At 38.8% G+C, this 144,179-nt stretch overlaps 2 protein-coding genes across 2 annotated transcripts; both read left to right on the top strand.

Annotated features, from left to right (window-relative positions):
* Nucleotides 1-11,004: 11,004 nt before the first annotated feature.
* On the top strand, nt 11,005-34,903 carry LOC133077043 (sal-like protein 4). The gene is given in 6 exon segments (XM_061171728.1): nt 11,005-11,076; nt 18,629-18,825; nt 32,124-32,604; nt 32,606-32,834; nt 32,837-33,665; nt 33,667-34,903. Coding segments are annotated over 6 exon segments (3,045 nt in total).
* Nucleotides 34,904-78,323: 43,420 nt separating this feature from the next.
* Nucleotides 78,324-135,875, top strand: RNF19A (ring finger protein 19A, RBR E3 ubiquitin protein ligase). The gene is made up of 10 exons (XM_061172279.1): nt 78,324-78,555; nt 105,012-105,777; nt 115,959-116,167; nt 120,818-120,962; nt 121,797-121,959; nt 125,085-125,199; nt 125,704-125,865; nt 131,278-131,491; nt 132,982-133,125; nt 133,783-135,875. The coding sequence occupies exons 2-10, from the start codon at nt 105,104-105,106 to the stop codon at nt 134,471-134,473; spliced, it is 2,517 nt and encodes an 838-aa protein (XP_061028262.1). The 5' UTR covers nt 78,324-78,555; nt 105,012-105,103; the 3' UTR covers nt 134,474-135,875.
* Nucleotides 135,876-144,179: the final 8,304 nt, after the last annotated feature.

Raw genomic sequence — 144,179 nt, 5'->3', positions numbered from 1 at the left:
TCCCAAGTCTAAAAATGAAGAAATATGGTGGGAATGTAAACTGATACAGCCACTATGGAGAACAGTATGGAGGTTCCTCAGAAAACTAAAAATAGAACTACCATACGACCCAGCAATCCCACTACTGGGCATATACCCTGAGAAAACCATAATTCAAAAAGAGTCATGTACCACAATATTCATTGCAGCACTATTTACAATAGCCAGGACATGGAAGCAACCTAAGCGTCCATCGACAGATGAATGGATAAAGAAGATGTGGCACATATATACAATGGAATATTACTCAGCCATAAAAAGAAACGAAATTGATTTATTTGTAGTGAGGTGGATGGACCTAGAGACTGTCATACAGAGTGAAGTAAGTCAGAAAGAGAAAAACAAATACCATATGCTAACACATATATATGGAATCTAAAAAAAAAAAAAGGTTCTGAAGAACCTATGGGCAGGACAGGGGTAAAGCCACAGACATAGATAATAGACTTGAGGACACGGGGAGGGAGAAGTGTAAGCTGGGACAAAGTGAGAGAATGGCATGGACATACATACACTACCAAATGTAAAATAGATAGCTAGTGGGAAGCAGCCACATAGCACAGGGAGATCAGTTCGGTGCTTTGTGTCCACCTAGAGGGGTGGGATAGGGAGGGTGGGAGGGAGGGAGACGCAAGAGGGAGGGGATATGGGGATATATGTATACACATAGCTGATTCACTTTGTTGTACAGCAGAAACTAACACACCATTGTAAAGCAATTATACTCCAATAAAGATGTTAAAAATAAATAAATAATAAATAAATTTTCTAAAAAATAAAATAAATAAAAATGAAGAAATAGGTTAGTGAACTCAAATGTTTGGATGATGAGGCCTAGCTGAAATTTACACTTGACTGGAGAATCCCTTTGTAAGTGAAGCCTACTTAATCATTTACTGGGAAGATGTTCTCTGAAAAATCACAAATGTGATTTAAAGGAAAAAAAATGTATTCTTTTATTTTCCATTTCTAAAAGAATTTATGGCAATTCATTTTGGGCATCAGATCAGCAAAAGTGTTTTGAAGCAATGGAATCATTCCCAATAATATCAGAGAAGATGGGTTTGAGCACTTAGAAACACCAGTCCCATCATAATGGTGAAGAGTAAAGCCTACCATGATACAACTTAAAAAGCCAACAGTGAGTTAGGACAGGCACAGCAACACAGCCTAGAAAACCAAGACTTGACGGGTTAAAAGACTTTGAGAAGCAGAGGTTAAGAGTCAGCAATTTTAAGATGTCCTTGTATGAGTGTAAATAGGAAGAAAATTTTTTTTCAGAAACAAGGGCTCATAGGGTAAGTTTTAATAATTTAGGCAGCTAACAAAGGAACTTTATTAGACTCAAAATTGGCATTAATCAGAATTTTCCGTTAGACTCACTTTCCTTTCCATGCAACACTCAAAATCTCAAAATGCTTAGACATTAACCAGTTGTTATGAGGACTGCATGTTTGTTATTATTTTACACAGGCTGTGGGATTATTTTTCACAATAAAATTTTAGAAGTTTATAGTTGCCTGATAAAGATTCGGCCTTGCCAAATTTTGGCATGCCTTGTTTCAGCGCCCTTCCCAGAGTGGATCTTTATTAGGATAATATTCTATAATGATATTTTATGAGAGAGGAAGTTTGCACTAGACATAATTTTGGAAACAGGCCAGGATACTCAGATGTGCTATCTTTGAATTCCTAAATCCTTTCTTGTTTTAACACCACTTGATTCTAATAGTTATTAAGTAGCCCTGGAAGAAGTGCCAGAGTTTTCTTTAGTAATTCATAAATCATACATGTAAATGCCAAATCCCTTAAACAAAAATTAGGATAGAAGGGTAGGCACAGAAACACACACACACACACACACACACACACACACACACACATACACAGGGAACCAGAAGAAAATGTGGGCAGAAGAGATTTTTCTGAAATCCCTCTTTGTGAGCAGAGTTGGGGAGTTGTGAAAGGGAAGCCCATTTTTTTCTATAACAATGGTATTCTCTGCCCATAAAGATGTTTCTAGCAGTGATGAATCTGAATGCATTCATCCACGCACTCCAATCATATATCTTTTATGACTAAAGAATATGTTTTTGCAAGATGACTGCCTGAAATAGAGGTGGAGGAGGGGAAGGGGAAGGTAAATGAGCAGTCTGAAGCCCCAGAACAGGAAAACGCATCTTCTTGACCTTGGCCATGTGACTTAACAAGATACACACTGGCCAGAATAACCGCTAACTCTTGGTGTCCCCGTTCTGGCCAAGAGACTCTGTGACATATTTTTGGGTTTATAGATAATGTGAGAGAAAAGCCATGCTCCCTAAGCCAGCATCTCCTTTTTGTATCCTGAAAGGGCCTAAAAATTTGCATTTTGTAGTCACTTGGGCAGGGGTGAAGGTTAGAAAGAAAACATGCATTAGAAGAGCACTAGTGTAAACGGTTGAAAGCACAAAGTCCCAGGCCAGACAGCTTGGGTTCAAGTTCTGACTACCACTTAGGGCTGCCAACTTTGGGCAAGCTTCTTTAACTTCTTTGTGCCTTCGTTTTCTCATCTGTAAAATGGGGGATCATAACACTACCTGCCTCACAGAGTTTTTGAGAAGATTAAATAAAGTGATATATATATAGCGCTAAGTCTACAGGTATCGTATGTGTGTTATTATATAGTGAATACCCAATAGGTGCCAGACTCCATGTTAGGTGCTTTTATATAATGTTTTATTTAATCTTTATAGCAAATTTAAAAGGCAGGTAATATTATTTCCATTTTATATTGATAGGTAAAGACATTGAGGCTCAGAAAAGTTCAGAAAATTGCTCAAGTGTACATAGGTAAGAGACCCGACTGGAAAGCATCAAATGCAGGTGTGTCTGCTCCAGCATTATATCAAACACCATTAGTGATCCTGGCTCACTTCAGGAGCTAATCGATAAACACCTACATCATAGTCTAGACCATTACATTGCTAATCAATTTTATTGATTAGAAAATTATTCTTCTCTGCATCATCATTTGTCTAACTCATTAAAATTAATAGGTAGCGTTGGGAAATATGTTTGACACCTGAAATTGAGTCACTCTGGACCTTGTGAGAAAGCCCCGTGTGTCATGGGTTTCAATGCAGTTGGAAGGAAAGAGAACAGTTGCTCCTTCCTTCCCTCCTGCACCAGACAGGAAGGGCCAGCAAATGTACAGCTGCCTCTCAACAAAGTGACAAAGCCCAGGGCAGCCTTCTTTCCTGAGCTGGGCAGCATCTGCTAGCTCAGTTACCTGGAAGTCATTCTCAGATGGGTTATCCTTTAGGGGCCCGAAAGCACTCAGAAACTTGGGAACAGGGCTTTCCTCACCAAGAGCACTCAAGCAAGAGGCCGGCCTTCCTCACAGGCTGCCCTGCTCAGTTTCCTGGTTACACACAAGGAAGAGGGAAGAAAATGCAATGGAAAAACACTAATCAGAAAAAAAAAAACCCACAGCAAGCGACAGTGTTGAAATAGCACAATGATTTAAAGTTTGAGTTTACAGGAGATGTTGTAGTCCTGGCTGACATTTATCATCTTTATCTGCCAAACATTGACAAAGTCCTTTGGAAGCTTCTCTAGGGTTCTCCTGCTTGGGCAGAGGGGCTGGGGGTGGGAGAAGAGGGTGAGTATTGCTGGAGCCCAGAGAGGTAATACCTAAAAGACCCAGCAGACAGGACGCTATGACACCACCATCAGAGAGAGGCTTACAAGGGGTTGGTCTCTGTAGGGCACATGGGCTGGTCATGGCCAGAGAAAAAACATAGCTCATTGATACATCCAGAGATGAGCTTGTGACCTAACCAAAGTTACTAACTAAAGCTTTACTTTAACACATCCAAACTGGTGTTTAAGATGAAAATAATGGATAGGCAGAAGGGGCCAACTTTCTCTGTTGGAAAAATGCTCCTAGACAACTTCTTTATACATGTGCCCTCTTTGAAGGAAATACAATGTATACATGTTTGGATGCATAGAACTGATTGGCTTTTATTCATGTTACAAAGAGTTCTTTTCTTTACAAAAATTATCTTTCTGTCTTCTCTTAAATAGCAAGTTCTTTTTATTTTTATTTTATTATTTTTTATTTATTTATTTTTGGCTGTGTTGGGTCTTCGTTTCTGTGCGAGGGCCTCCTCCGGTTGCGGCAAGTGGGGGCCACTCTTCATCGCGGTGCGCGGGCCTCTCACCGTCGCGGCCTCTCTTGTTGCGGAGCACAGGCTCCAGACGCGCAGGCTCAGCAGCTGTGGCTTATGGGCCTAGTCGCTCCGCAGCATGTGGGATCCTCCCAGACCAGGGCTCGAACCCGTGTCCCCTGCATTAGCAGACAGATTCTCAACCACTGCGCCACCAGGGAAGCCCGCAAGTTCTTTTTAAAATACGTGCATCTTTCTAGGCACACAACCAATACTCCTTGCTTTGAGCCAGTGATTCCCAAATAAGAATCCTACATGGTTGCATCAGAATCATCAGGGTGTTTATTAAAAATAGATGCCTGAGCCCTTCCCCAATCCTACTGAATCGGAATCTCTGGAGATGGAAATCTGTGGAATCGCATATTTGTGTGTGTGTGTGTTTTTAAATTTTCTATTAGTTATAGTCTTTTTTTCTTCCAGTTTTATTGAGATAAAATTTACATACATCACTGTATATGCATAAGGTGTACAGTATAATTATATGACTCACATACATCATGAAATGATGACCACAATAAGTTTAGGGGAATCTGTATTTTTAACAAGTGTTCCAGGTGATTCTGATGTGTGTGTAGAGTTGGAAATCAACTCTCACACAATAGATTTCTAAAGTGTTGCATAATTTGAGTTTGGGATTAAAAAGAAAAAGGCAAAAATAAAGAGGTATAGAATACCTCTTTATCTTACTTTAATTGTTTAAAGTTTACCTAACCATGAAATATTTGAAACATATGGAAGAGCACAGAACATAATAAGAGATACTTGTGTATCCACCAACTCCATTCCTCAACCATTTCACTGACTTGCTTCCCCACCAATGGTGTATTGCTAAGTCTACTCTCTGTACTCGGTTATTTCCATTATGGCACTTAAATGGCTTGATATTATCTTATAAATTTGTTTGCTTTATGTGATTTTTTTAAACAGGCTCATATTTTGCACTAGATTGATGTTCTAAGAGGGCAGAAATCATATCCATCTTATTCATTCACCATTGTATTCTCAGCATCTAGCACAGTGCCTGGCGCATAGTAGGTAGTCAATAAATACCTGTTGAATGAATGAATAAGAATATGCCCATCCCAAATGACATATTTTTTTGGTGGCAGGAAATAAAGAAATTTATAAAATAATGATAATAGTAGACAGTAGTGCTTTTTAATGATCTTAGTTGGCAAAATTCAACAGACTCCAGAGTTCCAAAGTACTTTTTATCATGAAAGTGTGTTGAATTTGTAAACAGCTTTTTTCTGCATCAATTGGGATGATCATGTGGTGTTTTTCCTTATCTTGAACTATCCTTGCATTTCAACAAATTAGGAATAGAAAGAAACTACCTCAATATAATACAAGCTATATATGAAAAAGCCACAGCAAATATGATACTTATTGGTAAAATGAAAGATTTTCCTCTAAGACCAGGGACAAGGCAAGGATGTTCCCTTTCACTACTTCTATTCAACATAGTACTGGAAGTTCTAGCCAGAGCAATTAGGCAAGAAGAAGTAATAAAAAGCATCCAAAATGGAAAGGAAGAAGTAAAATTATCTCTGTTCACAGTTGATATCTTACATGTAGAAAACCCTAAAGATTCCACACAAAAAAATTGTTGTAACTAATAAATGAATTTAGCAAAGTAGCAGGATACAAAATCAACACAGAAAAATCAGTTGCATTTCTGTACATGAACCATGAACAATCTGAAAAGGAAACTTATAAACAATTTAAAACAATTCATTTAAAATAACATCAAAAAGAATAAAATATTTAGGAATTAACTTAACCAAGCAGGTGAAAGACTTGCACAATGAAAACTACAGAACATTGCTAAAAGAAATTAAAGACATAAATACAGTAAGTCCCCTACATATGAACGAGTTCCGTTCTGTGAGTGCATTCGTAAGTCCAACTTCTTTGTTAAGTCCAACAAAGTTAGCCTAGGTACCCAACTAACACAATTGGCTATATAGTACAGTACTGTAATAGGTTTATAATACTTTTCACACAAATAATACATAAAAAACAAACAAACACAAGAAATAAAACATTTTTAATCTTATAGTACAGTACCTTGAAAAGTACAGTAGTACAGTACAACAGCTGGCATACAAGGGCTGGCATCCAGTGAACAGGAAAGAAGAGTTACCAACTGGAGGAGGGAGAGGAGGTGGGAGATGGTAGAGCTGAAGGATCGTCAGCAATAGGAGACGGAGGGCAAGCTGCAATTTCACTCATGCATGACGTGGATGGAACGCACGTTTGCATCTTTGAAAGTTCACAACTTGAAGGTTCAAATGTAGGGGACTCACTGTCATTCAAAATGTTTAAAAACTTGTACATGGATCTTGTGCCTGAACTCTGGCCTCAGATTTGCTACCCTGGTCAGAGGCACAGAATTGGACTGACTTGAGGGAAGGAGGTGGAAGCTGTGAGAGAAGGAAGGAGGCTGTCTGGCTCCCAAAAGCACTTGACCCCAAATAACTGGGTTCAGGAAAGGCGGGGTCAAGCCACTCCCACTTTGAGGAGCACCTTGAAGGTAGTAGGATCTCTGCCAGGGCTGTCTGCATGCTGTGTGAGGACCAGAAAATTGAGGCCCAGAGAGGTTAAGTGACTTTAGAGTTACTAGGCTCCTGATTTTCAGCCCAGTGCTTTTTCTACCACAATGTTCAACATCCCAAAATATGCACTATTCCATCTTATGTGAGCATTAGTATAGTCCTTATTTATTTTTTTAAATAAATTTTATTTATTTATTTATTTATTTATTTATTTATGGCTGCACTGGGTCTTCGTTGCTGCGTGCAGGCTTTCTCTAGTTGCGGCGAGTGGGGGTTACTCTTCCTTGCGGTGTGCGGGCTTCTCATTGGGGTGGCTTCTCTTGTTGTGGAGCACGGCCTCTAGGTGCGTGGGCTTCAGTAGTTGTGGCCCACGGGCTCAGTAGTTGCGGTGCATGGGCTTAGTTGCTCCACGGCATGTGGGATCTTCCCGGACCAGGGCTCAAACCCATGTTCACTGCATTGGCAGGTGGATTCTTAACCACTGTGCCACCAGGGGAGTCCCTCATCATTTATTTTTTTCAATTACTTCCTCCCATAAGTGGGCTTTTAAAAAAATTGAAGTATATGTCACATAACATACAATTCATCATTTTAAAGTGTATGCTTCCATGGTTTTTAGTATAGTCACTATGTTGGCAGCTACCACTGCTTTCTAATTCCAGAACATTTCCATCACCCCAAAAAGAAACCCTGTACCTATTAGCAATTACTCTTCATTCTCCATTTCCTCCAGGCCCTGGTAAACACTAATCTACTTTCTGTCTCTATGGATTTGCCTATTCTGGACATTTCATGTAAATGGAATCATATGACCTTTTATGTCTGGCTTCTATCACTTAAGTGTGATATTTTCAAGGTTTACTCATATGGTAACATATATCAGTGCTTCATTCCATCTTATTAGCTATATTTATGGGATTTTTTTTTAAACAATTAGACATTGGATTATTTATTGATTTATTTATTGGCCGCACCATGCAGCATGTGGGATCTTAGTTCCCCAACCAGGGATTGAACCTGTGCCCCCTGCAGTGGAAGCACAATGTCTTAACCACTGCACCACCAGGGAACTCCCAGAGCTCTCTATGGGCTTTCTATAGCGGATTCTAGACTGAAAAAAGAGTAAGAGTCTTTCCCTCTGAAGATATTTTCCTGGAGGTAGAACTTAGATGTATCTGATCTGGGGAGCATGCAGCCCTTTTCTAGCAGGCAATTTCATTGCATGCAACTCGCCATGTGGACTTAATTTTCTCCCTCTTTGTACACACTCTTTCTTCTATTCAGCTGGAGAGGCCTCGTAACAAGAAGCATGCTTTCAAATTCAGCCAGGATATTGTGACCACCTTGTCCAGTCTTTAGCAGTAATGTAACTCAGAGGTGCAATCAGGCAAGTGCTGCCCTGTAGTTAATTCCCTTGCTTAAATATAAGAAGATATCACAGGGGAAAATTCTGCTAGACATTGTGCCTAATTGTACCTGAACATAGCCCGGGATTACTAAGCCAATTCTTCTCAAGCACAGTTCACCTAGCAGCATACCCAGCCGAATACATAGCTGGAATCAGAGGTAAACCAGCCCTATTTAAACCACAGCTAAATACAATTCACTGCCTTGTTTCAGAGCTTGGGGTGGGTTGGGGGTAGGGGTAAGGCGGGGGGGGGGAGGCTGGGCTGCCATTCGCTCTTTTTCAGCAGGAATTTGCTATGCTTTCCTTGTATTATAAAATATCCCCCAAATGTGAAGGTTCTATAACTGGTAAAGCAGTAGTACCATTGGATCCATTCCAGGTGGATTTATCATCTGTCATAGTATAAAAGGGAAATTTGGCTTTATTTTTTAATGTTCAAATCTCTTTTAATAGGTTATATTGGGCATTCAGAATTTTTGGATTTGGTGATTGTCTTTTTTAAATTTGTTACTTTCTAGAAATTCCTTTGCTAGCCGATTTTCAAAGTTCTTCCTTGGAATAGGTGAAATGTTTCAGAAACCAGGAAGTCTTTCCTCCGCCATGTTCATGGATAATTTGGTGTGTTTTCTTAGGAAGTTTAGGTAGGATTTCATTATGAGTATTTGAATGTTTGAGATAGGGAGGAAGATGAGCTGGGGGAAGTCACTACTTGATAGCAGGACAAAATGGGAAAGTTCAGCATTATTTTTCTCTAAAGCATGAAGTCCTACTCATGTGTCTCACATGAACTGAGAAAGCATGTCGTGTAGAATTATTTGACTTCAGGAATGCATTGTGAGAAGATCAAGAAGGTGTGAGTACTACAAGCCATCCACTCTTACAGCACCTGTTGTTTGGCTGACCCACCTGTGGGCCCTTCCCATCTCCTCTTGCCCATCTCCAATCATTACGTGTTCACTTTCTCAGCCTCTGTAGCTAGGAAAGTCCATTTGACACAGTTACATGGAGAAAGCTTTTGCTTTTCTGATAAAAGAGGAAAGTATTTTCACTGTGACCCACTTCTCCTTTTCTTCCTTCCTTGAAAGTGGTATAATGCCTGGAGCTACAGCAGACTTTGGGGGCCGTCATCTTGTTAGGATAAAGAAAGGCCAAGAGAACTGCAGAGATATTAGCATGCATCACATCACTGCACTGATGAATCGACCTCATTAACTGCCTGCTTCTACCCTTTGTGTGTTTAGAGAAATGTAAACCCTGTTTGTTGAAATCACTTTTAGTCAGATTTTTGCTACTTGAATGCACTGATCACTGGTACAATTTATGGAAAGAACTTCATTACATACCCATCCTCTGCTTTACTAATATTTACTCTAACACTTCTTCCTAAATATCCATCATTTGCCTCTTTTTCTCTCTCCTGTGGATTTCAGTACTAAAGTCTATTTTTATTGTCCCTGCAGGTTCTTCTCATAGAGAGGTTTAAGTTTTAATTTTCTGCATGTGGTGGGGGGAGATTTACAAAATCAATTTTGAAACAAATACATTCATGAGTAGTTTTATTTTCAAATCTAATGTGTGTGGCTCCATTTAGATTAAAGTGTTTCCTGAGGCAGTTGCAACCCACACATGGCAGAACCAGTTGGTGTAGAACCAAAGAGGGAAACTGTGACTGGTCTGTAAGCACAAAGCTGTCTGACTACAGGCCTGTTTGTGCATGAAGACAATACTTTCAGAAACCCATAACCTTTAGCAACCTCAAATGCCAAAAGCAGAGTGTGAAGTAACCAGAGGCAAAAAAAAAAAAAAAAAAAAAGAATGGGAGCCTTATTATTGAACTTTGTTACAGTACTATACCTTTAAATTTTTATTTCTTAGAAGAAAAAAAAATCTCTATTTTAAATCTTTTTCAATTTAATGCCTTGAATATGTGCAACTGGTCTGTTTAAGAGACTCTGAGTAGCTGATATATTGTTTTGTCTGTCAAGGATATTGTCCATTGTATCACATAGTTTCCTGTTTATCAAGGCCCTTGGAGAAATTCTTCTGTCTGATCATAGAACTGAGAATATTTATAGCTGAGCAATAGGTTTATTTTTATCTCATGAATTGTAGCTGATTTAATTGTCAATGGGCTGCTGATTTTTGTTTTATTGGATGTTTTAAAAAAAGGTATCCAAAATGGTGCACAAGTCTCACAGTGTTAGTTTCTATTTGAAAAAAAATGAGTTAGGTCAGGTTTTGATGTAAAGGGCAAGAATGACTCTGGCCAATCATATACCAAACACCTCCACTTATGTTTCCCATTGACTCAGGACGTTCAGTGTTAACTAACATTATATGAATTTGATTCATCACTATCACCAGCTTTAAGGATTTTTCACTCTAATGACAATAAACAAAGGTTAGTGGGCATTTAAATTAACATAACAAACAGTTCCAAAAATACATAATTGCTTTAACATCATGATTGAAGTTTATTTTTCACTCAGGTCAAGTCCAAAATGGATGCAGCTTAACTTGAAGAAGAGACCAGCCTGGGACTCATGAGACCTTGTGTCTAGTTGGAGTTTTGCCACTGATTCACCAGGCGACCTTGAGTGAGATAACCCCTTTTCCAATCCATAGCCCTTGCAACTCATGGCTCTACCATCTTTAATACATAGCTTCCATGATGGCCCTGCTGCTCAGCATCAAGCCTGCAGAAGAGGAAAGATCCTGGATGATGGAGCCTGGGGAGGTTTAGTGGGGCAGGCTACTCATATTTCATTGGCCGAAAATCAGCCCCATGGCTACACCTAGCTGCCAGAGAAGCTGTGAAATGAAGTCTGGCTCTGTGCCCAAGAAGAAGAGGAAACAGGTGAGGTGAGGACCCAGCTAGTCTCTGCCACAATGAAACAGATAATGAAGTAAAAGATACAAAGAGTTCTATAAACTGAAGAGGGATGGAAAATTCAATTAAATCTAATCACTTGGTGAAAAGATAGGCTACACCCCAAGGGGGACTGCAGAATTCTATCTACCCAAATCATGTGTTAAAAAGTGAAAGAGGCTATGATAAAATTAGGATAAGGGTGAAATTTGAAAGACACTCTGGGATGCATGGCACACTCCCCCTCTGGTGACACAGTAGACAGAACCAATCCAACTATGAAAAGCAGCTCAGTGTGTTAACCCGTTGCTCAGATAGGATCATCCAGGAAAATAATCCTAGTCTTGTATGTCTTACTGAGAATCTGTATGGCAGTTCTAAATAACTCCATCCTGCCTGAATTGTCTTCCTGCTCCCCTTGGCTGGTTAAAGTGACTTTACTTCCATGGAAAAGACGTAGAAAAAATATGCAGATGGTGAAGCCAATCAAACTTGTAGTATTATTACTTCCGTGTTAAGTTTTACGAGTTAAGTCTGTGTGTGTTATTTAAGGAGTTTGAAATGTTTAAGAGAATCTAACCAATTAGCCTTGTGATTTTATTTTGAAATGATAAATTAGTACTCCATTTGTGATTTTCATTTGAAAGTTGTAAAATAATTGAACATGTTCGTAAATTGTGTTTGAATGTTTAAGAGAACCCAATTTACGACAGGTATAAGTTAGCTTTATTAGATTTGTAAGAGTTAATTGAGATGTAGAAAGATTTTACTTGCTGGGTTTTGTAAGTGTTGCCCCATCAGGCATTTGAAATATTTCAGAAAATCAAATATATTAAATTTGTAAGGGTAGTTAAAAAATATTTTAGGAAACTTAATTACATGTGTAAATGTGGGCAATTGAGGAAATTTAATCTTTTTAAATATATAAGTTAATTGAACACTAATCAAATAACAAAAAAGCAGTCATTCTCATTTTTACATAAATCACTGTATTTACAAAAAGAATTTGTAAGTTAGATTTATAGGTTAAGTTTAAAGACTTAAAAAAGGTAAAATAAAGTGTTCAACTTTAATAAACTGAATATTAATTAGAGTAGATATTAGTAGTCCCTTTTGCTCACAGATCTCTCGCACTTAAATAGGTAATCGATAGGAGTAAAGAAGAGGAAAGAGAGAGAATGATAGGCATTTTCTAAAAAGCAGAACCAACAACACTTAAACAAACTGGTTTCTTTCAAAGAAAGATATCTAAAGTAGTCAAACTCCTAGAAGCAGAGAGGAGAATGGTGGTTGCCAGGGGCCAGGGGACGGGGAAAGGGGAGTTGCTGACCAACTGGTATGAAGTTTCAGTCATGCAAGAAAGTTCTAGACACGTGCTGCACAATACTGTGCCTATGGTTAGCAATTCTGTTTTGTACACTTAAAAATTTGTCAAGAGGGTAGATCTCATATTAAGTGTTCTTACCACAAGAAGAAAAAAGATAGAATGATTTGCTTGTACTTAAATTTTTTTTCAACTATTTTTCTAGTTGGTACATTGGCATACTTTTTCATGTTAATAATTAATATATGTTTACCATTATAAATCTATTTTTAATGCATTTAAACATAGGTATGTTAGTTCTCTGCGGTTCTTAACATTCCCGTTGGAAAACCGATGTTGTTTAAACCACAGAGCCCATTATATTACTTAAGTGAGCCGACCACTAATCACCTAGTGGTAACAACAAGAGGCAAAGGGCATAGAATGGTGGAGGAAAGCACAAAATACCTTTAACATCTTCCCCCAAATACCAGGTATAATAGCAACATTTCAGAGGAAACTCTGGTTGGATTAGTAGGGTGAGTAAGATTTTGATGGATCTGGGAGGCCAGGCCAAGAAGTTGTTTTAAGGTAGTGGGCACTGGAGCACCATATGTTAGTTACATGGTGAGCACAGTTCCATGTTGTCAGCAACGCCCTCGGAAGATTCTTCAGGCATTGGTGGGCAGGGTGGACAGCAGAGGGGAGAGATGCACTAGGATGGGCTACAATACAAAGTAAACCAAGGGAGCTGGCTGCTGGAGCTCAGAGCCAAAGGAACGCACTGTGGCAATTACTGCAAAGCTGTGTTTCTGAGCGCGGACAGGGTTTCCATGCAGCTCACATTGTTGGTTTACAGTCACTGAATTGAACAATGTAATGATGATAATGGATTTATTTTCCTTTTAAAAACGACTCTGAGAAAGAGTTAGTAAGCCAGGGTCATAAAGACCTGGACAAACCAACGCTCTCACTGCTTTAGACAGCCTTGGCCGTGGAGTAAAATCCAGTGTTATCTGCAAGTGAGGGGATTATTGTGTCTCAAGGCTAATCAACTTTAAGATGAGATTCTAGGATGGAATCTTCACTTTAAAAATTCTTTTCATTAAGATCTGGAGAATAATTTTCAGCTATTATGAAGATACGACCTCTTAGCCATGCTTTTTTTTAAAAATTTTTTTTATGACACTGTGGCAGAGAAAACAAGAGAAGCCCCTATATCCATTTAAAAAAATCTCCTTCAGTAACAGAATCCCTTGTTTTTCAGCTGGGGATATGGGTTCTCAGACACCACACCTTATGTCCCAGCTTCCCTTGCTAGATGTGGCCCTGTTGCTAAGTTCTGACTGATGAGATGGGGACAGAAGTATCATGCGGCAGCGCCTGGGGATTTTCCTTACAAGACACCCAGTGTCTGCTCTTTTACCTCTTTTCTCCAGCCCCTCTGCCAGGACCCAGCCATCCTGGGCCATGAGGAGGCTGACCACTCTTAGGGATGACAGAGTGGGCAGCCGAGGGAGCCGGGGCCTTGAGGACTTTGAAGCACTTTCCACACCAGCCCTGGGTCGCCTAATTGGACCATCACAGGAGACAGAAATAATCTCATATTTTGTATAAGCCTCTCTTTGGGGGATTTTCTGTTACTTGAAGTCAAACTAATCCTCAGTAATATAAAAAATAAAATTCTGTTCTATTTTCTCTCACTCACCCTGTTAAAAATATTCTTTATCTTCCCTCCTCCTTCATTTCATTGTCTTCACAATTTGTCGAAGACTTTCTTTTCCAAAGACCACACTGTTTCCTAACATAGCTTTCTCCATCATTCTCCTTGGTAGCCTTCTTTGATGGTGTCTTGTCTGATTAAAACATACTCAGTGATTGAACATCCCCAGAAGTACATAGTCTCATTACTTAAATTACTTTGATAGAGCTTTTTGCAGTTCCAATTTTATAGCTGATACCAGATTTACTTCTTAATTACATCCTCTGTCCAGCCCAACCAACAGTCCTTTGCCTCATCTATTCTGTCACTGAGGAATAAGGTCCTACTATCTGGGTCAGGTCACGTCCACACAATCAGGCCAGACTACACTACATACAGCCCTGGGTATTGGAAGTCATGATCCTCCCCTAATTTCCTGCTCACATAAATTTCCCCAAACTCGCTTTCCCCTTTTGTGAACACACACCTCCAGTCAGCTCCCCTAATCTTTTCTTCCGCCTCTTCTGTTCCTAAAGGCCATTCCCAGCAGTCATTCAACCTGCATCGAATCACAGTGCTCTCAGCTCTCCTCATTTCCAAAGTTTTCTTCTGTTCAACAGACCTTTATTGATACACTCTCTCATGCCAAGCCCTACACTATGCTGTGGGGATATAAAGAAGACTAAGGCATGGTTTCTGCTCTTGACAGGAAGGGCACATAGCTTCCCCGTTTCTTTTTATATACTTAACACTCCTTCAATCATTGGTCCACATGGATAGAACATTTCCTAGGAATCGCCATGTTTTTCAGGGACGGGGGCTACACCACGTGACCCTACTGTTCAAGCCGACAAAAGACATTCAGATGAATGTCTGTCAGGGGAAAGAATCTATCTCTCTCATTCCTCTTTCCTTACTCCAACAAATTTTTTAAGATATTTATTTATTTATTTGGTTGTGCTGGATCTTAGTTGCAGCAAGCAGGCTCCTTACTTGCAGCACGTGGGCTCCTTAGTTGCGGCTCGTGGGCTCCTTAGCTGTGGCATGCGAACTCCTAGTTGTCGTGTGTATGTGGGATCTAGTTCCCGACCAGAGATCGAACCCGGGCCCCCTGACAATTTTGCATCAGAAATGCCTGATGTGACTTTTCCTATATGCTGTAGGTGAGATTTGGGAGGGAAGGGACTTGCTTGTTGCTTTTTTTTTTTTAATAAGTTTTTTTTTTAATATTTATTTATTTGGCTATGCCGGGTCTTGGCTTTCCGGCACGCGGGATCTTTGTTGCCTCGTGTGGGATCTTTGTTGCAGCACGCAGGATCTTTTAGCTGCGGCATGTGGGCTCTTAGTTGCAGCATGCGGGATCTAGTTCCCTGACAGGGGTCGAACCCGGACCCCCTGCATTGGGAGCGTAAGGTCTTAACCACTGGACCTCAGGGGAGTCCCTTGCTTGTTGCTTTGAAACAAAATGAAACTTGGGTCTAGAACACTTAAACCAATTGATTGGCTCCTATTGTTTCACCCTAACAGGATTATCTGTGTATCTTGCATGACAACCTGGTAAGTAGAAGAAGGTCCACCATCAGGGAAAAAAAAAAAAAAAGAAAGAAAAGAGTGATGGAATAGGGTATACCAGTTGTCCCAAGGAAATCTAAGACAAGAGGATGGGAAGAAAACTATGAAAATATAAATCTGTGAAAGGTTGTATTTCCTTTGCTTTGATTCCTCCCATTCCCCCACAACTCCTGGGCTTTCCTCCTTGTCTTTGATCTGGAGGAAGTATCTGTAGCTCTCCTCTGGGGAGAAGGAAGTCCACCGAGGAGTCAGTGTTACTACTTCTCTAGCTAGGCCATCTCCACACGTGGTCCCCTCTTCACTGGTGGCACTCCCTAAAGATATCATCTTCTGGTTAATCTCTGCAATTAGCACCCACTAGGTCTTTATTATACTTTGTAAATGTCTCTCTTCTTTCCTATTTTGAGTTTCATTACAAAGCCTTCCTCTGTGAACTTAGGGCACCATGCCTGATCCTGGCCTTCCCCCATCAGCCACATGAGCATGTGGATGGGGATGGGGGCATCCAGGACAGTCCCCTCAAATGAGAACTGACAGGAAATGATGAAAGTCAGGGACAATTACTACTGGAGACTTTTGAGATTTCTTGAAGATTTTTTGCCTCCCCAGTGTTTGTCTTTAGGTATATGTGTATATGTATGCATGTGACTTTATTTCCACCAAGCAGTAAAAACCTTTAAAAATAAAAATGAGATTGTGTGCTTGTCTCACAATCACAGCAGAGGATGAAACTGAAGGGTGGGATGCATGCCTCTACACTATTCTGAAACTCAAACTAAGCAAAGAAAGGGGCTCACAGTGAAGAGTCGCCGGAACCCTGGGAAGAAGAGGTAAGCAGAAGACATCCTTGGGACTTGTGTTATCAGTAAGAAGGAAAGGGTTGAGAAAGGACCCTGCTTGGGACTGAAAAGAGAGGGTTTTCATCGAAAGAGAGGCCCAGCTCCCCAATGTTTCTGTGGCATGATAGTAGGTTTTTGACATTTCTGCACATTTATAGAGTAGATGAATGAGAGTCCAAGTACTCTAAACTCAGTCGCTGGGGCTTTTTCCTGGAAGCACCACTGTGTTTCAAGACAGAAGGCCAGGATTCAAGTCCTGGCTCCTGAGACCCCTAGCTGTGTGATCATCAGTCTGCTCTTATACTCTCTGGCTTCTTGGTTTCTTCCTCTGTGAGAGGGATAGTAATACCCGCTTACCTACTGCCCAGTCAACAGGTATCTATAGAATATAGTTACACTCCAAGTACCAAGCTAGATGCCTGGGGCCAGCAGCCTCTCGTAGCTTACATTCTAGTTTGAAATTGGACGTGAACAAGTAACTGCAAGTGTGACATTGTCACAATGGAAAACTTCCCAGACGTATGGGCACATTCACCAGGGCGCCTAACCTAGGCTGGGAGGTCAGGGAGGTTTTCCTTGAGCAAGCTGTTTGAGCTGAGATGCAGAGGATGAATAGCAGTCAGACAGATGAAGCGGGGAGGTGAGAGCTGGTCACGGTAAAGGCACAGCGGTGAGAAGACTCAGTGGGGGAGGATGTCATGTGTTGAACCAAGAAGAGGACACAGTGACCAGGAGCACAGAACCACACAGGGGAGGTGGAACAGACCATGCTTAGCCTCATGGGCTGTAATAGATGGATTCTAAGGGAAAGAAAATGTTAACTAAATGTTAACATTTCTTGGGCCAGGTGGCCTGGTCAATCACCTTATAGGTATCATCTCATTTATCTCTCCCAACAGCCCCAAGGTCACATAACTATTTAATGGTGGAGCCAGAACCCAAACTCAGGCAGCCTGTCCCAGCCCCCTCCCACTGTAATGTGCTTTATTTAAAAACTCTGCAGACTCGAAGGCAGTAATGCCACTGTCATATATGGACAGTTTAAACCCGAAAGGAGTCGTTTCTCCCTAATCTCTTTTGGATAGTTCTATTTTTGTAGAAGGTGTTTCCCAAGGCCACAGAGAATGTGAAAATAAAGAAAGAAATCAGCTTCTTTTTAAAGAAACTCCTGAGGAACAAATGATTCTTAGTCAGGCTGTTTCTCTCTCTGGTCAACATCCTGGCAGGAAACTTCCAAGCAAAGAGACTTGCGAAGGAAGGAGTGTTTTCCTTGCCTATAATTTGACTTCCTGTTTTGCTTTCCAAAATTTGCATAGATTTTTAAAATGCTTTTGGGAAAAGTGGGTTGTTTTTTCATCTTTTCCATGAGACAAGATTTATGTTGGTGAGAGATCAGCCACAGGAATTGCACAGGACCAGCTAGCTTGAGTTGCCTGGATATAAACTCGGCTACCACCTCTTTGAAGCCTATTCTGTGTCCCTTCACCTGTTCACTTAGAAATACCCACTCCTTCATATGTGCTCTCACTCTGGCCCCACGTATTCCTGTGGCACGTGGTCAAACTTATTTGTTTATGTGCCTGTCACTCTACCAACTGTCAGCTCCTTGGAGGAAGGAACTGTCTGACTCATGTGTTTATCCCAATGCTTACCCGGTGCCCAGCACACAGCAGCCACTCAATAGATGCTTATAGGATGAATGAGCAATGACTGCTTGAAGGGTAGCAGCCTTGAGTTAGTGCCTACTTTGTGACAAGCACTATGCCAGTGGTTTGCATGCATCGTCTCTTTAAATTCTTATGAGTCTGCTAGGCAGTTTCTCTCATTCCCCACCTTTCAGATAAGGAAACTGGGGCTAAGGGAGCTAAGTAAATCACACAGGTAGTAAACAGCTGAGCCAGGAGTCAAGCTCAGGTGTTCTTTCCCATTACATTTCTTTGCCTCTTCCCCTAAAGTGGCAGATGAAGGAAGTCAGCAGTTCAGAGCCTTTGCTGATCCTAACAGATACTGACGAGTTTTTACAAGCTGTCTCCTATTTGGCATGATAAAGCTTGCTTTTGGGAACTCCAGCAGGATGAGGTTGTGGACACAATAACTGCCTTGATTTTCTGCGATCTTTCCTAGAAGAGGCTGCATGGAGTGGGGGACGGAAGGAGGCTGTGGGTCAACCAGCCAGGGTTCAGATCCTGGTTCTGTCACCAGCTGTTTGACATTGGCAAGGTGTTCAGCAGCTCTGTGTCCCTCATAGAGGGACAACCACACCTACTGCACAAGAAAGTGAGGAGTCCATCAGAAGTTTCAAGCAGAATTGCCGGCGCCCGGTGAGTGAGCACTGTATAAATGGTAGCTGTCTTTAATGTGAACCTGCCCGAGAGGTGCCGATGTCACTGCATCAGTGGCCCTGGCTAGCCCTGTCCTCGAGCTTTAGCAGGCACAGGGCATCAGGCACAGCTCAGTCCCTCTGCCTGGAACACCCTCCCCCTTATCAACTCAGATGGCTTGATCCTCTACAAGACACCTTCCCTTACCTCCTTTAACCCTGCTGCATGGTTTGTTTGTTGTTTATTTGGTGGTTGATTGGTTTCTGGTTGGTTGTTAGTTGACTGGTATAAGGGGGATCTTGGAATCTTGACATAAGCCAGGGGATGGCAAATTAGAATCTGCAGGCCAAATTTATCCCTCCCCCTGTTTTGGGCCACAGGATAACAAAGGTTTTTACATTTTTTTTTTAATGTTTTTTTGTTTTTATTATTTATTTATTTATTTATTTATTTATTTATTTTTGGCTGTGTTGGGTCTTTGTTGCGGTGCGCGGGCTTCTCATTGCGGTGGTTTCTCTTGTTATGGAGCACAGGCTCTAGGTGCGCAGGCTTCAGTAGTTGCGGCTCGTGGGCTCAGTAGTTGTGGCACACAGGCTCTAGAGTGCAGGCTCAGTAGTTGTGGCGCATGGGCTTAGTTGCTCCGTGGCATGTGGGATCTTCCCGGACCAGGGCTCGAACCCGTGTCCCCTGCATTGGCAGGCGGATTCTTAACCACTGTGCCACCAGGGAAGCCCAGGTTTTTACATTTTTAAATAGCTGAAAACATTTTTTAAAAGAATACCATTTCGTGACAAATGAAAATCACATAAAATTCAAACTTCAGTGTTCATAAATAAAGTTTTATTGAACTCAGTCATGCTCATTTGCTTACGTATCGTCTACAGCTGCTTTCCTGTTACAACGGCAGAGCTGAGCAGTTGCAACAAAGACTGTATGGCCCCTAAAGCCTAAAATATTTCCTGTCTGGCCCTTCACAACAAAAGTTTACCTGTATCTAGCATAGCAAATAGCAGCAGAAATACCCGACCAAACCTCTTCCCTTTCCCCCGCCTCACCCCATCCCCCAAAACAGCCTCAGTTCAGAAATCCTTTCTGATTAACAAACTGCAAATACTCCCTGAGAACTTTACAGAGTGCACACCATTCTTCACACTTTGATTTTTATTGGACGAAATCACAACTGAGCTCAGCGCAGAGGGGAGAAAACAAGGTGGAAGTAAATGAGGAAGACAAAGAAAGGGAAAGAGGGAGGCAGTGAGAAGACTAAGCAAAGTCATAAAGAAATTTGTTCCAAACAAGCAATAACACCAGTTAGAGAAGATGATTAACTGAGCAAATGTTGTTGAAACAATCTAGTATTTACTCAACTGAGGAACTGACCAGTTGACAGAGATGAACTCAAAACTCCTGGCAAAATTTGCCTGTTCCAGCACATGAGCTGAGGAGTCAGGTCTCTCTACGAGAAGTCACTGAATCCCTTACGAAGAAACAAGCAGCAATTTCAGTGGTAAAACCTTAATGTTAAAAGACTATAATAATCAACAAGGAAAGCCTACATGGAAAAAAGACGAGGATGTTATTTTTAAAAATAGAAATTAAGAAGTATACACATTCACTTGATTAGCATAAATCTTATTTTTTTGAGAGAAAGAAAAACCCCAGTGATGGTAACACCAGAGAAGATCTGGTTTTATCCTTGGAGCCTAGGGACCTCATAGCAAGATTTCTAGGCACAGACATAGGGATGGTTAAAATACCAGAATAAGCCCAGCAAGGCATTTCTCCTTTTTAAGATGAACACCAGAGATGAAGACCACAGGAGCACAAGTGTTTGCCAAAGTGGAGTCCCAGTGGGCTTTGTTTTTTCCGAGTATGCACTTGATACAGAGGAGAGAAGTAAACTAAAGAGGACTCACTGAGGGATGCGAAAAGCTGAAAAATCTCATTTCCTCACCTCCAAGGCACCTGCTAGTAACAAAAGAAGATAAAAAAGGAGAAAGAAGAAAAGCAAAAAGCAAAGCAGTGCAAGCAAAAAGATGCCTGCACCCCAATGTTCCTTGCAGCACTATTGACAATAGCCAGGGAGTGGAAGAAACCTAAATATCCATCAGCAGAGGAATGGGTAAAGAAGATGTGGTACATATATACAATGGAATATTACTCAGCCACAAAAAAATGAAATAATGCCATTTGCAAGAACATGGATGGACCTAGAGATTGTCATACTGAATGAAGTAAGTCAGATAGAGAAAGACAAATATCATATGATATCACTTATATGTGGAATCTAAAAAAAGGCTACAAGTGAACTTATCTACAAAACAGAAATAGAACCACAGATGTTGAAGATAAACTTATGGTTACCGGCGGGTAACTGGAAGATTGGGATTGACAAATACACACTACTATATACAAAATAACTAATAAGAGCGTACTGTATAGCACAGGAAACTCTACTCAATACTCTGTAATGGCCTATATGGGAAAAGAATCTAAAAAAGAGTGGATATATGTATATGTATAACAGATTCACTTTGCTATGCACCTAAAGCTAACACAACATTTTAAATCAACTCTACCCCAATAAAAATTATAAAACAAAACAAAACGAACAAAAAAAGGTGGTACAGACAAGAAGAATAGTACACCAGTTGCAATGCTGTCCACACCCTGGTTCGTTCAGCATTTGCTTGTGCTCCTGGCTCTCCCAATCCAGGGGTCCTTCATCTCCCATTTGGAAGAGTTTGTTCACAGGTTTATGCAAAAACTGTAAAGGGCACCCCAATGGTTGCTTTCCACCAATTAAATAGCAAAAGGGGAAGAGGAAAATTAAAAGGAACCATTCTAATCAGCACTCCTGCAAACTGTTAAGGTGACAAAAAAACAAACTAGTCTGAGAAACTGTCACAGCCAGGAGGAGCCTAAGAAGCCATGACGACTAAATGTATTAGTGTCATGGATGGGGTCCTGGAACAGAAACAGGATATTGGGTAGAAACAAAAGAAATCCGATTAAAGTATGAACTTTGGTTAATAACATATCAGTATTGATTGATTGTGACAAATCTACCACAATAACAGAAGATGCTAATACAGGAGAAAACCTTGTGCAGGGTATATGGGGACTCTATGCGTTAGCTTCACAACTTTTCTGTAAATCTAAAGCTGATCTAAAAAAATAAAGTTCATTTTTCCACGGAAGGAATTATTCATTCAGTGAACATTTAACAAATGCCTACACGTCAGGCACCCTGCCAGGAGTCTCACTTGAAGTCTGGAGTTTCCGTGAATTTGCATCCTCCAAACTTCCCAATTGTCTCGCTACAGAAAGGGTTAAAGGAGTAAACTGTCCCCTTGACCTTGCAGTAACCAATGTCAGTGTTTTCCAAAGGTAAATAAATTCACTGTGAGATTTAATGGGTGTTAGAGAGAGAGGGAGAAGAGGGGTCATCTCTGGTTCAACAAATTTCAGAGAAATTAGGTTAAAACAAATTAAACACATTTCTTTATTATAGCACCTCTCAGAGCCTTTATTTTGCTTATGCATATTGCAGCTATCCAAAAAAGATCTATAGAATGCAGCATTTCCCCAACTTATTTAACTATGAAACTCTTTTATTGCAGAACACTTCTGGGGACTAGCTTCCTCCTGAAAATACTTTGGAAAACACTATGCAATCTAAAAAGAGGACTAAAATAGCTGAAAACTACTAAAGGAAAGGCCTGATACAGTGAATTTAAAAGAAAAACGATGAAAATGATCTCGTTAGTCATTACTGATTTTTAACTGGTTGCCTCAGGGACCTCAAGAGCCAGAAATTCTGCCAAACTAAGTGCTGAAAATTTTTCATTTTATGCCCAAGGCCTTAAACAAGAGCCTAATGGACTGTGTATCTTGTTAAATGTAACTGCATGAGGAAACTATTAACATTAGGCTCAGTTGATGTCCTTTGTGGCTGAACAAAAGGCATTTGTATCTCAATCCTTTGAAAAGTTACACAGATTTGGGTGGGCAATGAATATTTGGTCGAGATTGGTTAATGCAGAGATGAATAAATCATCCCTATCTTGGGGAACAAAGACAATTCAGTTTGCAAATAGCTGCAGACACCCAAATGTACCTTGGACAGCTAGAATCTTAGGAACTCATTTATGGAAACTGTACATTTTATTCCTTTAGACATGCAACTTTCTGAATCTAAATTGCATTTTAATTTAATCAGTTTGGGCAGTTGTATCTCTTCAGCAGAGATTAAAATAATAATAGGCTCAGACCAGGGGTGGGGGGTGGGGGGGTGGTTTCTTACAAATTTGTTTCAAAATATAACAGATGACAGGGGATAAGACTTGACTCTTGACAACACAGGCTTTGTTATGGGATATAGAAGTAGCATTTTTACCAACCTCTGACTGCCTTTAGCACAATCCTTGAAGAGTTGGAAAAATCTTGCTTGAGATGAAATTTAAAGTAGCAGAAAAATAATTGTTGAGGAAACAGAAAACCTGTGATAGCAGAATAGGGTAAGGAATCAGAATTCAGCAGAAAGAGTGCAGGCTTTCTCGAGGGTGAAAGAGGTGGGTTTGAATCCCATCGCGTGGAAGCTGAGTAACCTTGGGCAAGTGACTTTTGGAACCTCAGCTTCCTCATCAGAAAAATGGGAACAATAATATCACATTTGCAAGGTTGTTGTAACAGAGATAGTGTTTGCAAAGTGCCTTTTATGGTACTAGACACCTACTATACCCTTAGTAAATGTTTACTCTAATAAGAAAGTACCATGTTCAATCTTAAACAGCAGAGTTTAGCAAGGATTCAAGCAAGTACTGGAGCATCACCACAGAACAACTGGAAACCATGTTTATAAGAAACAGAGGAGGGAAAATTTTTTAGGCCAGCTAAAAGTGAATGCTGTATGGAAAGAACAGCTTAATTTGCATCAGCAGGGTTTTGGAAGGCAGGCAAGACTAATAAACGTTTAGCCTTTTGGCATCACTGAACTCAATTACAGTGGTTCTGCTTAAGTCAAGTTTGTCAAATGGGCTTCTCTGTACTTCTCAGATCAAAACCTTCTAAAACTAGTAACTTCCTAGACTCAAATAAGAAAACTATTGGATCCTCAAAAATGATACAATGAAAGGGAACCAAGGAAATGTTTCCTAAAGTATATTCTGCGTGTTGTTCAGGGGGGAAAATCATGGAATTATATAATTTAGGAGCTGTTGGGTTAAACAAAGTTAAACCAGTTTCTAGGCTTCTTTGAAAAGTAATGCATATATATTCAACACATGATAAAAATTCAAACAGTAGAAAAGTGCATAAAATGAAAAGTAAGATTTCTTCTCACTTCACCTTCTGTCCCCCAGTTCTTCACAAAATCAAGAATTGTACCAGTTTCTTGTTCTTCCAGAATCATTGTACACATTTATAAGCATCTTATTTAATCAATATATAGCTAGATATAGGTAAATAGCTTACATAAGCTTACACTAAACACACTTCTGCATCTTTCTTTGTTCACTTAATATATCTCAGGGGAAATATTGGTTCACTTGGATCAGTAGTTTTCAACTGGGGGTGATGTTAGATACATCTTTGATTGTCACATCTTGGGGGGTGTGGGTACCCCAGGCAACTAGTGGGTAGAGTTCAGGGATGCTGCTAAATATCCTACAATGCACAGAACAATCTCCTACAATAAAGAATTATCTAGCCCAGAATAGCAATGGTGCTGCTGAAATCTTGGTTTAGATCTATATTATTCTTTTTAATGGGCACATACTATTCCACTATATGGATGAATCCTAATTTATATAACCAGTGCAATATAGTGGTCGTTTAGGTTATTTCAAGTCTTTTATTAGAAAAAAAGATCTGAAATGAATACTCTCATGCAATTGCAGAAGCATATCTATAAGATAATATTCTGTAAGCAGAAGGGGGGAGTCAAAGTTTGTGTGTATTTTTATCATAAATATTGTCAGTCGTCCTCCAAAGATAATATAGCAATTTACATTGCCTTCAACAATGCATGCAAATTCCTGTTTCCTCATATCCTACCCAAAACAGTGTAGTAACATAATTTTCTTTATTTGCCAATCTGGCTTAAATAGTGACAGTTTTAAAATTTGTGTTTACTTATAAGTGGACTTGAACTTTTTTTCGTACATTTAAAATCCATTAGTTATTTTTGTAAACTATCTGATCAGTTTTATTTAATGCAACACTTCTCAGAGACTTTAATATGATTATCTGTATTGTGACTCTCCAAGAGATAGTGTTCAACATTTCCCAACTTTTATCCTTATAACCTTATTTTTAATAAATCACTTTCAGTAAACATGGTTCTATAAAACACTCTTTGAAAATTACTGAAAACAAGATACCAGAATAAAATTGACTTGTGAAAGGACTTTGAAAATTGTCCAAAGAATGTGTAATAGTGATAATTATTTGGTGGCATTTTTAGCAGATCTGGAAACCCCTAACTCATGGTTAGAAGCAAGATCAATGAAAACTTAAGTTTATAGACCCCTGTCAGTACTCATCAGGATTCTTTTCCTTGCAGACTAAGATCCAGTTGACTGAAACCCAACCAACTCAAACTAAGCTAGGCAAAAACCAAACCAAATCCAAACAAAAAAATTTATTTGCTCATATAAATAAACTTTGGGAAGGTCTTCGATTAAGCTGTGCCTCAAGTATAAGAGGTGCCGAGAACTCAGACTGTGAGGTTTTCCTCTCTTGCTCTCTCACTTTTCCCTGCTCCTCTATTCAGCTTTATTCTTTCAGCTGAGACACTAGTTGTTTCTATCCCCAGTATTTCACTGCTTCACCATCAGAGAGATTGAAACACTTGCTCTCAGGCCCCAGGTTCAGAAGTACCGGGGAAGAGCTGGCTTATTGTCCATCTCTGAGCCAAACAGTGGTGCCAGGACCAGTAACCATGAGGAAGCTGAGCACCCATTAGTACCTCGTGATGGCAGTAGGGGAGGAGCTTTACCGAGAAAAAGAACAAAGAGCGGTTCTCTTTCACCAATAGATGACATGACATGCTTCATGTTAACAGAAGAGACTGAGAAACATCCCTGGAGAATAGAATCATCATGAACTAAGTGAAACTTGGCAAAGAAATTTAAAAGAATTTAATATTCAAGTCCTTTTGCAGCTTGTACAGATTTGCTAATGTTAAAAACAGCATCAGACACTGGAAAAAAGATTCTTAATTCACTGGATTTGGACAGGTGAAGTAACAAATAACAAAAGGAGTGCCAGCTGTGGTCCTTATGTAGATTTATAAGCAAGCCTTGCAAGATACAGAAAACCAGTTCTCTGCTTCACATTCAAACGGCTAGAATAGCACCCAATGGGGAAAACTGGACTACTCAGTACAACAGTTTGAGCATTTATAAGTTGTATTAGCTTTCTATCCTCCCCACCCCCCCCCAAACTTTTTAAATTGAAGTATAGTTGATACTGTGTTAATTTCAGGTTACAGCAAAGTGATTTAGTTATATACACACTTTTTTTTCAGATTATTTTCCATTATAGGTTATTACAAGATATTGAATATAGTTCCCTGAGCTATACACTAAAACCCTTTTTGCTTATCTATCTCATGTATAGTAGTTTGTATCTGTTAATCCCATACTCCTAAATTATCCCTCCCCCCTCCCTTTCCCCTCTGGTAACCATAAGTTTGTTTTCTATGTCTGTGAGTCTGTTTCTGTTTTGTATATAGATTCATTTGTATTCTTTTTTAGATTCTGCATATAAGTAATATCATATAATATTTGTTTTTCTCTGTCTGACTTACTTCACTTAGTATGATATCCTCTAGATCCATCCATGTTGCTGCAAATGGCAATATTTCATTCTTTTTTATGGCTGAGTAATATTCCATTGTGTGTGTGTGTACCATATATATATATATATACACATATATATATACATATATATATGTAATCTTCTTAAACCAATTGTCTGTTGATAGGCACTTGAGTTGTTTCCATGTCTTGGTTATTATAAATAGTGCTGCTATGAACACTGGAGTGCATGTATCTTTTCAAATTAGAGTTTTCATCTTTTCCAGATATATGCCCAGGAGTGGGATTGCTAGATCATATGATAACTCTATTCTTAGTTTTTTAAGGAACTTTCATACTGTTTTCCATAGCAGCTGCACGAATTTACATTTCCACTGACAGTATACGAAGGTTCCCTTTTCTCTACACCCTCTCCAGCATTTATTATTTGTAGACTTTTTGAAGATAGCCTTTCCGACCAGTGTGAGATGATACTTCATTGTGGTATTGATTTGCATTTTTCTAATAATTAGCAATGTTGAGCATCTTTTCCTATGCCTGTTGGCCATCTGTATGTCTTCTTTGGAGAAATGTCTATTTAGGTCTTCTGCCCATTTTTTGATTGGGTTGTTTGGTTTTTTTGATATTGAATTGTATGAGCTGATGGTATATATTGGATATTAACTTCTTGTCAGTTGCATTGCATCATTTGCAAATATTTTCTCCCATTCCGTAGGTTGTCTTTTCATTTTGGTGATTGTTTCCTTTGCTGTGCAAAAGCTTTTAAGTTTGATTAGGTCCCATTTGCTTATTTTTGCTTTTATTTCTTTTGCCTTGGGAAGTTGATCTAAGGAAATATTGCTACAATTTATGTCTGAGAACGTTTTGCCTATTTTCTCTTCTAGGAGTTTTATGATGTCATGTCATATTTAGGTCTTTAAACCATTTTGAGTTTATTTTTTTAAATGGTGTGAGGGAGTGCTCTAATTTCATTGAATAACATGTAGCTGTCCAGCTTTCCCAATACCACTTGCTGAAGAGACTGTCTTTTCTCCACTGTATATTTTTGTCTCCTTTGTTGTAGATTAATTGACCATAGGTGTGTGGGTTTATTTCTGGGCTCTCTATTCTGTTCCATTGACCTATATGTCTGTTTTTGTGCCAGTACCATGCTGGTTTTTTTTTTTTTCTTAAAGTGTTTTTTTTTTAATTTATTTTTTGGCTGCGTCGGGTCTTAGTTGTGGCACGCGGGATCTTTCGTTGCGATGTGTGGGCTCTTCATTGCGGTGCACAGGTTTCTCTCTAGTTGTGGCACATGGGCTCCAGAGCACATGGGCTCTCTAGTGTGGCACGTGCGCTCAGTAGTTGTGGCACCCTGGCTTAGTTGCCCTGCGGCCTGTGGGATCTTAGTTCTGTCAGGGATCGAACGGGTGTCCCCTGCATTGCAAGATGGATTCTTAACCACTGGACCACCAAGGAAGTCCCATCATGCTGTTTTAGTTACTGTAGCTTTGTGGTATTGTCTGAAGTCTGGGAGGTTTATGCCTCCAGCTTTGTTCTTTTTCCTCAGGATTGCTTTGGCAATTCTGGGTCTTTTGTGCTTCCATATAAATTTTAGAATTATTTGTTCTAGTTCTGTGAAAAATGTCATGGGTATTTTGATAGTGATTGCATTAAATCTGTAGATTGCTTTGGATAGTATGACCATTTTAAGAATATTAATTCTTCCAATCTAAGAGCGTGGGATATCTTTCCATTTCTTTGAGTCATCTTCAATTTCCTTTGTCAATGTTTTATAGTTTTCAGCATATAGTTTTCAGTTTTATAGTTAACTCTTTGGTTAAGTTTATTCCTAGTTTTTTTGTTGCTGTTGTTGTTGTTGTTTGTTTGCTTTGATGCAATTTTAAATGATTTTTACTATTTTTTTTGATATTTCATTTTAGTATAATTGTAAGAAATGCAACAGATTTCTGTATATTAGTCTTGTATCCTGCTACCTTGATGAATTCATTTATTAGTTCTAACAGTTTTTGTGTGGAGTCTCTAGGGTTTTCTATATAGAGTATCATGTCATCTACAAATAGTGACAGTTTTACCTCTACCCTTCCAATTTGGATACCTTTTATTTCTTTTTCTTGTCTGATTGCTGTGGCTAGGACTTCTAATACTATGTTGAATAGAAGTGGTGAGAGTGGGAATCTGTCTTGTTCCTGAATTTAGCAGGAAGGCTTTCATCTTTTCACCATTGAGTATTATGTTGGCTGTGGTTAGTCATAAATGGTTTATATTTTGTTTAGATATGTTCCCTCTGTACCCACTTTGGTAAGAGTTTTTATCATGAATGGATGTTGAATTTTATCAAATGCTTTTTCTGCATCTATTGAGATGATCATGTGGCTTTTGTCTTTTCTTTTGTTAATGTGGTGTATCACATTGATTGATTTGCATATATTGAACATCCTTGTGACCCTAGAATGGATCCAACTTGATCATGGTGTATGATTCTTATGTCTGTTGTTGGATTTGGTGGGTTTTTTTTTAATGTCTTATTATTTTCAGTAGCTTTAATTATATATTTAAATTAGAATCCCCAATTCTTAAAAACCTTAATTTCCAGTGACAACCAAGAGGCAAGTAATAGTTACCAAAATCTGGAGAAACTATTTTAGATGATTTTTAGAACATAATTATTCTTATGGTTTACCTAAAAGCTCTTATCTCATTTATATTTAAAGTTTTATCATATCAAGTTATTTTTCTTGCTGACAAATTTGCAACAGATATAACAAGATTTCATTTAACTTTTATTAAACCTAGGTGCAGTGAAAGTACTATACTTAATGTTGATGGCTCTAAAGACATGTCTATATTAATTAGATCAACAAACTTAAACATTAATACCAGGTATTAATTTAATACTATGTATTTCCCAGTTCACGTGAACCTGAAACTCATTTAGCTTAATTTCTCTTGTATTTAGAATTGTTTGGTTTGTCAGCGCTTACTTTTCTTTAAGCCAATTAAATAGAGCTCATTTACAGATTAACCTCAGCAATGTTATCCAAAGACACAAACACATATAAATACCCAAACAAACAGAGAGACATCATAGTTCTCATTTCAAAATTTCATCCCTGAGTCAGGTACAACAATGTAAAACCCATCAGTTTACAAAAGAGGTTGGATTAAAGTTGGTTTTCTGGCAGATGGAACAAATCAAGCTCACTTGTCTAGATGGCTGAACCCTTTCTACTAATATTTATGGAAAACAAGTCAAGTTCTAAATTACTGTACCCGCTTTTTCAAAATTTGCATTTTAAAAAGATGGCAGAGGTAAGGGTTCTTGAGAAGACCAGACAGGACATTTGTATCTCAAAGATACAGGCAAGTTTCTCCTAGGATGACTTTGTTTCCCCTTTGTTTAGTATTTACAAGCCTCTTAAGATCTCCCATATTTATTAGAAAATCAATCAATTTGTTCCCCACTGTCAGTGTTACCCGGACCCCTGTGGGGAAATCAGAATCAGACGCCTCAAGTGCAAGGAAGTCTGCTGGCCTCTTACAAGATATTGGGGCAAGGGAAATTGCCCTGCTGTGTAAGTGACTCCCAGTCCAAATTGGGTGCCCTGTCTGGTCTTAGATGGTGATACTAAACCAGGTCCCTGTGCCCCGGAGTTTACCATAGAAAGTTCTATTTGATCCCCTTGGGTAGGGGAAACAGGAGGCAGTGAATATGTTGGCAGCATGGGAGGGGGCAGTTGGAACAACTGCCAGTGCAGCCAGCTCGGCCATTGGGGGAGCTGGATAGGCTGGAGGGGGGTTTCAGTTTTGAAATAACATGTCCCCACTCTCATTTTTTTCTATTCACTTGTAGAACAGGTTTCCCCTTGGGTTTCCTTTCAGACCCCTGCACCATAAGGTGGCAGCCCTCTGACTCCTTTTCCTCCTGATGCAATATAGCATAAATGCTCCTACATATGGAATCTCATCTCTTTCCCCTGCTCTTTTTTTAAAAAATAAATTTATATATTTATTTATTTTGGGGTGTGTTGGGTCTTCATTGCGGTGCACGGGCTTCTCATCGTGGTGGCTTGTCTTGTTGCGGAGCACAGGCTCTAGGTGTGCGGGCTTCCGTAGTTGTGGCACTCGGGCTCAGTAGTTGTGGCTTGCAGGCTCTAGTGCGCAGGCTCAGTAGTTGTGGCGCACAGGCTTAGTTGCTCTGCGGCATGTGGGATCTTCCCAAACCAGGGCTTGAATCCATGTCCCCTGCATTGGCGGATTCTTAACCACTGTGCCACCAGGGAAGTCCTTCCCTGCTCTTTTGCGGAACATTTCTAGCTGCGAGATTGTGTAATAATTGAGTGAGCCATTCAGGGGCCATCGTTCTTCTGATCCTAACATATATTGGGTCCACACCCTATTACAATAATACATCATGTCTTTCTTAGTCATAGGCTCACGGGTATGTTTTGCCCATTTATCTAATATATTCCCCAAAGGGCTCTCCTTCAGGATAGATATTTTCCACTTTTAAAAGTTTGATAACACCAAGACAGAAAAGACGCAGACAAATTCCAACACAAAAGGCACAAATTCTAGCACTGATGCACACAAAACCAAGACAAGACCGACGAACCAGTTCCCAGATCGGGTAGACTTACCCTACAAAACCAACGAACTAGTTCCCAGTGAACCGGTTCCCAGAATCAGGTAGAGTCCAACAACAATCCCCCCCTCCAGCAGGGTACCCCCACCAGATTGGCCTTCCCATAAAGGAAAAACCCATACTGAGGGGGAAATATGTTCCTAGCGTGCATGCCAGAGTGACTTACCCTCCAGAATCAAATCAAGTCCGTCGACTTGTAGCCCCAGATGGAACCGAAGTTCCCCAAATGGAAGTTTGTCGGTTCCTTGCCTCAACTGCCAAGTGCTGGGGTAGCTGGTGCCGCTTCAAGGGAACTTTGAAGGGAAGATCCTCAGGACAATGGTCCTGGCAGCTGCTAGGGCCTTGCCCCAATATTCCCTGAGTGGGGCCGGCTAGCCATGAGCAGCAAGACTCCTGGCTGGCTAAGCCAAATTTGTTACTGAGTCCAAGTTCGCTCTACTCGCTGGACGACAGGCTAATGAATCGGAGACGAGATGTTGAGGCAAAGGAGTACGACTTTATTTGGAAATCCAGCAGACCGAGAAGATGGCAGACTAGTGTCTCTGAAAAACCATCTTATCTGGGTCTGGATGCCAGTTTCTTTTATAGAATCAGGGAGGGAGAGGCGGTAAGGAAGTAAAGTAAAAGGGCCATCAGTCTTGCAAAACATCTCCTGGAATCTAGATGCGGTTTTGTAATAGCTTTCTATTTGCTGCTGTAACATTACCACAAACTTAGTGGCTTACAGGATACAAATTTATCTTACAGTTCTGGAGGTCAGCAGTACAAAATGGGTTCCAGTGCTAAAATCAAGGTGTTGGCAGGGCTGCATTCCCTTCTGGAGACTTCAGGGGAGAATCCAGCCCAAGCAGGAAGGACGGTCACAGAGAGGACGGTGGCAGCTCAGGGGACACGAAGGAGAAGCCGGGGGCAGAGTCCGTCATATACTTCAAGACGGAGGCCGCCCTGCCACCCACATCCCAGGACATAAGCTATTTACCCAAAGGCAAAGTGGCCGACACCAATGTCACGCGTCAAGCACTACGGGGCACCAAGGCAGCCGTGAACCGGCGGAGCGCGGACGCGCCCCCAGCCCCGCTGCCCGCCGCCCACAGCAGCCCCTGGGTCCTCGAGCAGATCCTGTGTCTGCAGCAGCAGCAGATCCAGCTCGCGGAGCAGATCCGCGTGCAGGTGCACCTGTGGGCCTCCCACACCCTCCACTCCAGCGGCGTGGCCGGAGCCGGCTCCCTGAAGACGCTGGGCGGCCACGTGTCCCAGCAGGCTTCGGCGGCTGTGGCTCTACTCAGCCGGAAAGTGGGGAGCCCGGGTTTGCCCCCTGGACACCTTGAAACCAGCCAAGCTACCTCACACCAGCATCCCTTCCGCTGCCAGCTCCGTGTCCCCGGGGCTGACGCCCTTCGCCCTGAAGCCAGATGGGACCCAGGTGCTCCCCAACGTCCTGTCGCGCCCCTCGGGGGCATTGCTACCTCAGGCCTCAGGCTCTGTGCTCGTCCAGAGCCCCTTCTCTGCCGTGGCATTAGACCCGTCCAAGAAAGGGAAAGGAAGCCACCGAGTGTCTCCCCGGTACATGTCAAACCCAAGGACGAGGTCCTCTACAAGCACAAGTGTACGTACTGTAGCAAGGTTTTGGGGACTGATAGCTCCTTGCAGATCCACCTCCGCTCCCACACCGGAGAGAGACCCTTCGTGTGCTCTGTCTGCAGCCACCGGTTCACCACCAAGGGCAACCTCAAGGTGCACTTCCATCGGCATCCCCAGGTGAAGGCAAACCCCCAGCTGTTTGCCGAGTTCCACGACAAGATGGCGGCAGGCAGTGGCCTTCCCTATGGGCTCTCTGGCCCTGTCTCCGTAGATGAATCTCTCTAAGGAGAGCCCGTCCTTGCGACAGGGACCCCCAATGTAGTGCTACCTCAGAATCTCTCTTCGGGGACTAACCCCAAGGACCTCATGGGTGGCCCATTGCCCAACGACCTGCAGCCCAAGCCTTCTCCGGAAAGTGAGGATGGATCCATCCTACCTGGGGTGGGGCTAAACCATAATTCCCCGAGGGTTGGTGGCTTCCAAGGGAGTGGGACACCCGAGCCGGGGTCAGAGACCCTGAAATTGCAGCAGCTGGTGGAGAACATCGACAAGACTACCACCGACCCCAACGAATGTCTCATATGCCACCGTGTCTTAAGGTGCCAAAGTTCCCTCATGATGCATTACTGCACCCACACTGGGGAGAGGCCGTTCCAGTGTAAGATCTGTGGTCGAGCCTTCTCCACCAAAGGCAACCTGAAGACGCACCTTGGGGTGCACCGGACCAACACGTCCATAAAGACGCAGCATTCGTGCCCCATCCGCCAGAAGAAGTTTACCAACGTGGTCATGGCAGCATATTCGGATGCACATGGGTGGTCAGATTCCCAACACGCCTCTGCCGGAGAATCCCTGTGACTTTATGTGTCCCGAGCCAATGATCGTCGGTGAAAATGGCAGTACAAGCATTGTCTGTCATGATGATGTCGAGAGCATCGATGTAGATGAAGTCTGCTCCCAGGAGGCCCCTGGCAGCTCCTCGAAGGTCCCCATGCCCCTTCCCAGCATCCACTCGGCATCACCTACTCTAGGGCTGGCCTCGGTGGCTTCCCTAGATGCCCCAGGGAAGGCGGGTCTCGCTGGTCTTGTCCTGCAGTGACAGAGCAGCCGAGAAAATGGTTCAGTGGAGAGTGATGGCTTGACCAACAACCCTTCCTCCTCAGTGATGGGGGACCAGGAGTATCCGAGCCGAAGTCCAGATGTCCTGGAGACCACGTCCTTCCAGGCAGTCTCCCCAGCCAATAGACAAGCGGAGAGTGTCAAGTCCAAGTCTCCTGATGCTGGTGGCAAAGTGGACAGCTCAGAGAACAGCCGCACTGAGATGGAATGTCGGAGCAGTGGCCCACCGACATTTATCTGAGCCCAGCCAAACTATGTTAAAGTTGAAGTTCCTGGTGCATTTGTTCGTCCCACGACCATGTCCCCAGGTATGACACCCTTGTTAGCGGTCCAGCCCCGAAGACAGGCCAAGCAGCACGGCTGCACAAGGTGCGGGAAGAACTTCTCATCTGCGAGCGCACTTCAGATTCACGAGCAGACTCACACTGGGGAGAAGCCTTTCGTGTGTAACATTTGTGGGCAAGCTTCTACCACCAAAGGCAACTTGAAGGTCCATTATATGATGCACGGGGCCAACAATAGCTTGGCACGCCGTGGCAGGAAGCTGGCCAACGAGAACACCATGGCTCTATTAGGAACGGACAGAAAGAGGGTCTCCGAGATATTTCCCAAGGAAATCCTGGCCCCTTCAGTGACTGTGGACCCTGTTGTGTGGAACCAGTACACCACCATGCTCAGCGGTGGTCTGGCCATGAAGACCAACGAAATCTCTGTGATCCAGAGTGGTGGCATTCCCACCCTCCCGGTGTCACTGGGGGCCAGCTCCGTGGTGAATAACACCGCTACCTCCAAGATGGATGGCTCCCAGTCGGCCACGAGTGCCGAGGTGGAGAAGCTGGGAGCTGCCGACAGCGTCCCCAAACACCAGTTCCCTCACTTCCTGGAGGAAAACAAGATGACTGCCAGCTAAGCTACAGGAGAGCGCACGTCGAAGGAGCAGTGCAGTGACCTCTCTAGAACTGTACCTTTTTTGTTTGTTTTTCTTAAAGACCCCCATCTCCTCCAGTTTTCTTCCTGATGTGCAAATAATGTTTTGAGTTGTGACCGCAACCTCAGGCACATCCTACAATCACAATGTTGCTATGCTGCTTTGCAAAAACAAACAAAAAAGAAAAAAAAAATCATACTAAAACAAATACAGACTAGTATTTTTTTTTTAATTTTGGAAGGAAGCATGTCTTGCAGAGTACTTTTGTTACTTGCAACAAACTATATACATAAAACCTTTGTACAACCTAGAGTAACTGTTTCCAAAGACTGTCACCTATTTCAAGTTGGAAGGTGTTGAACCACCATGGAGAAGACAACTGTTTTGCCTGTTTGGGGGTTGGCGGGGTGGGTGGGTACTGTATACTTACTTCTGCGGTGACTGTATGCGGGTAAATGGACAAGGTCTGTCGTCTGTTTAGGGACCTGCTTTGTATTCTCCCAACCCTACACCCATTTTTCTCTTCTTTTTTGAATGTGCTTTTTTTTTTTTTAAACCAAGATTGTAGAATTCCAATTTTTTTTTCAACCTTGGAACCTTAAGTAGAATGCCCTCAAGTGGAAGGATTTTAGTCCTTAGAGAGTCAACATGTGTGTTGCTGCTTATTTAAATGCAGTTCAGTTGGAGCCCCAAGAGTGCCAAGGTCCTCCCTATGCTTTCCAGATGCCCTTCTTCTTCCTAAAACCAGGAGAGGTGAGCACCTGAGCAGGGAATCTCAGGTGACTTAATTTAGTTCACCAGTGCCTACTCTGAAGAGCTGGGTATCCGTTCTTGAAGAAACAAGCTCACCAGAAGGGCGTGTTTCCTTCTTATATACTAATAACTTCTTATACTAATTTGTACCAGAAGTTCCTTGATTGTGACTTATGCCAAGTAATTATGAAGATTTTTTTTTTTGAGTATTGCATAAGGCTACCAAGTTGGAACAGGCAAGTCTTGGGTGTGAAAGCTTTAATTTGTCTATGTCATTCATGTGTTATTTTTGTAGCTATAGTCTCTATTTTCTTATTTGATGACCGTTGAAGTGTTCCTAGGCCCTGTCCTAAACCTAAGAGTTGATGTATTCCTGGGAGCAGCTGGAAGCTCATGATGTTGTTGTGATTCTTTTTTTCTTAATCCCCCTTTTGTATATGTGATATTAAGCAGACAATGAAGCATTACTCTTGAGGAATTAATAAGGAAGGAGAAAGAAAGACCCACATTTCTGGGTGAAGTCTTTGCCCCTCTATGTGGAAAAGTGGGTTGTGACTGTTCTCAAGTCCGTCTCTTGGTAATTGCACCTGATTTTAGGATCCAAAAAAATTTTTTTTTGTTTTGCCATGTTGTGCCTTTCCTTCTGGAATTGTAAGTGAACACAATAATAGGACCTGTTTACACTGTGAAGTGGATGTTGTTACAGAAAATACACCAGAGGCTTTCTCACTTGTTAAGCTAATAATGCCTTGTGAATGTATTATCTACAGAGAAACCCCTGTAGTTTTTGCCTGCTGATGCTGTCTGTCTGTTGGAGAATAAATTTTGGATGTTTCTTTTTTTTCACCAAAAAAAAAAAAAAAAGACAGCATCAGCATTTTCTCCTGAACCATCAAAAAGATGATTGACATTTGAAATACTCCAAATGTATAAATTCTAAAGTTTAAATGTTTGAAATGCTCAGGAGACAGTTTACATGGACATGGAAAGGTAAGTCTCACTGTAGGCTAACCCCTAATTTAGAGGCAAGAAATTTATTGGAATAAAATCAGGTTATTTTTACAAACTGGCTATTTATTTTTGAATAATTCAGGAAAAATTCCCCATTGCTTAATTTCAATTATATCCTCCCAGCAACAGTACTAATCATATACAATATAACCATAGCATTCCATAGTACCCACGTATTAAATTTCGAAATGTAAAATACCCATAACATAAAACCAGAGGGGAAAAATTCTTATAAAGCATTTTAAAATCAGCAAAGCATTATCCTTTTCTTAGTCAACAGGGAAGCTTCTTCATAATACCACTGAGATTACTCCCTCCTTCCCTGAAGACAAAGTTATGCTTAAAGCTGCCCAAATATGTAAAGACAATGATGAATAGAGTTTCCTGCAGATACATCACCAAATGAGAAGAAGGGTGAATTTTATGGTACATGAATTATAGTATTGAATTATATCTCAATAAAGATGTTACCAAAAAAAGTTCAGAGACTCATAAGTGGTAGATCTTCCACATTTAAGTAAAACTAGGCTTTTCAATAACAGTTTGTATGTATTGAGTGCTTATTAAGGACCAGAATTTTTCTAAGTATTCTCTTAGAAATACTCATCTAATCCTTACAATAACCCTATATGATAAGCACCCCACAGATAAAGAAACTGTGGCTTGCCTAAGATCACACAATAGTAAATGGCAGAATTGGGATCTGAACTCAGGCCATCTAAATTCAGAGTCTTATTTCTTAACCAATTCACTGCTTATGTTCTTAAGCACTATACTATGCCATACTGCTTTCTTGAATGTATGGAGTCCCTTACTAGAACACAATTATTTGGAACCCAATTCAAATACTACTAGATATTCTAGCAAAGAACTATGGTATAAGAGGAACTTATTATTGCACTCTAAATAGCTGTATATTTTGGCAGAACTAAATAATATAATCAAGAAGAATCAGCCTACAGTCAAACCTGGTTTGATAAAATATGAAAGGTTATAAAGTAGAGCAAGTCATCATAGACAAAAACCCCTTCCTTCCAAGTCCAATAGATGTTTGTTATTCTGCTGTATGCCCATTTAAATTTTTATCAAGAAGAAAAATGATACAATTAGAGAAGGCCATATATTACACATCCCATAAACATTTTCTTTAGTAGTCTAAACAAAGTGGTTTGACATCAAGATAAAATATAAATATCTTCAATAACCACTTTGATGTATAACTGCCATTAGAATTTCTATGTCATGTAAAAAAATACCTTTTTCTTTTGTTTCTATTTCTGTTAAGTTGTTTTGGTGGGGAAAATTGAAGTCTATATGAGAAATGAGGGAAGATTTCAATAGAATTTATTTTTTGTCCTCACAAAATAAAAGGCATACATCTGTTAAACAGAACACAAAAGGATAAGGTAGTAACAGTTCATGCTTTATAATAAAGGTGACATTTCTTTGATCTTTTGTTTTAAAATTAAGCTCAAGGGTCCTGCTTGACTAACTACCATTCACAAACCTAATGTTTTGTGCCTTACAGGCTGCACGAAGTATAGTCTTTTCAGAAACTGATGGTGCTGTTTACCCTAAAAGTTTCCTACTTACAAAGGCATATTATCACTCTCACCCTGTGCCAAGGTTTCACAGGATACTAGGACGGGGGGTGGAGTTAAAAACTGCATCAGAAGAGCAGGCTAGGGCTTCCCTGGTGGCGCAGTGGTTGAGAATCTGCCTGCCAATGCAGGGGACACAGGTTCGAGCCCTGGTCTGGGAAGATCCCACACGCCGCGGAGCAACTAGGCCCGTGAGCCACAACTACTGAGCCTGCGCGTCTGGAGCCTGTGCTCCGCAACAAGAGAGGCCATGATAATGGGAGGCCCGCGCACCGCGATGAAGAGTGGCCCCCACTTGCCACAGCTAGAGAAAGCCCTCGCGCAGAAACGAAGACTCAACACAGCCATAAATAAATAAATAAATAAATAAATAAAAATTAAAAAAAAAAAAAAAGAAGAGCAGGCTAGTTGGCTTGGATGTGTGCCTGTATTAGAATTCCCATTACAAACGTGAGCAGTGTGCCTGGGAGCTTCTCTCAGAGATGTGGGAAAGAAGAAAATGTGGCAACGAGCTACTTACTGATTGAGCTTCTTCCATTGCTTTCTTCCATGTCTCTCTTATCCAAAACCCCGGGCTTCATCTCCATCAAGATGCCTTTCTGATGCCTTCCAACATCTGTTCTATACTCCACCACCACTGAGTCTTTGTTCAAGCTGCCCAGATCCCTGGAGAAATCGTCTTCTTTCTACTAAGCCCAACCTACCCATCACCACCTGCAACACATACACACATACACCTTCTATGCTTTTTCTTCTTCACCTCACCACTGAACTCACTTAATTCCAGGAATTTTTCATTATCTTTCTCATTCATTCATTTGATAGTTTTGTTCAACCAACATCCACTCATTTAGAACAAAAACTATGTGCCAAACATTGCGAAAACAACCTTTAAGTGACATTTCTTCTAAGCAATTTTGCAACTAACTAGTGGATGTGTATATTTATAGGATAACTCTATCTCCCTCTCTGTCCTGTTGCTAGATGGGGGCTTGCTGGACCTTTGTAGCACTCTGGACTCTGGCATGCAACTGATACTCAATAAATTCTAGTTAACCTACTAAGAGACTGATGCTGCCAACAGCAGCTATTCTAGCTACACTTCACAGTAAGAGAAAGTAAATGCTCTTTGTCTCACATTTCTGAGCCACGCTGATCCAGCCGACTTTTGACCCATCCTCCTCCCTCCCCCATCCTCCTCACCAAAACAAACATGGAATATTTATCCCCAATAAGTAACCACATATCCCATTCAACTTTGGCCAAAAACAGAAACCCTGAGGTCTAGAATCCTAGTTTGTTGTTTAAAATACTGCTCATTATCTGTGAATTAAAGTGATGTCTTAGAATACAGGGACAAGGAGACAGGATTTGAGTCCCAGGGCTGCCACAAATCAGCTGTGACATCCTGGGCAAGCCACAAGTTTTTGGAGGTTTAGCATCCTTATGTGTAAGACGGAAATGCTGGTACCTGCCTTCAGAGGCTTCTTGGTAGCATGAAATAGAGACTGTATAAGAGGGTGCTTTGGGGACTTCCCTGGTGGCACAGTGGTTAAGAATCCGTCTGCCAATGCAGGGGACACAGGTTCGAGCCCTGGTCCAGGAAGATGCCAAATGCTGCGGAGCAACTAAGCCTGTGTGCCACAACTACTGAAGAACTATGGTCAGAGTTCTGCATCTCTCTCCTCCCCAGTGGGCTTTCCTTATTGACAAGAGGGGGGAGTGCAAGTTTTGATTTGTGGTTTAATTACATACTGGCTTTTGAATTTCTGAAAAATTTTTCTAAGCAACAAATATCTGCTAAGCATTTTTTATACATTATCTTAGGAGGAAGATTTGAATTTATTATTCTGATTGGGAGTAAAAAGATAGAGTAAAAGATTATATAATAGGTGGTTTTCAGATCAACGGATTGGGGATGATATAGTTTCCCCCAAAATATTCATGGCAAGGGTTTTCCAACTTTGTAAACTTCTGCCCGACCCAAATGGACCCCCTGCTTCAAAGTGGGGCTCCAGACGTCAAGGTCTTACAGATGGGGTCTATTTTACTCCTAGGTGTCTAGGGAACCAGTATCCTCCCTAAAATTCATGCCCACCCCAATGACCCTGCCTAGTGAACATGCCAACCCCGGTGAAGCATTTCTTTTTTTTTCTTCCGTATCCAACCCATCCATTTGCTCTGCTGCATTCCCGGAACACCTTCTAGGTGTCCCTGTTGCCATCAAATCCCTGCCTTCTGCCCCAGAGAGAAGGAACATACCTGTAGTTCCACTCAGGAACTAGAACCTCAGATGCCCCCAAAGAATATGTGAGGGTTTGATAGGGTCGTTTTGAGTCTGTCTTTTGATGCTATCCATATTTTCACATTTGCCTCTCTTTTATAACCCTAAAAGGTAAAACATATAACTTTTGGCCTCGTTTGATTACTAAACAATGTGTCCAATAGATGAGGCAATCCCATCTCTGTGCCACTCATCCCTGACACCCAACCCCAACACCTGTCCCTTAGGAAGCCACAGCATTCTTCATGAGAAGTCCAGGCCGCCCCTTACCACTCGGCCAGAACTGGGGTGAGGCTTCTTCTCACAGCCATGCTATTTGGTCCTGTGCACCCTGCTTTACTCCTCTTGAAGGAGGAAGTTTGGCCCCCAAATCAACTCTAGTAATCCACTGCCTACTGCTTCCTTCTCTCCCTCCAGCTGCTTCCTCTCTTCCCCCAGAGGAGCTCTCCAAGCTCAGTGAATAAATTCAGCCCCATGACATTTGCCCCCTCTTTTTTAGAGTCTCTCATTACGGTTGCACTTTGCCTAAACTTACACAACAAAACTGTGGCAAAAAATGTCACGGTAATCCAATACATTTGCTCCCAGGAGCTTTCTCCAGCAAGCTGACTCTGTTGAATTAACTGAAGAGCCCTGTCTCTCGAATGTATATTCTTAGACTATTGGTCCATCATAGTCAACTCCTTTGTGCTAGTTTTTTATTTAAATTGCGGGCATAGCTGCCAAAAGATCAACAGCAACATTGAGACATAATTTATCTGCCAGCAACAAAGGAGGCTCATAGGTAAGGAAGATGGACAATCAGGAAAAAGAAAGGTCTGTGGATAGACTTGCTTCCACTTTGAGAACAGTCTGAGTCAGAACAGACAATTACAAGCGTGTTAACTGGGGCACCAGCAGGATGAATCTCCTTCCATTCTAGTTCACAAAGGTGTTTATGCCCCAGTTACCATTGGAAACTTTTACTTATTTCTTTGGGCTTTGAGGTCTATGACCTGGTTTTCAGTTTACCTTTTCTACTTGGCCTACAGCCACCGTATTCGAAAGCACAGGGCAATTCCATTTTATTCGAGGCAGGAATGATCTTTCAGGACTACTCCTGAATGAGAGTCAGGAGCAGGGGAAAGATTTCTCCTCTCTTCCTCTCTCATCTCCTCTGCATTCTTCCCCACACAGCCCCAAGGCCCTCCTGACTGAACTCGAATTCTCCTATTGGCTCTTCAGCCTTGAGTGTAATCAAATGGGTTTTGCACTAAGTTAAAATTGAAATATCATGAGAAGAGATACACATCAAGTCTTATCAGTCATTTGCATTTTGATAACAAGTAGTTGATTGTATCTCTTTTCCACTTTCCCACAGGGCAAGTTTTAAGAAAAGGGAAAAGAGCAAATGCGTCGCGGACACTGAAGGGGAATAAGGGTCATGGAAGGCTCTAGAGTCCAAGTGCCTACATCACAGTCTAGCCAAAAGCAGGGTCAATAGGGATTCCTATTTCCAGTTCTGCCACACCCCTTGGCCCCATGTGGTATCCAAAGGCAAACAGCTCACTCCTCTCATCACTATCTAAGACATGGGAGGAAGAAAAAGTAAATGGATTGCAAGTGGGGAGCCAAAAAGAGATCAAGTCAATGATTCGGGGTGAGGTGCGATTCCTTGAGTTTAACCTTATTTTCTTGTTAGTCAGTACCCCAGTGCAAGTTCAAGTCTTCAACTGATCTGTGTTTTCAGAGTTACAGGAGCCAAGTGATGTACAGCAAAGGCACAATGATTCTTGGAGTGAGATGGGGAAGGAACCCAATGGCCATCATCTTGGGACATTGAGTCTGATTTTTGATTAAAAACTTGACCCAGAGATTTCTGAAATGTGAATGGAAAAATAGCCATTTCAAGACTGCAAGCAGTTTTCAGTCTTATGAGCAAGGACATCTATAGGGCCAGTCAGGACCAGCTATATAATGTGTAGGGCCCAGTGCAAGGTGAAAATGCAAGACCCTTGTTCATAAATTTGTAAACATTCCAAAATGGTGACAGCAGAGCATTAAAACAAACACCCCTTCTAAGCATGGGCCCCTGTGGAATTGCACAGGGTGCAGCCACATGAAACCGGCCATGGGGCCATTTAATTACTCAAATGTGGAGTGTAGAACCTCTTCTCACATGGAAATGGTTGAGACATGACTCCAAGGAGCTAAACTGCTGTTTAAAAACATGACTTTCGTAAAGACAAGTATCTGGACTGTTTGACTTATCACCATATCAGTGAATACAGAGCAGCTGCTCACTAAATATTTGCTGGGGGAAAAATATGAATAAACAAGCATAAAGTAACTTGTGTGCAGTAGGAAGCTGTGTCATTACAGACTTGTGTCTGCTTCCAAGTTTTCTCTGTAGTGACCAAGAGACACATGAAAAGATGCTCAACATCATCAATTATTAGAGAAATGCAAATCAAAACTACAATGAGGAATCACCTCACACCAGTCAGAATGGCCATCACCAAGAAATCTACAAAAAATAAATGCTGGACAGGGTGTGGAGAAAAGGGAACCCTCTTGCACTGTTGGTGGGAATGTAAATTGATACAGCCACTATGGAGAACAGTATGGAGGTTCCTTAAAAAACTAAAAATAGAGCTACCATATGACCCAGCAATCCCACTACTGGGCATATACCCAGAGAAAACCATAATTCAAAAAGACACATGCACCCAATATTCATTGCAGCACTATTTACAATAGCCAGGTCATGCGTGGAAGCAACCTACATGTCTATTGGCAGACGAATGGATAAAGAAGATGTGGTACATATACAAAGGAATATTACTCAGCCACAAAAAGGAACAAAATTGGGTCATTTGTAGAGACATGGATGGACCTAGAGACAGTCATACAAAGTGAAGTAAGTCAGAAAGAGAAAAACAAATATAGTATATTAACGCATATGTGTGGAATCTAGAAAAATGGTACAGATGAACCTGTATGCAAGGTAGAAATAGAGACACAGACATAGGGAACAAACGTATGGACACCAAGGGGGGAAAGGGGGAGTGGGATGAATTGGGAGATTGGGATTGACATATATACACTAATATGTATAAAATAGATAACTAATGAGAACCTGCTGTATAGCACAGGGAACTCTGCTTAGTGCTCTGTGGTGACCTAAATGGGAAGGAAATCCAGAAAAGAGGGGATATGTGTATACATATGGCTGATTCACTTTGCTGTACAGTAGAAACTAAATCAACATTGTAAAACAACTATACCCCAATTAAAAAAAAAAAAAGTTTTCTCTGTAGGAAACTGACCCTTAAGTGCAGGTAAACCATTGCCTGTGCTTATGAAAACATGAATATTCTTTAGGAAGCATTTACTCGAGAAATCCAAGGAGCTGTTTGCATTAAAGGGCTTGAGAGAATCTGAGCACATATGATGCCCTAGAGTTGAGAGGACTGAGTGTAGCCCCAGTTGGGAGCAGGCCCTTCTTATCACTCCTGAAAGGAACCCAGAGCCTTTCTTTTACCTCAACTGTTAGAAGCATCAGGAGTGTGTCTTGAGACATTAGTACAAGCAGTGGGCTTAAGACGATGGGCACTGCTGTCAGACTAGCATCATTATTACCTTATTGGGCAAGTTACTTAATCTTTCTGTGTCTTAGTTTTCTCATCTATAAAATGGAGGGATAATATAGTATCTGCCTCACAGGGCTGTTTAAAGGATCAAAGGAGTTTTATGTGTCAAGTCCTTAGAACAGTACCTGGAACATGGTGAGTGCTATATAAGTATTTGCTGCTTATTATAACCCTCTTTGGAAGGACACCATTGCCTGTGGCAATAATGAGGCCCCTTCAAGCACCTTCCCAGACAGTAAGCATTGATGAAGGGAACAGGAACAGAAGAGAAGGAAAAGGCTGGATGCTGCCAACCAACAAGTGTGTGAGCACTTCCATGCCTCTTTCCCTACCTTAGCAAATTGCCCAAAATAGCCAGGGAAGGAGGTTTCTTTACTTGGTGGGGCCTTGGGGTGAGAGGGTATTGGGGATTGACAGCCTGCAGGCACAGGAACTTCAGGCACCAATACTATGATGTGACTTGACACTTTTTATTAGAGGCAGAGTTGCACAGTGGCATCAACACATCTTGATGGATATAAGCAAGGGTTCTAGAGTCAGACTGAATTCAAGTCCTGGTCTATCATGTGGTCAAAGCTAATCTAATGGTGTAATTAGAACTCAACCATGAGTGATAATCTTTCTAAAAGGGCAAAGTTGAACTGGGGATTCTAAGTCCTCCTAATTTCTCACAGAAGACCAAATCTATGTTTGAATAACCAAAAAGTCTGCTAGCCCAGTAGGCACCTATGTGCCTGCCAGTCAGGAAAAATCTTCATTTCTTGAGCCTGACAAGGCTCAAGCTGGACTTTACTCCCAATTGCCCCTCTTTCCAGGAGCCCTTGTTCAGCACCTAACCTTAACACATATCATCTGAGCACAGTTAACCAATGTAGTTACTATTTTAATTTGAAGGAAAAAAAACTTGGAAGAAAAATGTCATTTAATTAAAAAATAACAAAGTCTATGGATTTTACATAAATTTTTGCAAATATTCAAGATCAGGAAGACTGAATCCTGAAAGCCAGGGCCAGTCTTACTCTTGTAAGAGAATTAGGATCCTAAGCAGAAAACTAGATATATGATCATTCTTAGACGGAAGTGTTAGTAAATGGTTTGCCAAACAGAGATTGGAACTGAAAACTAGTGGTTACTCTCACCATCATATATGAAGCATAGCAATAGTAATAAAACAATTTTCCTCATGAATTCTTTAAGCAAAAAATCCTAAGAGTAATTTGAGAAAGTTGTATAGTAAATTATCTCTGCCATTTTGAAATAGGGAGAAAGCAGATACATTAAAATATCCTCTACATGTAATTTACATATAGCTGCAAGGTATAATGAAGTCAGTAGTAAGAGATGTGAAACCCTTGGATTAGGAGAGAAGAAATGATTTAAAGTTTTCAAAGTTACCACCGATTTTGTGTATTTTCCTGGCTTGTATTCTCCTGTGATCTATAGAACAGTCCTGTCAAGAATGCTTCCCAAGGCTGGGGATTTCTTTCCCTGATGGTATGGAAGGATGAGGGCTGGACTGAGTGAGGATATGGGAGTTTCAGTTTGCACTTTACCACCAATCAGCTGGACTGCATGAAATGACCTTCTTTTCATTCTCCATCTGGGAAACTGCTACTCATCTTTCAAGACTCAGCTCAAGTGCTACTTCCTCTGGGAAGCATTCAAGGACACCCCCAGGGAAAGTCTCTGGGTTCTTATACACTTTGCTCAGTCTCTTTTAGAGTATTTTTTGCTGTTTCATAATTTTGGTTTACCATACCTGGTTTTCTGACTAAAATATAACTTTCTCAAAGGCAGGCAACGTGACCTGCTATCTTTATTTCTTGGGCACCTAGCACGGTATTTGACTAAATGAATGATTAATTGAGTTAATGAGCTATGTCTCCCTAGGGACCTCATGCAAACTCTCTGGTACTGCATTTTCTTCATCTGTAAAAGGAAGGCATCCATCTGTTTTCTCAAGTTCCCATCCAGTTCAAACGTTCCTTGAATGTATAATATTTAGTTACAGATATTCCATCCAGGCCTTTTCTAGGGGTAGGGCAGACAGAGTTACCTCTGGGATTCTTCCATCTCCTCTTTGTACCCTCTCCATGCATCTGAGTCCCCTACACATCCTGGATATGACTCTTTTCCACAGGCCCTTGCATTCAGCTACTTGTCAGTAGTGTCAAGGTTAAGAGCACAGATCCTGGAGACAGACTGTCTGAATACAAATACTGGCTCTAGCACTTATTAGCTATATGACCTTGGGAATGTTATTTAACCTCTCAATTCCCTGATTTTCAAATAAGGATGATGATGGTGATGATGATAATGATGATAATAATAAATTGCGTCTACCTCATAGGGTGTCTAAGACAGGTTCTGATCAATCAGAATGAATGCCAGCCTTCCTGGACAGAGGACTCTACCCCGCCCCACGCTGAGTGTGTTGTGGTTGTTGACTGTTTTAGAGAATGGGAAAAATAAGGTTTTAGTAGAAGATACTACCATAGATATTTTCAATAGGCAAAGGGGGAGGCATGATCCAGGTCAAGTCCAGACCCTAGAAGGCTCACCCCAAGACAGGTTTCCAAGCTCTGTTGATTTCACAGGCAATAAATAATGAGACCAGGCTGTGGAACTTACTCTTCCTCTGTCTACTTTTTATCAGAAAATAATATTAGGAGGTTTCTCAAGAGTTATGTTTCTCTGATCATATCTGCAACTTAAGAAACTTGTTATTTTTAATAATAGTAATTAATAGTGGAATAACACTTTATTTTCTTTCATAAGATTCTCACAAGCCTGTGAGATGGGTAAAGAAGTTATTATCTGCTCTTTTAAAAGAGTGATCACTAATCTATTGTATTTAGGAGTGTTAAACATGTAAGATTTTTGGCAATGCTTTGGAAACTTACATGGACATTGATGAATCAGCAGAGTAACTCAGATTTTCTCCATCAATTTCCTGGAATCTAATTGTAAATCTTGGATGATTTTAGAGTCTAAGTATAATAACTTATATTAAATGGATCCAAAGCTTAGAAATTGTTGCTGTCACAAATAATATATTACTTCACTTACTCCAAGAATACAAGGTAAGTAACTTTTTAAATTCACAGAGCAAACTAGAAATAGACATGCCAAATTCATAGATTAGGTATAAATGATGTAGCAGCATACCTTTGAAATACAAAGCTATCAGGAGCTCTATAGACCACCTCTCCTTTATGGAAATGAACATGGTGTTTGGTCACAAATTAAAATTCCACTTGACAGAATACATGGTGCGGAATGAATAATCTTCACTCAAGCAATTCACAATTATACTCCCAATCCTTTCTCACTGTTCATTATATTAATACAGACTTGACTTTTAAGGGAGTGCTTGACAACGGTTAAAACTAATGCCTTAAAATGTGAGCTTGGGTATAGATATAGATCTATGGAATAGATATTAATATATAATAGCTGGATCTTCTGTATTGAATTCTAGATGGGTATTTGTTTGCTGGTAATCTTATTTGATAAGTCCAGAGAAAAAGAATTATATCAACTCGTCACTAAATGCAGTTCCGGCGATGCTTTCTTATTCCTGAGAGCAAGTGAGGTAAGCAATCTTTTTTTATTGAACAGATTGATGGAATCATATTTTGGAAAAATTATAGGGAGTAAACAGATGGGAAATGGGAGAAAAGCCACATGGGTAAGAAAAATCATGAGTTTTCACTATATAACTATAAAATATAAAGGACAATTCTTTTGGGAACTCCATAGGTCACTTGATTCAACAACAGTGATATATTTTCGTTTCAGCAAAGCTTCTTAACTTTGGGAGTACAGAAGTTTTATCACATACGGCTCTCAGCACCAGCTGTGACAGAGAAAAAGGGCTGTTGATAGAATAATTCTGACTAAGATAATGAGATCCTTAGCTGGCCGCATTTAATAGCCTCACAGGAAATTTTAGGGTGGAAGTCAGCCAACAAGCCCATCTTCATTTGCCCTTTCCTTTGAGTTGGCATAAACAGTAGACACTTACTTATTTCTCGGAAAAATTAATTCCTTTAAAAAATTTAAATGGAGTCATTTCACATGGTAGTCCAGCCTATATTTCAAATTAGGTAAAAGCTTTAAAATAACTCCCTATCTTACTGGCTTGCTACATCCCCTTCTTGTCTTCATTATGTCATCCTGGGCATTGTGTCATGACTACGAAAGGTGGAGGGAACATTCAAGAACTGGAACCATTTGAGATGGGAGTGCAGGAGGGAAATGCCCCATAAGGAACTCTGAATCCATGTAGAGAAGGATCTTAAATGGCTAGGATTAGACCACAGATGATTTTTTTTTAATTAATTAATTTATTTTTGGCTGTGTTGGGTCTTCGTTGCTGCTCGCAGGCTTTCTCCAGTTGTGGCGAGCGGGGGCTGCTCTTAATTGAGGTGCACAGGCTGCTCATTGCAGTGGCTTCTCTTGTTGCGGAGCACGGGCTCTAGGCACATGGGCTTCAGTAGTTGTGGCATGTGGGCTCAGTAGTTGTGGCTCGCGGGCTCTAGAGCGCAGGCTCAGTAGTTGCGGCGTGGGGGCTTAGTTGCTCTGCGGCATGTGGGATCTTCCCAGACCAGGGCTCAAACCCGTGTCCCCTGCATTGGCAGGTGGATTCTTAACCACTGTGCCACCAGGGAAGTCCCGCACAGATGATTTCTAATTAAGAGTGCTATGGATTGAATCATTGTGCCCTCTCCAAATCCACGTGTTGAAATCCCAACCCCCAACAGGATAGTATTAGGAGGTGGAGACTTTGGGAGATGATTAGGCCATGTGGTTTGAGTCCTCATAAACGGGATTATCGCCCTTATAAAAGAAGCCAAGAAAGCACCCTTGCCCCTTCCTCCATGTGAGGTTACAGGGAAAAGGCAGCCCTTAATGAGACAACAAGCTCTTACCAGACACCAAATCTGCCAGCGCTATGATCTTAGACTTCCCAGCCTCTAGAACGATGAGATATAAATATTTGTTGCTTAAAAGCCATCAAGTTTATAGCAGTCCAAATGGACTAAGGCAGGGAATTTGGCATAATCAGATTTGTGCTTTAAAAAAAATCACTCTGGTGACAATATGGAGGACAGATTGGAAGGGAAAGACATTGGACTTTGTGATATTACTTGGAAGATTCTAGAAATAGGCTGAGGGGAGAAATGCTAAGAAACTGAACTAAGACAGTGACTCTGGGAATAGAAAGGAGAAAACAGATTCAAGACTAGTTATCAGGTCTTGTCCTTTCTCTCTCTTAAGTATCTCTACCGGTTTAGTCAAATGTCTCAATAATGCCCTTTAGAGCATCTTGCTTTCCTCCAGTCCAAGATCCAGTCCGGGATCACGTATTGTATTTGGTTGCTGTCTCTTTAGTCTCCTTTAATGGGGAAACATTCATCAGTTTTCCATTATCTTTCATGACACTGACATTATTAAAAAGTACAGGTCAGTTCTTTTACGGACCGTTCCTTAGTTTTGGTTTGTCTGGTGTTTGCTCATGATTCGATTCAGGCTATGCATTCCCAGCTGGAATACCACACATGCAATGTCATGTCCTTCACAGGGTCTCATCTGGAGGCCACATGATGTCTGCCTGCTCCTCATTGGTTGTATTCATCTTGATCACCCGGTCAGGGTGTTGTCTTGTTACTCCATTGTACAGTTACTGTTTCCCTTTTTGACCAATAAGCAATCCGTGGGGAAATACTTTATTAACATATAAACGTTCAGCTCTGCAGCAAACGTCCCTCCCTGGATTGAGCATTCTCTTTTTTTTTTTTTTTTTTTAATTAATTAATTTATCTATTTTTGGCTGCGTTGGGTCTTCGTTGCTGCGCGCGGGCTTTCTCTAGTTGCGGCGAGCGGGGGCTACTCTTCACTGTGGTGCACAGGCTTCTCATTGCGGTGGCTTCTCTTGCTGCGGAGCACGGGCTCGAGGCGCGCGAGCTTCAGTAGTTGTGACACGCAGGCTCAGTAGTTGCGGCGCACGGTCTTAGTTGCTCCGCGGCATGTGGGATCTTCCCCGACGAGGGCTCAAACCCATGTCCCCTGTATTGGCAGGTGGATTCTTAACCACTGCACCACCAGGGAAGTCCGATTGAGCATTCTCTGATGATTCTTGTCCAGATCAATTTTTACCATGTTGGTTGCAAAATGGTCATTTTTCCAGAAGCTCCTTTTTTAACTAGACATAGTGTTGCCTGAAATCTGTATATATGTATATGAAATATATATATGATATATAGTTGTGGTTTTGTGACTAAATTCTCATAGAACTGTTCTGTGGGACTTCCAGGAAGTCTCCTTAAAAGCACAGGGGTCCAGGGTGAGGGGGTGGCAGGTGTTTATCTCCCTCCCTCCTCCTTCCTGCTGCCTATAACACAAACATGAGAGCTGGAGGTCTGTCAGTCAACTTAGACCACCTTGTATCTTGCAAATAAAATCCTCAAACAGGATTTTGAGGATTTTGAGGATGCCATAACATCCTCAAAGAAAAGAAACTTGGGTCCCTGTTGACACCGTGAAACTTCCAACCAGCCCTGGACTGCCTACGTCCAGACTTCTATCTTGTTTAAGCCACTATTTTGGGGGATCTCTCTTACAGATGAACAAAAGCTTCTAGCTAGATACATACTTAGTAGTTGAATCTTTGAGAAAGTATGGGCAGCTTCCTAGGTAGAGCACGGAGTAAGACGAGAGAAGGGTTAAGGATTAGGGCCCTGAAGAATACTGAAAATTACTGAACAGTAAAGGAGCCAGTGTAGAAATCTGTGAAAAAATCAGACATCAGGACAGAGTGGTGCTTCCAAAATCAAGGGAATAAAGAGGTTGAGGGGAGAATGGCATGAACAGTTCAAAAATCATAAGAGTTCAAATGAGATAAAACTGAAGAGCCTCCATTGAGTTTGGCCGTTAGAGGTCTTTGGTCACTTACCAAGAAGAATTTTATTAAAATGGAGGGGGAGCATTCAAGTGCTCATTTTCAGTGGTTTCCAGGAAAAACATTTTACAAAAATGAATAAGAAAATTCTCTGCCCTTAGGAGCTTACTGTCTAGAAGGAAAACAGAAATTCATAATCACAATATATAGCATATTATAGGACTTAAAAATGGTACATGATAGGAGCCGTGAAAAAAGGAACTAATTTCAGCTTGATGTACTAATTGGAGGATATAAGGTTTGAGCTGAACCTTGAAAGATGATTGGAATTTCCCCCATGAAAAGGACATTCCAGACTAAGAAAACAGAAAAAGCAAAGATTCAGAAGTTATAAAGTATAGGATGTACTCTTGAAACATCTCACTTTGCTGGTGGTGGTAGGATAGGGTTTTAGAGACTTGGGTGTAAGGTGATAGGGCTTCAGAGGTGGGCTGGGGCCTCACTGTGGAAGGCTGCATAAAACAGCAGAGAGGACGGACTTTCTTCTGTAAGCAAGGGGGAGCTACCACAGGTTCTTAAGAGGCAAGTGATTACTATAAATGTTTTATAAGGATGTGACTAGAGGCCAGGTGTGGGGGAAGAAATTAGTGAAGGGGATTACTTAGAAGATTTTGCCATGGTTGTAGCTAAAGAACATGAGCATAAATATGGGCAATGGCAGTAGGAAGGAAAGGAAGAGGATGAATTCAAGAACCATTTCAGAGGGTGGTGAAGGGAAAGTGTCCTGAAAATATTATTACCATAGGATTCCTGTCTTTGTAAAACACTACCCCTAAACCAGGCTTGGGAGACCTAAACAAACCATGGAGTGATAGCTGCGGCTGTTGGTGTAGCTTTCCTCCCTAATGCCAGCTGGAGTAGCCTTCTGCTAACTATGATAACAGTGAAGAGCAGTCTGTGATCATCAGAAGTCATTATTCTTTAGAATACCCATCTAACAAAAGCTTGCTACCATTTATTAAGTACCTAAGTGACAGTCACTGCATTAGCGCTTCGTGTATTTTACCGAGAGATCTTTACATCAGTACAGTAAGGAATAATTTTTCCATTTGTCAGGTGTGGAAAATGAAGCCCATTGAAGGGAAAGAACTTGCCCAGGGTCACTCAGGAATTTCCAAGTCCAAGGCACTTAGCCCGATGGAGATTATGACCAAAATGCACAAAATCCTTTGAACCTTTACTAAAACATTTGCCTTTTCAGGATAGCTAAATTTCTACTGTCTTTTCCCTTTACTTAAAAAAAAAAATCCTCCTTCTATCTAATCTCTTGTCTTTCTTACTAATATACATCCAAATACATTGCAAATATTTCTGAAGAAATGATTTCAACATTAGGCCTTCCATGTACTTGACTTTCTTGACTTCAATCCACAGTCATATATTAGATGATGCTCCTAAGTTTCCTCCATGTGCTGAACTTGGATTCTTTGTGTTCCAGCTAACAAATGGTTATTTAAGGTCGGAGACGGAAGTTGGCTGGTAGGCAACAGTCTGCCTCACACTGTTTGGACAAATATTTGAATAGTTTACTGCATTTTGCCTTTATTAAAAGAGTATAGACTATAGATAAAAGTGTTGATAATAGGAATAAGAAGCATTGGTCTTATAAATTTAATACAACCATGACAGTCAGAAAGGAGCAAACCTTCAGCCTCCTCAGATGCTTTTTGGACTTCAACTGATTAATTTTTATCCAGTTGTGATGGAAAAATGCAAAATTGAGAATATGAGTAAAGTGCTAGAACCATATTATCAAAGATTACATCTACACACACACACAGGAATAAAATCCTCCCTTAAAATATATAATTCTACTATTTAGCTTTCACACATTTTACTCTAATTCACATTTTCACAAACTCATATATGAAAAGGGGACTATCTACGTCTCTTTATATTCGTAGTTCTCAAATCTTGTGGGCTTCTTTTTTTTTTTTTTGTGGGCTTCTTTAAATAACTTTTCTCATTTCTTCCTAACACCCACCTTCTTTTACCCTTAACAGAAGTCTAATGCTGCCGTTTCCCTATGTTTAGCTCGAACTTTTCCTCTCTGTTCTGAACTGCAACCCTCACATCTTCATTCCTTTCTATCAGTTGCACTTGCTTTCCTTTCCCCTAAAATGTTTCCTAAATGTCTGGATGATTTTTCTTCCCAAAGTGATCCTAAGTACCTTTAAGCAAAGAGATTAGGAATACAGTCAACATAAAGAAGTAAGAATTAGAAATCGAAATAACTGATGTATTGGCAGTTTCTTAGTATTTTATTCCGTGTGGATTATTTCTTGATTGTGTTCTTTAGACCATAAGAACTATTAGAATTCCTTTGCTTGGCACAGTCTTGAGAATCCTGTTATAAGCACCAAATGTAATATTAAGAAATGAGATTTAGTGAATAGTGCACACAGAGGACCTAAATTCCAATCTAATGTCTGCCTTTTGTATAATAATTAACACCACAAAATCTTGCTCATTTTAGACTTAGTAGAAGGAAAAACAAATCTAAATTCATGAAAAATGTGAATCAGGGACTATTTTTAAAAGCCAAATCGTTGTGTTATTTTCCTATACCTAGAGTAACTTGAATTGCTAAGGAGGGTTTTCTAAGCTTTGCCTACTCTAATGATCGAATAACACTTTGGGTAGTTAGTAGGATCAATTTAAATATAAATAGCAAATGCATGTATCTCCTTTAAAACCTTTCTTCTTTTAAGTAGGCTAGCATCCTAACCACACAATCACAGTCTCACTTAGGGGACTAATTTGCTCTTGGGATAGCACTGAGAGTTAGTCCTTCCAAGAATGGTTTCGTTAGAGATTTACATTTTATTTTAATCTCAAGAATTAGGGTTACATCTCTGACAAAATTAGAAAGGGTTAGAAAGGGATTCACTGAATGAAATAGCATATGTGATTTCAACTGTGAGGGACAGGATCAAACATTGTCTTAAGTGATAACCCCCAGACTATCACTTTCCATTTATCACAAACAATTAGGTGGTAGTTTTGTTATGTCATCAAGTGCATGGGCCTTGGAGTTGGAAAAACAAATCTGGATTATACTGAGAATTTGTGGATTTTGAAACACTTAGATACAGCACTTAACTGATGCCACCCCGTGGCCCCCCACCCCCCAAATTCTTAGGGACAAAATAAAGGGACAGCAAAGTGTCATGCAAAACCCACAAGATTTAGAGTAAAATGACCAGTTTGTATCTGGAGCACATAGCACTGTGACTTTAGACAAGTCCTGTAACCTCCCTGAGCCTGTTTCCCAGCTACAAAATGATACTACCACCCTCAGAATGTTGTTTTGAGTATTAGGTTCAATCATGCATAAGAAAATGCTTGAAAACTGTTTAGTATCATTCAAATGCTAGACTAAAAATGGAGGAACATTTAATTTGCATTTGATTGTTTTTAAAATGAAACTGTTCTTGTCTTGGCCAGGGAGAAAAATTTCCTCCAACACTTGGCATCTTTTGAAAAACTAATAATAAACTCTTCCACCCATGATTGACTTGTAATCATTTCATACTTTTGTTGAAAAGAAGGAAACATGATTTCAAAAGTAGTGATTTTAGACAAATTGTCAAATCACCCCTACGTTTGTGACAACTTTTGGGTCAGGAAAGCATCTCCAGGTAGATGCGATGTGGAGTTTAAAGTGTTTTTTCACAGAAACATCAACAACTTTTAGCTACGTTGTTAAAAATTAAATTTTCCTTATGTTTCGTTTAACATGAACTAAAGTTTTACAAAGATAATCCAGTAGTAGGATCCTGAGAGATGACAGGCAAGCATTGAAGGGAAGAATTGCCTTTAATATATTTTGTATTTATGCATGAAAGAAAACCAAGATGGTGACTTTTGACTAGGCTAGATCATCTAACTCCAGATGGTGAAGGTAATATCATCAACAATTTGTTTATTGTTAGCAAGACTCTAAGCACTGAATAGAGAATAACAAAGGAGAGGAAACATAAATATGTAATAACACATCACCTATCAGAGTTCAGAAATATAGAAATTTCACTCTGGCTGAAATGCCAGTCATTTTCCCCCTGCCAAAGTCTCCTCAGAGAGCCTGTTGCCTGCAGGCTAGAAGAGCATTCTGTAAAGAGGAGGGCCCTGCCCTGCTCTCTGACCAGCTAATTTGACCAGGGACAGATACTTGGCCCAAACTGAGTCAATCATATTTTCAGAGACGGGAAGGCTGAACTGGAGGGTGCTGGCATTGAAGACGCAAGGTCATGATGCAAGGTCATGCATTGCCAAAATCGACAGCATGGCAGCCCAAAGCCAGTGTTATGAAGGAAAAGAAACTGAAAACTCTACAGAGAAACAGAATAGCTAATCTGCAGAGAGGAAGGTGGAGCAGATGTGAAACAGGACAAAGAGAGATTAGGGAACCAAGTAGCTAGAAGGAGAAAGGGAAAGAAAGAGAATGAGAGAGAAGTTCTCTGACCATGAATACTTCCTTCAGTTGGGTTCTGAATAATTGTCTTAAAATAAGTCTCCTTTCCTTTCCTTGTGCAGTCTCCAGTGTGTTTTGGTTCCTGAGAATCAAGGGATACTTTAATAAGCCATTCACTGATTGGACTAGGGCCAAAAGTAAACAAGAAACGCATCTGAACAGTCAAATTACATTTCGAAAATACTATCTGCTAAAGTTCACGTGACACTAAAAGTCTTTCATTGCTTATTTAATTTCTTATAACAGCTTTATTAAGATATAATTCACATACTATAAAATGCACCCTTCTTTAATTACCTGTTTACTTTAAATTTGTTTTAATTCCACCAAGCTTCCAGATCTCATGTCTAACTCTATGAGTAGCCTTAATAACGAAGAGAGAATGGCTAGTAGAAGCTAGCACACTGCAGCAAAGGAGGAAATAGAAAAACTGTAAATAGGAGAACAATAATTCCAAACGGGGGAAAAAAGGAGCAATCTGGGGCCATGTAGAGTGTTTTCGTCAGGCTTTTCTAGTTCTGAGGAACAGCTCAAGTTACATCTAATATTAGGGGAAGGAGTTGTAAGGAATGAAGAAAACAAGGATCTCAACCCCTCAGGGCCTCGTGGGAACCACCAACGGCCAAATCACCAAGCCTCTGGAAGACCAGGCGCTGGAGCAGCGCCAGACCTCAGGAAGACTGGGACCAGGACGCCATCGAGAATCCAAGGTTACCCCAGGACTTCAACATCGCACATCGTCACCTCAGTGATCAGTTGTTTACGGCCTCAGCCCTCCCCTCTGGCTGCGCTTAGCAGTGTCTTGCGTCTTCTCTGTCTCCCCTGACCCACTTCCTCAACCCCTCTTTGGAATTTATAAACTGCCAGCTCTTGACCTATTGCAACTTGCAGACTCATTCTGTTTGGCCGGTGTGGTGCCTTCACGTTTAGAATTCCAAAGTCTTAGGGTGGGGCATGAACTTGGCCGTCACCCGAATCTTTGCCAAGCCCGGCTACCTTCGCCACGCCCCCTTCTCTCATTTGCATAGCCCGCCCCGCAGCTGAAGGTATCGGAGTCTGTGATTCCTGCTCTCCACCTCTTTTCTACCTCACAGCTTGTGCTTAGCATCAGACTTGCTTCCTCATAACTTTGGCTTATTCTACCCCATTGGCTCTCTGTGTACATGTTTTTAGCTCCCACTGTTCACCAGTAATTCCCAGCTCAAATTCCCCAAAGGGAGAATCTGAACCACACCGCCCAGTTGTGGCTAAACTTTTTCCACTGGTCCGTGTTGTAGACTGCTGGCCAGCCTAGAGCATAGCTGCTTGAGGACAGGAGTCCACTCTGTGTTATCAGGTGTGGCTGAGGAACTGCAGGGCCTGCGGAGAACAGAACACAGTTGTCTGGGGCTGACACCTCAGCAGGGCCCATGAGCAGCGCAGGTACCTTTAGTTGGGGCTGAGGGAAAGGTGTCTGCAGTAATTGTTCAGCCCAGCGAAGTCTGAGGGACCTAACTCTGCAAAACCTTAAAAAGACTGAGAGAATCAGGTTCCATCTAGCCTCCTCAAAGTCTATGATCCTAACATGGAGTCTTTAAGAGAAGGTTAAATTGTGTTCAGTGCTCTCTAAGGAAACAGTGATGTATACAGTACACTTTGGAAGAATTTTGAAAATCATGAAAGTAAAAATAATGGAAGGTATTTAATGTGTATTCAGATATTTGAGAAACCTTGGATGGTAAAAACAAAACAAAAACAACAACAACAACAACCAAAAAAACTTCATTTTCCATTGAAATAGGAATTAGTCCTACAAAGTTAAGAACAGAAGCTCGGAAAGTATTCTAATCCTGGCTCTGCCACTTACCAGCTAGCAAAATCTTTAGTAATTCATTTCCTCAACTGCCTCATCTATAAAATGAGGATAATAATAGTACCTATCTTGTAGAGTTGTCAGATTAAACTAAATATTCCAAATAAAACCTTTAGAATGGGTACCTGGTGCATAGTTAATGTTAAAAATTAATTATTATTATTGCTGCCATTGTTTTATTATTATACAAATAAGGGAGTTATGTACTAATACATTAGTAGGATTTTTATAATCGTTGATAACTGTCGAGATTTTCCTCTTTGTACATATATATTCTCTTTAACATTTTGTTCTAGCTCTGTCACACAAATTATGTATTATATTTCCACATGAAACAAACTGCTTCAGTTGACTTGCTATACTCTATAACAACAGTGTTTTGTTTGGGGGGATCTGAGTTTATTTTAACCCTAGTGCTGGTCTGTCTATCCATTAGCTTATCTTGGTGCCTAGACTGAAAGGCAACCCTGGCAAGGCAACCTTCAGAGCAGGCCCCTACGTGGATAGCTGTCAATTCAAAAGTAAACACCTTTGAAAAACAACAAAGGCTATAGCTGATGCCAAAGGATTTATCTAAAGTCAGTCTCTTTGGCGTCTCTGGCCAGTTCTAGGTTGACTTCCTGCCTGGAAATAAGACAGGAAAGTGCTGGAATGGGTGCACGCCAGAAGGGCTGAGACCTGAAAGAAGTAGCACTCAATGAAACCATTAGAATCAGTGAGGGAGTTTTAGAAAACATATCACTGCTGGTCCCACTTTAGACCAATTAAATTCTAAACCTCAGGGGTAGGACAGGGGATGGGAGAGGGCAAGCAGCCATATTTTTTTTAATTAATTTTTATTGGAGTATAATTGATTTACAATGTTGTGTTAGTTTCTGCTGTACAGCAAAGTGAATCAGTTATGCATATACAAATATCCACTCTTTTTTAGATTCCTTTTCCATATAGGTCATTACAGAGTATTGAGCAGAGTTCCCTGCAAGCAGCCATATTTTTAAAGCTCCCCAAATGCTTAGAATGTGTAGCCAGGGTTGGAACCGCACTAGGGCTTCTTCTAATTTTCTTCTGCCACTGGGCAGGCCCTCCTCAGAAGAGAGGCTTCCGGGCAAGAACAGAGGAAAGGAGGAAAGAAGACCTTGCCCAAGAAGCTGCTCAACATTGCAGCCACCTCAGGAGTTGGCCAGGCCTTACCCTCTGCTCAGCACTGGGTAGAAACCAAGTGGGAGGAGACGAGAAGAGTGTGGTCAGAGTTGCCTGCCTTCACAGAGCTTTCAGAACAGTTGGGGAGTCAATATTAGCACACAAGAAATGGTCGCAGAACTGCGAAGCATTACTTTGTGGCTGTGGTTGAAGGGATGTGCTCTGAGAGTTCAGCCAAGGGTGAGGTGAAGGTCAACATGGAGGAGACAAGAACCTCCTGAGGATGAATCAGATCTGGGCACAAAGGGAGCCTGGGGAAGGCAGTTACAAGAACAGTGAACGGAATGAACAAAGAAAGGGCATGGGGTGGCACAAACAGTGACGAGACCACTCTATAGAGGATGCAGGATATTCCTGGGGAGTAGTAGGAAATGCACTTGGATGATTTAAGTAGACTGGGGCCAAATTATAGAGGACTGGTGTATTAGCCTGAGTAATTTAAATGTCATGAAATAGGAATGCTGTCCTGGGGTTTTCAGTAATAATAGGCAGTGTTTTTGAGTAATCTAACAGAATATTGGAGGAGACCAGAGATAGCAAGACTGAGTAATATTGATTGTTTCAATAATCCCAGTGTGGAAAAGAAAACCCTGAAGGCCTATTGGTTATCATAGAAACAGATGAAGAGTAAATCCTAGAAATAGCTGTACATTCCTTTTGTATGTGCTTATTTTGATTTTTATCAGATTATATAATATATGCACATTATAAAATTTGAGAAATCACAGAAAAGTAAAAAGGAGAAAAATGCATAATCTCTCTAAATACAAGTAACCACTGCTTTGACATATTTTTTCCAGTTTTTCATATATTTTTATGTGGTTGTGATCTCACTGTCTAAGCAATTTTGTATCCCATCTTTAATATAATATGTGTGAGAATTTTTCTACACCCTTAATAGCTTTAAACTTTATTATTACATTAGCTGTGTTGTCTCTATTGGTATGGATGCACTGTGATTTATTTGTAGGACAATAGATTTCAAATTTCTTTGAATTCTTCCCCTGTTAAAACAGTGCTGAGGACTTCCCTGGTGGAGCAGTGGTTAAGAATCCGCCTGACAATGCAGGAGACACGGGTTCGAGCCCTGGTCCAGGAAGATCCCACATGCCGCGGAGCACCTAAGCCCGTGTGCCACAACTACTGAGCCTGCTCTCAAGAGCCCACGAGCCACAACTACAGAAGCCCGCGCACCTAGAGCCCGTGCTCCACAACAAGAGAAGCCACCGCAATGAGAAGCCCACGCACCACAATGAAGAGTAGCCCCCCGCTGGCCTCAACTAGAGAAAACCCATGCACAGCAACAAAGACCCAACGCAGCCAAAAATAAATAAATAAATAAATAATTTATAAATTAAAAAAAAAAAACAGTACTGAGTAGAAGTATATCTCTGTACATTAAATGTGCCCATCTTGGTAGTTATAGCCATAAGATAAATTCCTAGATATGCCATTACTGAATAAAAAAATTTTTTTAATTTAAAGCTCTTGCTACTTACTGAGAATTTGCATTTCAAAGTATTGAACTAATTTGCACTCCTGCCAACAGAGTGTAGCAATGCTGTTTTCAATCTAATTATCTTTCCTAATTTGCTAGAGTAAAAAAATGAAATCTAATTTGTATTTTTTTAATTTGTGAGGTTGAAATTTTATGTGCCTATTAACCACTTGTATGAATGATTTGTCCATTCTCTTTTCCCATCTAGAAATAGTAAGAAGAAACAAATTTTAGAATTAGTAATATACTGAGGATGAAAAAGAGAAGATTCAAAGTTCTTGGCCAAAATAAACAAGAGAAAGCAAAAAAATAAATAAATAAACAAAATGAAAGGTCAGATAGCAATCTAGAAAAAAATTGCAACACATATGACAGAAAAAAGTCTGCTTTCCAAAAAATACAAAGAGCTTATACCAATCAACAGGTCAACAATCTAATAGAAAAATGGGCAAAGGACATTACAAATAGTTCTAGAAAAGGAAATACAAGTGGATTTTAAACACAAACTGATACTCAGCCTCACTCACAATAAAATATGTAAGTTAAAATGAAAATGAGATAGCATTTTCACTTAGATTTGCAAAGACCAAAATGTTTAATAACAGACTTTCTCAAGGAGGATGTTGGAAAACAGTCACTCATCCACGGTTGATATACTGTTAATTTATGTGATCACTTTGGGGGGATAATTAGACAATAGATATCAATGTGGAAAGTAGACATATCCTTTGACCCAACAATTCTACTTTTGGAATTTATCCTACAGATAATTCACAGTTTGCACAAAATACTATATAACCCAGATAATCATTGCAAATTGATTTATAGGAGCATAATATTGGAAACAACATAAGATACGTCAACAGAAGATTATTTAAATAATAATGGTGTATCTGTACGGTTGAATATTATGCATCCATTAAAAAGAACAGTGTGCCTTTGTGGGTACTGATATAGCATTTCTCCAAGGTATTTTGTTGAAAAAAAAAAGTAAGGTCCAAAGACTACCACTCTGTAAAAGGGGTGAGGGTGGGGAGGATAGATATTCATTTGCTTGTGTGTGCACAAACTTGTTTTGCATTGATACATGAGACACTGACAATAATAGTTGCTTGGGGGAGGGGCATTGTGGGAACTGAAGAGCAGAGGTTAACAAAGAGAATTTTCGCTCTATCCTTATGTTCCTTTTGAATTTTGTGTCATATATCTACAATGGGAAAATGTGACTGTTAAGAGTATGGCTTGGGACTTCCCTGGTGGCGCAGTGGTTGGGAATCCGCCTGCCAATGCAGGGGACACGGGTTCAAGCCCTGGTCCGGGAAGATCCCACATGCCGCGGAGCAACTAAACCCGTGTGCCACAACTACTGAGCCTGCGCTCTAGAGCCCATGAGCCACAACTACTGAGCCTGAGTGCCACAACTGCTGAAGCCCGCACGCCTAAAGCCCACGCTCCTCAACAAGAGAAGCCACTGCAGTGAGAAGCCCATGCACCACAATGAAGACCCAAGACAGCCAAAAATAAAATAAATTTAAAAAAAAAGAGTATGGCTTTTCTACATTGTGTAAAACCAAGGTTCAAAAAGGCAGCTGCTTGGATTCTCTCCAAGTTGTGATTTGGAGAAAGCTGTATTGTTAGCATTCTACCCTGGACTGTAAGCCCAAGTTTGCAGTGGCTGTCAACATTGACTTCCCTGTTGAATCACCAGCATCTAGCCCAGATGGGAGGTGTTTAATAAACATGTCTTAGATGAGTTCCAGGATTCTAATCTAAAGAACAGAAAAATGAAGCCGCCATTTGAAAGAAACAGGTCAATGTGAAAGGAAGAGTCAGAGACAGAGGCATTTAGGAGTGTAAAGAAGATACCTTGCAAAGATGCTGCAAGGGTATCAGACTTCAGAAGGAGTGGCTCAGTGCCAGCCTGCTCCTTCTGTACCAGCGCTGTTGTCTACAGCAATGTCAAAGCTGTGGAGAGGAAGCTGGAGAGGTGGGCGGGGCCAATTGTGACGGGCCCTAGACAGGATGCAATGGAGTGAGAAGAATGAATGACAGAAGTCAGAAAGAAACTGAAAGCCCAGACATATTGTTCAGACTACTTTGGCTTCAAGAAACAGATCTAAACCAAAGAGGGACTTTGTTGGCTTGTGTAACTGGAAAGTCCAGAGATTTGAGAGTATCAGTTAGGATATTCTTTCTCTTTCTCCACCCCACACACCCACTTTTCTGTGCTGGATTTATTCTATTGTAGACTCTTTACATGTGCTGGCTTCTGACAACTCCAGTTTTATAATTAACCAGTAAGTGGTCCCAGTAGTTCCTAACAGTTCTAGTAAAATCTTAGAAATGATACTTATTGGACAACTTGAATCACATGCCCATCCCTGAAATAATCCTGTTCAAACTACTAGAAGACGAGGCAAGTGTCATATGATCACTGCTAAAAGGTTAACACCACGCTAATCTTATGAACCAAGAGTGAGGGAGGGGTAGTCCTCCAAAGAAATCAGGATGCTGTTTCCAAACACAAAGTGCTGAACAAGTAAAAACAGTAGTAGCACTCCACTCTAAGCAAAAACAAAAGATCAAATGAATATTGTTCCATTCTTTAATAATAAAAATTGGAAAGAATCTTTGGAGGGAGAAAAAGTCAAGATGCTAGAGATGGTGGGAGAAATTGTGGGAGCAAACTCTGGAAGAAATGGGAAGTGATGGTGTTCAGATGGAAACACTGGTGGTAGAAAATAATTATGGACTCATAGGGCTGGGAAGGATCATGGAGGCCACCTAATGCAGCTCCCTTACTTCTCTTCTGCGAGCCTCCACACATGAATTAGGCTCCCTTACAGGACCATTCGGACTCTATTTGAACATATTTATAATGGACAGCTCATGATTTCAGAAAGTATTTAATTTCATTGTCATACAGGTTTGATTCTTTAAAATGTCTGCTTTTCATTGAGCTGAAATCTAGTTCTCAGTTTGCCCTCTGGGTTAACAAACCTCAAGGCTACTCTTTTCATCAGATGATCCTTTAAGAGTTGGAAGACACTTACATTCCTTCCCTAGTCTTTTCTCTTTCGGCCAAGCACAACCAGTTCTTTTGACCACATATCAGGCAACATAGTTTCCAGCTTTTTCTACAGCCTAATTGTCTTTCTCTGGATTCACACTGATTTATATGTGTCTCTCTATATCTTTATCTTTATTGCCTCCCTTTATCTGGACACTATACTTTGCTAATGCAACTTAAGATTTCATTGGCTTTTTTTTGCAACACTGCACAAACTCTCCCATTTTGAGCTTGTTACCAATAAAATCCCCAGGTCTTTTTTCTCATGAATGGTTGCCAAGTCAGGTTTTGTAACTATGCAAGTGGTATTTTTTTTTGAGCCAGAAGAATGGAACTTCCTAATTTTTTCTTTTCAGTCTCTTCTTGTTGTTTCTTTCAGACTCCACCCTGTTACTTCCCTGCCAAAATGTGACTCTTTATAACCGGGTGGTATAAGGCCTATAGACCTTGCTGCAAAAGAAGGACCCTCTGGCATTCCGTTAACCCAACTCGTCTTTGGGCTTATGCGTGGGTCAGTTCTCATGCCTGATTCCTAAATAATCTGATAATCTGGTTACTATTCTTTGCTGATGCCTTGGTCATATGTTGCACCACTAATAAATAAGTGGGCAGCCTTTCTAGCCCATAGCTTGTGTGTGTGTGTGTGTGTGTAACAGTTGATGAGCTTTGACCTGTGTTTCAGGTCAGTCAGCTTTGTGCCAGCTGTTCTAGATGAGCAGACACCGGTGCCTATAAGCTGTCCCCTCCCCGACACCCATGGCCAATGAAACAGTAGCAGCCAGGTCAGCTCCGGAAAGATTTAGAATTAGTCACATCTGGCCTGTGCTTTAAAGCAGAGTTGTCAGAGGCCTAACTAACCATCACCCTGTAGCCAAACTGTCTGATGAGTCTTCGTTCGACCAGAGTCCCAGATTCCTAGATGTCCCCCCACCCTGCCCCAGTCCTTACTGGAACTAAAGCCCTCTTTACTTTTGCTGTGTCATCTAAGGTCCTGATTCCGTTATGAATCCCTCATCTGGTTCATAGAAGACACTTTTCAAGGAATGCTACATCTGCCCCCGGAATTTGGAAAGGCCTCCTTGATCTAAGATTTGCACACCACTTATTTTCTTAAGAAGCTAATATCTAGAAGCCTTTTCCTACACATCACCCCAGGCCCCCCGGACTAGACCCTTTGCATATAGACCCTCCAAAGTGAACTAGCATTCACTTTGTTCCTTGGACTTGATGATTTTGGCTGCTGACCTCTCCCTGATAGAGGCTAGCTTGCCTCTATCAGGGAGAGGTTTAATTCATCTCCACTGCTTTAATTCATCTCCACATTTCCTTTAATTCATCTCCACGTTTGCTTTAATTCATCTCCATGTTTGCTTTAATTCATCTCCACTGCTCTCCCAGCCTCAATACCACCCTCCTATCAGCTTGAGCCTGCTTCTGTACCAGGAGGTGCTAAGTACTTGAGGCTCTGGGAAAGTGCCAATTATGATAACTAAAGAAAATGTGCAACTGTGACACTGAGGGTGTGGTCAAAAGTGGAGCCTCTTCTCTGACCCAAAGAAGGGGGGGGTACATTGTGCCAGGGGTAGATACCAGCTGCCCTTTCATCCTGTCTCCTGTAATGCATGCATTCAAGACCCAGTGCAGTCACCCTTAAAGCAGAAGGACTTAGGTCTCAGACTCTCACTACAGTATAGGATTCACACCTCAAACATTTGAAGGGCCTACCTGTTTGCTAGGATTTAGTTCTCAGTTTTCCCACACATCTCTATAATAGCTCATTGTCAGATTGTATCAACAGCAATAAAGAGATGATATATTTGTGCTTCTGGCTCACATATTCTGTGTCCCTGAAGAAGAAATGCTGGCTTGAAGAGCAATGGTAAAGCAAAACCATCAGTGATGCTCTCATCACCTTTCCAAACTTGTTTTGTGTGATGCCCTTTTCGTATTACTTTAAAAAGAGGAACCAGATGTTTTCCTAAGGGGAAATTTCTAACACCTTCTTTCTGAAAAATAAGACGCTGGAATTGAGAGACCGTACACTCGGGATTTTCTAGGTTATGACCACAATAAAGTAATGGATGACATCACCTATTGGAGAGAGGTTTTCATGAATCAATGCAGTAAATAAATTATAAGAAGTAATTACTAAATCTAACAGGAAATTTTCTAGTTCCTAGATACTGGAACAATCTTCCTTACCAATCCAAAATTAGTAGATCAGAAAATTAAAATAATTTTTCTTTATATTTGCTAGCCAGTCTAAGATTAAAACTGAAAAACCAAGCTTAGATGTGTGCGACTTTTTCAGAGCAAAATAGAAAGTACCTGGAAGGCAATCCAAATAAAATCATTTAAAAAGAAGTAATGCTGACATATCTGCCGAGGAACTGTTCACCAGAATGTTTAGACCAGATCCAAGAATGTCAATCCCCTGGCTCCTATGCTGATTGTTTTGGGACAGAACACAAATTTCAAAAGGAAAAAAACACAAGATAGCATTCAAAGAAACTCTGCCAATCCTGAATTTGAAGATATTAGCAAATGTACTCAGTGTTTTTTCATCAAAGTACAGCTTTGTGTTTAATACAGACTGTTTAAAGGATTTAAGAGAAATATCATTTATTTCAGAATAAAAAATAATGAGAATGATCGGGAGTAAGGTCTTAGAAGAGGGAAGAAGGGAATGAATTCAAGGACTCATGGGAAAGGATGTAAGATTGGCTCGTCTTCTGAGACAGGAGGAAAAATAAGAAAGACTTGAGTAAGAGACAGAGAGAGATGACATAGAGAAAGGGAAGATGAGAGGGTTGATGGTTCCCTAAAGGCCTGGATGTTTCCAGTAAAGCAATAAGGGCAGGAAGCTACCTTTTTCCCTCGCTAGACTGTAAGATCTGTTAGGGCAGGGACAGGATCTGTTTTGTCCCCTACCGTATTACCCCACCACTTAGCACAGTGCATGGCATATTGTTGATTCTCAATTAGTTTTCGTTGAATAAAATGAATGAAAGAGTGTGGGCATTAGGGACTTAGAAGAGGGGGACATGCTGGGAATGGCTATGTTAAGAATCAACCAGAAATGAATAATGAGGTTGCTAATCTGAGGTTAGGTGGTATGCATTTAAATTGAATCAGCATTTCTCTGAAATTCAGAAGCAAGAACAGAAAAGCAGACAGACAGGAACTGGCGTGACCAAGAGAGCAGAATGGAAAAAGGATAAGAGGGTCTAGTATGCCTGCGAGAGTGCTGAAGGTCAGGCTGGAAATGGGGTCAAGGGTGGGGACAGACTGAAAGCAACAATAGATTGCCAAGGTCACAAGATTACAAATACTTCTGAGTGCTTTAGGCAAAGAGCCCCTTTAAAACACCAGTGTAGCATATAGCTTTGTAACAGGCTGAGCATCCAGCTCAAATTTTTACTCTAAATTCTGTGAATATTCAGACATGAATTGTGTCTTATAGCCCAAATTCTTGTAGCCCAGTGTGTTAATTAAATGAATAAAAAAGGGAGGAGAAAAAGAAAGAAGACATGATTGACATGTGTTATGTCTATTAAAATTATGAGCTACTCAGATTTTTTGTGTCTATAAATCTATATAAGTATTTGGGGGTGTATGTATAATACTATTCACAAATACACATTCCATCGTAAAGATCCCCAGATATTTTCTGCAATATTGGGGTTGATAGCAATGACTGGAAAATCTGTCAATTAGTTGAGTTCTGCTGTATCTTCTGTGTGGTAGGATGGAGCCAAGGTCTGGTAAATACTGGGCTTGAAGACCCAGGGGACAGGCTGGGGACAGGCTGGAGATTTGGAATTGCTGAGGACAGAGAACCAGAACCAAATTCCTTGTCCAGAGCCCAGTTACTGAAAGGAAAGGGCCTAGAAATGACACAGTTTCACCAGGATCAAAGACTGTGGCACTAGCCAGGTCAAACAGAGGGACAAATTGGCAGGTACCATATAGAAAGTCAAAATCCAGAATTACTTTGTATTTGCCTCTTTGGAAGGCCCCAACGTCAAACCCTTTGCTAAAACCCGTCAGCTGTTTAAGCTCTCTGCCTTCAGTATCAAACATATCAATATTTTCCCTTCTAGGATTTTCTATTTAAAAGGTGAATCTTTGGAATTAATTTTCTTATCATCTCTTCTTGAAATGTTATTATAAGGTTCTTTTTTTTTTTTTAATAAGATTCTTTTAATTTTGTTCATGTCGTTTCTTTTGCAAATACATGTACTCATATACTTAGGATTCTCAGGTTGGAAATTCTTCACTTGTGAAATATCAATGCAAAGGTACATTAGAAGCCTAATTAAGAGAAACAGTGACTCATTGTCAGATGGGAGTGAGGTGGGAGAAGAGAATGAAAGGAACTTTCACTCTCCTCCAGATATCCTAAGTCTTCAAAACTTAGGAAAGTTTTGAATGTTTCAATGTTTCAAGGGAATCCATTGTTCATTTAAAAGGAAAGCAAAAACTCTACACTTGTTTTCCTATTGGGTCTATAAATCAGTAAAATATTAAGGTGGAAACAAAAGAAATACCTCTTTACAACTGATCATCTACTTTAGTCAGACAAGTCCTTGTATTTGATTGTGTTGCAGATTTATGCTTCTAAAAATAGTATGTCTCAAGTATTCTTTCTAAATCCCAAAGTGCTTGCTACTAAATTATTTTTCCTCTATTCAATGCTGAATCACAGAGAAGATAATTTAAAAGAGCTCATGTGATGTATGGAACCATCATTGTACAAAATCTGGATTGGGCACCCTCCTGTTCTTGGTAAAAAATGAATTATCATACAACTTTAGTGTGTGGGAATTTTTATTTGAACAAAGCCATCTCAAAATCACAGCACTGTAGCAATTGTTTAGTTTCCCCCTCATGTCCTTGAGATATATTGTTTAAAATTTTTGCTTTTATCACAGGATATAAAACCCCTAGAAACAATCTGAGATTGAATACAGATCTCTGGCCCTGAGACTTCAGATATTTTTCTCCCTCACTCAGTTATCCAACTGGTTTCAAATCTTATTCTCTTTGATCATGGACAGGAATGTTGGCTTGGCACAGTCATTTTAGCTCCAAACTTGTGTTTTTTTATTTTTTTTTGCAAACTCCCAAGTATGAATTTCAACAAGTTAACAAAGTTAAATTCTCCCCTCTAGCCCTAAATGTCAGTTGATGCATTCAAGGTATGACATGTCATCTCTCGTCCATCTTTTTATATCGCATAGACTTTTCAATTAGCCATTTTGGATTCCAGCCACATTTGCTAGGAAATAACTGTTTAAATATGTCCTCTCCTAACACATTTCTGATGGGATTCCCCTGGCAAAGGTAGATGGGATTTTAAAAATTGGAACCATACTAGAAACAGAATTGTTTTTGGTAATTGCTGATGAGTTTCCTGGCTAGCATACATGGAGCTAAAGTGACAATTCCATTGAACAGCATGGATGGCAGAAAAGGGTGAAAGATGGCACCTGCAGAACAGCTGTCCACTCCCAGTAGGGCTTCGTTCGGACTTAGTTGTCTCTCCCCAGTGTTTTCTCCCTGCTTAAATGTTTTGTATCTTCTTACTGTTTCAGTGCTGAGATTCTGCCAAAAATACTAAACACGATTTGAAAGGAAAAGAAAAACAGAGAGATAAAACTTCCCGAAATGGTATTACAGGGAGGAATAACATTTTCTTTCTTCCTTACAATTCTATTTTCCTATGACAGACTATCTTCAAATAAAAGCCACTGAATCCAATATCCACTCATCTTAAAATAATACTACTGATAACAGCTAATATTTACTGAGCTATTACTAAGTGCCAGGTACAGTGCTAAATACTTTACCTTTATTATTTCATCTAATGCTACCAGAAACTCTAAGAGGGAGATATTTTTATTACCCTCATTATAAAGATGAAACAGATATAATGGAACCTTGATCTATGAGCATTTATCTGCCTGTACTAGTAATTTTAGACCTTTTATTGGAAGGGCTCTGAGAATCCAAGTGCACACATGTATTTTTTCACCCACTGAATATTAATACCTACAAGTATAATCAAAGTGGAGGGGGGCCACAAGATGGGTTATAGTATTTTTAAACTTTTAAAAGAGTATCTTTAGTAATTCTGCTTCTACGTATATACCCCAGAGAAACTCTCCCATTATACAAAAAGAGATATGTATAAGAATGCTCATTTATATAGCAGTTAAAATGAATAAACTAGATTTTCACGTATCAACATGGATAGATCTTGAAAACAATGTTGTGTAGGGAAAAAAAGACTATAGAATGATATGAATTTATAATATCATTTATGTAAAAAATATAATATCATTTAGTAAAACCGATGTTTGGAACATAAAACAACAGAATATGTTATTTGGAAATATACATTTTTATAGTAAAAGGATAAAAATGTGAGCCAGAAAGGTAGAACTTTCAGGATAACAGTTACCTTGGGAGGAAAGGAATAAGATGGGGGGAAGGTACAAAGTAGGCTTCAACTCTATGTCTCATTTCTTTTGCTTTAGAAAATAATACAAATATGAGAATATGTTAACATTTGTTCTGTCAAGAGCTACATGAGTCTGCTACTTTATTTTCTGAAAATTTTTTATATTTTAAAAATAATTCCATCTTAAGAAAGACAAATAGATATATTCACGCTGGAAAAGGGCAGGGATCACTATACAGAGCATTATCTCCATAATTTTGGGGTAAAACTTTTCTGAAGCAGATTTAACTTGCCCAATTTATTCATAAAATAACTCAGTATACCATCCATGGAACAGCTAGCTTTGAGTCTTATAAATTCAGTGCAACCTCCAAACTAAACTAGTTACAAAATGTATTCTTCAGTAATTTCATTAAGGTGAATTTTGTGGTTTTATATGAGCTGCAAACTGCAAGGAGCCAGCCCCAAAGACCCCTGCAATATTGTCAAGGCCAACAGAAAGAACAGTTGTCTGGGGACTGTTACGGGCCACACGCTTCTGGCAAAAGACTCCTCTTCGTGGGTCATCATTATTACCTGGACTGTACCTCCCCAAATCTGATTCCCTGGCCACCCCTCTTCCTTTCCCTTTCTTCATCTCCAACAGCACAGGATTTCACTGTGAAGGTAAACACTCCTGATTGATATCTAACTAGGCCATGTGGTTTCGGTAGTGAGCGTTCTTCATTACATGATTTGGTATAAGGTTCTGGGTCATAGCTAAAAATATTTTAGCTTGAAAATTAATCTAATCTCTTGTTTGTTTTCTTTTGTTTGGAATATTTTCACTTTTTAGACAATAATGTAGTTGAAGAATGCTATACCCAGCATTACTTAAAGTGCTATTTATTTGTTAACATTATATTTTGTAAGTGAGAAAAGTTTTCCTTGTGTACATTTAAAAATAATCTCTTTCAGTTATATAACTAGCAATCAGTACCAGTTTGTTTGTGGGCATGTGTTCATATATATTTTTTATACTTGCCTTGTTTCTAATAGCATAAAAGCTGGGTTATAGATTAGATAGATAGATAGATAGATAGATAGATAGAGATAGATATGAATAACACCAGAAAAATTAAATCTGAATTCAGTGAAGACATGGAAGCAGAGGATTTAAGTCAGGAGTGAGTTAAGTATGTAAAGTGCATCCTGTTCAATATTATACACAGGCCGGAAGGATGCCTCATACATGGCTCTAAGCTTCCTCGCAGCCAAGGAAAATACTGTCAGTCCCACAATTGGGTATCCAGAAGACAAAACAAATGGGGATAATACACAAGGGAAACACAACTATACCAGGTGCTAAAACTAAAGAAAAACATTTTCCAGATATTGTTAGAGAGAGTAAATATAGCAACAAATTTCATGGTGCTTTCTTATAAATCCTTTAATGTAGGCCCAAAGTATGATACCAAAGTAAGTTCATTAAGAAATCAGAGGGAAGAAAGGAACCACGGTATGGTATTGGAGGCTGGGAAGGTAGGAAGGCGGTAGTATAGGCACAATCCAGGGGCTATGGCATTGCAACTGTTGGTCTTGACATGAAGTTCATTACCAGGATGACCATATAATTTATTGTCTAACCCAGGCCCCTTTGAAATTGAAAGGTGGTACTATTGAGACTTCCCTGGTGGTCCAGTGGTTAAGACTCCATGCTTCCATGGCAGGGGGTACGAGTTCGATCCCTGGTTGGGGAACTAAGATCCTGCATGTCCTGCAGCATGGCCCCAAAAAAAAGAAAGGTGGTACTATTAATTAAGCCCACACACAGGTATAAGCCAGGAGTGTCCTGAGCCACCTGGGACATACGATTACACTAAGTCCTTGTTCCTCACCCAGTGACATCCTGCTCCCATTGCAGCCCACCACTGTGGACCTAGTCAGCCGAACTCATTCTGTCCAAACTGGAGTGAGTCTAACCAGCTCTAGTTATAGGGGACTCTGGGGGTTTCTGGCCCAGGTCACCAGCATGGGGTTGGCTTGCTCATGAGTCAGCCAAAGAGGGAAGGTAATCAAGAAAGACTGGAGTAAGCAACAGGCAATGGTGCCCTGAGGATCCAGTCTCCAACAAGCAAAGGTTAAAGGAGATATCACTTCTGGATAATGGGTAAGAGGGAGAACGAATCAAGTTTTAGGTAATTGAATGGATACCATGAAGAGGAAAAAGATACACTTCTTTCTGAAGGGCCCAACAAGAGATCTAATGGAAGAAAACTGCTTGAAGTTGGGATTTTGTCATAATGACTGAAGCACTTAAGCTATAATTCTCAAACATGTGATATGAATTACCCAGGAATCTATCTTAGTAAGCACCTCATGTGATTCTAGCAATGATGCTTCTAGCCTATGCTTTGAGAAATACCACCCTAAAGGCTTATTAAATAGCCCTACAAGGAGTCTAACCTTCCTACAAGGAAGAGTACCTTGGGTGGGCTTTGGGGAGGCCAGTTCCCCTGTGCAAGGTCAGAGCAGTGGGATAGGTGGATCAGAGCCGCTCAGCGTTCAGCTACCTGAACGACTTTTCCATTGAGAGGCCTAGGTTCTCAATTTGGAAGAGAAAAGGCCTCTCCTCTCCAGATTCTCTATATGGTCCTAACAATTAAGAGAACCACCCAAGCCGGGACACAGACGACCCCATTCTTTAAAATCCTAGCTGGGGGCTTCCCTGGTGGCGCAGTGGTTGAGAATCCGCCTGCCAATGCAGGGGACACGGGTTCGAGCCCTGGTCTGGGAAGATCCCACATGCCGCGGAGCAACTAGGCCCGTGAGCCACAACTACTGAGCCTGCGCGTCTGGAGCCTGTGCTCCGCAACAAGAGAGGCCGCGACAGTGAGAGGCCCGTGCACCGCGATGAAGAGTGGCCCCCGCTCGCCGCAACTAGAGAAAGCCCTCGCACGGAAACGAAGACCCAACACAGGCAAAAATAAACTAATTAATTAATTAATTAATAAAATCCTAGCTGGAATATCTCCCACTCTAGTAAGTTTCCCTTTACCTAGAAATAGTAGCTAACATTTACTGATGATTTGCTACGTGCCAAGCCTAAGTATTGTATCCGCATTTACTCATTTAGTCCTGAGAACAAGCCAATGGGGCAGGTACTATTTTCACCCCCATTTGATGGTGGGGCATGTTGAGCACACCCCAGGGGCACTGCACACAGTGTGGTCTCTGTCTGCGGCACCCTTGTGGTAATGCAGGCCACAACCTTCACAGTCGTACACACTGGGCCCCACGTTGTGGGTCATAGAAGTTCGGTAAATTTCCCAAGGTCCCGCAGCTAGAACCCAGGCTCTGAAACCTCATAGATGAGAAAAAGGAGGGAACTGGCTAAGAAGACATTTCTATGACCTGCCAGGAAGGGAACTGGACCAACTTGGGAATCAATATATGTAATCACAAAAGGACAGGTAAGAGTGAGCAGTGAGGAAGTAGCACATTCCAGTGAACCAATTGTGGCAACTGAGAATCTCCCAAGTCTTCCTGCATGAGGTCCCAAGACTGCCTCCCCAAACCGTGTTAAATGATGATGGTGAAAAAAAAAAACCCCAAGCTCCCCTTCCTGGTTGCATATTTTCCAATGAAAAGACCCTAAGGCTAAGCTTCTTGCTTCCAATATCCTGTCCGGTGCTCCTACATGTTTTTATCACACTTTTGGCCTTTGTATTAGAGTGATTTTCTATGTGTCTGTTTCCTTGCCAAGTTTACAAACTTCTTGAAAGCAGGGACAATACTTTACCATATTTGTATCTCTCATTGCCCAGGGAAGGCATGCCACATGTGCATGGCTAGGCATCTTTGATTGCTTCCTTCTTCTCTTCCTTATGTGTCAGGATTAAGCTACCTGACTTCAAAATTTAGTGGAAAAGACCTACAAAAATAATGAAGTGCTTTACATAGAAAATTATAGAGATAGGCACAGGATTGCTGTGGAGCCAGAGAAGATGGGCTCAGCTTAGCCTGTAAGGGCCAGCGAAGGTTGATAAATTGAGCTAGACAGAGAGAGGGGAGGGGGCGCTCTAGGCAGAGTCGATGGCACGTGCAAAGAAAAGAAGATGCTCCTGTGTGAGACGAGAGAGAAAAGAAGGAGAGGAGGGAGAAAGGAGAGAGGATTTGTGGTACTGCAAGCAGCTTTGTGTGGTTGAAGAAATTTTCACTTTGACTGTGTCACCAATGGAGGGGGCTGGGGTAGGGATGGGAGAAGGGTAGGAGCTCTGGAGCCAGACAGCCTGCGTGGTCCAAATCCCAGCTCTGCCACTTACCAGCTATGCAACTTTGTGCAAATGACAACCTCTCAAGCCTCAGATCCTCATTTGTTAATGGGATAATAATAGCACCTACCTTTTGGGACTCATAATTAAATGGCTTAATACTTATAAAGCACTTAAAACAGTGCCTGTCACATAATATGTATTCAATAAAGAGTAGTTATTATTGTAACCCCATTGCTCTCTTTCTCTCATTCCCTACTTTTACTCCATTCCAAGCAAGTCTTATCAATTCTTCCTCTAAAACAAATACCAAGACCATCCTCTTTTGTCACCACCTTGGTCCAAAGAACTATGATTTCTTTCCTGGATTCTTCTAGTAGCCTCCTAACTGCTCTCCCTGTTCCTATTCTTGCTCTGTTACAATCTGATCCACAAAACAATTAGAGTGATCCTTTTCAAAGGTAAATTGGGTGTCACTCCACTTAAAAATCTATTGTTTCTCATCACACATCATCCCAACCATTTAGAATTCTTATCATGACCTTAAAAGGTCTTTAATCTGGCTGCCTCTTACCTCTCTAAACCTACGTCATATTCCCTCTTACTCACCATGCTTCAGCCTCTAGTTGCCTTGAACTTGGCAAGTTTGTCTTGCTAGAACCTTTGCATCTGTTGTTCCCTCTGCCTTCCCCACCCCGTAACTTGTTTGCCTCCTTCTTGTCTTGTATTGGGTTGGCCAAAAGGTTCGTTTGGTTTTTTCCATAAGATGGCTCTAGTAGCACTTAGTTGTCTTTAACTTCATTCGAAACAATTTTGTTAGATTGTCTGTGACAGCTGTCATATCAGCGTGCATTTAAAAAAAAGACATCAAAATTGGTGAATTTTTGTGTAGCCATTTTAATATTGAAGATGGAAGAAAAAAGCAACATTTTCAGCATATTATGCTCTAGCATTTCAAGAACGGTAAAAACGCAACTGAAATGCACAAAAAGATTTGTGCAGTGTATGAAGACGGTGCTGTGACTGGTCGAACATGTCAAAAGTGGTTTGCGAAGTTTCGTGCTGGAGATTTGCTGGACGATGCTCCACGGTCGGGTAGACCAGTTGAAGGTCACAGCAATCAAATCAAGACACTGGTTGAGAACAATCAATGTTATACATGTGGGAGATAGCTGACATACTCAAAATAACCAAATCAAGCACTGAAAATCATTTGCACCAGCTTGGTTATGTTCATCGCTTTGATGTCTGGGTTCCACATAAGTTAAGCAAAAAAAACCTTCTTGACCGTACTTCCGCATGCAATCCTCTACTTAAAAGTAATGAAAACATCCCCTTTTTAAAACAAATTGTGACGGGCGATGAAAAGTGGATACTGTACAATAAAGTGGAATGAAAGAGATTGTGGGGCGAGCGAAATGAACCACCACCAAGCACGTCAAAGGCCGGTCTTCATCCAAAGAAGGTGATGTTGTGTATATGGTGGGATTGGAAGGGAGTCCTCTATTATGAGCTCCTTCCAGAAAACCAAATGATTAATTCCAACAATTACTGCTCCCAATTAGACCAACTGAAAGCAGCACTCGATGAAAAGCATCCAGAATTAGTCAACAGAAAATGCATAATCTTCCATCAGGATAAGGCAAGGTCACATGTTTCTTTGATGACCAGGCAAAAACTGTTACAGCTTGGCTGGGAAGTTCTGATTCATCTACTGTATTCACCAGACATTGCACCTTTGGATTTCCACTTATTTAGGTCTTTACAAAATTCTCTTAATGGAAAAAATTTCAATTCCCTGGAAGACTGTAGAAGGCATCTGGAACAGTTCTTTGCTCAAAAAGATAATAAGTTTTGGGAAGATGGAATTATGAAGTTGCCTGAAAAATGGCAGAAGGTAGTGGAACAAAAGGGTGAGTATGTTGTTCAATAAAGTTCTTGGTGAAAATGAAAAATGTCTTTTTCTTTTTAAACTTAAAAACCGAAGGCACTTTTTGGCCAACCTAATAGAACCCAGCTCAAATGTCCGAGGAGTGGACTTTAGTTTGAGACACCAAACTGAAGTAACAGGCTCCCTGGTTTCTATATGTTACTCTGGTAAATTTATTTCTTTTTGTTTATGTCTCTGTTGTTATTTACTCTGCCTTCCCCAACTCTGCGCCCCAGAATATATGTTCTATGAGAGCAGAAACAAGGCCTGTCTTTTTCATTGCTGTATTCCCAGTTTCAATAACAGCAAAACTCTCTGCCTGAACTAGGCACCCAATAAATATTTATTGAATTGATATTGAAAGAATTAAAAGAGAGTAGGGAAAGAAGGGAGAATGCCACCATAAATGAAGGCACCTGGGGCCAATTATTATGCTTTTGCAGTAATCCAGTGAGAAATAATGAGGCCCTCCAGTGGTTTTCAACCTTGGCTCTGCATTGGAATCACCTGGGGAGTTTTAAAAAATACTGACGCCTGAGCATCATCCTCAGCGCTCCTGATTTAATTGGTGGATGCAGCCTGGGCGTCAGGATATTTCTTAAAGCTCCAGAGGAGATTCTAACATGCAGCCCAAGCTGAAACCACTGCCCCAAAGGCAGAAGGGGGATATAGAGGAGAGTGAGTGCAGGGGTGTTTAGGACATGCAATAAGCAGGACTTGGTGGTTAACTACAAACTGGAACTGATCAAAAGGAGGGTGCCTAGGAAGAATCCTAGATTTCTGGCTTGGGCCTGGGTAAAAGAGAGAGGCAAGTTTTGAGAAAAAGATAACAAATTATGTCTTGGACAGGCTAAGTTTGAAGTGCCTGTGGGGATTTGAGTGGAGATGTTCAATAGATATTTCTTTAATAGATTTATGTTGCCCTAGTGAAGAACAGGAAATCCCTCTAGTTTTTAAGATGACAGGAAAAGGCATCTCCGGAAATTATGACAGAGTACAAGACCATTCCCACTCTGCAGACTCTTTACTCAAAACTCCCTTCCAAGACAATGCCCCATCTGTTCTGAAATGTTGTTCAACATGTTGGTATATTTACAGGAAGGATTATATTATGGATGGGTACCATTCTATAAATCCATTTAACTTACTATTCTTGTACTACCTGTAGGCTTAAAGTATCCCACTGATTAAATTGCTGGCAGCCTCCAAATAGCATTTAAAGGAATATATAACAGCTTTAAAACTTCCGATAAATGAAAATGAATATATTCATCATTACTTCCTTTAAGAGTTGTGGTCAAATATACTTAGACCTAAACTGCTTAGAAACCTTGTTTAGTTTTCTAATTGGTAAATATTTACTGGGTTACCAAAGATACCAAGTACCCTCTGAAAGACCATGGCTCCTTGGTTTGTTTCTAATTTAAATTAGATACACTAAAACAAGGATTGATAGGGGGATATATTTAGTTAAGTAACAGATGGCGAAAGGACATTCTGTCCAGCATCTATCACATTCCTGTTTCTCAGTATTCCAGAGTGACTAATTCTTGAAATCAACTAGGAAGGAATGGACTGAATGTGTTTATTCACCGAAGATGAACTGATACCCAGTCATGTGTAGGTTAAAAAATTCAAAGGGGGTATGGCTGGCTTCAAGGATATGAGGGGGTGGAACGGATAAAGTGGATTAAAGTAATTCAGAAGGTATCAAACATAACTGAAATATGAATTCTGAATTCTTAAGGGACTCTGTGATATCAAGTGGGAAAAAAAGAGGTGAGTGGAAGATATTCTCCGAACCCTCACGCAAGGTGTTCAACTGTGGCTAAGGGCTGCTCCTAGCAGCCCCTGCGGAAAACTAAGGTCCATTAAAAGAAGGGGGCGGCGGGGCGCCGCCACCCTGAGGGAAGGACATTTCCTCCCGGAGAGGTTAGAAACTCGCTGCAGCACCACGGCCCTGCTCTCCCTGGGGCTGCCAATCTAGCAGGTGAACCGTGAGAACACAAAGGAATAATGGCGTGCGAAACGCCGAAAGCCGGGCTCCGCAAGTCCAGCATCTCCCTACACCTCCAGCCGCTCCCACCCGTCCTTGGAGGAGACACCTGCCCCACAGCCCGGCCCGCTTCGGGGAAGTCTTGCGGGATGATGGGCAGGAAGGGCCGCTGACAGCCCCGGGCGGGGAGACAGGCGGGAGGGGCCACACTCCCGGCCGTCCGAGTCGCTGGCGGGGAGCTCCCGGGCGTGCGCGGGGCGAACAAGAGCGAGCGAACAGCCGCGTCCCAGAGCCGCCCGCGACGGGCCGGGTGGGCGTGACGCCATGACGCAAGGCACGTGGGCGGTGCGCAGGGGCGGGCCGGGGGCGGGAGGAAGGAGTGGGAGGAGGGGGCGGAGACAGCGGGGGCTGCGGGAGGGGGAGAATGGCAGTTGCGGCGCTGGTTCCCGGGAACAGCAGTCAAGACAGAACTGCGGAGGAGGAGTTCGGGAAAGCGGCCGTCTGGACCCCTCCTCTCCGTTCCCCCCGCCCCAGCTGAGAGGCGCCTTGGCGGGTCTGAGGAACCCTCCTCCGTACTTCCTTTGGCTGCTGCCGCCGCCAGGAGATGGGCCTGCTCGCTCGCAGCCCTGCGTCGCCCCGAGGAGTTGAAGGTACGGGTGGGTACTGGGGGAAGCTGCGCCCGGGAGCCAGAGGGCAGGGGCGGCTCCAGTTTCCACACGGGGCGCTCCGGCTGCTACCCTTGCGCCCCTCCCCGGGACGGAAATGGATTCGGAAATCCCACGGGAAAGGAGCCCCTGCTCGTGCTCGGCGCGGGGCCGGGGCGGCCCGGGGGTCAGGCCTCGGGCTGGTTCCGCGTCCCCGGCTTGGCACCGGCGCTGGCGTCCCCTCGGCCGCGCAGGCGGAGGCGAGGCGTGGCATACGCCCCGAGCCGTGTCCTCCTGGCCTGAGCAGTCTGGGGCGAGGGCGGCCGACCCGGCGGTGTTGTGACGGGCGGAGGCGGCGCTCCCCTCCTGCACTTCCCCGGCCCCTGGAGCAGGGGACGCGGAGGGCGGCCGCGGCGGGGAGGTGGCGGGGGCGGAGCGCATTCCTGATGGGTGAAATCGGCTCTAACGGGACCGATTTCCGGGCCTCGCTGCAAATTCGGAGCCGGGGCCAGCGCCCCCCACCCCCTGCGGCTGGAGGCCTCGGGGAAAAGAGAGGCAGGCACTGGGGAACGTTCATCCGGGGGACTGCCACCCCCTGCAAAAGCAGAAATTAAACAGACGAAAAATGGTGTGGTCTTGGGGTGGAGTATGTCTTAAGAGGAGTCCTCCAGGGTTGTCTTCCTCACGCTAAACCTTCAGGGAGTTCTCAGTCTTCATCCAGCGAGTAATGCCACTGTTTTTAATTTCCAGTTTTTCCTATCATTTGGCTTCCCCTCTGCCGTTGCCCTTCCTCCCCCCCCCCCCACCCTTTTCATTAATGGGAAGAAGGGAAATAAGTTCAGGGTTCATTAACCTCGCGACAAAGGGCAGTAAATAAAAGAGGGGAGAGAATGGTTAAGGCTACATATGGGAGAAAGAAAGGTCTTAATTTTTTCCCATTAGCTCTTGAAGGTAGAAATATACGAACGATGTTTTATTCTGGTTAATATTTACTATTCAGAATGTTGCGGAACGTCCTGTTGGGTGGACGTTGGAAAGAACAGCATTTAAATGCCTCTGCAGTTTTCAAACCCAGGTGTTGGCTGCGAACGCTAGTATTAAATGTTAGTAAACGGTGGAGGAATAAAGCAATCCTTTCCTCTGATTGGTTGCCTTAAAATGTTTGTGATTTTTCCTTAGCATTCCACTTTTCTTTCTTTTTTTTTTTGGTAGGAACATGGCTGTCTTTTTATTTATACATATGTATTTTTTATTTTAACCTAATTCCTTGATCCTTTTTGTTATGTGAAGTCTGACGGTATGCCCAAGTTTCATTTTCGGTTTTGCCATTAACCATCTTAATGAGCATCTTTATAAGTCAAGCTGTTGTTACCATATTGGCTTGTTTATGCTTCCTTAACACCCAACTGTCAGAACTGAATCAAAATGTAAATACTTCTATTTAGAAAATGGCGATGATCTATTGTTGACGCTTATTTTCAAATGTTCTTTGCTTGCTACGTGCAATTCCATGGTAAAGATCTAGAATTAAGTCTTGGGACCTAAACCACATTATGCAACAACAACAACAACAACAAAAACCCTTTTTATTTTTATAGTTAGTTTTATTCCCCTTTCTATTATTGTATACAGTGTAACTGAAATTTAAATTTCATGTGTCCTCAGAAACTATTTTAATGTCACCACAAGGTGTCTTTCTGAGGAAAAAAATTACATTTGGCAACTAATGTTAGTGTAGTTTTTCAATATCTGTGACTTCCAGGAGGATTCCAGTAAGATTAACTTTTAAAACTGTAGCATTATTTTAGGAGTTGAAACACAACTCAATTTTTAGTCTCCAGATAGTAGCTACTTGAAATATTGTTGTTTCATTTGAATGACGCCTCAGTTGATCATTAAAGTTTATATAAAGAATGGTCCATTTTACTGTCTTCAGACCAATATTGGAATTTTTAAAATTTTGGTGGTGATTTGTAGAATTTTGGGTGCCTTTTTACTTGATTAAATGAAACTTTTTTCTACCTAACATATGAAAGATACTAAGATTATTGTCTGTTTTTAAAGCTACTTCAGCATTTTAGTGGAAAATAAATGCACTTCACACATTTGAAATAGAGGAAGTCGTAAGGTCATATTTTTGCAGTTGTGAATTAAGATACTTGGGGTTGCCTCTCTTCAATGGGATCAGATTGAAAGATATTATTCTCATGGGGTTGTTAGATGGAATTCAATATAGGTAATTTAAAACAAACTCTATTATCATTTGAAAGAATCTCTTGTATATTATGGCAGGTTCTGATTTTATCCTTAACACTTCCTTAGATTTATCACAGAAATTCTTTGGTTCCTAATCATCCCTGCCCACACCGCCCCACCCCCATCCCCCCAATCTGGAGGGCGGAGGACTGAAAAACGTAGTTTTCTGAATTTTTCAAGGAAGAGAAGGAAGACAAATATTTGTGATAACATGTCAAAATCCCTGGTCAGGTGCTGGGCAGAGAGTAAGCTAGGGATAAATTTTGTTGCATTTATATCTGAATTGCCTCTTTATATTTCTTCCCTACTCAGGTTATAAAGGAAATCTTAGAGAATTGTTATTTGTTTTTCTGATGCTTCTAACAGGTGACAGTTGATTGTCAAATGCAGGCTGGTTTCGTGCTAAGCTTTATGATCTTTTATCATTTAAGGCCCATGTAAAAATTAGGCCATTTTGGGCTGAAGGCCAAAAAACTGTTGAATTTCTAAATTTATATTTGATTGTATTGGCATTGTGTTTGGCAAACTAGCAGCAGTAGTTTAATGATGGTCTGAAAGGACCCATGGTCGTATATGAAGTACTTTAGCTTAAAGGTTTTGGTTTGATCTTTTTTTAAGCAAAATGTTAATCTGATTACTTATGGAGATCAGCTAAATTTTCCTTAGGTGATTTTTTTTCTCCAGTCAGGAGTAATTATTATTTTTCTTTGGCTTTTTAATTTTTGAGTCATGAGGTACCAGCTTTTGTTAGCTTTGTATAACCCTGAAACAACTATATATATAACCACACCTGCACAGCTAAAGACTGTTGGGATACTGTTCCTTTGCTAAACACATCTGTATTTCAGATGACGGTAGAAAAAAGGCAGTGAAATCATTTTGGGTGTTTAAAACTTGGATACTTCGTTCATTTCTCAATAGCTGTCATATGTCAGTAATACTTTCTGTATTAAACTGAGAAAAATTAGCCCCTTTTGATAAAGTAGTTTTTGCTTGTATTGCTGTCTTTGTAGCTGTCAGTAAAACCTGAACAATTAATTTGTTTATTGGTGACATTTTCTCGAAAGCTAAGATACTAGCTTAAAAAACATTACACATTCTTGTTCTATTGATGTTACCTACTATTTTCTTTTAAAAGTCATTTACTTGAGAAATGCTACTTGTTAATTTGTTTTTGAAGTCCTGCTTGGTAGAGTTTCCTTTTTTGTGTGTGAGTATACCAGCATTTTTTTTTTTTTAACATCTTTATTGGAGTAAATTGCTTTACAATGGTGTGTTAGTTTCTGCTGTACAACAAAGTGAATCAGCTATGTGTATACATATAACCCCATATCCCCTCCCTCTTGCGTCTCCCTCCCACCCTCCCTATCCCACCACTCTAGGTGGTCACAAAACACTGAGCTGATCTCCCTGTGCTATGCGGCTGCTTCCCACTAGCCATCTGTTTTACATCTGGTAGTGTATATATGTCCATGCCACTCTCTCACTTCGTCCCAGCTTCCCCTTCCCCCTCCCCGGGTAGAGTTTTCTTCTGTGAAATCCTCAGTAGGATAAAACTAATAAGGAGTTGTTTTAGCCCTCAAATAAATTTGTGCGTTGAATTTTGAAGCAAAATCCTCAGAAATCACCCTAGTTTGTTTAAGCCGAAAAGAAACTTCAAAACTCAGTCTTGGGTTCAAAAAACTGAACTTAGCCCCTTAAAATTATGTACACTTAACATTTTCGATCTCTGTCCTCCTCTGGAGACCCCTGAAAGTATAAACAGCCCTGCTGTAATGTGAATAGCAAGCAAGGTTGCCAGTTGTAGAGACTTCTGGTAGAGATGAGCCGTAGGAGGGAGCAAACTAGTTAGAGGGAAGGAACAAGAAACCAGGAGAAGCTATAGGGAGTGAGGTAGTGTTAGGCTTCCAGATAAATCGTATATAGCATAATAATATACCTAATGTATCACAAAAATAGATGGCCATTACTATAAATCTACTGATGATTTATATTTTGTGATTTCTAAGTCAGGTATTGGCATTTGCTCCCCAAATGGTGAAGTATTCTAAGTTATTCTTATGCATATGAGATAATACATATGAAATGTGCTGTAGAAGTGTAGGAGATAATGTAAACTGTATGATGCCAGGGACCATTATCTTTGTTCACTCTTAAGGTCTCAGCACTTAGCATAAGGCCTGACAGTGATAGGTGTTGGATAAGTATTTGCTAACTGAATAAAGTATGTATTGTAATGTAACTATTTCATAACTCTCTCTATAGCAGGGCTATCTAATAGAAATATAATGTAAGTCATAAATTAATTTAAGATTTCCTGTTAGCCACATTAAAAAGTAAAAAGAAACAGGTGAAATCAATTTTCATAATATATTTTATTTAACGCAACATATACAAAACATTATTGTCTCAGTATGTATTAGTGAATGACTTTACATTCTTTTATTCATACCAAGTCTTGGATCCACCATGTGGTTACACCGGACAGCACAGCTCTAGGAATATTTTGTATGAAATGTTTTTTCCTTTCCACAGAAATTCTTTTGTCTTTTTTTTTTTTTTAATTAATTAATTAATTTATTTATTTTTGGCTGTGTTGGGTCTTCATTTCTGTGTGAGGGCTTTCTCCAGTTGCGGCGAGCGGGGGCCACCCCTCATCGCGATGCGCGGGCCTCTCACTATCGCGGCCTCTCTTGTTGTGGAGCACAGGCTCCAGACGCGCAGGCTCAGCAGCTGTGGCTCACGGGCCCAGTTGCTCCGCGGCATGTGGGATCCTCCCAGACCAGGGCTCGAACCCGTGTCTCCTGCATCGGCAGGCAGACTCTCAACCACTGCGCCACCAGGGAAGCCCTCTTTTGTGTTTTTTGATAGTCTCTTTCTAACATGTCTTTTGAGTCCAAATACAGAAGCACATATGTCATTGAATTGGAATTACTGAGTTGAATTGAAAGTCAGGATACCTGACTTCTTTCGTTTGTACAACTTTCCCAAAATGGCTCTGCCTCACTCTCTTTCCCTGTCTGTAAAATGAGGGAGAATGTGTTATCATCTGTTTCATTTGATTAGTATAAGTTATGTCTTTGAAACACTCTTAACTACTCAGACAAGACTGTTACAAAATAGATTTTTAAATTATTAGTAACTTGTCATAGCAAATCTCAGTATAAAAACAGAAGGAAAAAGTACCCATGAGACTACTGGTGCTGAGGTCCTGTTACCTCCCACACTGGAATAAGTTACAATGAATGAATCAATACAAGATGCTGTTGTAACATATTGGGTCAGGAGAGTTGACTAGGTCTGCTCCAGAACCAGATTTTAAACCTCTGATCTATTTAAATATTGCCTTAACTAATTTATCCTTCAGTTTTTGTTTGCATGAATAACCAACACTTCTTACATAGGCATCCTTAAATCAAAATCATGAAATAAGGTCCTTTGGAAAGAGAGGGTGGGGACTGATTAAGTGCATTTAAGTGGGGAAAATAAAGCAACCATTTAGAAAAGTCTGTCATCACATCCTATAGTACAGGATATGTACTATATAGCACAGTAACTGATTCTTTTATCCAAACCAGGGGTTACAGTGGTTACCTGCTAAGCAGTTACACATAGCCAAATATAGCTAAATCAAATACATAGCCAAATCAAATAGGTATCTCCTTATAGCCATGTCCTTTCATTAAAAATAATAATAATAGTAACTTTTAAAAAATTATAGATGAACATCCTTTGGCTTTTTGCATAAACATAACACACTTTACTGATGACCTTAGCAAAAATTTCTGGAGTCATGTAGTACATTGTGTGGTGGCCCTCAAAAAGATGTTCACATACTAATCTCTGGATCCTGTGAATGATACCTCATTTGAAAAAAGAGTCTTTGCAGATGTAATTAAGGATCTTGAGATGAGGAGATCATCCCAAGTTATCTGAGGGGTCCAAAATTCAATGGCAGGTTGTCCATATAAGGGAAAAGCAGAGGGAAATTACAGATAGACAGAAGAGGGGAAGATGCACAGAAGAGGTGGAGGCAATGTGAGCCGTGGAGGCAGAGACTGGAGTGATGTGGCCATGAGCCAAGGAATGCTTGTAATCACCAGAAGCTGGAAGAAGCAAAGAACAGATTCTCCTGTGCAACCCCAAAGGGATCGTAACGCTGCTGGATTTGAGGCTTTTACCCTCCAGAACTGTGAGAAAATAGATTTCTGTTGTCTGAAGTCACCCACTTTGTAGTAATTTGTTAACAGGAAACTAATATACAGTCAAAAGTAAAAAGATCTGTGCTTACTTCTGTTCTGTATCATGCATTGTGACTCTCAGAGACCAGACAGCCCTTCCTTTAGAATTCTTACCCATTCTGAGAAGTATCAGAGGAAGTGTCTTAATACCCTCAAGTCTGAACAGGCCTAAGAAATAGCTTATATCATGTAAGATACATTGTTATTGTCTCTCAGGTCGTTCTTAAGGTACAGTTTATATTTAGGGAGGGGGGCAAGTGTAATACTGATGGGATAGACCAAGAGGTTTTGTCTCATGAGGGTGTGATTCCTTCCACCTTCCCCATCTCCTTTACTGGAGCCTACTCTTCTACCCTATATCTTAAAGTTGGAATGCCACAGGGCTCAGTCCTTACCCTTCTTTATTTATTCCTCTGGGAACTTCATCCATGCTTGTGATTTTACCCACCATTCGTATAACAACTCTTCCCAAAATTTTATCTCTAGGCCAGATTTTTTTCCTGAACTCCATGCCTGTCATGTGGGTATTTGGCTGTACATGCTCACCTAAGATTTAAAGGCATCTCAAACTTGAATGTCTGAAAATGAACCCCTGCTCTTAGCTCCTCCCTAAACTTGTTCTTTTCACAGCCTTCTCCATTTCAGTGGACAGCAGTTTCAGCCTTCTGCTTAATCAGGCCAAAATCCTCTTGGAATCCATCAGGAAGTTCTGTCAGTTCTAGTTTCAAAACATATCCTTATGCCCACCCATCATCATCTCTCTCCTAGAGTATTGTAGTAGCCTTTAAACTGTTCTCCATGTTACTGTCCTTACTTCTTCCTTCCCATTCTATTCTTTTTTTTTTTTTTAAAGGAATGTAGTTTATTTATTTATTTATTTATGGCTGTGTTGGGTCTTCGTTTCTGTGCGAGGGCTTTCTCTAGTTGCGGCAAGTGGGGGCCACTCTTCATCGCAGTGCGCGGGCCTGTCACTATCGCGGCCTCTCTTGTTGCGGAGCACAGGCTCCAGACGCGCAGGCTCAGTAATTGTGGCTCACGGGCCCAGCTGCTCCGCAGCATGTGGGATCTTCCCAGACCAGGGCTCGAACCCGTGTCCCCCTGCATTGGCAGGCAGACTCTCAACCACTGCGCCACCAGGGAAGCCCCCCCCCATTCTATTCTTAACACTAGAATTATCCTTTTAAATTATTCAGATTCTAAACTGTCTCTGTTTAGAAGCCCCCTAAGTTTTCCCATCTCGCTTAGGATAAAAGCCAAAGTTCTTACAGTGGTCTGTAAAGCCATACACAACCTGGTCCCATAACATTCTGACCTGTCTCGTATATTCTTTGTCTTGCTCATTTCCCTCTGGCCGCATTCTGGCCTCTAGGCTATTCCGTGAACACACCAGGCACATTCCTACCTTAAGGCCTTTGCAGTGGCTGTTGCCTTTGCCTTGGATGCTCTTTCCCCAGATTTCCTCATGGCTGACTCCCTTCAAGTCTTAGTTTAAATGTCATCTTTTCAGTAAGCTCTGATCACCCTTTAAAAAATTGTAATCAGCACCACACGTACACACACTCTTGATTACCTTTACTCTGCTTAACTTTTTTCCCACATTCTAGCAAAGAATCACAGTAAAATATTTAGGTGAAGTATTTAGAAAATTGTAAACTTCTATATAAAAGTATGAAACAATTTTTAGTAGTTTATCTGTAATTACTGACCTAGAATGATTTGTGGTAATAAGGTAGGTGTTGGGCCTTGAAAGAAGAGTAGGGCTTTAAATAAGCAGAGCAGAGAAGGTGGAAAAGAGTATTCAGGCAGAGACAAAGACATAGGAAACGTCATGGAGGTGAAACTATGTTTTGTTAATATATTTAACAAGTAGACCAGTCGGCTAGAGTGTGTTTTTATGTAGGAGAATGGTGAGAGACTAAGATAAGATTGCGGAATGCCATGCAAAGTTTAAAGTTTACCTGTGGGAAGCAAATGGATGTTTGTAAGCAGAACTTAACAAAAGGCCAACGTGATAATTCAGAAACCAGGTGATTAATGAAGGTCTTGTGGAGGAAGTAAGGTAGTAGAAAGAGGACTGAGACTTTGGCTCTGCCACATTAGCTGCATGGATAAATCAAATAATCTCCAGACCAGCACTATCCAATAGAACTTTCTGCAGTGATGGAAACATTCTAGACCTGCACCGTCCAGTATGGTAGCCAGTGGCCACATATGGCTATAGAGTATTTGAAATGTGACTAGTGTAACTGAGGAACTGGAGTTAAATTTTTTTTAATTTTAATTAATTTAAACTTAAATAGTTTCATATGGCCAGTGATGATACATTCGACTGAGTAGCTCTAGAATACAGTTTTCTCACTTATAAAATGTAAGGTTAGGTTGGAACATTAGTGTCACTAGAAGGTTAGGTTCCACAGCCAAATAAAGTTGATGCAGTGTTCTGAGAAAAGCAAATGGGTATCTAGCTAGCAGATGCACCTGTGCATGACTAGTATTTGTGAAACAGTTCCAGGTTTGTATCCTTTTCATTTTTTGTATCTCCATGACTTATTTGAGATCCCCTCTGTCTCTTGATTGCTGATTTTTTAAATTGGTCTTTAGGTTGATGCTTCCTATAGTTAAATATCTAATACATCTAATTTAATAGTATGTTTTATAATTATAGTTAAATCTATCTTGTTTCTTTTGAATTCTTAATGCGAAAGCCATAACAATGAAAAACCTTTATGATTGTTTACCTGTTGTGTAATTCTTACCTAGATTCTTCTGCTTTCTTTAGAAAATACTCCCTTACTTGTTTTCTTCCCCTATAAAATTAAGAAATATTTGTATTTCAGTTTTGATTTTATTTTCGGGGGACATGTTTAGAGAGAAGCTCTATGAATGCTGTGTATCCAAAGGAAAATAGACACATGTTGCTTATTGTGCCTCTTGTTTCCCAAGAGATGTTGTTCCTTCTGAGAATTACTTTATAATCTGAAGAAAGAGAAATGTAAATCAAAACTACAATGAGGTATCATCTCACACCGGTCAGAATGGCCATCATCAAAAAATCTAGAAACAATAAATGCTGGAGAGGGTGTGGAGAAAAGGGAACACTCTTGCACTGTTGGTGGGAATGTAAATTGATACAGCCACTATGGAGAACAGTATGGAGGTTCCTTAAAAAACTAAAAATAGAACTACCATACGACCCAGCAATCCCACTACTGGGCATATACCCTGAGAAAACCATAATTCAGAAAGAGTCATGTACCAAAATATTCATTGCAGCTCTGTTTACAATAGCCAGGACATGGAAGCAACCTAGGTGTCCATCATCGGATGAATGGATAAAGAAGATGTGGCACATATATACAATGGAATATTACTCAGCCATAAAAAGAAATGAAATGGAGGTATTTGTAATGAGGTGGATGGAGTTAGAGTCTGTCATACAGAGTGAAGTAAGTCAGAAAGAGAAAAAGAAATACAGTATGCTAACACATATATATGGAATCTAAGGAAAAAAAAAAAAAAAGTCATGAAGAACCTAGTGGCAAGATGGGAATAAAGACACAGACCTACTAGAGAATGGACTTGAGGATATGGGGAGGGGGAGGGGTGAGATGTGACAGGGTGAGAGAGTGTCATGGACATATATACACTACCAAATGTAAAATAGATAGCTAGTGGGAAGCAGCCACATAGCACAGGGAGATCAGCTCTGTGCTTTGTGACCACCTAGAGGGGTGGGATAGGGAGGGTGGGAGGGAGGGAGATGCAAGAGGGAAGAGATATGGGAACATATGTATATGTATAACTGATTCACTGTGTTATAAAGCAGAAACTAACACACCATTGTAAAGCAATTATACTTCAATAAAGATGTTTAAAAAAATAAAAAAAATTAAAAAAAATAAAAATAGCCTTTAGAACTTATAATCAAATAGCTCTTCCAGCCTGTGCTCTACCTAGTTATGTACATACGTCATAAAATTAAGCATACACAAACACACATGCACACGCACACACAGTGATTTACCCTAACCAGAGGTTTCCGCTTCCCCCACCCCTCATGTTCTTTAGGAGAAAGAGACAAATGAACTTCCAAAATTGGAGAGGCAGGATACTGCTGTTATCAATACTTTTTATTAAAAAACAAACAAACAGAAAACAACTTCCAGAAAAAATGGTTAGGACAAAATTAGCCCAAACACTTAGTATTTGTAATTGTCCAAATAGTAGAATTATTCAGATTAGTGATGAAACTGGTAAAATTCAGTTTGCAAAGATAATACTCATTCCACTGGATTTACTAAGACCAAAGAGTATACCAACACTGTAGTGAATTTGGAGATATTTTTAAAAGAACAGAAAGAAATATTAATTGTCCACTTTTAACCCTAGAGTATGCTATGTATTACAGCTGTCTATATATTTGTATATTAGAATCATAGTCTTTTAGAACTAAGGGACCTTAGACATTACCTCATCCAATCACTTTAGCTTTCAAATAAGGAAGTTGAAATTCAAAAAGTAGACAGACTTGACTAATATCAGACTAGGTTAATATTTCCCTTCTGTTGATATATAGCAATGAGTGTTTTAACCAGTTCAAAAACATTTTTTTGACAGCTGGATATCTTTTTTAAACCTATTTAAAAACTTTTTCATGTCTCTGGGCCCTCTTTATCATACCCATCGTTTTGCACTATGCTTTTCCTACCTTCTCCCTATTGGTGTATTGTTTGCCCTTCTGAACAAAGAGTGCCTGGAATGAGCTAGTCAAAATGTTTTAAATCTTTTTTTTTTAAATTGGAAAATGGAATGAATAATGCTTTTTCTTTCAGCAGCAGCTTATTTTTGTAATGGATTGAGTAATGAGTATTATTTGTAATGAGTATTATTAAAACCACATAGTACCATTCTGTTCTACCTCCCAGTCAAGAATAGGCTTAAATAGATACATGTAACAGGTGTATGCTTGTGGAGCTGTTTAAGAACTGTCTCTTTGGGGAGGCTTTGTGGCATATGGGAATAGTTTATTCTGAACTTTTAGTTTATGTTTCTAGGCGATCATAGAAATTATGTTAAGGATAGAGCTCAAGGTAGTATATTTGAGTCTTGATAAGCATTCACTTTCCAAAAAACTTGCTGGAAACTGATATGTGCCTATGTTAATGCTCTGTTGAGTTACCTCCACCTCCCCCATATATAAAAGTAGTTAAGTTGCAATTATTTATCCATTTTTAATATTAGACCACTTGTCATAGGTTTGTAGCTGTATAAACATAACAAGGGTGAAAACTATATTTATGTTGGAGAAATTCGTGTACTATAATGATGTATTCCAAACTTGCAAATGGCTAACTATTCTGATGACATTAGACAAGCCATTTCAGAGCCAACAGTTTGTTTCATTTTATTTCTAACCTTAAGCAGGATAATCTCTTTTTAAGCAGTTTTATCCAGTAAATGGTTCAGTTACATTTGTGCCATCTCCTCAGATATTTGTAATAGTTATAGCTAATATTTGTTAAGTGATTAATATGTCATACTCATGCTGGATTCTTTATATATTTTATTTAATCCTAGTAATAATCTTGTGGACTGTAGGTTATTCATTATTCCTATTTTACAGTTGAGTAAACTGTCTTAGTAATTTAACACAGTGTCACACAGCTAGCTAATAAGTGTCAGAATCTGAACTTGAACCCAAACTTTGTGACTCCAAAGTCTGTGCTTTACTGTCTGAATAAAAAGATGCTATCATTACCCCATATTTGTATAGTATTTTAAAAATTTCCCGTCCAAGCTACTCGTAAGTTATTCCCTCGTTTTACCTGATCTTGGGTAAGGTAGTTGTGTCTGAAACAGACAACCCCAAAATCTCAGGTGGAACACTATAAAAGTTAATTTCTCACTCACACAGAGAACCGTGTGGATGACTCAGGTATTCCAATTCCTTCCATCTTGTGACTCAGCTGTCCCCAGAGGCCTACTTGGAGTCAATCACTAAAATTACTATATTCAGCCAGCTAGTGAGGGAAGAGAGAGAGCTCAAAGGATGATTGAAAGGATGACTTAGGGACTAGTCCTGGAAAGGGCGTACATCATTGTACTCACATTGCACTGGCCAGGACTGGACACATGGTTGTATCTAGCTGCAAATGGAAGGAAAATGAAACAGGTGGGTATAAAACATCATCTCTGCCACAGATGATACAGAGAGGTTATTGCTGAACTAAAGCCACAAAACCACTTGGTAGCTGTCTATAGAACCCAGATTTCTTAGATCTGCGTATAATAGGCTCATGTTTCTGAGGAGACAGTCCAGTAATTAAAAGGCTTTTCGGTTGTATTTCTAGCACTGTTGCTGACTCTTTCTCATTGGGCATCAAACATTTTACTTTTTTGTGCCTATTACATTTTAAATAGGAATATTGTTATTGACTTACCTTATGAGTAATGATAAACTTAAAAAAAAGTTTTTCAGTGGTAATTGCCATTTTAAGTGAAGATGACATTATTGCTTTATAATATCTTTATATTTATACTCAATTGTCCTTTGAATATACAACAGGTAGCCTTTACTTGTTAGATTTTGTTTTTTAAACATGTGATGGGTTATTCTAGGCTATCTACATACCTTATATTTATTCTTGCATTCTGAATCTGAGACATTTGTTTAGGGATGAACGTTGTTTTTTAATGTTCCCCCAAACTTTTTTGGAAGGAACTGCAACTTCAAATCTTAAAGGAATAGAAGTATGTTCTAACTGAGCTAATAATTATGAATATTGTACTAATAATGTAAATTAGTGAGAACAGACACAATTTACAGAAACTGATGGTAACTTACTGGCAAATTAAATTCTGCCATCTCAGCAGTAGCAGTTAACAGTTTGTTATGCTTTAGACTCCTTGGAGAATCTCTTGAAAGCTATGGATTCTATCTCTAGAATATACCTATATTCACAATTTAGTATACAGTTTTAGAAATTTCATGGATTTCTCTGAAGCCTATCCATGCATTAGCTGCTATTTTTAAGCATTTTTATCCTTCTCCAAAAATTTATTATCGTGCCTATTATATTTTTACTTTAACAGACTGTATAAAGAGATGTTTAATGAGTCAGAGTTTTTATAAGATTTATAAGGAGAATCTGTCTCCTTAGTATTATTTGGACAGCAAGAATTATGCCCAGAGCCTGCACTGCTGCTGTAGCTGAATTTCCAGCTATATTGGGGAATAGATTTATTAGAGGAAAATAAGACATTTTCACATTTGACATTGACAAGATGAATGACATAACTTAAAATAACTTTAAACATATAAATAACCTTTTTGAGCAATATCAAACTTCATTATGATGAACTTTAGTGATTTATCACTGTTCAGAGAAAGCTGTATATGAAAATCCAAGTAATTTAATGCCTCAAATTTCTGTTAATGAACTTCTTGTTCAGATGTACAAAGGTCTGTTTATTTGGGGCCAAAATTAGCTTGTGTGCAGATACATCATTTCTAGTACATCACTTCTAGTTGTGGTCTGATCAAAGGATGGCTTATGATAATTAATTCTGTTTTTTGGTAATCAGCTACTACCAAATTGTACCTAGGCATATTTAAATTTGATATGTTGTTTGCAACTCTGTATATAGTAAATGCTATGGAAGATAAATATTTCCTTTTTTCAGTGCCTTTGGAACTTTATTTAACACTAGAGGAAGGGCAAGGCCAAAAAAGTGAATTAAGTTTCAAGGATATCCCCCACTGTTTATTTACCATATTTGTTTCTGAAGTTATGCACAGTGAGCTAAATTAATTTTCTCTATACTAGATCATTTGGTCAGATAACTAGTGATTCTTCTTTGTACAACTTAAGTTGTCTGCTATTTATTATGCTAGAAAGCCATTGTCACTGTGAAAAATAGAGTGCTGTCAGAAGCACGTATGTATATAGTCTTTTAGAAAAAAAGCTTTAAATGGGATATTTATAAATATTTGTTCAGATTATGGGACTATCATATATGCTCAAATATAAAATCAAGTCTTTTTTATTTCAAATTATGCTTATGAAAAAAGGGAATCACTTTATTATAATTTATATCCTTGCCAAGTCACTCATATTACTGTTTGGGGAAGACATAGTCTGAAATGTCTTTATTCAGTGCTTGGTTAGGATGCACTAGAATGAAAGTTCCACAGAACAAGGACCTTGTCTCTCTTGTTCACTCTTATATGTCTACCACCTAGAAGAGTATTTGGCACATGATAGGCACTGAACATATTTGTTGAAAGAGTAAATGAATTAATGATTATAAAGAATAATGAATTAATGCATGCTTAAGCTAAAATTTCCTATGACAGCATCGTATACAGATTCAAGAATACTGTATCTCAGATCCTTTGGTAAAGGTCTCCTTTGGAAAACTGCCAGATGTTTTTCCCCCAAAGTGTATACAGCTTTCCTCTTGAGGAAAAGTTCATGCAGCACAGGGCAGCTGAAAATCAAGCAGAAAACTAAAGTCTTACTGGCCTAAGGTGTCAAGGGATGGAATTTGGGACTGCCAGAATGGCTGGAAATTAAGTGGATAAATCCCAGAAAGGAGGGAGTTGTAGTAGGATAGCCCTAAAATCTATGAAAAAACTCCCCTGAAATACCTAGGTGACCCCTGAACTCTGCAGAAAGATTCCAAAGAGCTCAATGGAAAATAATAGCAGTTACACTGAAAAAGCTGACTAGAGATTTCACCTGCTACTCTCTGCAGGGGAGACAATTTGGTGTTTGATTCCCACCAAATTAAGGGGTTTTAAACATTTGAGCCCAGAGACCCATTCTAAGACATAAAACCAGCCTCCACCAAGTTTGACTTTATTAGCCAGTGATTTAACTGCCAGGTATAATAAAAATCCTCACTCTCAGAAGCAGATAAGAAGCTGTAAAAGTCTCTACTGCTTAACATCCACAAAATCCAGTTTATAATAGACAACTACTAGACATGTGAAGAATCAGGATAATGTGATTTAATGTCAAGACCATCCACCCCAAAATGGTAGCTGACCCTAAAATTAGCAGAATTAGCAGACTTTAAAGCAACTGTAATATATTCAGTGACCTAAAGGGAGATGCATGATCATGATGACTGAATAGATGGGCAATTTCAACAGAGAAATAGAAACTATAAAGAAGAATAGATAGTCTAGAACTGAAAAGTACAATATCTGAAATAAAGATTTTACTGAATGGATTTAACAGCAGATTGGAGAAGGAAGAGGAAAAAGTTGATGAACTTGAAGCTAGATCAACAAAATTTGCCAATCCAAAGAATGGATAAAAAAGATTACAAAAAATGAACAGAGCCTTGATGGCCAATAGGACAGTATTAAACTAACATGTGAATAGCAGAAAGAGAGATAAGAGACAGACATAGACAGACAGTAGGGTAAAAAATATGTTCATTGAACCCCAAGTAGGATAAATAAAAGGAAAACCACATCTAGGCATATCTTAATCAAACTGCTGCATGTCAAAGATGGAAAGAAAATGTTAATGTAGCCAAAGGGGAAAAAACCCCACATTACTACAGAAGGATTAAAATATCAGTGAAGGATGACTTAATCAGAAAGGATTGGAGACCAGAAGACAGTGGAATGACCTATTTAAAGTTCTGAAAGGATAAAGCTATCAACCTGGAATTCTATATTCAGAACAAAATATCCATGAAAATGAAGGTGAAATAAGGACATTTTTCAAATAAACAAAACTTGAGAGAATTCATTGCTAGGAAACCTGCAACACCAAGAAATGCTTAAGGAAGTTGTTCAGGCTGGAGGGAAATGACATCAGACATCAGATGAAACTTGGATCCACAAGAAGGAATGAACAGTACCAGAAATGGTAAATATGCCTATAAATAGATTTAATCCTCAGAAAATACTTTGTAAGCATATAAAGCAGTGAAAGAAGAACTTGGTAGATGTGACTAAATAAACATCTTAAACCTCTTCAAAAATCGCAAAATTCAAGGGCAAATATTAAGAGGAAGTAAATATGAAAGGTTTAAAGTCAAAGAGGACCATTAATGTTCCAGTGTTAAAATGGGCAAAAAATATGAACAGATAAATCATTGAAAAAATAAAGAGGGCTGTAAGCGTGAACAAACGTTCAATTTGTTTAGTAATCAAAGAAATGGAAATGAAAGTACTTACTTTTTTTTTGCCACTTAGAAAAAGCTATTGAAATGATATAGGGTGTTGATGAGAATTCAGGGAAGTAAGCACCTTTCCAGTTGGTGGGAGCATAAATTGGAACAAAACAGTTCGGTAGTTTATTTCAAGAACATATTTTGGAAGTCCATACCACCTAGGTAGCAAGAAATTCATACACCAAGAAGTAGCCTACCAAATTAGGTCAGAGGTAGGTAGAAAGGAGATCATTATTCAATAATTGGTGTTGAGATAACTAGCTAGCCATTTAGAAGAACTCAAATTTTGATCTCTACTTAGTCCTAACATGAAAATAAATTGAAATGGATGAAAGATGTAAGCGATAAACAAAGCATAGAAGTACCAGAAAGAAACATGAGCAAATTTTAAAAATATAATCTTGGAGTGAGCAAGATGTTCCAAGACAGATATAGAATCCAAAGGTCATAAAGAGAAAGATATGTGAATTTGAACACACACACACACAAAATTTTAAATTCCTACATTGGAAAATTGCCATACAGTTTTTAAAAAAATTTATTTGACACATAATAACAAAGTTCCTTTACATAAAAGGCCTTATACCAACAGCAGGATGTGAACATGTGGTTAGTTCACAGAAAATGAAATGTGACTTGGAAACATTTGAGAACCACATATAATACCAAATATATAGTCATTAAAATTTTTTTGTTATTCCTCATCTTCTCTCAACCTCTCAACATAAGTATATATGGCTGAAAAAGTTTAATGGCCTGTTATGCTTTTGTAATATAAAATAGTATTTTAGTAGCATCTAAAATAGAAAGTCTCGTTTCTTTATGTTCTTTATTCTCACTTGAGTATGAGATAGCTCAGGCTTCACTAGTGACTAGAATTAATTATCAATAGAAACTGTGCTGGGAATCTCTGTACCTATTCCCTCCTCACTTCAAACAAACAAAAACAACTTTATATTTAGTCCTCTTTCCGTTCTCTTCAACAGTGCTATTAAGTGTTTTTGCATTCTACTTTTATTACATTCATGTTTTAGAGGTGCTGAACATCTGGGTGTCAGACGTCAGTAAAAGAAATTGAAATCAGAAACCGTAGGTACTCTTTGCTCTTACACTTAGCATTTATCAACACAAAATTATTGGATTTTCTCCGTCTTTCTACCTTTGCGAGAAGTAACAGAAGAAACCTAATTTTAGCTGAATAACAGAGGCAAAAACAGATATTCAAGAGTATAATGGGATTTTCTCTTGGTAAATTAATTTCTTTATTGTCTATAAACTTTATTTTATTATCGTCTATAAACTTTATTTTGCCTAGCCTTCTATCTCCAAAATACCCTTTCATGAGTCTTAAATCACACAGGCATGTGGGTGGTTAGTAGATGCTACTAAAACGTTTGTAGTTAGGAGACGTTTATTGGTTGAATATTTTAAATCTGTAATTCTTGAAGTTGTATAATGTCAAGATATTCAACATGTCTTATTTGTCCTGTAGCACAAGGGTCCCCAACACCCGCAACCCACGGACCACTGCCGTGGCAGCACAGCAGGAGGTGAGTGGCAGGTGAGCAAGTGAACCTTCATCTGTGTTTACAGCCGCTCCCCATCGCTCGCACTACCGCCTGAGCTCCACCTCCTGTCAGGTCAGTGGCGACATTAGATTCTCATAGGAGTGCACACCCTACTTTGAGCTGCGCATTCGAGGGATCTAGGTTGTGCGCTCCTTATGAGAATCTAGTGCCTGATGATCTGAGGTGGAGCTGAGAATGTGATGCTAGCGCTGGGGAGCAGCTGCAAATACAGATTATCGTTAGCAGAGAGGTTTGACTGCACAGAGACCATAATCAATTGCTTGCAGACTCATATCAAAACCCTATCAGTGAGTGGCAAGTGAAAACAAGCTCAGGGCTCCCACTGATTCTGCATTATGGTGAGTTGTATAATTATTTCATTATATATTACAATGTAATAATAATAGAAATAAAGTGCACAATAAATGTAATGCACTTGAATCATCCTGAAACCATTTCCCCACCCCCGTCCATGGAAAAATTGTCTTCCACGAAACCAATCCCTGGTGCCAAAAAGCTTGGGGACCGCTGCTGTAGCGCTTGTGGGGTAAAGATTCTTTTCACAGTTTAAAAAGCTGGATGTGGTAAGGTTGTATCACTTAAAGAGAATCTTACAGCAATAACAAGCCAAAAGCAAAGATATGAACAGAATCCTCAGTTCCTCACTTCCACTTATGTGTGTTCTGCATCATAATTTATTTATCCAGTGTTTATTAGGCACCTACAATAAGTTACAAGTTGTATTAGGTACTAGAGATATAAAGCTTGTCTTACATTTCACTTCAGCTAACATTTAGCATAGTGCCAGGTTTTAGCACGTGCCAATTTCACTCTCTTCTCATAACATCTATTTGAAGTAAGTGGTATCATCCATATTTTGTGGTGGAGATCACAGACTCAGGAATGGACATAATCTGAGATTTTATAACTAACAGCGGCTGACCAGGTCTTGACTCCCAAATTCTCTTCTTTATACATCCAGACTGGGTGTTTTTTATTTGCCCCTCCAGATCCACTCCTCATCCTTCCTTGACTTTCTCTGTGCCCCAGAGGAGGTTGACCTAGTCTAAGGACTGCTTCACTTGGGCTCCTTTGTTGGTTTCTCGTTGGATTTAGCCAGTGTGAGGCATTGGTGGATATTGGAGATCCAGAGAAGAGAGAAGCTGGGTATTTATTCTTCCAGTTGCCATTGGACAGCTCTCTCCCTGCTCCTTCTTTCAGAAGGCTGGCAGTGGTTTCCTGAGTACTTTGCCATCCCTGTTGGTTCCTTTAACCCTACCCACACCTTTGTAAATGAGCCCTTCAGTTATCTCTTTGAAACTGCTTTGTTTTTTTGCTAGGACCCTGACTGATACATACAGCTTTTCAAACATGGGCTACTATTTGTATGGATTTGAGCTTTCTAACTGTTTTTATCTATCCTGTGTTTATAAGTTGAGCATTTAAAATCTGCAACACATTTTCACGTCAAACAATATTGTAATTGTTTATTAGGCGCTTCACCTGGAATGGTCAACTTCCGTAATTTTTACGAAGAATAAAAAATAGCGTGCTGCCAAATTAGATGTATTTTTTGATGCGTCAGTACGAAGTTATCAGCACTTCTACTACATCTTTGGTCCATAAAGCTTTGACACATGGTAGAAATACCTTTGTTGTGGGCTATTCCTATTTCTTAATTCCTCACATATTCCTCAAGAGGTACAAAAAAGTTAGAATCAAAGAGATCTTGACTTTAAAGAGGTATAAACACTGTGGGCTAGAGAAGGTTAGGTGAGCAGGTTCAGGTCTTTGTCCTTCATACCAATCTCAGGTGGTAGTCTTCAATTTAAGTACATAAAAAGGTCAGGAGGTGGGGCTCCTTTGCCAGCGATAAGAACTAATTTTTCAACCAGTTTCTTCAGGGGGATGAAAGTGTGTAGCAGCAATTGGCAGAGAGTCTTCGTTACTTGTTGGAGTTGTGCTAGACTGGGAAAGAGGGGAAAAGAGAGCCATTTCTCATATTTTAATTAGCAAGTGATTGGAATTTCTTGTGACATTGGTGTTAAGAGAATTGCCTCCTATATGATTTTAGATACTTGGTTGAAAATACATAATATGGGGTCTACTTGTATTTTACTCTCCTTTTCTGTTTCACTAAGCTCGTCTAGCATCTGCAATTACAGATCTATACTTTTATTTAGAGGGGAGAGGTATACCCACTAAGCCAACAGCCATAACATCATGGAGGCCAACCTCAGTTATCTTTTTCCCCCACTGCTTTTCTTCATGTTATCGATGTGTTGTACTTCGACAAATCCTTGTGATAGTAAATCAGTTTAAAGAATATCCAAAGTTGGGGATTATTAGGAGTTGTATATATTTCAAATTATATCATTAAGTACATTTACTACCTCTCATCATCTCTTCCTGCTCTGAAATGATGTAAACTACTCTAGGTTTTTAATACATAATTTATTTTGCATTTGATCCAGTAGACCTCATATTTGTCTTTGTAAACTTGGTGTGAACTAATCGGACGTTTTAAAAAGTAGAGCATGGGGCTTCCCTGGTGGCGCAGTGGTTGAGAATCTGCCTGCCAATGCAGGGGACACAGGTTCGAGCCCTGGTCTGGGAAGATCCCACATGCCGTGGAGCACCTGGGCCCGTGAGCCACAATTACTGAGCCTGCGCGTCTGGAGCCTGTGCTACGCAACAAGAGAGGCCACGATAGTGAGAGGCCCGCGCACCGTGATGAAGAGTGGCCCCCGCTTGCCACAACTAGAGAAAGCCCTCGCACAGAAACGAAGACCCAACACAGCCATAAATAAATAAATAAATAAATAAAATTTAAAAAAACACAACACTGAGCTTTCCTACAATCTACACTTCCCTGTACGTGACACTCCACAACATTTAAAAAAAAAAAAAGTAGAGCATGTATATGCCTAGGAGGCATGACAGTGAAATAACAAGATTTTTTTCTTGTGCTTATGAAATAGTAGCATCACTTCAGTGACATTGTGTCATTTTAAGAAATACTCATTTGGTATTTATTCACAGTGTCTATGTTCATGACACCATCTTGGCTGTGTGTGGTATTAAAGAAATCACAAATATTCAAGTTCTACATTGAAAACCTTATTAAAACATTGACGGTAATCAGGGCAGAAAAACAAGTGAACACAGTAAAAATTTCTTATCTGAGTTATAAAATGTGAGTACAGTTAAGTTAGGAGGAGAGAAAAGGGAGTGGCATTTCAGACGGGGGAATGGCTTGAATAAGGCATGGAATTGAGGGATAGTTAAGACCAGCCCTAGATGATATGTAAAATATAATTGTCTTTTGTTTTCTGAGACAATTTTTGATATACTGATAGTGACTGGAGTTGTTTCATGAAGGCAACTGCAGACAGATGATGGTACTGAGGCCGAGATATCAGAAGACCTGAATTTGACCCTGAACCCTGTTATTTCCTAACTGTGCAATATTTACCCTCTCTGCACTTCAGTTTTCTCATCTATCAAATAAGGATAATAATACCCATTCCATAGGGCAATGAAGTTTAAATCAAAAGTGCTTTAAAAACACTTTAAAACTCTACTGTGTAGTGGTATTATTATATACAACGTATTTTCCCTTCTTTTTCCAACCAGCAACCCAGCTTTTTGTTTTAGAACTCAAATAATATTTTTGTCTTAATGGTGTGTGCATTTCTGAGGCAGAACATAACAGTAGTACTGACAGATTGATACAGTTGATAGTTTACTTCAAAAAGTTGAGTTCAAAAAGAATAGTACTATATTAAATGATGCAAATAATAGATTTTTATTTTTCATTGGAGAATAAAATCAGCTTTTTCTAAAAATAAGTAAAGTTTCTAAATCACTGAAAGTTTTTTTTTAATAATTTCACACATTTTTGTCATCTGTTCAAATTGGCAGAATTTCTGTAGTGCTTTTTTTGTTTTTTTGGTGGTTAAGGGTATAGTCTCAGAAATCCAAGTTAGTTTACTAATTTCTAAATGTTTATGCAAATAAACAGTTTGATTAAAAACTCTTTGTTATGGGTGAACCATATAATCTTAATTTCATATACCACTAAAATAATTAGGTTTAGTTCTTTACTTAATACTCTGAGTCTCTGATTTCCCATCTGCAAAGTTAGAGTAAACTTTACGTATATGGCTAAAACTTGTATATTGTAAATCACTGAGAGGAGGGGAAGGAGGGACGAATATGTCCACACTTCGGGGTGTTGGGGTGAAATATTGACTATATCTTTTGAATCTGCTGTTATGCAGGGCCTCTTATTAATCTTGTAGGTGGCTTGCAAGATGGCTTCCTTTCTTTTTAAGATGAATTCTGTAATAGCCTATAGTTTGTCATAATGTCTGAAAGACTCCCTCTAAATCTGGTGAAAATGGGCTCAGCTGTTTTCAAGAGTTGTAGTAACAGACAAATTTAATGTATATAAGTTTATAACTATTGGTTTTGTGATATATATTTCTTCTCCAGACATATCGCATTGAGTATAGAGACCCATGTCTATCTTGTTTATGGTGGTAACCTCAGGGTTTAGCACATGCTAGGCTTAGACTTTAACTCTGAAATTAAGCCAAAGTCCCCTTGATTGAGGCATTCCCAATACTGTTGAGTCACATGCTTTTAGACACCTTTCGTGGATTTTTTCTACAGGATAGTCATTAATTTATGTGGGTTTTTTTTAATGTCTCTCTTATCTCTATACATAGGTTTTTAAGTACTACCTCACTATAGCCCCATAGGCTGAAAATGACTATAAACTGAGGTTGTTTTTTTCTTTTTAATGGCACTTTTATTTTTAGTACCTAAACTAATGAAAAACAAGGAGCCTTGTTTTGGAGGCCAAGCCTATAGAATTCTGTTTTTAAGTGAAAGTGTTTAGCAGACTCTCTTTAGAATTAGTGGTTCTTGACCAGCGTGTGCAACTAAATTACTGAGGAACATTTTCAAAATATACAAGTTCTGGACCACATCCTACCCAGCTACCCAGCTCTAGAGTGGAATATGTTTTTTGTTGTCGTTTGTGGGGTTCAGTTAGCTGGTTTTTTAAAAAACTGTATGCAATAGATGCTCATGATACAATTGTAAACTATGCAGAAAGCAGAAAGTGAATACTAAAGATTATTCTCCCCAAGGTAGCCATTGTTAATGGTTTAACATTTTTCCAGAAATTGTGTAGGTACATGTAAACCTCTGTGGGTGCATTTTTTTCCACAAATGGGTTCATACTATACATACTATTTTGCAGTTATTATTGTTCACTCAGTATTATGTAGCGAGATCTTTTCTGTATCATTACACGTAAATTGTGGTTGGTTCCTTTATTTTTACCAGTTCCCTGTGGGACACAAGTTATTTCCAGGTTTTGTGTGGGGCTTGTTTGCCTTGTTTTGTTTTGTTTGCTTCTATCAGCTAGGCTGCAGTGAGTTTCCTTGCACAATATTTCTTTGCACACTTGTGTCATATTTTCTGAAGGATAAATTTTACATGTAGGATTGCTGGTCAAAGAACAGTTCCATTTTGAAGTTTGATAGATAGTGCCAAATGGTTCCCCAGAGTTGTGCCGATTTGCAGTCCTCCCAACAATATGTGAGGTGCTTCTTTCAATACACGTTCACCAATCCTTTCAACCTTTGTCAGTCTAATGTGTACAAAGATGGTGTATCTGATGTCTGAATTTTCATTTCTTTAGTGTTGTTGAACACTGTTTCCTATCTTCCTAATTTTTGTAATTCTTTTTCTCCAAACTTCCTCCTTATATCCTTGCTCATTTTACTACTAGGTTGTACATCTCTTTCTTACTAATGTGTAAAAGCTGTTTGTATACTAAGGAAATTTGTTCATTGTTATACATGTTTTACTAATTTATCACGTCATCCTACTTTATAGTATTTTTTACCATATAAAAATATTAAATTTTTTAGTATTCAAATTTGTTTCTTTTCCTTTGATGCCTATTTGTTTATTTGCAGAATGTTTTAGAAAGGCTTCCTAAGTGGGATGACCGTATGTTCTAGTTTGCCCCTGTTATCCTAGTTTAAATATTAATAGCACCTCCATTCACTCTTACTAGGTTCTTTTTTGGATAATTAATTATATGGGTATCAAATTTCTAAAAGTGTGTTTTGAAAAATTCTCCAGCTGATATTCATTAAATACCACTGGTTTAATGTTTTAAATGATAAATTCTTAGGACAGAATCCCCAAGATAGATTTCCTCTACAGTTCTGTTCATTGATACATATATTGAACCCTGGAGTACAAAAAGCATTTTGAGATGCAAGAGAATATAATAACTATAAAGAAGAAAATATGCAGAAAATTTTAGTTCATTTACCATCACACTCTATATTCCCCTCAGAATTAAGGGAATATGCTGCAGATGATGGGGAAATATAAACTGATAGACATGAGTAAAGTTTGCCTGAGTGAAATATGTGTGGATATCACCTCAGGGAGTTTGTTTTTTTTTTTTTTTGACCTTTAATCGTGGTATAACAGTCACCAAGAAAAATGCATTAATCATGAGTCTGTGGGTCAGTGATTTATCACAAAGTGAACATACCTTTGTAACCACTATACATGTGCCTCTTCCTTTGTGCCTCTCCTCAAAAGGTAGCTACAGTACTGACTTATAACAACATAGATTAGCTCTGCCTGTTTTTGAACTTAATTTAAATGGAATTATACAGTACACATCCTTTTATGAGAGATTCATTCTTGTTTTATGAGTAACAGTATTTTGTTCATTTTCATTGCTTTCTGGTATACCAGAATATACCAGAATGTGGAATGAATATACCACAACTTGTTTATCCATTCTACCGTTGATGGAAATATGGGTTGTGACCAGTGTTTGGGCTTATTATAACTAGTGTTGCTGTGAATGTTGTTATGTAGATGTTCTGGTGCATGTATGCATTCATTTCTCGTGCATTCATATCTAGGAGTATAAATTGGGTAATAGAGTATCCATGTGTCCAAATTTGGTAGATACTGTTAAACAGTTTTCCAAAGTAGTTTCCCAAACTCCTACCAGCAGTCCACATCTTTGCTAACATTTGGAAATGTCAGTTGGAATTTTAGCCATTTTGCTGGGTGTGTAGTGGTCTCTCAGTGTGGCTTTAATGTGTACAACAAATGATGTTGAGCACTTTTTCATATTCTTTTGTGAAGTGCCTGTTATGTCCCTCACCCATTTTTCTATTATATTGTCTGCTTTGTCTTGTTGACGTCTAAGTATTCTTTCCATATTCTGGATACTGGTCCTTTATTAGTTTTATGTGGCAAATGTCTTCTCCCACTCCCTTAATACTGTCTCTTCATTTTATCGTAGTCCAATTTAACAATCTTTCATTTTATGGTAAGTACTTTAGTATGTTTTGTTTAAGAAATCTTTTCGTTGAAATATTCTCTTCTATCAACTCCTAGAAGCGTTATGATTTTACTTTTCACATTTAGATCTATGAACCATCAATTGATTTTTATGCAGGGGGTTAGCTATAGGTTAAGTTCCTTTTCTCTTCTCAGATGGTAACCAGTAAAACAGTACTATGTTGTTTTTGTTTTGTTTTTGACGAGGCCATTGTTAATGCTCAGCAGTGTCACTTTTGGCAACAAGTCAAGTATCCGTGTGTGTATGTGGGACTTTTTTCCTGGACTGTGTTCTGTTCCACTGGTCTTTGTATCCATCTTTGTGATGTACCACACTGTCTTCCTAATTACTGTAACTTTATAATGAGTCATTATATCTGGCAGTGTAAGAGCATCCCCCGGCCCCCCCACCACACACACACTTTGTTCTTAACGATTGTGTAAGCTCTACTTAGCCATTTGTATTTGCATGTCCATGTTATTGTCAATTTTTTTTAAACTCCTAAAGGCAGTGGGAATCATTGAGGTTTGAGTGTGATAAAAATCAAAAGTTTTGTACAAGATTTTAAGAATAAGGTCAGCTCAAATCTAGCCTCTTAAGATTAAGTAATATCTTTGTTATATCAGCATTGGTTTTATATTCTCTTGTAGACTACTCAATAAACTGGCCTTATTTAAGAAAATCAAAACCAAAAACTAATGGTTAAAGAACATACTTGTTTGAAGTTTCATAGAGAGTTTGCAAGTTTATTAAGAAACATGCAATTAAATAATCTTGGTGTTTTTGTTTTCTTTTGTTTTTCAGAACATCTGTGATAAGTCTACCATAAATTGAACTCTTTCAAGAATTCTCTGAAGGAACCGAATAGGATTTTCTTACATCATGACTTAATCTGAATGCAAGAACAAGAAACAGGTTTTATCTCTAAATATAATGAAGGGCTGTGTGTAAACACAGACCCTGACTCAATTCTAATGAGCATTTTAGACATGAGTTTACATCGGCAGATGGGTTCAGATCGAGATCTTCAGTCTTCTGCTTCATCTGTGAGCTTGCCTTCGGTCAAAAAGGCACCCAAAAAAAGAAGAATTTCAATAGGCTCTCTGTTTCGGAGGAAAAAGGATAACAAACGTAAATCAAGGGAGCTAAATGGCGGGGTGGATGGAATTGCGAGTATTGAAAGTATACATTCTGAAATGTGTACTGATAAGAACTCCATTTTCTCTACAAATACCTCCTCTGACAATGGATTAACTTCTATCAGCAAACAAGTTGGAGACTTTATAGAGTGCCCCTTGTGCCTTTTACGGCATTCTAAAGACAGATTTCCTGAGATAATGACTTGTCATCATAGATCTTGTGTGGATTGCTTACGACAATACCTAAGGATAGAAATTTCTGAAAGTAGGGTTAATATCAGTTGCCCAGAATGTACTGAACGGTTTAATCCCCATGATATTCGCTTGATATTAAGTGATGATGTCTTGATGGAAAAATATGAAGAATTTATGCTTAGACGGTGGCTCGTTGCAGATCCTGATTGTAGGTGGTGTCCAGCTCCAGACTGTGGGTAAGAAGATTTTGTTTGATTTTTCTTGAGTTAATTTTTTTCTCTGTGGATAAAATAAGAATTTGCTGACTGTTACTCAAAAGAAAAATCTTAACATGCCAGGTAATTCATTCATTCAGTAGACAAAAATATGTTGAGTATGTACCATGTGTCAGGGACAATGTTAGATATTAAAGGCAGGAATCTTGTCTTACTCATTTTTATATTGTCTTTGCATCATATATTCACTTAAGACTGTTTTCAGAAGAAAAGGATAAGATGGTAGAGTGCAGGATCTAGTCCTATTGATTTTCCCCATCCATTTGGAGAATTTTTATTTTGTTATAATAGATGAAATGATCAGACATTTTGTTTGTTTGCTTTTGGTGGGGGAGTCACTCGTATAAACTTAAATGACCCTTTTGAAAGGCACCTTAATGCGTGCCACAGTATGATGTATTCATGTGTTGATGTGTTCTTGAGACACAAGATCTAGAGGTTATGTAATACTTCATTTGCCTCAAGTTTTTGAATTACAAATACCATTTTCCCAATATTTAAAGTAAAATAATTTTGCTTGTATATTTGGTTATTATGTTAACAGCAGCTCCTGTTAATAGAGTATTTACCATGTATGGTTGTCAGAACTAGAAAAAAATAGTCATATGCTTTTCACGAATAAGGAAAGCCATAAACCCTGGATGAGTTTAGCATACCATTAGTAAGCCAGAGATTATAAATAAGAGTTTGGGAAAACCCAGAACTTCCAAGATTATCTGGGTATAATCAGAGACAAGGCTGAAATGTGAGTTTAATTTATCAAATGACAATTTCAGGACTCTGTCTGATCAAATCCATTATTAAAAACTTATTGAGCAGCAAATTTTCAGATTGTATTTAGTCTATGAATTCCATAATTTTAAATGAGAAAGGTAATAGTATGTTTCTAGCCTGTGCAAATTCCACCAGTTTTCCCAGGTATCACTAGCACTTGACTGTCCACCAGAGATTTCTGTGAAACATAAAGCATTAAAAATATTAGATTATCTAATTATTTAACATTTTATGAATTCATTAGTTGTGTGAAGGACTCGGAGGTACTGTTCAGTATCACATTTGTATTATGATCTCCTATACTGCAGGATGCTTGTACTGTAACATAAATTTAAAAATAATATATTAAAGATACTATCTAAACTGGGCCAAGGTTGGCTGTGCTTCCAGGTGTATGGTAGAAGCAAACTCTGGACCTGTGAAGGGTTAAATTCTCAAGAAAAAGATGGGAAGAAAATAGGGATAATGAACAGTGCCTTTAAATAATTTGAACTAGAGAAGAAGAGCTTAGGTACGATTGTATCACACTTGATCCCGTGGACCCCTGCAGAATATTTTCACTAGGGCAGGTGTGCACATTCATTAGAGTAGATTTCAAGTTGATTACAAATTTTAGGTTTAAAAAAAAAAAGCCTTTTGCAAGTCATTATAGCAAGTATCCCTATAGCAAGAGTTCAAACAGAAGTATTTTGCATTTCATCTGGACAAAGTGTGATTTTCTAACTGTCTTTCATGGAACCCCTGGATAAGAGGTGTTTCACAAGTTCCTTTAAGCATTTAATAGCTTTAAAAGAAAATGTGTGAAAATGATGGAACGAATTAAAAGGAGGCTTTCGTGTCGGAACCTGTGACCAGGAGAGACTGAGAGAGTAAATCCAGGAGCACAAGCTTTCTAGTCACTAAATAGGTATGTTCTCTTGTGCTGGGTTGATGGATCATGTCATCATAGTGGATAATATCAACACTATCAAGCTAATAGAACACAATAAATAGATAGGGCTGACATAGATTCTCACTTGTATAAGAACTTGATTTGGGGACTTCCCTGGTGGCGCAGTGGTTAAGAATCGCCTGCCAGCGCAGGCAACACGGGTTCAATCCCTGGCCCAGGGAGATCCCACAGGCCGCGGAGCAACTAAGCCCGTGCGCCACAACTACTGAGCCTGCGCTCTAGAGCCCCCGTGCCACAGCTGCTGAAGCCTGTGCGCCTAGAGCCTGTGCTCTGCAACAAAGAGAAGCCACCCCAGTGAGAAGCCCACACACTGCAACGAAGAGTAGCCCCTGCTCGCCACAACTAGAGAAAAGCCCTCATGCAGCAAAGAAGACCCAATGCAGCCAAAAATAAATAAATTTATTAAAAAAACAGAAAAAGAACTTGATTTGGGGGGAAGAATGCCAAACCAACTGGGAAAGGATTGATTATTCACCATATAGAATTGTGAAAATTAGCTATTTGAGGGAAAAAAATTAGATTGTCACCACATATAATAAATTAAAACAAAATCAAAACAGATTACAGAGGTAAGTTATATAAATAAAAGGAAAAAATTAAACTAAAAGAAAATATAGATTGATTAGCTCACTTACTGCTATATTATTTAGTAAAATTGAACACACGTTTACCCTATAACTTAGAAGATCCACTCCTAGTTAAATGCCTCAGAGAAACTCTTTACTTGTGTGCCAGGAGACATCTAGTTAAGAGACATGTTTAAGAATGTTCATAATAGCAAAGAAACGAACAAAAAAGTTCATTAACAGTAAAATGGATAAATGCATTTAGTTTCATGGTTACCTCTTGTGAGGAAGAAGAAGGGATGTGAACCTCAAAGGGGCAATCAAGGAACTTCTAAAGCCACAGATAAACAAGGTAACCATAGGTTCTGGTTTGCCCAAGATAGTTCCAATTCATGCTTATTGTACTGGTGTAAATTTTAATAGCATTACCTTTCTTTTTCAGTTGTTCCAGTCAGGTTGTGAATTATATGATCACCCTACTGATACTGTTCTTAACTTGTGTGGTAGATTCAGGGGGTATTCATTTTATTATTCTTTATAAATCCTTTGGTATATATGACATTTCTCAGTAAATTTAAATTTTTTTCATAATCTCATACTCTTAGGTATTTTGCACATTTTCTTCTTATTGAGACATCATTGTTAAAAAATAATATGGCTTAGGTATTCTAAGTATTTTGGAGAGGAAGACATGAATGTTAACTCAAGTATAAAATAATCTTAAAATAATAGAAACACCTACTTTAATAGATTCCTTTATTATGAAAACCACTTGATTGTTATATAAGTTTAACAGAGAATTAGTCTTGATTAATTTGGCTATAAATTAATTTTTGGTTTTGGTGGTTGTTAGTAGTCTTACGCACAAAGGACAAAGAAAACGTCACAGAGATTAAGTACTTTATGTATTTTCATTTGTATTCAATTTATGCTGGCTCACTAGATTAGTTAGAGCATATTTTATATACTTGATTACGTTATAGGTTTTATGGTTGTGTTATGTGGAAAAGATCACCCTGTGACAAAATTTATACATATGCTTTGAAAACATAGAATACTGCATAAGACCTCATTACAAATTACAATTGTACTTAGCATGAGCGTGGACAGACCTGATTTTGAATCTCTATCCTATCATGTTTTAAGGATTGAGAAGCTTTTTAATGTTATTGCTAGCATAATTCCTAGCACACAGTAAGCTTTTTATAGTTCTTATTTATCATTCCTCATCTCCATTTCTGAAGTTTTGTTTTTATTTTTTTAAATCAGACAGTTCTTCAAATATTTACTGCACCCATGTGCCAGGTACTGGGGATTTTTAATAACTAACAAAAGATGAAAATCTCTGCCCTCTTGGAACTTATTAAAATCTTTGGATTCACAGAGAGAAATTTCTTATTTAAACTCCATTTATTACTGAAATATGGCACAGGGGATACTGGTAAATATCTGTTTGACAGTTATTCATAGCAATGCATAACCAGTAGTACATACTAGGACCACAGGCATGCGTGTAGTATTTTAATCCCTTTCATTGTACAACACACTTGAAAGACTTTTTTCCAGAAATGCTAAATGCGAAATTATGTTTTCCTCTTGCTTTTGATACTTACCAAAATGACCATTTTCTGTATCTGACACCAATTTTACTTAAACATGTAGTTTAACACACTGAGAAATATTGCCCTTAGCTCAGAGTAGAAAGAAAACCTGACCTGGTTTCTATTTGAGACTTCTGAGGGTTTCTGACCTAATAGTCTTTCCACTCTTCTGAGGGCCAGGGCAGATTAAGCTTGTTTAAAGGACACTATGTATTTTTGAAAACCCCTCTTGCGAAGGGGTCTAGGAGGCCAAACCTGTGAGCTGTGATTTAACCAGTGTGAAGTTATCTGGACTGCTTCTAGAACATGCCAGTCTATACAGGTTCAGAGAAAAATCTGGCCATGGCTGAGGAAAAGAATTACAGTGAGGGACATGTAGGAGGGGAAGCATAAGACCTGTCTTGGATAAAAATATCTATTACCTCTGCCTAGGAGGCTTAGTTTGTACATTGTCTAGGCAGATAGCAAAAAACTGGCATTTTGGTTTCTGTCATCACTTGTTCCAGTTGGCTAAGACTACCCTTCTACTAGCACACATTATCCATGTCATCTCATGTGAGTGCTCTGACTTTACTGCGGAGCTTTGAATATGCAGGAACATTTATTATACTAGAATATAGTTAATGATTTAATGTCTGTGAGCCCCTCAAGAGTAAAAATAAAAAGTATTTTTTCTTTATAACCACAGGTTAACCGCATGCTCAATAAAGAGTTACTGAATGAACAAATCTGAATATATGCCATTAATGTAAATCATATGTCTTAGGAACAGTTAACAAACCATTTTTAAGCAATGTGCTCAACTATAATCAGGTTTGTTAAGCTTTGAGCTGATTTACTGACATTTAAATGGCTCTAAATAATAACTTACTCTGGTGGAAGATACTGTTCATAATGGATACTGTTCATAATGGAGTGGCACCATAGGCTTAGGAACTAAGGAACATGGATTTTTAGAATTTTATTCTATCTATATGACTCTCATTCCCATCCTCCAAAGAAGGGTTTTAGCCATAACTTGCCTGTCTTTTGACATGCTGGAAATGCTTTTGTAGGTTAACCTTTTAGAACAGAGAACAGGTCCAACTTTGATTTTCTCCCAAGGAAACAAGTACATGTGTCTGAGAAAACAAGAACCGAGTTGATACATAAGACACAGGAGACATATCAGCTTTCTCTTACTAATTAGCTAAAGAAGTTAGGTTTAGATATGCATCCCAGATGGCCTAACACCCCACCCTGAAATTAGACAGACTTCTGCAAATAATCTGGGTGGTTCTCTACAACCGTAGACCTCCCCTCCCCTACAGCATGTACTGGAAAGCAGAACAGAAAGCATCCTCTCTAGGAAAGCAGATCCTGAAAGGGGGAACCAGGAGATGAGCCTCACTTTGTCTAGACCATCTCTCAAATATATTAATTAAGTCACTCCTTTTCCACGGAATAATAGTAACTTCTTGCTAATGGAATCATGAGCCTATTGATTTGAATATAAAACTTGACTTTTCCCCTTAACTGGATCAAGTAATTTTGATATTTCTGATTATATTTTCTTTGTTCTTTAAAGGTTGTGTTAAAGCTTTGTGCTTTGGGGGAAAAGTTATCTTGGACCCCTGGATAATCTTTCTTTTCTTTTTTCTCATTTTTTAATTAAAAATTTTATTGAGACTATTATATCTTTCTTAGGATTCCATTTCATGTTTGGTATAATTTGTTCTTCTTACTTGTTCCTTCATGAGGAATTTGCTCTAGGCAGAGTATATGACCCTAGTTGGTATCCCTACCTCCTCAATGCTAATTTGTGGAACTCTAGTACTGTGAAACACTCCCAGGAGATAGATGTCATGGTCAAATAAATTTGGAAAATAATGTTTACTATATATGTACATTATTGGTGTGTTAAAAATTATTTTAGCAAATCCTATAGTAAAAACACAAACAAAAAAGTAATTTTGCTTAGCATGTCCCTAACTTGACCACTCAGTTCTTTCTTAGTATGTTTCACCTATTAACAATCCAACAAATAGAAAATATTTCTGGAAAAACTGCCCTGTTTCAGTCCCCTTCTGTCTTTCCCACTTTCTTCCTATCCCTCCACTGCTGCTAAGTAGGAAGGTTTAAACATTTCAAGTAACTAGAGCTCTTCAGCTGAAAAATAGAGACAGAAAGTAAGACCTGAGTTAAATAAGGGATCATAGAAGGAAATGGAACTATTTTCTGAACCAAGATTTGTATACAGTTTAAGCCACAGATGTTTAGTTAGTTAACTAGTATTATTCAGTTATTTCTGTGACCACCTGCTGAGCCTGTTATTTTCTCAAATAATACCTAATGCATTAGAGCATTGAAATTTTTCTTTAAAGCAAATATTTTGTATTTAATTTAGTTTTACCATTTGCTTCCATTATAATTTGAGAGCTGTTCTCCAGTGGAAAATAAGTTTGGCTCCCACACAATGAAAATCATCTTCAGGAGTCCTGACATTCTGTTTTCAAAATATGTGAATGCTAGGTACATTTAATTGCTCGATATATTATATGATAGAATGTGCTTAACACAGTTACTAGGATTGAATGTGTATGAAAACGGAACACTTACATAGTAAACTCTCAATAATTGTTAGAATAAGAAAAAAGTTCTAGACAAAATACCCTAACTTTTATAGTTATCAAAATTCACAGTCATGAAAATATTTGGTTAGTATTGTTAAAGATAATCCTGGTTTTCTTTGGAATTTGCTTAGATTGAATGGGACTTAAATGTTTAGCTCTGGGGTAGGACATCTTAGCTTTTCTATTTAAAAAAATACTGCAGAGTAGCATAAAACAAGTTTGATGTACTTTATCTCTAACATTTGAGTACATATGATGTGCTGTAAACTAATTCTCTCTTTTCCTTTCCCCCACCTCTCTCTCCTCTCTCTCTCTCCTCTCTTTCTCTCCCTCCCTCCCTACACACACACACACACACACACACACACACACACACACACACACACACACACGGTAATTACACTGCATATTTCAAGATTCTAAATAGATATCTATAAGCAGTCATTTTCAACAAGCTTAAGTCTCTAGACTCAAAGCTTTAAGTAATTTTCATCTTAAAGCAGTTTATAAAGCTCTTTGGAAATTTGATTATTGAGAAGAAAATATGAGTCCTCAGTTTTTTCGCCATAACCCTTCATGTTTTTATGGATATTTTGCCAGATTTTGGAACTTGTGAAATTTTGAAATGGCAAAATTGACATTCTGCTTTTAATTCTTCTTGTCAAGATGTGAAGAATTCCCTAAAAGGGCTTTTTCTTGAAAGGCTATCTCTAGATAGCCTAAATCACTATCTAGAAATTAAGTCAGTTCTTAAAAGTTTTGCTTAGTGATATACTAGTACACTGAACAGCCTCTACAAAGGTTAGAATTACGATATAGCCCAATTTCTGCTAATCTACCTCATATATTTTTATAAATATTTTTTTTCTCAGAAAGGATATTTTCTTCCTAGATTTATCTAGTTAAAGCAATCTCGATGTTCATATTTACTGTAAATCTGTTTCCCTATTTAATTATTTGAAAGTTCTTAAGCTTGTGTCTAAATTTGGCTTTCACAGTCATCACTAAGAATTACTGCATTTTATTCTTGCAGCACGGTGTACATTTATACTTCAGTTGTCCAGTAAGATTTCACCATATAAAGCAGTAAGATTTTTACTTTGTTATGTCTAGAAAGGCTATCGGTGTTTATTTTAAAATGAATATTCAGATATTAATATTCAGTCTAAATGACATACATTATTTACATAGATGTAGAAATGATAATGGTCATTAATCGAGCATAAATGCAGAGGTACTAGAAATGTCATTGAAGCAGTCATTTGCTTATTTGGCCTTCTAAAGGTCAAGGCCAAAGCTGAAGCTGTTTTGGGCTGAATACTGAGGCTAAGCCAAACTTTAGTGAATCCCTATTTTATGTTTGGGAAAACTTAGTTGTAGGGAGATTGCGTAACTTACATAAATTATACAGGTAATAAGTGGTAGAAGTGGAGTTTGGTAGTCTAAACTTTTCTTCTGCTTTTATAAATTGTGACTGGCTTAAAAAAATAGTTGGTCTTAACATAGTCCCCTACACACACACGGGTTTCCCCATTCTGTCTCTTGCCTTCCCTCCTTTTTTCAAGAAAAAGTAGAATAGAGAAGAGGTTTAGAAGAGAATGCCATTTCCTTTTCACTGAAATTACTACTATTATAAAGACTGCTTTAAATTATAACTCGGGAGAAAATAAAGAGTCTTTCAAGAATTGTTTTCTTTTTATTGAGACTGCAATTAATTAGCCGTCAGGGAAATGGAACTTTCCTAGATTACCCTGTGTTGATTTAAATTGCCTTTAATTCAGTCGTGTTTGAACACATTTATGATAGACAATGGTAATTGGAAAATGGCCTATCAAAAATAAATTGGAATTTCATATGTAAAATTTAAGTTTAAAGGGTGAGAAACTAAGGAAGCAAGAGGTACAAAATTGGAGAAACTTCCTTACTCCTAACATTTTGCATAATTTAATAGATTATCTTGAAATTCAATAAAAATCTCTGTTACAACTATTATTTAAATTTTATTCCAGTAAGAAGAGGAGCCCTGAAAAACTCCCCTAAATTTCTAGGCAAAATGTTTGATATTTACAAAAGCCTCTTATGCATAGATGACTTGTTTGTTTCTCTTTCAAACACTAGACTTTTTTAATTGAAAGTTTTATTGAGATGATTGTAGATTTATGTGTAGTTGTAAGAAATAATACAGAGATATTCTGTATATCCTTCAAACAGTTTTCCTCAGTGGTACCATTTTGCAAGGCTATAAAGCAATATCACAACTAGGATATCGATATTGATACAATCTGCCTATCTTATTCAGACTTCCCCAGTTTTACTTGTACTTATTTTTGTGTGTGTATTTAGTTATATACCATTTTATCACCTGTAGGTTTGTGTATCCATATCCACCACCATAGTCAAGGTACTGAACAATTCCATCACAACAAATATCCCTCATATTGCTCTTTTTAAATACATCCACCTCGCTCCTGCCTGCTCCTTGACCCCACCCCATTCCTAACTGCTGGCCACCACTGATCTGTTTTCCATTTCTAAAATTTGTCATTTCAAAAATGTTATATAAATAGAATCATAAAGTATGTAACTTTTTGAGACTGACTTTTTTCACTCAGCATAATACCCCAGAGATTCATCCAAGTTGTTAAGTGTATCAATAGTTCCTTTTTGTTGTTGAGTAGTATCCCATGGTATATATGCATCATAATTTGTTTAACCATTCACCTGTTGAAGAAGGACATCTGGGCTGTTTCCAGTTTTGGGGCTATTACAAATAAAGCTGCTGTAAACATTTGTATACAGGCTTTTGTGTGAACATAAGTTTTCATTTCTCTGGGATAAATGTCTAAGAGTGCCCAGAATTTATTTTAAGTCAGAAATTCTTAAAGTGCCAAAAATATTAACTCAGAAAATAGATATTAGTCACAAATCTGCTGTTCTCAGTCTTTTATCTGAAGCAAAATAACAAATTTCCTGATGGAGAAATTAAAGTTAGTGTACCTTTTATTAGGAGATTGGCACCAAAGACAACTTCTGCCATGCATCTTAAAAACAAAAATATGAGAATTTATGCATAAATACAAGATATTCACAAAATGTATGAATTGGCCTCATTTGCCATTAACTGATAGGTATAGCTGATCCATAGTCATTATAATTTTAAATAGGTAATTTTTTTATCTTTCTGATTTTAGCATTAACAAGTAGTTATAAAAATTAGAAATATGTAAGTATATAAAGAAGAAAATACCCTAATACCAGGGAAACTACTGTTAAGACTTTTGGTATATTTCTTTTTAGTCTTTTCTATGTGCATATAATACTAACTTAATAGAATTTTTATAAAATTAAGACTAGGCTGTATATACAGTTTGGTGTCCTAGTTAAAAGTTGAAAGTTAAAAGTTGAAAATTAAACTTTAATAATTTTTTTAAGCATTTATATGTCTTCATTTGTGAACTGTTTATTTTTTCCCCATTTTTATATTGATGAGATATATAGTTTTAGGGTTTATGACTGTTAGCTCATGCATAAATAGAAAACTTTTTCAGGAATAGCATTTCAATTGGATAGTATTTTTACTTAATGAGTATCTCTTACTTTACATCACATTTTAAATCTTTTTTCTTGTTCTTTAAAGGTATGCTGTGATAGCATTTGGATGTGCTAGCTGTCCAAAATTAACTTGTGGGCGAGAAGGCTGTGGAACAGAGTTTTGCTACCACTGTAAACAGATTTGGCACCCCAATCAGACCTGTGATGCTGCTCGACAGGAGAGAGCCCAGAGTTTACGTCTGAGAACTATACGTTCTTCGTCCATTAGTTATAGTCAAGAGTCTGGAGCAGCAGGTATTTACATCTAACTTCTTCTAGTAAATATTTGACACATATAGAACACCAGTTATTTTAATTTAAAAATACAATATTCAGTCCCTGTGTCCTTTCAATTTTCAAAAGTGTTTTACGTGTTAGCATTTCTGTCCCAGAAGCACTCATTCCTTCTGTAGAAGAAAGTGGTATTGAGTTGGAAAGATTTTATTGTCCAAAAAAAAAAGGAAGAAAGGAAGTGTCAGTGATGATTTATATAACTGATAGCTGAAGATGGTCTGAAACTGATGTTTATAAAGGTGTTTTATGCAAAGCTTAGCAACTATTTTTAAAAAAATATAATTTTGAATATATTACCCTTAGAGATTATTTCTCATTGTATAAATATCACCCAGTTACAAATTTAAAACAGTACTTATTTTTGGAATCCTTTTCATTTACGTGTTTTGTGAAATACAATTTTTATTTACAGATATTACCAATTCCAGGATCAGGGATTCAGAATCATACCTTAGTGAGGAGTACACTAAGAACGTTGTGTCTTTGGCTAGGAATTTAAAAATTACTTGGAGATCTATACATGAGCAAACATATACATCTCATAAATCTTAAAAAATTTTTAAAAAGTCTGACCATCTTAATGTTTTTTGAATAAAAATTCAAAAAAACTAATATTTCACATTCATAGAATTTTCACTGTTTATTGGAACTTCAGTCATTTTTAGAAAAATATTAACTTTTTTCATTGATTATAAAAGGAAAAAACTTGGAAAATACAGAAATTTATCAAGAAAATAATTTACATTCCTACCAGCAGTGTATTAAAATAGTCATGTACTTTATGCTACTAGAAAAGTCTTAATATTTAAAGTTGAATTTAAAATTAAATAAACTTTAAATTCAACACTTAATATTTTATACAATGGACATGGATTTTCTTGCTTGTTCACTGATTGACTTGTTTTATTTCCTTTCCTAAAGATTTGGGGTAGAACTCCAAAGGTATTAATAATAATCTGTAGGTATTGGTTCAGAAGCAATTCAGAGAGGACCTGAGTATACCTAAACTGTCCTCTGTAGAGTCAGCTATAGCTATTAAGTGGTCCCCTTGGAAATGATACCCCTCTTCTCTAAGTGGGGATGGATATTTATCGCTTACAGGACACACAGACATATAGAGTAGGAGAATGGACTCTGGAATCATCGTCTGGATTCGAATTCCAGCTTCTTCACTTATTCTCTGTGTGACCCTGAGCAAGTTACTTGCCTCATCTATAAGATAAAGATACTAATAATACTTAAGTCCATAAGGTTGAAACATTTCCTGGCTCGTAGTAAGTGCTCTGGCTATATGAGGTAGGGAAACTTAGAGAAACCACAGTCCCCTGCTAGAGATTTGCATATATCTGAACCATCATTAAAGAAAAAAAAAAAGAAAAGAAATGACTAAGAGATGACTTTTGTTATTAATTTTAAAGTAAACATCATGATTTAGTCATCCCAATGAATGCTGGTCTTCCTCATAGTCATCGTGGGAGATTTTTTGTTTTATTTAGCAGTGCTATCCTGGAATGCCTTACTGGTCATAACCCTTATACATTCACTTAAAATTATCCCTTTAATGTGAGTTTGATTTCTGGGGATAACCAAAAGTTCCTTTGCAGCAAAGTTTAACACCTAGAGTAACATACCAAGTTGAATCACTGGTTTGGTGTGGATCCAAAGTAAGATGTGCTTATATGATCATGAGTGTGACTTTTTATATATATAAAGTAGCTTTGAAAGTAATTATGAAAGAAAAACTTCCAAATGATTTGAGTTAAATAGTAGTATTGTTGGAATAGCCTCCCTCCCAAGGTGATTATTTTAAAAAATAAACTTCATTTGGAATTTTTCCATGTTGATTTAAAAATCTTATCTCATTGTTCTGAAAATATAAGGTACATGCATTTTCACCTACAGTGTTCCAAAAATCGAAGCTCTCAGAACAAAAGTTTAGTGGTAGTTTCCTTGATGTAATCTATAAAAAAATTAAAACCTTGAACTTGGCTTTTCACTGACTTGTGGAAAGACAAGAGGAAAGGGAACTACCATCTGAAAGAGTTTTATTAATTCCTGTTGTTCTAGATATCGTGGTATTTTTTGGTCTCTCATTATCATGATACATTAAAAAATAGTCTGCACTTTTAATAATAATTGCTTGGTATAATAATAATAATTGGTTGGCTATTTCTTTCTAATCAGTTACCTGAAGTTAAATAAGTATGCTTAATTATATGGTACATTAAATAATTTCTATTATGATTATATTTGTCTTTAAACTCTGACAGTATTGCATCTACATGAGACTCTTATAGCTACCAGGGAGTTAACACACTTTGAGTTACTGCATTTTAAATGAAACACATATTTTTCATTTTTGTCTTTATGAAAATATATTTAATTGGCTCAGCTCCCCGCCTACCTCTATCCCCTATTACTACCACCCCTAAAGATAATCACTGTTAACATTTTGTTGTAAGTCTTTATAGGCAAGGTGGCAGGGGCAGGGGAGTTTTAAAACAAGTTTTGAGAACATAATATTTGGTAACCCAGTGTTTTTTTCTTAATATGACAATGGCACATAATTTAACAACAAATAGAAATATAGTAATTTTTTAAACAAAAGCTTTGCCAAACACTGTAAATAGAAATGGAAAACTTTTTTTTTTTTTTTTTTTTTTGTATAAAGGAGCTGTGGATTAATTGTTGCTTGGGGAGTGGGGCATCATTTGACCATCTAATAATTAAAACAATTTTATTTAGGATTTTTGCATTTTGAGACAATTTTGAGAGAAATACATTATCTAATGTGCACAGTAAAAATTTTTTTTTCCAGTTTGTTGTTCCAGAAACGAGACAAAGCAGACAAAACAGCTTTTTGTAGACAAACAAGTATACAGAGAGTGAAAGCATGCAAGTACAAATATATAAAGAGACACATACCATTAGATTGCTTATGGTGTTAATTCTCTAACATGTAATCTTAGCATATTAAAAGGCTTTTTTGTGTTTTTAGAACCATGAAAATGAATGGGAATATCACCTGTCAGTTTGTTCTGAAGATTGCATATGTCAGAGCCAAAGCCTGAGTCTTTTTACTCTCACCTCTAATTGGGATATTTACTATTTGAGAATACTCTGAAATGAGGAAGTTTATCAATTAATATGCCACTTAAGCAGTTAGTATTAGCATTTCTTTAATTTAATGTACTAGCTATTATATTAGCTATAAAAGCCAGCTTTTTTTCATTCATGCCCGGTGTTAAAAATATTTTCATGCAGACTTTGTGTTCTTTGGATCATTTAAATCATGACTTATGGATTTTTAAATTTTTATATTCTAGTAATTATGTGTTTTGGTCTGGCTGCATAGAATTGTCAGTTTGCTCAAAATTGTTTGAATCGTTAAAACAGTAATTGTGAGCATCGACCAGTTCTTAAGTTAAAAAACAGCTTTGGCCCTAAATGAAGCGCTAAGGAAACCTGAATTCACTGATAAAGCACAGGTAAAATTTGACCATAAAACTTGTAGAAAGGAAAATAGAATATAGCTTAATGCTTATCATGTAAGAAATTGGAACAAATACTTGAATTCAGTGGCTTGCACTATACATATCTTTTCTTAACTGTCTTATGTGTAGTTCGAAAATACAGCTGATTACTAGTAACAGTAAATAATTACTGGTTGCTATTTAGATAGATGCCAAAGTTCAAAATAGTTGCATAATTTGAGATAACTCTTACTCTGTGTCAGCGATTCCTGAAGTTATGTACCACTTGATTGTAACTTGGCATCTTTGTGCATTGTAACCATATTACTATACACGAAGCATACCACAGCATTTGAATAAATGAATAAAATAGACAAAGTTAACTAATTAAAAACGGTCATGAGCATAACCAACAAATGGTTGCTTTAATTCTGAAACTATTTTCCATTAAGTGTTTATAACCATACAACCCTTACTTAACCTCTTGCCTCCTCCCTTTTATCTGAGTTCTGATTCTTTGCAAGGCCCATCTGTCTATTGTATGAATTAAAATACGAGAAAAAGGCTGCTTTTCTACAGATACCTTTATTATTTTTACAGTGCCTATAGTTGATGTTACCTAGAAGAGAGATGTAAACTCATAGTGCTTTTTTTATGTAGTGCTTCAGGTTACTCTCGAATTGTCACTTCCTGTTAGTATTCATTCACTAAAGGAATAGTATACAGAATATCTACATTTAATTTAAGTGGTGATGGTTAGAAAAGTCCTGGAACTTGAAGTGTGCTGCTCATTGAAGACAGCTGTGGGGTAGGGACAAAGACAAACTTTATATAGTTCCCGGTTTGCCTAGAGCTGCCCTTGGTTCTCATTTCTCTTTTTATTATTTTGTTATTCTTTATTCTCATTGTTCTGCTACTGTTGGAAAAATGTTTACAGTTTGAAAATTTAATGTAAAATATGTTCCTTTCCTTGGAAGGGAAAAAAAAGTGCTTTATATGCTAAAATTAGCAGGCTAAAGCTATCGGTTAACAAACTATACATGTTAAGATATTTTGGCAGTGCTATAATTGATTATCTGCTAGAAATTGTTATTTTTAGACCAGTCTTGTATACTAAACATGTCTATTTTCCTAATAGCTGATGATATAAAACCATGTCCACGGTGTGCTGCTTATATAATAAAGATGAATGATGGGAGCTGTAATCACATGACATGTGCTGTCTGTGGTTGTGAGTTTTGTTGGTTGTGTATGAAAGAAATCTCGGATTTACATTATCTAAGGTAAGCTTATAGAAGGGGCTATTTATATCTAAATATAATTTTATATTGTAAGACAAAAGGACTTTTTTTGGAAAAAGCATTATCCTTAGTATTTTTAAGCTTGGAATTTATATGATACTTGAAGAGATCTATTTTATTCTAGCTACATAAATTTAACAGGAACCCAATTATTGTGCCAGTCATTTGAGATTAATAACTAGTCAAAAATAGGAAACAGAAATTTCTTCTTTTTTTGTTTGGCTTTGTTTTGTTTGTTTGTTTTTTGGCTGCACCACGCAGCTTGTGGAATATTAGTTTCCCCGACCAGGAATTGAACCTGGGCCCAACAGTGAAAGCGCCAAGTCCTAACCACTGGACTGACAGGGAATTCCCGGCTTTGTTTTTTGTTAAAATAGAAAGTTAGCATTTAATACCCCATGTAATTATGGTAGGTCATAAATATTTCCATTTAATTTTCTCATATATAAATTTCCTCATTTAGGCCACAGTGAGTTTATGATATAATCAGATAATTATGTGCCTAAAACAGGGATAAAATAAGCATATTTTGCATTAATTTACTCTTCAAAAACTAACCTAAGGTTTTGAGGCTAATGGAGGACTAAGGATAAATGTTTAACCTGAATCCCAGTTATCAGTATCCTTTTAATGTAATTTATGGTGGTTCTTACCTTGATTTTTTAGCTTTTAGTAAACTCAGAATTCAAAGAAAGGGGAAAAAACCCTCATTCCTAAATTTGAGAATTCTTTTATAGTCATTGCTGAATGTATTGCAGTAAATTGGTACTGTGATGTTTTGCAACAGTTACTTTACATTGTAATTTTTTCCTTTAGTCCATCAGGATGTACTTTTTGGGGGAAGAAACCCTGGAGCCGAAAGAAGAAAATATTGTGGCAGCTGGGAACACTTGTTGGTGCTCCCGTAGGAATTGCTTTAATAGCTGGCATTGCTATCCCTGCCATGATTATTGGCATTCCTGTATATGTGGGCCGTAAGGTAAAATGCTTGATTCCTTGTTAATTTATTATCTTATTTTAAATCTTTAGATTTAGGATTGGTGGTTTTGCTTTGTGTTTGTTTTGTTTTTTATTTCTTTATTTGTTTTGAAAGACAAAGGTCATTTTTAGTATCTTAAGTGTAAAACAGTTACTATTTTTTCATAAGGTAATAAATTTTCAGTGTTTGGCAAGCTTGTATGTATGCATAAAAAGTAGACTTGCTTTAAAATTATCTGAATCTGAAAACTTCAGTACATTTGCATTATAAACTTTACATATAAAATATTAAAGAATCCACACCTGACATTTTTTCTCATGGGTATGTCCTTGTAAAGTCAGATCTATAAGGTTAATAGAGAAATAACATATGCCCTCAGGCAAAGAATAATTAGCCAGTTCCTGAATTATTTCCAACTTCAAAGTTTTTTTTTCTTCAGATTACTGCTATTAGTAAATAAACTATTTTGTAGATTACAACAATTTTGTGAAAGTCCGAACACCCAATACTTGCCACTGGACTGAGTGATGGATTATACTTCATTGGCTAAGCAAATAATTATTTTTTGAAAGATTAAAGGGATAATTTACAAAGTGGCTAAGAAGTCTGCTGCTGCCTAAATTAGTAGAATATCAGAATTGAGAAGTAACCTCAGAAATTATCTAATCCCAACCCTGTACCCAAGCAGAACAAAGTATAGGAATTTTAAAAAGGGGAACTAACATTTGTTGAGTTCTAACTGTGTGGTAGATGTTTTTATATACTTTGACTCATTTTCACCTCACAGCAATTTATATGTTAGAATATTGAAGTTTAGGAAAATTTATGTAATTTATCTTTAGTTACACAGGAAGAAGCAGAGCTGGGATTTAAACCCAGATGCACAAATTCTTTATATAAGATCCCTGATAAATTTCAAGCTATCCATTTGGGCACTTCAGTGATGGGGAAACCACCAACTCATGAGGCAGCCCATTCTGTTGCCAGGGAGCTATAAGTGTTAGAAAATTCTTATGTTGAGTCAGAATCCATTTCCCTTTTAATTGTTTCATTTAATTCTAGTTCTGACTTTCAGGACTCAAGACAAGGCTGATCCTCTTTCATACAACAGCCATGTTTTTTTATGTTCAACACATATTAATTTTATAATCAGAAATAACAGTACATACTATTTTTTTAATTAGCTTGAGACTGAGGACAAACAGATATTTATGGGCCAAATGTTTATTTCAGAAGGTAATTGTTTTAAGTCCCAAACATAATACTGATTATAATAATTTTTCATAAGTTGTCCAAAGCAGGGTTTTGCCGAAAACAAAACTATTCAGATACTTAGAAGTAGAAGGGAAAGAAAGACTGTTGTACTGCATACACCTACAAATAATTTATAGAGGAGAGATTATTTACCTCATTGTTCAGTCTTAGGTGCAGTAACAAGTCTCCTTTTTTCAAACCTGTACTCAAATGGTTGCAAGTTGATGAATTAGTTTTCCATTGAAACAGTGTTCTCTGGGGTGTGTAGGGTTATAAACCAGCCCAGGAAAACCTATTAAATTGATATCGTACCTAAAAGCTGAGCCTTTCTTTACAATAACAAATAGAAAATGTGGCACAAAATAGTAAAACAGAAAAAATTAAGTTGAACCAGAAGTAGTGGGATGATATGATCACTGTAATTGAACATTGGTGCTTGAGGATGCAGAATTTTCTGGAAGACTCTCCTGGCAGCCTGCCTTTGCAGTCTGCTCCATCAGTTTGTAGCTTTGGCTTTTTTCTGCTTCAGTGCTGAGTTTTGTAGGAATGGGGGTGGCGAGGAACAGGTATTAGCTAGAGTACTGAAGGATAATGAAAGGTACTTTGGGAAGGTCTGCCATCTCTGCCTGTATGGACTATTTAGGAAGTGTAGAGACCTATTCCCTGGAACATATAGTCAGTTCTGGGAAACAGAATTCTGACTAGGAAATAGAAATGTTCCTTGTCCCATGCATGTTTTGCCCACCTCCCCATCCCAGCTTTTTCACTGTTTAATACATCCCATAAGATTCATTGTACTTTACAGCCTTCAGAATAACCACATAATAATGATAGATTACTTTATTATGCCTCATCTGTAATATTGTTTTTAAGTCAAGTATTTTACTTTAGAGACTACCTGTACACTTTTGAGGCTGTTTTGAATCTGTCTTGAAACGGGGGAAAATGTACTTTATTAGCTTTAGCCCTTGAAAATCACAAGAACAAAGATACTGAGCTATTTCCTGAAGTTCATATAATATCTCACAAGTAACTTTCATGGTGATGTTAAGTTCTGTTTATTAACAACACCTGTACTCTGCAAAGATGCCAAGTAGATCTAACTCCTGTCCTCTAGCAACACTATTTGTTCTTTTTTTCTCTCTGTACTCCTTACTTTGAGCTATAAATGAGAGCCCAGGATCCTGAGTCATTTGATAACATTTTTCTTCATAAAAAGAGATTTGAGAAAAAAATTGATTCCATTTAGTGATGTTTGCTTATTAGTACTGCCCTTTAAGGTCAGGGTTTTTTTGTTTTTTTTATTTTTTTTAACATCTTTATTGGAGTATAATTGCTTTACAATGGTGTGTTAGTTTCTGCTTTATAACAAAGTGAATCAGCTATACATATTGTTTTTTTTTTTAAAGACTGTGTAAACCTCTCCTAGGAGCCAATATTTACTAATTAGGGATGCTTATTTAGAAATCTGTGCAATGATACATTTCTTAGAAGTAATCCTATTGATCAAACATCCAACTCATAACTATGTTGAAAATAATGTTCTTAATTCCTTCCTCTTTGCTCAAAACATGATTTATACTGTTCTTGAATAAGATTATAAGGACTACTTTTACTCAAGATTGTTTAAACAGAGTAAAATCTATTAAATCACTGTCTTATGTAACCAAATTATTAATAAGGAGCAAATTATGTGTAAGAATATGGTTTAAGAACAATAATATGTTTACCTTGAATTTGGACACTTAACTATGAAATTATAAGGTAAATCACTTTAAACTTCTAACAAATGTAGGTCTATTTCATTTAAATTAAATATGTAATATTTTTTTTCTTTAACCCATCACCCCCATTTTTCTTTTTAATTCAAGATTCACAATCGATATGAAGGCAAGGATGTTTCAAAGCACAAACGGAATTTGGCCATAGCAGGTGGTGTAACATTGTCTGTAATCGTATCTCCAGTTGTAGCTGCAGTAACTGTAGGTAAGAAATGCTTAAAAATTCTAATTACCTCAAATTTTATAGAATTAAAGTTTTGTGGAAGAATTTTGAAAAACAGAGCATTATATTGTTGAAGAGTTACTTTTTTTTTTTATTTATTTAGGGACAGTTTGAGCCTACAGAAAGCCTCTCATTCTGTAACTATATTGGTTAAAAGTAATATAAACTCAAAAGCCTAGCCTTAGGGATAGTTGGTAAATTATTAGTGGTTAATATCCCTTCCTCCCCACCAAAATACCGTTTAGAGCCCTGGCACTGAAAAAGAAAAAAGATTTACATCTTTTTTTTGACCTCATACGTGTCACCTGAGGCTAGAAGCTTTGAATCTGCTTGCATCCTTTAATAGTTGGGTAAATCCGCTTTTGGCAAGAGTTGCAGAACCCTAACACTTTTCTCCTGTACGCCTTCTCCTGAAAAGACTTTCTGAAATGTGTGTTTCTGTAATTTATTTTTTGGTTTGTAATGACCAATTTAATTCCTCTTTAGGTATTGGTGTTCCTATTATGTTAGCTTATGTCTATGGTGTTGTTCCGATTTCTCTCTGTCGAAGCGGAGGTTGTGGAGTCTCAGCAGGCAATGGAAAAGGAGTCAGGATTGAATTTGATGATGAAAATGATATAAATGTTGGTGGGACAAACACAGCTGTAGGTAAGTCCTTTCAGCAAAGGAAGAAAATGTACTTACTAGTAGTAATAGTGTAAGGCTATAGGTAACATGCAAGTCAGAATTCCCATTGCTCTCTTACTAGCCCTGATAGTATTCACCCAGAAGTACATCAGAGAAATGAGCTGCTGAGGAAAGGTGAATGGATGAAAGAGGGTGGAATGGTTCTGGGTACCTATAACCTCTGATGGAAATGTAATGTCTTAGAAATTCTAGACTTTTAATCTTTAATTTTGTGTAAAATGTTACAAGTCAGTAATAAAAGGACAGAAGAGAACTGCAGTTCATAAAAGAAGAAATGCAGATGCCCAATGAGTAGAAAATATCTTTAACCTGATGTTATTCAAAGAAATAGGAATTATAACAAAAACTGGAACATATAAAGGCCCTCATAGACTACCATTAGGAGTACAAGTTAATAAGCTTTTTAAAATGTGCGTGTTCTTGTTAAAGAAATTCCCGCAGTTCTCATTAAAGAAATTGTCTTAGGGAAGTACAGGCATACCTTGGAGATGTTGTAGGTTCGGTTCCAGACCACTGCAATAAAGCAAATATCACAATAAAGCAAGACATGAATTTTTGGGTTTCCCACTGCATATAAAAGTTATGTTTACACTACTGTATATTAAGTATCTACCTTAATTTAAAAATACTTTATTGCTAAAAAATTTTAATCATCATGTGAGCCTTCAGCAAATCATAATCTTTCTGCCAGTGGAGGGTCTTGCCTGGATGTTGGTGGCTGCTGACTGATCAGGGTGGTGGTTACTGAAGGCTGGGGTGGCTGTGGGAATTTCTTAAAATACGACAACAGTGAAGTTTGCCATACCAATTGGCTCTTCCTTTCATGAATGATTTCACATGCAATGCAGTTTGGTAGCATTTTACCCACAGTAGAACTTCTTTCAAAATTGGAGTCAATCCTCTCAAGTCCTGCCACTGCTTTATCAACTAAATTTATGTAATATTCTACATCCTTTGTTGTCATTTCAACAGTCTTCATAGCATCTTCGACAGGAGTAGATTCCATCTCAAGAAACCACTTTCTTTGCTTATCCATCAGAAGCAACTACTCATTCATGGAAGTTTTATCATAAGATTGCAGCAGTTCAGTCACATCTTCAGGCTGCAGTTCTAGTTCTCTTGCTCTTTCTACCACATCTGTAGTTACCTTCTCCACTGAAGTCTTGAACCCCTCAGAGTCATCCATGACAGTTGGAATCAGCTTCTTTCCAACTCCTGTTAATGTTGATATTTTGACCACTTCCCATGAAACTGTGAATGTTCTTAATGGCATCTAGAATGGTGAATCCTTTCCAGAAGGTTTTCAATTTACTTTGTCCAGATTCATCAGAGGACTCATTGTCTGTGGCAGCTATAGCCTTACAGAATGTATTTCTTAAATCATAAGACTTGAAATTTGAAATGACTTCTTGATCTGTGGGCTGCAGAATGGGTGTTGTGTTTGCAGGCATGAGAACATTAATCTTGTCCTACATCTCCATCAGAGCTCTTGGGTCACCAGGTGCATTGTCAGTGAACCAGTAATATTTTGAAAGGAATCTTTTTTTTTCTGAGCAGTAGGTCTCAACAGTGGGCTTAAAATATTCAGTAAGCTATGTTGTAAATAGATGTGCTGTCATCCAGGATTTGTTGTTCCATTTATAGAGCACAAGCAGAGTAGATTTAGCCTAATTGCTAAGGGCCCTAGGATTTTTGGAATGGTAAATGAGCATTAGCTTCAACTTCAAGTCACCAGCTGCATTGGCCCCTAATAAGAGGGTCATCCTGTCCTTTGAAGCTTCAAAGCCAGGCATTGACTTCTCCTCTCTAGCTATGAGAGTCCTGGACAGCATCTTCTTCCAATGTAAGGTGTTTCATCTGTATTAAAAATCTATTATTTAGTGTAGCTGCCTTCATTAAGCATCTTAACTAGATCTTCTGGATAACTTGCTGCAGCTTCTACATCAGCACTTGCTGCTTCACCTTGCATTTTTATGTTATGGAGATGGCGTCTCTCCTTAAAGCTCATGAACCAACTCTGCTAGCTTCAAACTTTTCTTCTGCAGTGTCCTCACCTCTCTCAGCCTTTGTAGAATTAAAGACAGTTAGGGCCTTGTTCTGGATTAGGCTTTGGCTTGAGGGAATGTTGTGGCTGTTTTGATCTTCTATCCAAACTACTACAGCTTTCTCCATATCAGCAATAGGCTGTTTTGCTTTCTTATCATTCATGTGTTCACTGGAGTAGGACTTTTAATTTCTTTCAAGACTTTTTCCTTTGCGTTCACAGCTTGACTAAATGGCACAAAAGGCCTAGCCTTTCAGCCTGCCCTGGCTTTCAATGTACCTTCCTCACTAAGCTTAATCATTTCTACCTTTTGATTTAAAGTGAGAGATGTGCAATTCTTCTTTTCACTTAAACATTTAAGAGGCCATTGTAGGGTTACTAATTGGCCTAATTTCAATATTGTTGTGTCTTAGGGAATAGGGAGGCCCAAGGAGAAGGGAGAGAGATGGGGGAACAGCCCATTGGTGGAGTGGTCAGAACACATACACATTTATCAATTAAGTTAGCTGTCATATATGGGTGCAGTTCATGGCACCCCAAAACAATGACAATAGTAACATGAAAGATCACTGATCACAGATCGCCATAACAAATATAATAATAATGAAAAAGTTTGCAATATTCCAAGAATTACCAAAATGTGACACAGAGACGCAAAGTGAGCAAATGATGTTGGGAAAATGGCGCTGATAGACTTACTTAAAGCAGGGTTGTCACAAACCTTTCACTTGTTTAAAAAACAAAACACACAGTATCTTTTTTTCTTTTTTTTTTTAAATTAATTTATTTATTTTTGGCTGCATTGGATCTTCGTTGCTGCGCGCGGGCTTTGTCTAATTGCAGCGAGCGGGGGCTACTCTTCGTTGTGGTGCACAGGCTTCTCATTGCGGTGGCTTCTCTTGTTGCGGAGCACGGGCTCCAGGCGCGCGGGCTTAGTTGCTCCACGGCGTGTGGGCTCTTCCCGGACTAGGGCTCGAGTCCGTGTCCCTTGCATTGGCAGGTGGATTCTTAACTACTGCGCCACCAGGGAAGTCCCAACACAGTATCTTTGAAGCACAATAAACTGAGGTTTGCCTGTAATCAGGCATATGTGCAAAGATAATGTTCTCTTCCTTACGTCCCGTTCTCTCTTGAACTCACTCCAATCAGATTTTGGTCCCTTCCATTCCAAAATTTCCTCTCTACCACTCCACCAAAGCAGAGTCACCAGTCACCTCCATGTTACCAAATATAGTGGTCAATTCTTGATTTTCACCTTACTGTAACAGTACACCTGACATGGTAGAGCATGCCCTCCTTCTTAAAACATTTTCTGTACTTGTTTTCTGGATAACCACTTCTCATCTCATCATATCTCCTGGCCACTCCTTCTCAGTTTTCTTTGCTGGTTCATTTTCCTCTCCTAACCTCTAAATTTTGGAGTTTCCCAGGGCTCTCAGTTCTCAGATTTCTCTTCTTTATCTACACTCACTCCCTAGGTAATCTCCTCTGTTAAATAATATATAGACAAACCACTCTTCAGTTTATGTTTATGCTAGAACTGTCCTCTAAACTTCAATTTGTACATCTAACTCTTCTACCTAAGCTGCACCGGAACGTCTAAGAAGAATTCCAAGCTTAACTTCTCTGTAACCAGACTCTTCACTCTAAAACCTGTTGTCCTCTCAGTCATCCTTCCCTTGTTAAGTAGCCTCTTCATTCTTGCTGTTGCTGTGCCAGAACCTTTGCTGATGATGACTCTCCCTTCTCCCTTGTTACCCTACGTCTGACCCGTCAGCAAGTTCTGCTGCTTCCTTCAGTATTTAGCCATAATTCCACCATTTCTCACCGTCTCTACTGCTATTCCACTAGTCCAAGCTACTCCCTTTTATTCTGGGTTATAGTAATAGCCTCTTAAGTGATCCATCAGCTTTCAGCTTCCACTCACCATTCCACATAATGATATTTCTAAAACATAAGTTAGATCTAACTTGTGTTCAGAATTCTCCCAATGCTTCTAACTGTACCGGGGGCAGGGGGATGGAATCCACAGTCCCTACCATGGCCCATAAGTCCCCCTCTGGTCTTTCCTGAGCTACATCTCTGAACCCTTCCCTTGTACCACCTGTCCTTAATGTTGAGGATGCCAAACATACTTCCACTTATAGGCTTTTAAACTTGCAGTTTCCTCTGCCTGGAATACTCTTCCCCCAGATAATTTCATGGCTCACCTCTTCACTTCCTTTGAGTCTCTACAGGTGTTACTTATCAGAGAGGCCTTCTCTGATCATACTGTATAAAACAGTACACAGGCGCTTGCGTGTGCACACACGCACCCGCACCCGCACTCCTCATCACTCTCACTCCCCTTTACTCTGCTTTATTTTTTCTCATAGCATTTATCAGCATATAATTTTATTTATTGCTCTCCCCAGCTAGAATGTAAGCTTTTTGAAGGCAGGTTGTTCGTCTCTTTGATCCACTGTGTCCCCAGTACTTAGAAACAGAGTTGGGTTATATAATAGGAACTCAAATATTGGAGCAAATAAATAAATCCTCCAATATAAAGCCTGTGAAAAGTACTGTAAGATTGGAATATAGTGGTATCAGATCTTGAAATAGCTTGTAGACAGTCAGAACTGTGGAATATATCAAGAAGTCAACTTTTGGCCCATTCTTATTGACCTAGAGAATACTGAGCTCTTTAAATGACACCCTTATTGAAAACTGTCACATAATTTTTCTCAAAGTCAGCTAAATTCTTCAACCATCAGGTTCTTTATAGAATTCCTAAATCTTCTCAATTTTCTTGTAAAGTACAGGCATACTTCATTTTATTGCACTTTGCAGCTAATTACATTTTTTGCAGATTGAAGGCTTGTGGCAACCGTGAGTTGTCAGATGATGGTTAGCATTTTTTTTAGCAATAAAGTATTTTTTAATCACTGTATGTACATTTTTTTTAGACCTAATGCTATTGCACACTTTAGTGTAAACATAACTTTTATATGCACTGGGAAACCCAGAAATTCATGTGACTCACTTTATTGTGATATTTGCTTTATTGCCATGGTCTGGAACCAAACCCACAATACATATCTCCAAGGTATGCCTGTAGTGACCATTTAAAACTGAGGGCGTCCTTAATCCAACTTTACCCTGTGAGATATTTCCCTTTACTCTTATCCCACGGTTATGTTATGTGTCCCTGACTCCAAACACCTTTTCTATTCCTGTGTATGTTTTATACTTAATATGAAAATATGTCCTATCTGAAATCATGGCAGACTTTATGGAGAGGGAAATCAATAATCACACTTATTTAATTTCTTTGACATATTTGCATTTAGACACAACTTCAGTAGCAGAAGCAAGACACAACCCTAGCATAGGGGAGGGAAGTGTTGGTGGTTTGACCGGCAGTTTGAGTGCAAGTGGAAGCCACATGGATCGAATAGGAGCCATCCGGGACAACCTGAGTGAAACGGCCAGCACCATGGCGCTCGCTGGGGCCAGCATCACAGGGAGTCTGTCAGGAAGTGCCATGGTAAACTGTTTTCACAGGTAAGAAGACTGTGCTTTGTTTTGTTTTGTTTTGTTTTTGCCTTAACTACAAATTATTAATTATTACAGATGAGGAGAGTTTTGAACACAAAGCATGATGATGACATATAATCCTACTGTGTCAGGGTTGAAAACAGTAAGGTTTCAAAAACTGAAATTTAGTGGTACACAGTGAGTAAGGAGATTTGATGAGGTAAAAACCAAGTCTAAGGGATAACATTATGCCATTTTTTTACTGCACTTGTCAGATTTTATGTTATGAGACAGTGCTGGAGCTGCTTCGGTGAATACTGTAAAGGCAGTGATTAAGCTTGGACCTTACCTCTGGAGGTGGCCACAGCTGTTAGGAAATGAGACACTGGCTGAAGCCTGGGGGAGCAGGTGGAGTCAGGACATCCGGAAATGCACGAACTGAGCCCAAGAGAGTCTGCCTGGGTCCTTTTATGTATTAATGGTTATTTAATTCTCACGAAGTCTTTTACCCAAATCCATGTAGATAAGTAGGATAAGTTAAAGCATTTTTATCTTCTCTTGTTTCCTCTTTAATTCACTTTTCTTTACTTCTGTTTATTAGCTTTGGGAGTTTTTCTAAACGTAGGGGAGAGTACATGAATTAAAAGATAAATCAGTTATATTTATCTTATTTTTAGGTAGTGTGCTTTTAAACACAAACTCTTAAGTTATAGTGGTGTATATTATGTCTCTTTTTTTGATAAATTTATTTATTTATTTTTGGCTGCGTTGGGTCTGCTGCTGCGCGCGGGCTTTCTCTAGTTGCGGCGAGCGGGGGCTACTCTTTGTTGTAGTGCATGGTCTTCTCACTGCGGTGGCTTCTCTTGTTGCAGCGCACGGGCTCTAGGTGCACGGGCTTCAATAGTTGTGGCTCGCAGGCTCTAGAGCGCAGGCCCAGTAGTTGCGGTGCACAGGCTTAGTTGTTCCTGCGGCATGTGGGATCTTCCCGGACCAGGGCTCGAACCCGTATCCCCTGTGTTGGCAGGCAGATTCTTAACCACTGCGCCACCAGGGAAGTCCCTATTATGTCTTTTTTAAAGAGTCAGGTGTTAAATTTGGAACCATTTTTAATACATAGATGCCCAGGATTTTTTGAGTCACTGATTTGTCAGGTAGAATGGTTTTTAATGTATTCCGATTTGGTGTTTTGCACTGAAGCGTGGCAAGCAAAGCACCACATCATAAGTAAGAATATTGGAGCATGTTTAAGTTAAAATCCTTTATGTTCTTTTTGTATTACTCTGTTATTACCTTACTTGGCAAACAGCTAATTTTACCATTTTATCTGGTTGGCTGGTACTGTTCAATGTGCTGCAGTAGAATTTGAATAATCAAATAAAAGGAAACTTAAAAAAATAATGTTTATAGTTGTTTCTAAAATAGCTTCTTGTTACTAAATTATTTAAAGATACATTCTCGTATTATAGTAGTGTTGATATTATATGTAATTTTCTTTTTCTAATACTCCTCTCTTTAAGGTTGGAAGTACAAGCAGATGTACAGAAAGAACGGTACAGTCTAAGTGGAGAATCTGGCACAGTCAGTTTGGGAACAGTTAGTGATAATGCCAGCACCAAGGCAATGGCAGGATCCATTCTGAATTCCTACATCCCATTGGACAAGTAAGGAAAAAACTGTTATCAAGTCAGAAGTATTTTTTAAATTAATTTGTAAAGAATTATCCCTATCATTAGGCAAAATTATTGTGAATAATGGTTATCTACTATTAGGTTCTCTGCAAAAAGAAAGTGGTGAGATGTCCAGAATAGGCAGATCCATAGAGACAGAAAGTAGGTTAGTGGTTGCTAGGGTTTGGGGGGAGGGAAGAATGGGAACTGGCTGCTAATGGATTTCTTTTGGGGATGATGAAAATGTTCTGAAGTTCAATAGTGGTGATGGTTGCAAACTCTGTGAATATACTATAAACCACTGAATTGTGCGCTTTAAACAGGTGAATTTTATGATATGCAAATTATATCTCAATACAACTGTTCTGAAAAAAAAATGGAGAAGGTAGCATAGTACCTGGAATAGCATAAGCAATGAGTGTAGTTGCTTCTGTTTTATTTATTTTAAATTGAAATATTTTAAAGATAGTCCTCTTATTTCAAGCAACTTTTTTCTATTAGTAGAATGTATCCTGCATTAATTTGTTCTAATAGCTTTTATATAGTCTTTGAAGTTTTCACACAGAAGCCTCTCCCCCTTTGCTGTCATTTGCATTTTTTTTTTTAAAAAGAGGAAGTCAGAAATTAATATGTGTTACTCTTATGTTCCAGAGAAGGCAACAGTATGGAGGTTCAGGTAGATATCGAGTCAAAGCCATCCAAATTCAGGCACAACAGTGGAAGCAGCAGTGTGGAGGATGGCAGTGCCACCCGAAGTCATCCTGGGGGTTCGTCCAGTGGCTTGCCTGAAGGTAAATCCAGTGCCACCAAGTGGTCCAAAGAAGCAGCAGCAGGAAAGAAATCAAAAAGTGGTAAATTGAGGAAAAAGAGTAACATGAAGATAAACGAGACCAGAGAGGACATGGATGCCCAGTTGTTAGAACAGCAGAGCACAAACTCAAGTGAATTTGAGGCGCCATCCCTCAGTGACAGTATGCCTTCTGTAGCAGATTCCCACTCTAGTCATTTTTCTGAATTTAGTTGTTCTGACCTAGAAAGCATGAAAACTTCTTGTAGTCATGGTTCCACTGATTATCACACCCGCTTTGCTACTGTTAACGTTCTTCCTGAGGTAGAGAACGACCGTCTGGAAAATTCCCCCCATCAATGTAGCATTTCTGTGCTTACTAAAACTGCTTCATGTTCAGAAGTTCCGCAATTGAATCATATTGCTGAAGAACATGGTAACAGTGGAATAAAAACCAATATTGATTTATATTTTGGCAGTGCACTAAAAGAAGCAAATAACAACCACTCACATCAGACAATGGAATTAAAAGTTGCAATTCAGACTGATATATAGACCTATAAATGCTGCAAAATAATTACCACTTGAAAAACCTTGTTTGGAGCTGGCTGAACTACACGTGACTATTTTAAGTTTCAAGTTGCCAGCAAACGCTGGGTTACATAATCATAATGCAGATACATTTTCTGTGTTCAGCAAAGCATTGTGTTTCATGTGGATCTTAATTACCAAACTATGAAATGAAGGCTTTAAAAGTGCATTATTGTAAGGACAGTAATTCTTAAGAGAATTATGTTTTGTGTGTTTGCCACAAAACATTGCTTGAAGCACATACTTGTGTGTTTAGATAGAAATTTGGCTTAATTTATAATCAATATAAAATACTAATGCAGTTCTACAGCATTCTTATGAAGAGAACTTGAGGCTTAGGGCTAAGTGGTTAGTGACATTTTATTGAAACCACTAAAAGATACTGTTTAAAGAACCTTGCAGGTTACTCTCAGTATATGATACACTTTGTAACATTTCTATTCATAACTGGGCATAAATTTCATTTTTTTCTTCATATGCAGTGTGGATATATACAGCTTAATGCAGCCCATTTGCTACCATTTGGATACTTAGACACTTTGAGCAAGATTGTGGCAGCTTTTGCACAACTTTGAAATAGAAATACCTGGTCCCCTATATATCTTGTATATTGTTGCCATCTTAGAAGAAAAGTGTAAAAGTAGGTAATTAAGTATACTGACAGCACCAAATAAAATATATAAAACTGCAAAATAAAATTCCATTAGTTTATAAGTATTACAAAAAAGTCACCTTTCACTAAGGGGAAGTTTGCACCCCACTGATTCTTGGTGCCTTCAGAATAGAGTAGATATTAAGGGCCTACTTGTTTGAGGGTTTTGCTGTATTGTTTTCCATAATGTCCTCTCTAGCCACCTTGGATTATGTAGAAAAATACAGGATAGAGAAACATAAATATGATTAACAATAACAATGCTGAAAAAGTATTAGCCTACCAAAGACACACTCAGGCTTTAGTGAATAACTTTACATAACCTCAGTTTTTAGCACATGTATATCTTCTCCAATCATGAAATCAAAGCACGGTGCAGAGTTTGTACCAAGTACTAAGGAGGGGTCTGTATATGGCTGGCTTTATTTTCCTTTGCTTTTGTTTATGGAAGATGTTCAGCTGACATAAACAGAAGTTGGCCAAAATATTGCCTATACTGTTAACTTCCAGTATAATTCACTTAAATAAAACAGGCTAACCTCAGTGATAGCAGTTAAAATATTCCATCTTATGTGTTTCTTTTAAGTATTACCATTATGGTGCTACAGAGCTTTTTCTTTTGATAAAAAGAAAAATGCCATGGGCTGCAGTCTTCTTTCATCATTTTTCTCACCAGGCCCATTAATATGCTTATAACACTAGTGCCAGTTATTTTATTTGATAATGCTTATTATGGTATTTGTATATTTGTCTGCATTCCAATTTTGTTCAATAGTGAGTGTGTAAACTGCATACATGAAATAAATGTAAATACTAATGTATCGCTGCCTTATGGTTTGTGCACTGACATTTTTAAAAGAACAGGAATATTCATTTGCCATGTGGCAAATTCGTAAATATTGCAAGCCACTGAGAGGATTCTGCATTCTAGTCTCAACCTAGAGGGAAGCATCTGCTGAACTTCTCAACAAACAATGTTAGAAACTATCCTTTCTTCATGTCGAATACCTGCCTTTCCTCCAGAAAGAAGCTGCTTTATTCATCAACATAAATTCATTTTTTTAAAGTATGTTGGTTGAAAAGTAAATAGATCTATCATTTAAATTGTGAAGAGATAAGCATTATAAATCCTCATCTTAAAAGAAAAGTAGGGTTTCCCTAGTGGCGCATTGGTTAAGAATCCGCCTGCCAATGCAGGGGACGCGGGTTTGAGCCCTGGTCCAGGAAGATCCCACATGCCGTGGAGCAACTAAGCCCGTGCACCACAACTACTGAGCCTGCACTCTAGAGCCCGTGAGCTACAACTACTGAGCCCGCGTGCCACAACTACTGAGCCCGTGCACCTAGAGCCTATGCTCTGCAACAAGAGAAGCCACTGCAATGAGAAGCCTGCGCACCACAACGAAGAGTAGCCCCCGCTCGCCGCAACTAGAGAAAGCCCGTGTGCAGCAACGAAGACCCAGCGCAGCCAAAAATAAATAAATAAATAAATTCGTAAAATAAAAACAAAGATTAAAAAAAAAAAAAGAAAAGTAAAAAGGTCTTAAAAGACTGTTTTAAGAGATTCTACTCTGGCAACATTAGATTATGAAACTAGAGCCATTTAAATTCAAGCTAATAATTGTAATGAAACGCTTTCTATTCTCATAGCCTCTATAAAATACATAGATGGTTTTTCTGTTTTCCTGTTACATAGTTAATACTTCATGAAAATAATATGTATGAATATGTTGACTGCCTTCTTGACATTTCTGTAAAAAGCTAAAGAGTAAATGGAAAGCTAAATGATCTTAGGAGGAATACAGCAAAGGCGGTGCTGAGTTAGGAGGCCTGTGCGTTCAGTGCACCCCATCCCTCTCCTGGTTGTACCCCAACCAGTACTGCCTCAGTCTCGCTTTAAAAATGGTCTAATCCTTTCAACTGACTTCAGAAGTTCCTTCAAACTTGGATTAATTAAGGACCAAACCAGATTCCTCTGGAGCTCAACCTTGGGCTACCATAGCATAAGAGAATACTCCACAGTTCAAGACAGGCCTTAACACATGAAAATCTTTTAAAAGCCCTTTACACTTTGCTTTCTTTAAGGCCTATGGGGAAAATTGCATAGTAGTGAGAGAAAGAATACACAGATAGTGATCATATACCCTACTGTTCATTGTGTGGGCTACCAGTTTAACTGAATTCTCTTAAATGTACAAATTTCCAGCTTCAGAGCACTGAATTAGTAAGCTTTTTATGTTAAATTTATACAATTCATCTTTCTTAACTTATTTTCACCAGAAATTGGGTTAATTTGTAAATATGTAAGATTTTCCACAGCATATTGTCTAGTTAAATACAAATTTTGGAGAGCTTCCCCATGATGATGGAGAAGGAAGACTCTAAACTCACCTCCTCCCACGGGCACACCAAAATTACAACGATTTACAGAGTAATTATCTATGAAAACGACCCGAAGACTAACAGAAAAGATTTTCCACAGCTAAAGATATAAAGAAGGGGCCACAACAGATGCGTAGGAGGGGTGGAGACTCGGTATAGTCAGGACTCACACCCCCAGGTCAGTGACCCACAAATGGGAGGAATATCACAAGCACAGAGGTCCTCCCCAAGGAGTGAGGGGTCTGAGCCCCATGTTGGGCTCCTAGCCCAGAAGTTCTGCACCAAAAGATGAGCCCCCAGGACATCTGGTTTTGAAAATAGGGCTTTTTAAAAACAGGCTGATTCTAAAAAGCAGAGCTTACGTTTGAGAGCTGGAGGGCTATAGGATAGAGAGACTGTGCTCTTAGAGGGCACATGCAAAATCTCACGTGCTCCGGGTCCCAGTGCAGAGGGAGAAGTTCGAAAGGAGCCCAGGTCCTGGACCCACTCGCTTTTGCACAGCAAAGGAAACCGTCTATCAAGTGAAAAGGCAGCCTACTGAGTGGAAGGAGATATTTGCAAATGATATGTGTGATAAGAGGTTAATTTCCAAAATATATAAAGAACTCATACAACTGAATATCAAAAAAAATTCTGTTAAAAAAATGGCCAGAGGACCTGAATAGACATTTTTCCAGAAAAGACATACAGATGGCCAACAGGCACATGAAAAGATGCTCAACATCACTATCATTAGGGAAATGCAAATCAAAACCACAATGAGATAGCCCCTCACATCTGTCACAATGACTGTAATCAAAAAGACAACAAAAACAAATCACAAGTATTGGTGAGGATGTGGAGAAAAGGGGACCATCCTGCGCTGTTGGTAGGAATGTAAATTGGTACGGCCACTATAGAGAACAGTATGGAGGCCCCTCAAGAAACTGAAAGTGGAATTACCAAATGATCCAGCAATTTCACGTCTGGGTAGTTTTCTGAAGAAACAAAAACACTAATTTGAAAAGATAATATGCATCACTATGTTCATAGCAGCATTATTTACAGTAGGCAAGATATGGAAGCAATCTAAGTGCCCATCAGTAGGTGAATGGATAGAGAAGGTGTGTGTGTGTATACACACACACACACACACACACACACACATATATATATATATATATATATATATATATTGGGTTGGCCAAAAAGTTCGTTCAGGTTTGTCCATGTAAATATTAGCCATAAAGAAGAATGAAATTGTGCCATCTGCAGCAACATGGATGGATGTATAGGGCATTATGCTAAGTGAGGTAAGTCAAAGACAAATATCATATGATCTCACTTATGTGGGATCTAAAAAAGCAAAATGAAAACAGACTCATAGATAAAGAAAACAAATGGGTGGTTGCCAGATTTGGGGGAAGGAGGATGCTTTGGGCAAAATAAGTGATGAGGATTAAAAGATACAAACTTCCAGTTATAAAATAAATGAGCCCCAGGGATGTAATATACATCATAAAGAATATGGTCAATAATATTGTAATAACTTTGGAGACAGAGGGTTACTAGATTTATCATAACGATCATTTTATAATGTAAGTAAATGTCAAATCACTATGTAGTACACCTGAAACTAACATAATATTGTATGTCAACTATATTTCAATTAAATGAAAAAATAAAGTTTGATCACCAAAGGATAAAATATATGTTGAAAACCATCAGAGCTATTAATTCATACATAACATGAGCAAAATACCTAAACTTCTACTCCTTATATCATTTTGCCAATTTTAGAGTCAATTAAGATTTTCAGCTACATTTTACATGGCTCTTTTAATGGGCTTGTTTCATTTATTTCCCTTAATTAAGTATGAGATATCATTGCTTAAAGCCAGTATTTACATACTGGTTGTTTCTGGATGCCCAAAATAGTATTCTAAACCTGGGGAGAGTTATAGCATTTTGGTAGCCATCATTTAATATATGAATAGTGAAGGAGAGTTTGCAGTTTATAAGTTTAGTTCAAATTTAATTGCTATATTTCCTATGCCAGTGAGAATCTTTGTGATTTCTGCCAATTTATTTATTCATTCAACAAAGAGTAAATCTGGAGATACAGCATTGTACCAAACAAACAGATTCTCTGGTTTCAGCAAGCTTATAGTCAAGAGAGTGACATAAATAATAAACATATACACATACCTTAAAATAATGTCAGATAATGGATGCTATGAAAATATGGGATGGGGGGAAAAGTGACCAGAAGTATTGGGTAGTGCTGTTTTATACAGGGCAAACTGGAAAGATGTCTTCTTAGGTGACATTGGTACAAAGATCTAAAGGAAGTGAGGGAGGAACTATGAAGACATACCTATTGGATGAACATTCCAGAAAGAGGTCTTCCCCCAGGTGAGTTAATGGACGAGTTAGACATCAGTCTTGGAATTTGTTTGATATCTAGAAATATGTTGGCCACCTTGTTTTTCTTGGAGAGCGTCTTGACTGTTATTAGCACTTCACATTTCCATAAACATTTTAGAATAACCTCGTTGCATTACGGTTGGGATTGCATTGAACCTATAATTATTCCTCTAGAGATCTTTCACATCTTTTCTTAAATTTTATTCCCAGGTACTTAATTTTTTAGGTATCATTTTCTGTTTGTTAGTATATAGAAATGTGGCTAATTTTTATGTAATGATTTTGCATCTAGGGAACAGTACTCTTAATTCCAAGAGTTTATCTCTAGATTCTTTGAGATTTCTCTATACACAGTTATCTGTGAATAATTATTTTTTTATTTAACAAACACTTTTACAGTGCTTTGTAGTGTCAAACACTTTCTATGTACTTTTAAAATATTCTCATTTACTCTTTAGAACAACCCTGTGAAGGAGGTACTCATTATCCCCATTTTACAGATGAGGAAACTGAGATACAGAGTTAGCATTTTGCCCAGAATTACATTGCTGGTTAGTGGCAGAACAGGGATTCAAATCTTCCTCTTTGATCGCCACATCATATATTTCTTTTTCTGGCCCATTTGGACTGGCTAGGACTTCAAGTGCATAATGCTGAATAGCAGTGGTTTTGGGGGCATTGTTAACTCGTTAATAATCTCAAAGGGAACCCTTTCAACATTTCAGCCATTAATTATGATATTTATATTTCAGTTATATTTGTAGATATATTTGTAGATACCCTTTATCAAAATTATTAAATTCTAACTCTTAGTTTGCCAGAATGTTTACCTTGGGAAATATGCTGAATTTTATTGGCTGCTATTTTGGGGGGAGGGTCATCTATCATGTAATTGTGATTTATTCCTTTAATGTGTTAACATAGTGAATTTGATTCTTCAAATGTTAAACTAACCTCCTGGGATAAACTTCAATATCAGAGTATGTAAGACTGGAATTATGTCTTCCTTGAATGTTTGGTAGAAATTGTTATTAAGGCTGTCTGGACCTTCTGAATTTTTTTTTTTTTTATACCACGGAGGTCCACATTTTCAGGGTTAGTAAGCAATTCCTTTTCATTTACATAATAGGAGCAGCAAGGCGTGGCAAGCTCTTTCCTCTGTGATCACAGAGTTTACTAATCCTAGAGTGTGGCAATTTGCTGGTTGTCTGGTGCTGACATAGTCCTGCTTTTATTGTTTTTCTTTGCAGCTTTTTGCCTAACAATGTTGGAGCACCTATTTCTGCTACCTTTTGGCCTGCATGAAGGAGGTAAAACTTAGATATTTCACAACCCCATGTGTACCAGGTGCCTCCAAATTCGGAATTCAGGATACTAGGAAACCAGAAACCTTAAAAAGAAAGAAACTGTAGGCTCTCGGGGGCAAGAACCGTATCTTTCCTTTACTTTTTCCTATGTGTGTGCTTAATAAGTACTTCATCTATGGAGAGGGAATTGAGGATAAGCTTGCTATGATGGGACAGAACAACTGAGCAAAGACATGAGAATATTTGTGGACCAAGGCCTCAGAGTTGGTGACCAATCACTTCATTACATTGTCCACTAGAATAAGTTTTGAAACAAGACAGTGGCTGAAACTTTTAACAAGGTTTTATGCCAAATAGGTTAATTCATAAATATTCTAGGATGTATGACAGCCACTGGAACATCTTTTTTCAGGGTTGGTATAGCCAAGGCATTTTACTTTCATTTCCGGGGGCTTTTTTTTTCTGTTTAAGGAAAATGTAATACGTTCAGCTAAATAAAGAAATCATCGTTGCTTTAGAGGTAATGTGCAAACTGATGTTTTAGAGACAAGTACTACTGAGAGTTTAAATAAAATGTACACAAAAGACTTTCTTTCCCCTTCCCCCTTTTTCCTTTCTCTTTTTTCTTTGCTCCCCCTTTCTCTTCTCTACCCTTCTTCCCACATTACCTTCCCCCATAACCACTGCAAATGACCAAGTATGTGTGATAGCATAGCTTTCTCTACATTCATATAATCTTACACAGTGCGTATATGTATTGATTAGTGTCGTGATTTTCTCAATATCTCAGAAATCAGTCCAAGTCACGTGATATAGCTACAGTTCATTCGTTTTGATGGCTGCATGTTCATGGGTATTCACTTTGTGTCTCTTTTGTTTTGTTTTCCTCTCTACAAACACTGCAAGAAACATCCTCATACATAAGTCCTTGTTTTCTGGTACTTTGGAGTATGGGAGATGGATTCATGGAAATCAAATAGCTACATTGAAAAGTATATGTATTTTTAATTTTAATAAGATTATCAGATTGCCTTCCCAAAAAGGTTGTCACAATTTCCAGTTCCACTAACAAAACACGAGTCCTCTTTCCCCTGTATTCCACCAACAATAGATATTAGGAGCTTTATAGTTTTTGCAAGGCTGTTTGGTATAAAGTAATACCTACTACTTGATTTTTCATATCCCTATGAGTGAATTTGTGTGGTTTTCTTTTTTATGGGGGGAGGGAAATGATGGTATTTGATTTGCTGTTCTCTAAATTGACTTTAATATTTTTTGCCTATATTTTTTGAGTTGTTTTCTCCTTGTCAGTTTGAAAGATACCTTTATTATATATTATAGCTATCATAATAGCTACATATCTATTACTATTGTTATATTTTTATTATATTTTTCTCTAAATCTAGTATTTGATTATTGACTTTAACTTTTCTTGCTGTGCATTTTTTTCTTCAACTTTATTTAGAATTTTTTTTTTTTTTGGCCGTGGTGTGTCTTTATTGCTGTGTGTGGGCTTTCTCTAGTTGCGGCCAGCGGGGGCTACTCTTTTTTTTTTAACATCTTTATTGGAGTATAATTGCTTTACAATGGTGTGTTAGTTTCTGCTTGAGGGGTCTACTCTTTCGTTGCGGTGTGCAGGCTTCTCACTGCGGTGGCTTCTCGTTGCGGAGCACAGGCTCTAGGTGTGCGGGCTTCAGTAGTTGTGGCACGTGGGCTCAGTAGTTGTGGCTCGCGGGCTCCAGAGCACAGGCTCATTAGTTGTGGCACACGGGCTTAGTTGTTCCGCGGCATGTGGGATCTTCCTGGACCAGGGCTCGAACCCGTGTCCCCTGCATTGGCAGGCGGATTCTTAACCACTGCACCACCAGGGAAGCCCTAGAATATTTTTAAACTTAAAGAAAAGTTGCAAAGATAATTCAGAGGCTCCCCATACACTCTTTACTCATATATATTACTTTTTTGCCATATGAAAGCTCTATTTTTCAAATGTGTCTAATGGTATATTTCAGGCCTCTAATCGTGGTTAAGGTCTCCCCTGCTCCTAAATGATACTTAGTCTCCTAGGTTTCTTGAGAGATTGTTATTTAATTTTTTACCTTTGCTTTAATCTGTATTGAATTTATGTCTAGTATATGATATGGAGGTCCAATCTTATTTTCTTCCGTTTAGAAAGCTGTTTGTGTTGACACTGTTATATAATCTGTCCTTTCCCTGTGATCTGAATACTGTTTTATACTGGAATTTCTAGATTTCTACGAAAAAGCCTGCTGGGATTTTTATTGTGATTCAATTGAATCTATAGATCAATTGGGGGAAAATTAGCATCTTAATGATATTGACTCTTCTGATCCATGAATACATTGTATCTATCCATTTAGTTTTTTAAATTTCTTTAAACAGTGTTTTGTAGTTTTCAAAAACAGTATTTTTGTAGATTTTTTTAAAAAATCTCAATTTCTGATTTTTCATTAATAGTATACAGACATACCTTGTTTTATTGCACTTTGAAGATATGGTGTTTTTATAAACTGAAGTTTTGTGGCAGATGATGGTTAGCAATTTTTAGCAATGAAGTATTTTTTAATTAGGGTCCATACAATTTTTTAGACATAATGCTACTGCATACCTAATAGACTACAGTAGAGTGTAAATGTAACTTTCATATGCACTGGGAAACCCAAAAATTCATATGACTCACTTTATTGTGATATTCACAATAAACCTGCAATATCTCCAAGGTTGCCTGTATAGCAATACAATTTTTGTAGATTGATCTGGAAATCCTACAAACTTCTAAGTCATTTATTAATTCTAATAATTTTTTGGCAGATTCTCTAGGATTCTTCTACACAGACGATCATGTCTACAGATAAAGACAGCTTTATTTCTTCCTTTCCAGTCTGGAAGCCTTTAGTAACTTTTC

This window comes from Eubalaena glacialis, chromosome 17 (assembly GCF_028564815.1).
Source record: "Eubalaena glacialis isolate mEubGla1 chromosome 17, mEubGla1.1.hap2.+ XY, whole genome shotgun sequence".
Taxonomy (NCBI): Eukaryota; Metazoa; Chordata; class Mammalia; order Artiodactyla; family Balaenidae; genus Eubalaena; species Eubalaena glacialis.
This window is presented reverse-complemented; position numbering and strand designations above follow the sequence as displayed.

Excerpts from the sequence above, each read along its gene's own strand:
- RNF19A (XM_061172279.1), top strand. The coding sequence starts at position 105,104 with ATGCAAGAACAAGAAACAGGTTTTATCTCTAAATATAATGAAGGGCTG. Across the intron at positions 125,200-125,703 it reads TGTAGCTGCAGTAACTGTAG|GTATTGGTGTTCCTATTATG; the intron begins GTAAGAAATGCT and ends ATTCCTCTTTAG. Across the intron at positions 125,866-131,277 it reads TGGGACAAACACAGCTGTAG|ACACAACTTCAGTAGCAGAA; the intron begins GTAAGTCCTTTC and ends ATTTGCATTTAG.